The 126,994-nt window shown below is 32.7% G+C and overlaps 8 protein-coding genes and 6 non-coding genes across 19 annotated transcripts; 9 read left to right on the top strand and 5 right to left on the bottom strand.

The window, feature by feature from the left end:
- Positions 1-2,475: 2,475 nt before the first annotated feature.
- On the bottom strand, positions 2,476-4,975 carry LOC148197142 (protein translation factor SUI1 homolog). Of its 2 annotated transcripts, XM_088093032.1 has the most exons (5): positions 4,852-4,975; positions 3,801-3,899; positions 3,101-3,306; positions 2,938-2,991; positions 2,476-2,759 (listed from the first exon to the last, which is right to left on the bottom strand). In XM_088093032.1, exons 2-5 carry the CDS (start codon positions 3,835-3,837, stop codon positions 2,715-2,717), a joined length of 342 nt encoding a protein of 113 aa, XP_087949158.1. In that variant the 5' UTR covers positions 3,838-3,899; positions 4,852-4,975; the 3' UTR covers positions 2,476-2,714. The 2 variants fall into 2 exon arrangements, with proteins under 2 accessions (XP_087949158.1, XP_087949159.1); XM_088093033.1 differs by lacking the exon at positions 4,852-4,975 and having other exon boundaries at positions 3,801-4,365.
- A 29,324-nt stretch (positions 4,976-34,299) lies between these two features.
- Positions 34,300-36,925, top strand: LOC124835342 (peroxidase 3-like). Its single transcript, XM_047310262.2, has 4 exons — positions 34,300-34,773; positions 34,867-35,058; positions 36,025-36,187; positions 36,288-36,925. Exons 1-4 carry the CDS (start codon positions 34,564-34,566, stop codon positions 36,698-36,700), a joined length of 978 nt encoding a protein of 325 aa, XP_047166218.1. The 5' UTR covers positions 34,300-34,563; the 3' UTR covers positions 36,701-36,925.
- Positions 36,926-38,877: 1,952 nt separating this feature from the next.
- Positions 38,878-38,975, top strand: LOC124835343 (small nucleolar RNA Z157/R69/R10). The gene has a single exon (XR_007028560.1). It is a non-coding gene; the product is annotated as a small nucleolar RNA Z157/R69/R10 (small nucleolar RNA).
- A 107-nt stretch (positions 38,976-39,082) lies between these two features.
- LOC124835347 (small nucleolar RNA R11/Z151) lies at positions 39,083-39,166 on the top strand. Its single transcript, XR_007028563.1, has one exon. It is a non-coding gene; the product is annotated as a small nucleolar RNA R11/Z151 (small nucleolar RNA).
- A 164-nt stretch (positions 39,167-39,330) lies between these two features.
- Positions 39,331-39,438, top strand: LOC124835349 (small nucleolar RNA Z152/R70/R12). The gene has a single exon (XR_007028565.1). It is a non-coding gene; the product is annotated as a small nucleolar RNA Z152/R70/R12 (small nucleolar RNA).
- A 97-nt stretch (positions 39,439-39,535) lies between these two features.
- Positions 39,536-39,660, top strand: LOC124835344 (small nucleolar RNA snoR80). The gene has a single exon (XR_007028561.1). It is a non-coding gene; the product is annotated as a small nucleolar RNA snoR80 (small nucleolar RNA).
- A 175-nt stretch (positions 39,661-39,835) lies between these two features.
- LOC124835346 (small nucleolar RNA Z157/R69/R10) lies at positions 39,836-39,933 on the top strand. Its single transcript, XR_007028562.2, has one exon. It is a non-coding gene; the product is annotated as a small nucleolar RNA Z157/R69/R10 (small nucleolar RNA).
- A 117-nt stretch (positions 39,934-40,050) lies between these two features.
- On the top strand, positions 40,051-40,134 carry LOC124835348 (small nucleolar RNA R11/Z151). Its single transcript, XR_007028564.1, has one exon. It is a non-coding gene; the product is annotated as a small nucleolar RNA R11/Z151 (small nucleolar RNA).
- Positions 40,135-46,380: 6,246 nt separating this feature from the next.
- LOC148197141 (uncharacterized) lies at positions 46,381-50,646 on the bottom strand. Of its 2 annotated transcripts, none has more exons than XM_088092509.1 (11): positions 50,545-50,646; positions 50,329-50,462; positions 49,767-50,066; positions 49,473-49,520; positions 49,265-49,324; positions 48,646-48,735; positions 48,431-48,526; positions 47,457-47,570; positions 47,304-47,380; positions 46,959-47,070; positions 46,381-46,763 (listed from the first exon to the last, which is right to left on the bottom strand). In XM_088092509.1, exons 2-11 carry the CDS (start codon positions 50,371-50,373, stop codon positions 46,593-46,595), a joined length of 1,113 nt encoding a protein of 370 aa, XP_087948635.1. In that variant the 5' UTR covers positions 50,374-50,462; positions 50,545-50,646; the 3' UTR covers positions 46,381-46,592. The 2 variants fall into 2 exon arrangements, with proteins under 2 accessions (XP_087948635.1, XP_087948634.1); XM_088092508.1 differs by having other exon boundaries at positions 50,329-50,411; positions 50,545-50,619.
- A 3,858-nt stretch (positions 50,647-54,504) lies between these two features.
- LOC124835338 (uncharacterized) lies at positions 54,505-71,294 on the bottom strand. Its single transcript, XM_047310258.2, has 9 exons — positions 70,818-71,294; positions 70,529-70,576; positions 70,325-70,384; positions 69,600-69,683; positions 69,394-69,498; positions 66,316-66,429; positions 66,114-66,214; positions 55,076-55,187; positions 54,505-54,880 (listed from the first exon to the last, which is right to left on the bottom strand). Exons 1-9 carry the CDS (start codon positions 71,265-71,267, stop codon positions 54,752-54,754), a joined length of 1,203 nt encoding a protein of 400 aa, XP_047166214.1. The 5' UTR covers positions 71,268-71,294; the 3' UTR covers positions 54,505-54,751.
- A 3,402-nt stretch (positions 71,295-74,696) lies between these two features.
- LOC148197140 (zinc finger CCCH domain-containing protein 13-like) lies at positions 74,697-85,212 on the bottom strand. Of its 3 annotated transcripts, none has more exons than XM_088092937.1 (12): positions 85,052-85,212; positions 84,698-84,938; positions 80,817-80,927; positions 80,019-80,052; positions 77,990-78,131; positions 77,828-77,884; positions 76,996-77,093; positions 76,794-76,865; positions 76,441-76,655; positions 75,973-76,130; positions 75,029-75,238; positions 74,697-74,945 (listed from the first exon to the last, which is right to left on the bottom strand). In XM_088092937.1, exons 2-12 carry the CDS (start codon positions 84,822-84,824, stop codon positions 74,907-74,909), a joined length of 1,263 nt encoding a protein of 420 aa, XP_087949063.1. In that variant the 5' UTR covers positions 84,825-84,938; positions 85,052-85,212; the 3' UTR covers positions 74,697-74,906. The 3 variants fall into 3 exon arrangements, 2 of the variants coding, with proteins under 2 accessions (XP_087949063.1, XP_087949064.1); XM_088092938.1 differs by having other exon boundaries at positions 75,029-75,229; XR_015780257.1 differs by lacking the exon at positions 74,697-74,945 and adding an exon at positions 75,392-75,659 and having other exon boundaries at positions 75,095-75,229.
- A 9,514-nt stretch (positions 85,213-94,726) lies between these two features.
- On the bottom strand, positions 94,727-95,113 carry LOC124820461 (B-box domain protein 30-like). The gene has a single exon (XM_047292158.2). The coding sequence runs from the start codon at positions 95,111-95,113 to the stop codon at positions 94,727-94,729; it is 387 nt and encodes a 128-aa protein (XP_047148114.2).
- Positions 95,114-110,631: 15,518 nt separating this feature from the next.
- Positions 110,632-114,595, top strand: LOC124820066 (uncharacterized). 2 transcript variants are annotated; one of them, XM_088092339.1, is made up of 4 exons: positions 110,632-111,528; positions 113,024-113,591; positions 113,700-113,987; positions 114,147-114,595. In XM_088092339.1, the coding sequence occupies exons 1-3, from the start codon at positions 110,792-110,794 to the stop codon at positions 113,811-113,813; spliced, it is 1,419 nt and encodes a 472-aa protein (XP_087948465.1). In that variant the 5' UTR covers positions 110,632-110,791; the 3' UTR covers positions 113,814-113,987; positions 114,147-114,595. The 2 variants fall into 2 exon arrangements, with proteins under 2 accessions (XP_087948465.1, XP_087948464.1); XM_088092338.1 differs by having other exon boundaries at positions 110,632-111,619; positions 113,064-113,591.
- A 255-nt stretch (positions 114,596-114,850) lies between these two features.
- Positions 114,851-117,380, top strand: LOC124841484 (uncharacterized). Its single transcript, XM_088093149.1, has 3 exons — positions 114,851-116,249; positions 116,386-116,916; positions 117,071-117,380. Exons 1-3 carry the CDS (start codon positions 115,467-115,469, stop codon positions 117,179-117,181), a joined length of 1,425 nt encoding a protein of 474 aa, XP_087949275.1. The 5' UTR covers positions 114,851-115,466; the 3' UTR covers positions 117,182-117,380.
- Positions 117,381-126,994: the final 9,614 nt, after the last annotated feature.

Raw genomic sequence — 126,994 nt, 5'->3', positions numbered from 1 at the left:
AGCAAGTTACTTTAAAATAATCTTATAATATAAATAGAACTTTCTAAAGCTCGGTTCATTATCTAAAACACTTTTATCTCTCTAGGACCTTATTCACCTAGAGTCCTCTACCTTCTCTCTATATCTTCTCTCATTTGGGGTGTCGGTTTGACGATCAGGAGGTGCCTAGACGATCCTGGTATCAAAAGCTACCTCTTTCACCGATCAATTTCTAGATTTGGTAAGTGAAAAACACTCTTTCTTGGCCTTTAGGGTTCTTAACTTTTGTAGATGATTCTGCTCTTGCATGAACCGGGTGTTCATCTTCTTGAATTCCTAAATTTTTAGTGATTCTAAGGTTGGGTTCCAACTGTTAATCAGTGAATTGTAGGTTTTCTGAGAGTTCCTTGTACCGCAAATAATCCGTGGAGCGTTTAGAGGGCGTGAGCTGTTGAGTCAAGGTAAGGGGAGTTAGATTTTGTTTTTAAATTATTTGTATAACATGTGTATATGTTGAATTATATGTTATTTTGCTGTTTGAAGCACAATTTGGGTTTTTAGAGTGGATTGAATTGTATGTATTGAAATGTCTAACTGTGAAACTGTGAATTGGTGTTTGTGAATTGTTTTGGATCAGATGTACTTTTGTAATTGAGTATGTTGGAGATGTGAAATCTGTTATGATAATTATTAGGCATGAGGTCAAGGGCATTATAGTGTTTTGGGGCAATTTAGAGGAAGTGAGGTATTGAATTTGAGAATTAGAGGTCAAAGGCTCATTTGGTCTGTTGGGGCAGTTTGGGTAAGTTATTTGTGACTTGTTTGAGTCATTTAAATGGTCAAAAACATGTGCAAAGTGGTATAATTGAATTTGGGTCTTTAAGTTGAGAAATTTGATGTTCTAGAATAGGATTTGGTTCATAATCACTTTAGATTGAAGTTAGGAAGGTTTAAAATCACTAAGTCAAGTTTAATTAGGTATGTAAAATCATTTAGGAGTCTTAGAAGTTGAGAAAAATAGAAAGAATTGGTATTTGGGGTTTGAGTTGCATAATTCTGCAGATTTTCGTTCTGCAGATTATGCAAACTCGCTAAGCGAATGGATTCGCATAACGAACTAGTGCGTTGTGCGAATGGTTTGAGAGGTTTTCTCTCTGTTTGATGATTCGCATGGTGAATCTGGGCGCTGTGCTACTGGTTGTGGTCTGGGAGCATTGTCAAGTTTATCCGAATGGCAAAAAGGGGACGTGCAGCGAGTGTTTGGGGAGTTTGGTCTATGTCTGGGCTTCGCATAACGACCTGGGGGCGCTATGCGAGGGGTTGATGTCTGGTACCTCTGCGAGTTAATTCGCACAGCGAGAGAGGTCATTATGCGAGAAACTCCTGGTTTCGCACTACGAATAGGGTGCGCTGAGCGAAAGGTCTGAGTTAGTCTACTCTTTATTTCCTTGTCTTGAGTTGAATTAAGTCAAGTGTTGCATGTATTGTGAAGTGTGTTTGAGGGTGTATGGTAATATATAATTGGGTATTATTATGAGTGAATTTACAAGTGAAAGTATGTGATTTCAAAGTATGGTTGATGGACGTAATTCCATGATCCTCACGGAGAGGTTACATGGTGGTGCCTTGTGTAAGTTTAGAATGATTGTAGGAAGTTCAGTCTTGGGGGTTATCCTGAAAGTCCAATGGTCTTTCATTCTCAAGTAGAGAGGATTGAACCATGTCGTGAGGAATAGTAGGAGGTCTTAGTCTTGGGGGCTTCCAGTATGCCTCAAGGTCCGGAACAGACTAACCTCGTGAGTATGGTAGCGTGAAATTCATTGGCAATGGCTTTGCAAAGCAGTAGAGGACACCACGAGTGCATGAACCGCTATAGCTCGGCAATCATTCTAAGTCCGGACAGTCAAAGTGAGTGTAGTGTCTCGCATCAAGTATTTCATGTTAGAAATGACTATGTATAACTATATGAAACATAGTTGGTAAATATAATCGTTTTCTTTTATTTAAACTAGTTTACCCTTGCTTTTTTGTTGTCTGTTTTTGTATGTTTTTTCTTTTGCGATGATCGATTGGTTTGAGCTTAGAGAGACATTTGTTTTAGTTACTTCAGCGATAAGTGATCGAGAGAATCCAGTATAGAAGTCGGACGAATCTACTGGTGTAGATATAGTTTTTCGTAGGTTTTTTTCTTATAGTAGTTAATTTATCATATATGTAATATTCATTTTAGTAGTATTTTGCTATTAAAAATGGGATGTTAGAAATGAAATTTTCATTCAGTTTAAAAAAATATAAAGAAGCTATGTTTCTATAGATAAAAATTCAATTTTTATAATTACCTTCTACCGACTTTTCACTCTGCCCTCAGTTTCTTACAGTAGCAGGCAGGGTTAAGGTTGGTGTGTATCTCAGTTTCTATCAAGTTAACCCAATCAGTTAACAAAATTTGGCAGGTCAATGACCAAAAACAAAATGCAACCAAAAAGGCCGAGTCACTTGCAGAGGGAAGAATAATCACAAATTTATTCAGGACAATTGTCTTAGATATAGACATTATCCTTACGATTTATCCCTCAGCAGTAACTTTCCAGAACACGGGTAAACAATACCACAGAAGATTACATATGACTCTAGCTACGATATAACAGAATCTTGATGTCACTAAAAATTGCTTGAATTCAGATTTATAAGAAGCTGATGCTCATATTCAATCTTGATGCCACTGTTCTTGGATCTTAGAAACCATGAAGCTTGATATGTTCTTTCTTCACTATGCCAGCCTGTTTGTAACATCACAGACGAATTTAGATACAATCACAATACTATTTTGGAAAATGCTTTTTTATTTTGCACCAGTTGACAATTTAAAGATATTTTGGTCATCAAAAAAAGTTAACTTTTGTATTTGTAAAGAAAAGAAATGTAAAGTGTCTGTAAAATTTTGCTGGGTGTCTCTACCTGCACAAGGAAAGTAGAAACATTCTTTCTTTGATCTCCCTGAAGTTGTATAACCTACATATGATACATATGATAAGAATGATGAGAGATGATGCAACCAATGGCATTTGTCGAAAATCATGTAACATAAGAGGAATTTTTTTATGAACAGAAACACACAAACCTGGCCCAACTCAGGGTCTTGAACAACAGTACCATTGCAGCAGAATTCTTTCTTCAGGTCTTTCAGTATTTTGCTGTAGCTATACTCTTTCTTTAATCCTTGAACAGTTGTTAGGCTTTTCCTTCCGTTACGTTGTTGTACACGAACATGAACATACTCTTTCGTCCCAGCACCTGAGTCCTCAGCATTTGCCTCAGCAAAGGGATCTATGTTTCAATTTTCAAACCACATCAGAGAGCAAACCATTGATAAAGTGCTGCATTCTGGTTTCAGACTAAGGCTTTATTCACTTAAATGAATTTTGGGGAGAGTGATTAAATGGATTTGAGAGGATTTGAAGGTAAAATTTTTGTTATTTATTTGAGTGGATTTGGAGCTAAGTGAGAGTGGATTTGGAAGTAAAGTTTGTGAGAATTAGTATAAGATTTCATTGATATGAAAGAGTAAAAAAGTTTACTTCCAAATCCACTCTCACTTCCTTCCAAATCTACTCAAATAAAACAAAAAATTTACTCCAAATTCTCTCAAATTCATTCAATCACACTCTCCCAAATTCATTCATGGGTATGCCATAAAAAGAAATTCATTCATGGGTATGCCATAAAAAGTATATATATATATATATATATATATATATATATATATATATATATATATATATATATATATATATATATGAACAAGGATATTCAACACCCACCAAAAGCACTTGGGATGTTTGTTTCGAATTCAGACATGAAAGTTGCCCTTGGTTACTTGTAACAAGCAAAGTCCTTCTGATGTAATTAATCAACAAGCACTGGAAACAGAAATTAAATATACTACAAGTCAGATATGAGATTTGATGTTTGACATTTTCGATGATGCTACTCTTGTGTTTATGCTCACTGCTAATTCTCATCCGACAAAATATGAACAAGAAAGACAGCAACTTTTATCACCTTACCACCGCACCTTAGAATTCTCAAATTATGGTCTCATGAGTACGACATTTGCATCCGAAAACACAAATTTATTTATTTCACCATCATCAATAGTAAAAAGGCCAATATAAAATAGGCCAGAAAGGGAGGGAAGTTATGAGATCTGCATAATTCTGTGCACATAATCATCAATAAAAACACAACTATGACAATGTATCAACTACCAAATTAAGATTAGTCTGATGAAAGATGTCCTTGGAATGTATACACGTATAGATACATGCATACATACAAAGAAAAGACACATTACACACGTAAATACCGTGCATATAAAGAGAAGAACCATTTAGCTTTGTAATAACTAGAATGTATCAAAAGTTTAAAGCATCATTCACAAGTCATTTCTTTCACCAAAAGTCTAAAGAAACACAGAAAAACAAAACCATGACAATAATGCCAAATAAATTGAACCCCAACTGAAAACAGGGTTAAGATTGACTAACTCAACAAAAGAATGATACTGTTATCATGATCATGCAAATCACAAATACAAAAGAAACCATCTTCAAATCCTGTTAATACAGGGTCACGTTAAGAAAGAACTAACATCACAATCCGAATGAAAAATTAATATCTGCGCATTAAAGAAACTCTTTTTCGAAAAAAACGAGGGGTTAATTACGAACTTCCGTTGCGTACGTAAAACGCGGAATGAATGAAACAAACCCAGTAAGCAATGATAAAATAAATAGAGCGATCAGAAGAATAAAATGAAAAGGAAACAGGAATAATGCAGAAAAGGTAAAATAATGATGAAAAACGAAATACCTAACACTTGCGAGAAAGGAAGAAAGAAGAAAGGAGCAAGGAAGGAAGGAAATAACGAAAAACGTGAGAGAAATAGGAACAATAGGTGGGTCAAGTTTATATATAGAACGATTTAAGATACGAGAAAAGTGCTCCCAACCACCTAATTGGTTACCCAATTTCATTGTCGAAATTCAGATCATCTTTTCACCTCATATAATATAATATATTATTATTTTTAATAAGGATTTTAATATTATTTCACTTCAAAATGTTACTTTAATTGTAATTTATTTTTACTTTAAAGTATATATCAATGTGTTCCTATGTGTTTTAAAAAATGTATAACCATCAAAAAATCATAGTTATTTACTTTAAAGATTCTCTTTTTTCCATGTAACATTTTTCTCATCACTACATATCTCTTTATATTCTTAAAAGTGACTACGGAATAGTGATATCTCTTTATATTCTTAACAATGACTATGAAGGCCAGCGGAGGTTGATGATTTAGTAGTAGAAGTTCAAATAGACATGGAGAGAAGTTTAGGGTTTAGGCCCTTTGTGTCTATAACGACACATTCGACCAAGTCATCAATTATAATAAGTATTATTTTTAGTCGCTCACGAGGAAAAGGGATGTACAATGAAGGATGCTTCAAAAGCCTATGCAACTAAGGGTGAAAGGCATAGTTGAGGTCGAGTTCCATGGCTTCTATGATGTGACGGCAAATAAGTTTTTCCTAATGTCGAGAAAAATGCTAATATATTACAAGAATACTTTTCAAATATTAAAAGTTTAGTGTCTATGTGGGGTTAAAGATAATTAGCTTAAAGTTTTACGATTGTCACATCTTAATGCAACAATTATTACTCCGTAGTAATTTTACGTAATTTTATCCAAAAATGTTAGGCAAACTATAACTTGTTTGTGTTTATTCTTCTCTTCAATTTGTAGTAAAATCATTGACTTGGTAAGTGATCCTTCCTCTTCCTCCATCTACACCCAATAGTCCATACTATTTATTTTGATTTTTGTTCCATATAAAAGTTGTAATAACTTTTTATCCTGATTGCTTCCCACACCAACTTAGCTATTCCCCAAGCTAAATTTTAAACCTAGATGTTATGTTCTCAATCCCTCATCTCTATTATAGTTCTACCTTGACAATTGAAGATTATCTACAACCTTAGGAACTTGTAACATAAAGGTGTTCCTCCTTCCCATTTGTCTTTCCAGAATAAGATTTTATTCTCTTCTCCTACTTTATAATCAAAATTGTTGTCAAAACAATTATCTTGTTGACGATTCCCACATACCAAATGTAGGTCACACCATCACTAGGACTCATATTGTGCTTTGTCATGTTCATTTAACTTTTTCCATGAACCATACTTAGATTCTATAACCTCCTTTCAAACACCTTGGTTTTTCAAACCTAAGAATGTGAACATACTATGGATCAATATACTTAAGATGATTATATCTTATTAAGAATTATATGAAAACTTTAATTGTTCAATTATTTAAGTTGTAAGTCTCTTTACCAATTCTTTAATGTTAATTATTGTATCTAGTTAATTACTTATGTTTTAAATCAATTGATTTTAGGTATATGTTTATATTATGTTAGAATGAAGGAACACACCATGTGTATGAGTTAATGAACCCCCAACTTGTAACATCCCATAATCTCACACTTGATAATTCATAATTGATATATTGTAGCATTTCATTTAAGGTAACATCTCTTAATCTCACACTTGATAATTCACAGTTGATATATATATATATATATATATATATATATATATATGTTTTAAACTCAGATTTCAACTATAAACTCATAAATATAACTCGAATTCTTCTAATTTATTCTTCTATCTCTTTCTTCATTGGCACTGAATCAGACGATATTCCTTCATCTGCTCCCGTATAACGAATTATACGATCATCGCACATACACAAACACAAACAAGTAGGGTGAGCTAACATGCAACAAATCATTCATAAAACATGCATAATTACTTTGATACACTCAACAAACATCATATAATAATTATGTCAGACACCCTCATACCATCATACCACAATTCCTAATAGACACTCATCCCACAATACCCCATAAACACTCATCCCACAATACTCAATAGACACTCATTCCACAATACCCAATAGACACTCATCCCATAGTACCCCATAAACACTCATCCCACAATACCCAATAGACACTCATTCGGATGATACGTAATAGATACTCATTCCACAATACCCACTAGACACTCATTCCAGAATACCCAATATACACTCATTCCACAATACCCAATAGACACTCATTCGGATGATACGTTGATGAGCGATCACGGGAGGTTATCCACTTGTGATGACTTCTACTTCTTCTTACAAATACACTTCCAAAATACTCCATACCATCCACAAGGTTAGTCCTCAACACTGTGTCCAAAACCGGCACATAGACCAGGACCTCTTGCCCCTTTCACACATAATTCATCATTCTCTACTTGAGACTGGATGATTATTAGAGTATCAGGATAACCTCCAACAACAGGACCCTCAACATCAACAACATCAACATATACACAAATACCATATCATTACAGAATCTCTCCACGAGACTCATACCATGCTCATATTCCTCAACTCATATTATACCATTACAAAATCTCCTCATAATACTAGTATCAGGATAACCTCCAACAACAGGACCCTCAACATCAACATAAACACTAATACCATATCATTACAGAATCTCTCCACGAGACTCATACCATGCTCATATTCCTCAACTCATATTATACCATTACAAAATCTCTCCATAATACTCATATCATGTTCAGATGCATAAATTCAAATCCAATATAATAAAATACAATCATCACAGAAATCATACAAAATGAATATATCACAAAATAAATTAACAATACTAAAATATCACCATAAATGGTCACCGGAGAAGAATCAAATGTTTGACGAATCAAACTCACCATAAACGCCAGTACATATGACTAGTCACAACTTACTGGATTTGACCAGGGCTGCTAAGCTTAGCTCCCCTACCTCTATTCTAGACTTAATCTCTTGTTTAGAATTTGTTCCCCAAAAATCTTCCAGAACTTCTACTCTTCCTGCAACTAAAAATTTCTTCCTAACTCTTTCTTCTCTATTTCTCAAGATTTCTCACTTGATTCTTCCTCTCTTTGTGCAAAATAACCTCCCCTCTCATGGCTATTTATAGTCCAAAAATTTTACTATTTAACAATTTTTTAATATTATTTATTATTTTAATATTATCTTATTATATTAATATTTTAATCACCACTTGACATATTTGATCCCTCAATAATGCCTTCAAACGTGGAGTGCTTATCCACTATCAATATTTTATTTTTTTTTTAAAACAAAAAGGTAGAAAAGAGCTTGAACCCATGTTCTTGAAATCACCACAATTTTCCACCATTTAAGCTACCAAAATTTCTTATTTAGCTTTCCACATTTTATTTTTACATAAACTTATTATATTTTCCATTCACAAAGAAATTTATTACTACTAGTAATAAAATTGTTACTATTAAGGTAAATATTTTTCATGAGTCTTACACAACTTTTTCATCCATTGGAAAATAAAAAACCTAAAATCTAAACATACATCACTAACTTGGTTCAAGGGTGAAGCAAATATATTTTGTACCTTATATTCATGAGTAATCGCAGTTTGTTGTCTTCAAATTATATTTCATCATTTTGAGATGTCAACGATAATGTACTCATCACTCGCAACTACTTGTCATTTTCGTGACTGATTACATTGCTACATGGTTTGACTCATTGCACAAGAAACTCCTTACACATATGAAGCAGATAGTTGATTTGTAAGAACACTAATTTATGTAGTTTTTTTACATAAAGGGACTTTAACTAGTGTTTTTTCTTATTGTGTGTACTCTCGATATAATATGCTAGATGACAAACCAACTATAAGATCGCAAAAGCTCATGTGGTTGCCACTCAAAGTTATCTATTTTTGTCTAAATATAGATGATGAATTATTTTTCTTTCTCAATTATATATGTTAATTATGTCAATATTCAATTGTAATGTAACAAATAAACTGAAGGATATGAGTACGAATATTATGTAATACAGTGAAAGACCATCATTGTTCAAATTAATATTGATATGGGTTGAGATCAAGTAATAATCTAACTAATTCATAATTACAAAATATTTCTCTATTTTATGTACTAATTAAGTTATTATTATTTTTTACAGTATTTCACAATGTTCAACCTTTTCATTATAAATCAATCAATTACGTTATGAATATTTGAGCAACTTATTTTATAGAGTTTCACAACATATTAAGATAGATGACTTGTTAACTTGTTTTTGTAATTTTAATTCCATCTATTTCAAATTTTTAAATATTGATAATTGTATATCTTCTTTAAGTTTAAATGATAACATTTTTGTCTAGTTCTATTTTTGACATGTACAAATTGTTTAATTAAAAAGGAAAAATAAATAAATGTTAAATAAATATTAAAAAAAAGTAACCAACACTTAAATTTCCTATATATACTATGATTTGACAAAATCATAGTCCAACTGAGTACTTATAAGTGATAGTTAGAGTTAAAATCATAATCTATAAGTATATATACATAACAATTTTTAGGTACAATCATGTAATAGACATATATTATATTCAACTTCATTACAAAAATATTTATAAAGTTTCAAAAATTGTATATGCTTTATATAAAATAAATAGAAAAACTTCAAAACATATCTAATAATTATTTTTAAAAGTTTTTAAAAATGGAGAATAAGTAAATAGAATTTATGCTTTTTAATGTTGTGTTACAAACAACTATCATATAATTCGGGTACAAAATTTATACTTTTATGGTTTAATGTCTTCATAGGTTCCTATTTATGCGGATTCGTATCAATTGGGTTCTCGTATTCTGAAAGTTCTCAATTGGGTCCCTATTTTGATAAAATTGAGTCAATAATGCTCTTGTCGTTAATTGATGTGGACGGCGTTAACTTTCTTGCGATGTGGCATGCTGAGGTGTTTTTTAATTACGACGTGGCATACGTTAACCAACCAGCACATACCACCTCACGCCTCCTGCCACGTCATCTATGTCTTCACCACAGAAACCTTAATTTCCAAACCCTAGCTACTATGCGCTGCCACCGCCATCCTCGCCGGCAACCGTCCCCTCAATCTTCACCGTGAACCTCCATGGTCGTCGCAAGTTCTCTGTCACTCTCCTCCTTCGTAAATTGCAAGCAACCTGCAGAAGATCAAACCACAGAACTCAGAATCGCGCATCTACTTCTCGCGCGAGAATCTACTCCATCATCTTCTCCATGGCAGCCACGCGAATCACACATCAACTCCATTGAAGCCGCCACCACGAAATCGCCAGCGGACTTGCATACCAGAAATCACCACCAAGCGCCGCTGTGAAAGTGCCAATTGCGAGTTTTTCCGTTTGCCAAGCCTGCAAATCCAGAAACATTGCAGAAACTCAAATTGAAAACCTAATGGCACAACCATGGTTTCTCAATTGCAGCTCTAGCGAACTTGAAACGCAAATCAGAATTTGTGGCACGACACAGCTTCACCACCATTAGAGAAAAAACAGAGACCCAAAATCAGAGAAAATGCAATCGCGATTGAGCGCAAGGTCGTCGTTCAGAGTCGCTTCTTCCTCATCATTTTCAGGCAAGCACATCCATGGAAATTCGCCTTCGTGGAGCAAGCAGGTGCAAACAGAACCCAAAAGATAAATCCCCAAACTCAATACCTTAACATTCTCAGTCCGAACCCTAACCCCAATATCGCAACAGTGAAACTTCAAAACGCATTTGCAGAAAAGAAGCACAACAACCATCCCATCCCAATTCGCAAAAACCAGATAACGAACGGTAACCCCTAAAACCCAATCAAAATCAGAAAAGGAAGAGTGGAAGGGACGAAGAAGAAACACGCCCTTGCTGCGTCCCGTCGCGCCTCCGCCGGGCTCTCGTCGCCTCTGCCGTAAACCACCGACTACGCTCTTGCAGCGTATTTTAAAATTTAAAATGATACAAATATCCACGTAATAACCTCATATTGTGTCACGTCGTAATTAAAGGACACCTCAGCATGCCACATTGCAAAAAAGTTAACGTCGTTTACAGCAATTAACGACAAGGGTATTACTGACTCAATTTTACCAAAATAGGGACCCAATTGAGAACTTTCAGAATACGATGACCCAATTGATACGAATCTGCATAAATAGGGACCTCTGAAGACATTAAACCTAATTTTATCTATACTTCTATATACTATTATATAAAAAGAGACTCTCTCTTTTTAATATTCACATTTTATTTCTTATTTTATCCTTTAATAACATTTTTTTTAACAATTTTGTTAAGATATGTCAAATATTCTATTAAAGGATATTAGGCAATCAAATATTGTCTTACTTATAGTTTGGATATTATTATAATTTGTGCAGATTTGTGCACATGTCATTCCTTTAATAGATGAAGAATTATAGGATCCTTGAATGTATATATATGGTACTCTACTCTTTGAAATAATACATCAGAATTATTTTTTAAACCTTTTATTATGGCATCAAGAGTCAAACACTGATATCCTCTACAATATAGGAATTAGTGCTTTTTTTCATTGAATATTTCTGATGACTTCTTTCGATGACAATCAATCGGAGAAACATGATTCTGGAACTTTCGCTGCTTCCAAGAGTTATATTTCTACTGCTGTCGGATTTGTGACCAAGTCAGGTATATCTAACTCTGCCCTTAATATTTCTATTGTTACTAAGGGTAGTGATTGGATAATTGAATCGGGTGCTAGTGATCATATGACTTGTGATTCTCATATATTTACTAATTTTTCCTCTAACCGTTCTAAAATTGTTATTATTAATGCCAATGGAGTCTCATCTCCTATTGAAGGTATAGGTACTATATCCCTCTCACCCTCCTTATCGATTCCTGATGTTTTATTTGTTCTTACATTAAACTGTAATCTTATCTCTGTCAGCAAATTAACCAAATCACATTCTTGTGTTGCCTTGTTTTACCCAACCCATTGTCTTTTTCAGAACATCCATTCCAAGGAGAAGATTGTTAGTGGTAGAGAGAGTGAAGGACTGTATTATCTTGAAAATGTCTCACAATCAAACCATAAAAAAAGATTGGCTTGTCTTGCAAACGACCACATACAAGATAAAAACAAAGAAGAAATTTGGTTGTGACATAGACGGTTGGGACATCCCTCTTTTGGTTATTTAAAAAAATTATTTCCATCACTATTTCATAAATGCAATATTTCTGATTTTTTTTTGTGAAACTTGTGTTTTGGCCAAAAAAATCATCGTGTTGTGTTTCCTTTAAGCAATAACAAAACTGATTTTCCTTTTTCATTAATTCACATAGATGTTTGGGGCCCTGCCCCGCAATCTACACATAATGGAAAAAAATGGTTTATCAGTTTTGTTGATGATTGTACTCGGGTAACCTAAGTATATTTGCTTAAATATAAAAGTGATGTGTGTGATGTGGTTCGTTCCTTCTATCATTTGATTGTTACACAATTTAACACATTTATTAAGGTCATTCGATCAGACAATGGAGGGAAATATTTTAAGACTGAATTAATAGAGTTCATGAACTCTAAAGGCATCTTGCATCAAACTACATGTCCTTATTCACCACAACCAAATGGAGTGGCTGAGAGGAAAAATAGACATATATTAGAGGTGAAAAGATCACTTTTGATAGATGGTAATGTCTCATCTCATTTATGGGGTGAGGCTGTGAGCTCTGCCGTTTATTTAATTAATCGAACCCATTCTAGTGTGTTTAACTTTCGAAGGCCTTTTGATGTGTTGTCTGATCATTGTATCCTTCCTCCCATAGTTTATTTACCACCTCATATTTTTGGATGTGTTATATATGTTCACTTACACCCACATCAACGTGCAAAGCTTGAAGAACGAGCGATCAAATGTGTTTTTGTTGGGTATGGATCAACTCAAAAAGGTTATCGTGCTTACCATCCACCATCAAAGAAATTTAATATTTCTATGGATGTGACATTTAATGAGCATGATTTTTTTTATGTTGATTCTCCACTTCAGGGAGGCAATGAAAGTGAAGTGCATAATCATGATGTTGGTATGTTTGATTGTGAAGATAAATTATTGTGTGAGGATCATTCTACAGGAAGTGAGCCAATCCTAAATGTGGACCCTTCTTTTCTGGATAATACAGTGTCTTCTGATCATAACCAATTAACTCAATCTTCTCCACGGGTTCAGCTTGACTCTTCAGAGGTACCTTCTGATCCTATCTCTGATAATACTAATTTAGATGAAATTGATCATGGAATTGATTCTTCTCTACGTGAGACCACCAGCACACCAAACACTGAGTCTACTACTGTTCAATATATTCTTTCACCTCGTTCTAACCGTGGTCAACCTCCAGTTAAATATGAACCAGACCTCCAAGCCAAAGTTAAATATCCCATTAGTAAATATGTGTTATCTCACGGGTTATCTCAGTCATATGCATCATTTGTATCTCAATTATCTTCAATTTCTATTCCTAGTAATGTACATGAAGCTTTGGCAGATCCTAAATGGACCGAAGCAATGGTTAAGGAGATGGCAGCTTTAGAAAAAAACAACACTTGGGATCTTGTGTCCTTACCAAGAGGGAAGAAAACTGTGGGCTGCAAATGGGTCTTTACAATTAACCATAAAGCTGATGGAACTATTGAGAGGTATAAAGCACGACTTGTGGCTAAAGGTTACACTCAGTCTTATTGTGTAAATTATCAAGAGACGTTCGCACCGGTAGCCAAGCTCAATACTGTGAGAATACTTTTGTCGCTAGTTGCAAACCAAGATTGGCCTCTTCTACAATTTGATGTGAAAAATGCTTTCCTACACAGAGAAATTTCAGCAAAAATTTATATGGATTCTCCACCAAGCATGACTGATTCGATTGGAATGAAGGTTTGCAAATTAAAGAAGGCTCTATATGGATTAAAACAATCCCCAAGAGCATGGTTTGGAAGGTTTACCAAGTCTATGAAGGCTTTTGGCTATAGAGCAAGTAACTCTGATCACACCTTATTTTTTAAGAGAGGAAAAATAAAAATTACAGCTTTGATTATATATGTAGATGACATGATTGTTACAGGAAATGACCAAGATGAGATTTCTAGTTTACAACAATTCCTTGCATCTGAATTTGAGATGAAACAACTTGGAAACCTCAAATATTTTTTGGGTATTGAAGTAGCTAGATCAAAACATGGTATTTTTCTATGCCAAAGAAAATATACTATTGATTTACTATCGGAAACTGGGCTGCTTGGGAGTAAACCAGCTGATACATCAATTGAACAAAATCATAAACTCTTTCAATGCTCAAATTCAGCAAGCATAGACAAAGGAAGATACCAAAGGCTGGTAGGAAAATTAATTTATTTGTGTCATACACGTCCACATATCACCTATACAGTGAATGTTGTTAGTCAATTTATGCATGACCCACGAAAGCTTCATATGGATGTTGTTGAAAGGATTTTGTTTGAAGTCCGCTCGTGGAAAAGGAATTTTGTTCTCAAATCATGAAAACTTAAAGGTAGAAGGGTACACTGATGCAGATTGGGCAGGTTCAAAAGATGATAGAAGATTTACCTCTGGATACTTTACTTTTGTAGGAGGGAATCTTGTAACTTGGAGGAGTAAAAAACAACCTATAGTAGCAAGATCTAGTGCTGAAGCAGAATTTAGAGGCATGACACTAGGTGTATGTGAACTTTTGTGGATTAAAAATGTGCTATTAGATTTGGGCTTTAAACAAAATGAAGCTATGAGTTTGTACTGTGACAATACTTCGGCTATAGCAATTGCTCACAATCCTGTGTAACATGATAGAACAAAGCATGTGGAGATTGATAGACATTTCATCAAAGAGAAGCTTGAAGCTGGAAAAATTTAATTTCCTTTTGTAAGATCAAAATTGCAATTGACTGATGTTCTCACCAAAGGAGTGTCAAGAAGATTGTTTAATGAATCTCTATTCAAGTTGGGAATGTGTGATATCCATGCACCAACTTGAGTAAGGGTGTTAAGATATGTCAAATATTCTATTAAAGAATATTAGGCAATCAAATATTGTCTTACTTATAGTTTGGATATTATTATAATTTGTGCAGATTTGTGCACATGTCATTCCTTTAATAGATGAAGAATTATAGGATCCTTGAATGTATATATATATGGTACTCTACTCTTTGAAATAATACATCAGAATTATTCTTTAAATCTTTTATTAAATTTTACTATTTAAGTGATATATATATTTTTTTTTAAATTTAACCTTTTTATTATTTGACTTTTCTTTCAAATTTAACAATTTTTAAAATTATAAAAACTATCTATTGTAAAAAAAATTATTTACAGAATATATAAAAATTATCTATAATGAAATTGTAAAATTTAACTATATTATATTATTTTTTGTTATCTTAAAAAAATGAAAACATATTCGTTAAAATAAATTCTCAGCTAAACGGTATAATTTGAACTTACTTATTTGTGACTTAAGTAAGATCACTTACTCAAAAGTTTAATGCATTAATATTTAGAAACTAATGACTATAAAAACTAAGGACTATAATATGCATAAGAAAACAGGGACAACCACATATACGTTGTATACTACTTAATTTTACTTTTGTTTAGTATACTCGTATAACTCCAGAGCTACTCGTATAATTCGTATTACCAAAGACAGTTCAACCAAAAAATTATTCTTTCTTATTTCGGTTAATTATGTTCTACATACATAACTGTTTGACTAAGAAACTACATATAGTTGTTAACAAAAATATATAGTACAAGATAAAACTGTCATACTTGTAGATAGGTTAAAAACAAGATAAAACAAATGATATATTTCTGAATTATCCAATCTATAATATTATCCATCTATTAAATTGGAGTCCTGAATGAATAAATCCACAGTATTATGCTCTCTTGAAGCATTTCTTCTTTATCTCCATCTACAATACAATAAAAAATAGTGTTAACTAATAATATTGAAACACAAGTAATAAATAATTAAAGACATATGAGAATAACAATAATGGTAGTTCAAAACCATGCAACCAGTTTTGAGTTAAATCTTTTGGTAAGTAAATGTTGTGCGTTTTGAATAATTAATTTGATTTCAATAAAAAAATGTAATTTAAATAATTAATTTGATTGATTTGATTTAATTAAAAAAAATAGGTGGGTTAGTGAGCCAACTCGACCCACCACGGGTTCAACCCGTGTGAGCCAGGTTCTTAGTGAGCCGGGTCAAAATTGACTCGCATAAAAAATTTTGGATTTTTTTCCAATCTAACCCGGCTCAAACCCGTGGTGAGCCCGGTTAGCTCACAGGTTTCAACCCATTTTGACGACATTATTACTTTCTCCACTACCACAGGTTGCTCCCAGCACCTCTCCATTTTCATTTTGTCCTGCAGTTAAAAAAAATTCTCATGATAATGGACATAAATTAAGATCCGTTAAACAACTCATCTCTCACCTTCTCACTTTTTTAAAACCCTAATTGTGCTGCTCTCATTCCCTCACTTTTCTCTTTCAACTATTTATCTTATTTTTTAACAATTTCTTATACATAAAGAATATTACAAAAATTATTAAATTATGTAAAATCTACACAAATAAACATTTACAATATTCAGAAATTAAAATCTACAAAAAAAAATAATATACTAAAAACAAAAAAAATTAAAAGAGTTGAAACACAAAGGTTTAAACGGATGTGGGAAATCCGTTCAACCTTCAATGGATCTTAACATCCGTGGACGGATCTCTTTGTGTTCGAAGAAGAGAGAAAGAGAGAAAGTGAGAAGGTGGAGTTTGTATGTAATTAGAGAAAGAGAAAAGTGAGGAAGTGAGAGCTGAAGAATTAGGCATTTGAAAAAAGTAAAAAAAATTAAATGGTAAAAGTTAAAAAGTTTTAACCTAAGATATTTTTGAAATAAGAAAAATTTGGGGAGGTGTAGGAAGCAGATTTGGGGTGGTGAAGGAAGTAACTCTCTTAGATATACTTCAGCTAACTTTTTCTTTCTGATAGTTTCTTCCTGCACCTCCATATATTTATTTCTGCACCTCTATGTGGAAAAAAACTTTCATTTTACGTTTTTCAAATTGTTCAATCCAATGTAAAAGTAAAAATAGTTTCGAATTGTTCAATCTAAAAACTAAACATGATTTCTGAAAATAGTTTTGGACTACATAATCCAAAAGTCATTTGAGATATGAGTTGCGTAATTTGAAAGTAATTTTTAACTTTTAGATTGTATAATAGAACATTTTTTAAGAAAAAAAAGTTATTTTCAAATTGTACACTCAAGAAGTCATTTTTTACTTGTAAATTGCATAATTTGAAAATCATTTAACTTGTAGATTATAGGTTTAATAGCCAATTTAGTCCTCACTTTGGTTGAAAAATCTCAATTTAGTCCCTCGTTATAAAAGTGTTTTGAATTAGTCCTAACTTTTAAGATAGTGGGTCAGATTGGTCCTTTCTGTTAAATATAAGTTAACAAAATTAATGGATGATGATGTGACACAACTTAAAGCTAACGAGGGACCAATCTAACACATCAGCTTTAAGCTGTGTCACATCATCATCCATTAATTTCGTTAACTTATGTTTAACGAAAGGGACCAATCTGACCCACTATTTTAAAAGTTAGGACTAATGTAAAACACTTTTATAACGAGGGACTAAATTGAGATTTTTCAACCAAAGTGGGGACTAAATTGGCTATTAAACCTAGATTTTATATAACCTAAAGAGTAAAACAAAATTTGTGTTTTGTACTAAAGTATAGGAAGAGGAAAACATATATTTATTTTAATAATTATAATAATAGTAATATTTTTATTTTTATTTTTTGGTATAAAAAAAGTGAATACACTTAACGCATGTATTATTAACATAATGGTAATTAACAAGTTTTGTTGTTTCTCAATTAATGTCTCGGTAAGCATTTTTCTATTCACATACCTTTATTTATATTAAGTTGATATACACATATAAAGTTATTATGTAAAAAATATATTGAGTAACAAAGAAAATTCCAAAAATGTTTCAAACACTTTGTCAAAATAATTATTTCAAAATCTTAAACAAAATCTTTAATTTATTAAGTACCAAGTTTAAAAGAAAATTTTCTTACTCCTAAACCAAACAATCCATCATATTATTGCTTTGAAGACAAAATATTTAACAAATAAATTATAAAATAAGAGATAAATAATAAAACAAGTGATATATTAATTTGGTTTGCTTCAAACTATAAATAATATTTATTTTGCATAAAAGATAAATTTCTTCATACTTTACATACTAGTTAGATTTATTTTTGTTTAGTAGTATGGCTAAATTATTTGGACTTGATAAAATAGACACTCGTTACATTATAAAAAAAGAAGTATTAAAAATTTTTCAAAATTGTATAATGCTTTTATATAAAATAAAATAAAAATTTAACGGAACATCTCATGATTCTTTTGAAAAAGAAAATTGGAGAATGAGTAAACAAAATCAATTAATACTTCCTAATATTGTGTTACAAACAACCACCATATATTTGGGATAGGGAAGTTCTAGATCCGTTTTATTAGCCGTGAAAGAAATATTCAAAACAACCAAACATTATAATTTCAAGTAATTTGTGACTAAAGTTGTATTCCTTATAGTCAAATTTATAATATTTAAAAAGCAATGAGTATAATATAAATAATAGAACAGGGACAATTTGGGCATAGCAACTTCAGTATGCATTCAATGTGCATAAACTAACTCCCTAAAATGCCAAACACATGAACATTGTTCAAAATCGAATTCTAAGTTGTGTTTGTTTTATAAGTTGAAAAGTAAATGGATAATAGTAGCAATGGTTGATGAGAAAAGGCATGAAGGTGGTGGTGGAGAATCTGACAGGAGCACTTTTCTACATTGAAGTGAAGAATGATGCAACATTTGAAGATCTAAAGAGGGAAATTGAGGCTCAAGAAAAGCTACCCAGTGATCGTTTAATATTTGTTCTTGATAGTGGTGAATGCCCTATAATGAGCAAGGAGGATCAAAACCTGTCTCTGCTTGATTCTGGAATTCAAGATGGATCTCATATTTACCTCTTCTTCACTTCAGTGGATGATGATTCTACCGATAATTTTAGGTTTACTTCTTCAGATTTATACAGTTAAACCAAATTAACATCAATATTTCTTTTCTAATTTTTTATAAACAGTATTATTTATTTATCTGTATTTAAATTTTTAATCAAATGATTAATCACCCACATAATTGATTGATTTAACGATAAAGGTGAAGGAGATTCTGAATTCAACTTTTCCAATAAGATTTAGGTTTGAGTTAATCATGGATTCAACTTCTATTTTAGAAATTTGAAAGAAAAAAAAATATTTGCTAATTTGATTAAAGTTTTGTGTTTGCCGAAATTTGTTATTGTCAATTAAGCTAGCAATTATGTTTAGTTATTCAAAGTTTTAATATATTTTTAACTATTTATTTTTATTAGTTATTACTCATGCCACATTACTTCAATAATTTGTTTTCTTTGAATTTTATAAAATAGAAGGGTCTATCCACATTTTAGCAGTGTCATAGGTGAATAAATAGAAATCTTGTATAACACAAAACTAATGTGTAAAGTAAAATTCTATGAAATAATTTGATATGGGTGAATATAGATTCTCCTATTTTAGTACGAGGTAAAATTATAATAATTTTTCGTTTCTCCTTAAATGGGACGAGGATAAGTGTTTTTAGATACTTCAAAAATAAATCTTTATTTTAAAGAAATCTGATCAATTAATTTTAGCTCTTAATGATTATTAATACAAATCTTAATTATTTAATCGTAGCTGTTGTGACATTAATTATACATTAACTCTGTTCAATGATTATCGAAACCGCGGTTTTGTCCCTGCACTTTGTCACTTCTTGATGATCCATATTAACATTTTTCATTGTGAATTAGCTAAAGTGATTAAACTTAGATTCAGTTTATTGATTTTGTGTCTATATATATATATATCTTAGAAATTAGAAATGACTATTGATCACAACAAAAATGAGTAACTTCCTCCCCTAATCAATCCAATAGTTAAAATAGTTTGTGAAATTGGATTCTTTTTGTTTGATATATTTTATTTTTCTTTTTGTTTCAACCTTTTTCTAAGTTTCTATACGATTAATAGTTTGTTTGGTTTTTATAATAGTATGCTTAAAAAAAATTGGTAAAAGTTATCTTGGATTTCTATGTTTTAAACTCAGTGAACATTTCATTCTAAATTAAAATTAAAAAACTCTTTCAATTATGAAACAAATTAATATAAAAAGTTGTCAATTAAGACGCACAACAGTAGAAAAAAACTATATCAAATTGTATTAGAAAATCTAATTTACCCAATTACAAGTACTCACGTTTACATCATGAGTTGTTAATTTAATATTGTGATAAAAAAATTGTATTAAACCAATCAAATTTGATACATTAAAATATCTTGTCACTAGATAGTTCAACTCATAACATGGATTATACTATATTAGGTACTAAAAAATATATATTCTATACAAAATGAGTAATGTTTATTGTGACATCCCAAATATATAATAACCACAATTATATAATATAAACGTCGACATCCAAATAAGAGAACCGTTAGAGTATGACTTGCAATTAAGTACGAAATTACAGTCATCCAAAATATAATATAGAGTTTTAAACTCATACAGTTTTGAGTATTTAACATCCAAGAGTTTAGATATCTAAATCCTACGCAGACTATGCAACAGCATCATTCTCCTCCAGCTCTTGCTCCAGAACAGAAGCAAGGGTGAGCTAGATAAACAGGCAGTAATCGTACTGTTCAATCAATTAATAATCATCATGCTTGGTATATATATAAAATGGTTAATACATAACACATTAAACCATGACTCTAACACTCAACACGACTCATCCGGATTAGTATTACTGTCGAACTATTGGTCGTCTTTGCACTTGCGTAGTTCAGTTGGCACTCCCCAACACTATGCAAGGTAAATCCCCCAATCTGTCTATGTCTAAACTCTAAGACTATAGACGAGGACCTCCCTCTACTCTCACCACTTACACTACTCTCCTCTATCTGAGTATGAATAGTGCTTCGAGTGTAGGGATAGACATACCAGTTCAAAGCTCCATACAGTTATATAGAACAACATCAACACCCCACACATCACTTTCAGTCATCTCTCCCTGAGATGTCCACTTCATATTCATTTACATCATCATAGTTCACATTCACATGCTTTACAACCACTTCAACATCATACATAAATTTCCACAGCAATTGGTAAATCAAACCATATCAAACAACCCAAACCAGAGGAGAAACAGAGTGAAACCAACTCAGTCTAGTCGCATAGCGCACTAGCTCGCATAGCGACCCTATAACATTCGCACAGCGCACCCAGATTCGCCTTGCGAATTAAGTCTTAATAAACATCAGACTTCGGGTCTCTCGCATAGCGCACCCAAGTCGCTATGCGAGAGTCCAGACAGAGACTAACCCCCCTAAAGCTCTCGCTATGCGCCCCCATTCGTTCTTCGAATTAAAAATGCCATAGTTCCAGACCACCACCAGTCGCATAGCGATAGGATTCGCTAGGTGAATTCACAAACAGAGAGCAACCCCATTTGGTCACTCGCACAACGCCCCAACTCGCACAACGAGTGACTCCAACAGTGAGCACTCTCTATAGGGTCTCGCTATGCGAGACAGCTCGCATAGCGAGTCTGCATAATCTGCATGAGGCAGATTCTGCAGAAGTGAGCAACTCACACACCCTTTACCATTTTTAATTATTTTTCCCAACTTCTAACCCTCCTAATTCTTGTTTTCACACCAAATTAAACTTGTCTAGGTGATTATAAACGTTCTTAGTATGATTCTAAAGTGATCACTACCCAATTTCAACTTAAACTTCCAATTCTCATTAACCCAAGGACCCAATTTCAATTCCACCACTTTGCACATGACTTCGTTCAGTTTTATGACCCTAACATGTTCTAATAGACTCATACAAGCTAGCCCCATTGTCCAATTTCACTCAAGACCCCCTAGGCTCAAATCTTCAACCTCAGTTCCTCTCAAAAGGCATAAAACATTGCTCTCTTAACCCTTTACTCCTCTCACAAGACCAACTCATCAATTCCATCCCAACACTCTTTACTACCCAATTGGTCAACGGAGAAGAATCAGATGTCTGAACGCATCAGTCTCACCTTCGACGCCAACACATATGACTAGTCACAACGTACTGGACCAGGCCAGGGCTGCTCTATGATCAAGGATGTGCCAACTCAGGTTTTTAAGATTCCTCTATCCTACCAACACAGTGCTCTCAACAAGTCCCAATTCAGTAACCTAAGTTATCCAAACTGTCCTATAGTGTTTTAGACTCTACTTTCCCTATTTCCCTTATCTCACTCCCCTTTACAGTAAGCTAACGTAGTACCTGCACACCTACTTATTAACCCCAAGACCAACATTACATACTCCAGTCCTCTCCAACAACAGCCAGTACAACCAACAAATATATCCAGGTAAAATCAACATCAGTACAACATGATCACACAATTTCTTCACTTTCAACCAACACAATTTAAACATGTTCATCATCAAAAACAGAACGCTCCTTTATGGTGTCTCACACCACGAAAATTCCACCATACCCTATAAACCACCCAAGTGGTGACATCAACAGCTCTTAGAGTTTGATTTGACAGAGAGTATGAAAAGGAAACTTCACTGGTGACATGCAACCAGTAACGTTGCATGCCCTAAGCTTAAAGACAACGAATGAAAAAGGGAAAAACGAATTACCGGTCAGAACGGAGAAAACGTTCGGTAGAAATAAAGCTCTCTACGCCGCGAACGCTTGAGTAGCGCCTATCTCGAATTCCTACGGTTTAGAGAGTTGGAAATCTAGAGAGAAGGCAGAGAAAGCTTTAAGGCACAAGAGTTTAGAGAGAGAAAAGAGTTCAGGAAAGTTAGAAATCTGAGGAACCCTCCCTAAGGTCTGGTTAGCCTTAGAGTGATGGGCCTATTTGCCCCCATGTAAGGCCCAATGGCCTAATAATTTATCATACCCTTACATTTATAATCTAAAACTATTAAATTGGTTTATCTGATTATCTTTTGTTTCATTGTCTATTATTGAACACTTTTGTATTTGAACTTTACTTCTTGAATTATTTCTTAAAAGATTTTTTTTTTGTATTAACTTAATAACTTTTTTATAATTAATAAATTATCATTTTAGTTTAAGTTTTTGAATTTATCTATATTTATTTTGACTTAAGTATTTGAATTTTTTTAAAAATTTTCTTTCTATTATTCATAAATTTTATTTATTCAATAAAATATATAAACATGAGCTGTTAATTTGGTATTGTGCTTATTGTTAGACCTGTCAAATTGCCTCCAAGAGGTGTTACATTGAACTATCTTGCCACTCACTAATTCAGTTCATCACATTAATCATACATTTTTATTGGAAAAATATTAATTATTAATATATTAGCTTTTGTATATATATTTATTGGAAAAAAATATTACTTTTTAATATGTTATTTTTATAGGAAGAAGGTCTAAAGCCTTCGTTTAGCACTCTTTTTCCCTTTACATTTTTTTTTCACCATCAACTATATTTGTTACCTTATTAATATATTCTAATTTAAAGAATATTAATTTTGGTTAGTCAAGAGGTTCAAGCCCTCCACTAGTCACCCTTTTTCTTTCACTTTTCTTTTTCATCATCCACTATATTTATTACCTTCAAGTACATATATGTATCTTTTTCTTTTAGCCAAATATGATTTTTTTTTTCTTTCCCTTATATTTGAACCTAGTTAAATTCAGTAAATTTTATTTAAAAAGTGACATAAATGAAAAGTTTATATTCAATTTGTTTGGTAACACTTTTCATATTTAGAATATACCATTTTAATGTATCTTTTGACAGAGGATATACTAAGGAGATTTGGCATTAATTAATTATAAATAACTCCTATGAAACATGAATATATATTACTTTTAATCCAAAATTTTAATAACAAAAAATAAATAATTCAATTTAATAAAATATTCTATTATCATCATATATAAAAAATATTTATATATAAGCTAATTGTAAAAAAAAAAATTTAAAATGTGAAAGTTGATTATCTTTTGTGGATCTGGTTGGTGTTATTTTTCGTCAAAGTTCATCAATATCTTTTTAACTAATATCTGCAACATTACTTTCAATTGATATTAAACATAATTATTTAGGCTAACATTGATGAAGATTACATTTGAGGATAGTTGGGGTTTGCCACAAAGTTTTTTCACAAATGTTGATTAAAACATTCCCTAGTTAATATTGTTAACAAAAATCCTAAATAATGTTGATAGAAAATTTTCCAATTAACATTATAAAAAAAAAACTAACAAACTATTGACAAATAATAACATATTTGTTGATGATAAAAAAAATGGCTACAAATTGGAAAACAAATAATCGTTACATACATAATTAAAAAAAAAATCACATTCACAAGAAAATAGCCTTTGACATTGGCAAAGAAAACTTTTACTTGAGAAAAAAATAATATTGGTCTAAAAAATACTCTAATAACTGAATTCACAAAATAACTTCTATTAACATTGATATGAAAATCCAAATCACAAAAAAGTAGTCATTCTTACAATGTTTCAATTTTAGTGAAGCCGATGATATTCGAAAAATCGAGTTGTCAAGAAAATAATATGAAAAACAAAATGTTGTGAGAATATAAAAAATTTAAAATTCTTACTATTTAGTGAAACTTGAGAAATTCTCTACTTTTAAACAATCTAGTTTCTTTAACGAAATTCTAGAATTTTAATTTCTTTAAAAATTAATTATCAGTTTACATTTTAAATTGTCTAAAAAATAAATTATTATATTAGAATTCTCTATCCAAACACACTTTAAATAATATATTTATGCATTCATCACATTCTCGTCTAACTTGGATCTCTTGCTCCACAGCACCTATCTATATATACCAGTGCTCCTGGTTAATTGCAAAGACTAATAATACACATATGTATATATTTTGTCAGATAGTTCCATTTCAAGTGAATTCCAAAATGAATATAATCGTGATTGGTGTTCTTTAAACCTTTGGACATACTATGATGGGACAACCCAATATAATCTCCAAACTATTATTAAAACATGTCTATTATGATTATTAGAAAATTTGTACTTTGGTGGGTTGTATGAACCAAAACCTAAGCCACTTATTACCTTAATAGTCTTGAGGTCAACCTTTGGCTCTTTTAACGAATCAAAATTAGATCATTCTAGCTTTAAACAATGACACTTATTACCTTAATAATCTTGAGGTTCAACCCCGGTCGATTTCAATCGGTTGTATGAGAGTTGCACCTTAACAATTAAGGTCGTATATATCTTTAAACAATGCGGTGAATTTACTATGATTTTAAACAATGAAGTTCAATTTTGGCTTATTTAACTAAGACCAAGTTGATGAATGGTAGATTTAATTATTTATATTTAAATTATGTTATGTAATTTTTATGTTTTTAATACACTCAAACTATATATTTAGACATTTTACATCTTATCGAAAGACTTGAAATATGTAAGTTATATTGAAATTATAGGATATTTTAAGACATCTTAAAAATTAAATTTTATTTTAATAAAAAAATGTTTATCATACTATTTTAAATTGACTAGTTTTGATGTCGAAAGTTGTAGTTTTTAATTTTTAATCATTCAGAAATTTCCAAAATTGAAAGTATTTGAAAACATTTAGAACAATATTTGTATAATCAAACTTTGGTAAAGTATTTGAGAATATCTAGAAAAATATTTGTGAATAAATGAATACTTTTAATAGATATATTGTGTGAATAATGATTACAGATATTTAGTTAGTTGATGTAGTTATACAAATATTATGTATATTAAGAAATCTAAATATAAAAACTAAAAGTTTGATTTAACCTTTTTTTATCTGTTTCTCATTGCTTCTCTCGTTTTTTCAAACAAAAACACTATTACGCGACGTCACAACATGTCTTGAGATCTAAGATTAAGCCAGAGAGCATGGACAAAACTCTTACCTTATTTCACAATATTTTTAATATATTAACAATAAATTACAATAGCAATTTCTTTAATTCCTTAAGATTGGTTAGTATTTATTTTCTTTAAGTGGAAGGACTTTATTTTTATTTTTTATTTTTGCATGTCCTTTTGTGAACTTATTATGTATAGTCAAAAAGAATACGAATACAAAATACAATGGTTGAGCCGTACAATAAGTTATTGATAGGTATGTTTCAGAGAGTAAGGTGTCAATCTTGAAAAAGAAGAGAGGAGCATTTGAGTTTAGATATATGTTTATAGACTATATACTAGATTTATTTAGTACCATAATAGATCAACAATACAACTAAACAAAAATAAAAAAAATTTGCATGCATGGTCAAAACATGCATGTGACATGATCCACATCATTTGATGAATATTTAGAAAAGAAAATATATCACATGAATAAAATTTCTTTATTTATATGGTGGTGGTAATTGATAAAATGACCCACATGTTGACAATTATTTAAAATTGTCTTTTCTTTCGACTTAAATTCAAAGATAACATATATCGGAAGCTAGCAAACAAAATTACTATGCTGGAGCAATCGTTTTTCCTTACCTAATACCATTGTACGTCCATTTAACTATTTAAATAAAAGGAATTTATATAATTTATAATATACATTTTAACGAATACAAAAAAAGTAAAAGCTATTCAATGAGTACATTTATAAATTTTATTTTAAAGGAATAACTTTTTAATAAATAAAATCTATTTACTTATTCAATAAATAACTATTTTAAAAATTAATTATTTCAAAAATAGTTATTTAAAGTTTAACTAAACTTGTCCAATTTCGAAACACCCACTTATTCTGAAAATGAAAACCTACTTTGGCGATCTAAATTTCCCTTTTTCTACTTAAAAAATCCATTTTTTATGCACTCCTTTAAGTCAAGGCTATTATTTATTGATGACAAGTAGTCATTGGTTATATGAATTATAAAAGTTAATGCATGAATGATGGTAGATGCAATGCAAGAGATGGGGTTTTAATTATAGACTTTATTTACCTATTTGACTTAAAATATACACTTCTTTCGTTTGACACTATAGTGAGAGAGATTATTTATTAGGGTTTAAATTTGATTACTCCTTACTTATAAGTTGATATTCTACCAACCCTTTTGTGGGGCAAATTTAGAACACGTCCAGTTAAACATTGGGACAAATTTAAAATTGGTTCTTCAATTTGGGGTCAATGTATACGTTCCCATTGTCTTCAAGTGTACGTCGTCACTAGTAAAGTTACACTTTTTTTTTTAAACTTTAGTACCATATGAAAATAATTAGCTAATTTTAAGATATAGTTTATGTATATTTTTTATAATTTAAAATACTCACAAGGAACGAAAGAGGAAAATAAGTTTTAACCACTAAAAGTGTCGGTGGGATTTGATTGGCATAAGCAAAATTAGCTCCTATTGAACTTGTCTTTTTCATCAATGTTATTATGTCTCACGAAATTGAATTTTTATTCTAAAGATGACAAACTAAATAATTACTCACATTTTGTTTTTCAAAACCATCTTATAAAACAAAGTGTAAGTTGAGTTGAATGAGCTAATTTTGTGAAAACAAATATTATTAATTAGTGTAAAAAAGTTTAATAACAATTTACGATTAGTATGTTAATTAAGTAATCTATTATAACTATTCTCTTAATAATGAGTATAATAAATAATGACATACTTTGTTTTGTTTTTAGTTCCGTAACAAAAAGTAACTATTAATTTATTTTTTTATTTGAATGTTATTGATAATTAAGATAATTGAGTGGAACGATTATAATCTTGAATAACAAGCAATTAATTTTGAAATAAATTCTTAAAGATTTTAATAAATACATGTGATAATTATTAAAGAATAAACACATTTAATCATCTCAATATATAGCGAAATTTACACTAAAAGTAATGGAATGAAAATTTTATACTCTTGTTAATGAATGAAAGTGTAAAGCTTGGTTTTTAAATACCTAGTTTTATATATATATATATATATATATATATATATATATATATATATATATATATATATTAATTATTACTGACATTTGGAGAACTATATGTACTATGCGTATATGTGTTTAATTGTTTTTATTAAAGCAATTTTTTTATTAAACTAAATAATAATTTTTAATGACTGAAATTAAAATATTAATAAAATTAAGAAATAATTTGTGTGAAATGATAATTATAAAAATAAATAATTTTTATAATTTTATTATAGGTAATATTTTTAGTGTTGAAAATTATTTTTATCGTAAGTAATTATTTGAATTTAAAAAATCAATTAGTAAAAGGGTAAAAATAATAATTTTTTATTATGAATAAAATTTGAAATAAAAATTAATTACTGAAAGTTAAAATTGAAAAAAAAATTGTTTAAAAAAAACGCATACTAAACAAATTTGTGTAAATAGTATAAATGAATTTATTTTCTACACAATTTTTTATAAAATGAGTTTTTGTTTATCTAATTCAAAATCTCTTAGACAAAAAGACTAAAAAATTAAAGTAAGCATAGTACATTTAAGTATTTAAAACAATTCTAAGTACTGAAATGTCCATTTTAATATAAAGTACCAAATATTGAAAGAAAAAAAACTAAGATTGAGCTTTCGAATTTTGAAACAACTAAATCATTTAAAATATATTAACATTTAATCATCATAAAAAATTAATTTATTATAAAATATTGGTGCATATATTTATAATTATTTTTCAATAATATTTTCATGTGATGAGAAATTATAGAAATATTATGAATATTTTTTGTATCTTAATTAGAAAAGGCTTTCTATGTTGGTTCTGAAATTGATATAAATATATAAGATATATAAAGTTTGTACTTTTATTCCATTTTCAAATTTTCCATGAAAATCTAATTTTTCTACGACTAGCGTGTGACGTTTTACAATATTTTATGCTCAATTCCATTGTCATCCACTCTTCATTTCACTTCTTTTGTCTCTTCATTCACATTTGCAAGGTCTGCATTCTTATAGCCCTTCTTTTCACCACCAATACCACTCTTGTTTCACACCTTCATTGAGGAGGTCTAGAAGTTTGGCATTCGCATATCAAAGATAATAAACACATGATAATATTATTTCAATTAACACCAATAATGAACCCAATAAACACAATAATATAGTAGGTTTCAAGGTTGACCGAAGCGAGAGATACCAGCGAGAGTGACTTCTATGAGAACGAAAGCAGCCACCAGCGAGAAGGGGAGAACGAGAGTGACAACCACATGGAGCAAGAGGGTGAAGACGAGAGCTACGAACAAAAGAGAGAAGATGAGAGTCAGTGTAAGGGAGAAAATTTGTTTGAGGAGGAAAGTAATAGGGAGAGAACAATGTGAGGGAGGAGAGTAATGCAAGTAGAACAATGAAGTGTGCTGTGAGAGAAGAGGGAAATAAGAAAATTAAAGATTCTATGTCGATTATAGTGGAAAATCAATATAGTATGTGTTTTTAAAATTTAAAATAATATACACACACTTTCTATTATTGATTATAGGTATAATCAGTATAGAAAATATTTTATTTTATTAAAAAATTATCACTACACCGACTTTCTTGCCGATTCGGGTAATAATTGACATAATTTTTTTATCATATTTATAATTTAATAACCACGTCACTTATTATGACATGTAAATTATAATTGACATAACAAAACGTCATAAAACACTATTTTCATACTAATATGAGTATAATTGAGACGTCAAAGAAAATAATTATGCTTAACATGAGTTTTTGATATATAAATAAGATAAATAAAAATTAAATTTGTTTCGGTTGGTAGGGTCAAGAACTATATATTTACACTTTAAGCCACCTCACTTCTCTTAGTTTATCTCTCTTCTTCTAAGATCTTTTCAAGTCTTCTTCTTTAAGGTTTGAATCCGAGTGAGTAGGTACCTATCAAAGGCCTTCCGATGCTCAAGTCAATTTTCAGTTATAACGATCGATTATCATAGTTAAGTCTTAAATGTTCAATAAATGAAATCTCTGACTTCCTTACTTTACCTCTGTATTTATAAGTTATGAAATGAGCTTTTGTTTAGGGTTGATCCAATTATGCCCCAATATCTTATAAGTATGTTTTACTTTACTAATTATCTCGAGGTATTCTTAACATGCACAATACTGATCGGTTACTAATGTTACTAGTAACCGATCAATCTAGGTTATTTTGGAAGGTTAACCGATTATTCATTTTGGGATTGCGGGTTGATGCGCACGGTACACAATCAAATTAAATTATTAAACTAATTACTATATATATAATTTAGTTAAAGGACTAATATACATAATTTAGTTTAAAGACAATCATTAAATAAAAAAAATAAAATATTTATTTTTAGGAATTAAAATAATTTATTCGTTGTCTTGTAAACCTTCTTAATTGGTGTTTTAGATAGTAGTTTGTTATGTGACAGTTTATTTACATATGAACTTTTTTGTAATTAGACACCCAAGGTTTTAGTGAAAAAATCAACAAAAGTTGCTTGAATGTAGATTTCGAAAGAATCAAACTACTAGAAAAACTTATTGACTGAATCTTTCATATTTTTTTCTTTTCGTGTTGTATTATTTTCAATTTGTAGTATTCTTGAAGTCCTTTAACCACTGTATAAAACTATGATATTATTTTAATTTTTTTTTTATCAATCAATTCAACCCATAAGATATTGATTTGAAAATGGAAATGAAGACGACAAGAAACGTACGAATTCGACAAAAAGATGAAAGTAAAGAGAAGAATAGAAAATTATAGATCCACAATTCGACAAGGAAATGAAAGTAAAGAGAAAAAAAAAAGCTTTATAGATTGATAAAGGTTGTAACACCACTTAGAAAAGATTCAAGATAAGTGATAATAAAGTCACCAGTTAACTAAAGATGCAAGATAATTATTTGCAAGAGATAAAATTATATCTTTTTCAAAGAATTCTAGAAACTCTCAATTTTAAATATTCATAAGTTATTCACAAAAAGAGATGAGATAAGTATTTATAATTTAAGACTATTCAAAATTCCTTTGACATCTAATGTATCTAATAACAAGTAGATGAGATCCAAAATCATGTCTAATGGACAAAATATTAAATGTATAAATAAATAAAAATATTTGTATATTCTTAGTGTCAAATTTTTTCAATATCTTAGTTGTCTGGTTCTCAAGATCCAATCGCCCAACTATTCAGAGTCTATTTTCATAAGATACTCTAATACTAAAATCATAAAGTATATTAACTGTTATAAGGAATATGTTTACAACCTTACCTCATACATTTATTTATAGTAGTTGTTATAAGCTCTTATTATTTTGTTGCCTTAATTACGACCTAATTACACTTTAATCAATATTAAATGGTTGGTTCGTGGTTATTATTGGCCAATTGTAAATCTGATCTTTATTCTAATCGATCGATGTTACCAATTGATTTGGGATATCGACTCAAGAATGTATTGGACGGTCTTGTCAGTCAATCTAGAGGATTGGCCCAAGGGTGTACTTGTCAAACTAGTCTAGGGGATCAATCTTAGGGTGTACTGATTAGTCTTGCCAATTAGTATAGAATTTTGACCCAAGGGTGTAGTGGTCGATCTTGTCAATAGGTGGGGATTAGTTCCAAGGTGTACTGGTCCGTCTTACCAATCAATCTGAAAGATTAGTCCAAGGGTGTATTGATCAATCTTGCTAATTGGTCTCGGGGATCGATCTTAGGGTGTACTGGTCAATCTTAGCAATCGATCTGGAAAATCGATCCAGTGTACTAGTTCATTTTTTGCCAATCAATTCAATGTTGTACTGATCGATCTTCGATCTTATTACTTAATTTAGAAGATTAATTTAAGAGTACTAGTCGATTTTGCAAATCAATTTGACTTATTGGCCCAAAAAAGTATATATCATACAAAAAATTTAAAATTCAATGAAAAACCTATATTTACATCAGTGGCTAAGATGAAGTTCATACTTCTCCGGTCACTTCTCTCATGTCTAGTCTTCATCTTGGTTTTTTTCTAACTTTAACAAATTCGAAAATCTATTATTAAGCTTTGGATGATTTCCAGTTACGATGTACCTTATTGTCTTTTAATATTTAAGCTCCTATATAGGTTTAATAGATGCCAAACAAGTTTATGTTAATCTAATTAATTAATTTATATTTTCATGTAATATATCAAATTATTTATTTTAATTTATTTAATCACGACACATTATCAAACTAGTTGATCTAAATAAACATAAACAATTCCTTTCATTGATTGCTTCCTCTTAAATGATACCGATGAGAGTTTGAAAAATTCAAGTCACTATTCTCTAAAGGATATATATTTTACGCACTTTTCTAGCATTATTGGGCCCTAATATGTAGCTAATCTAACTTTTATTTAAGTGTGTGGTTTAGATTAATTATTTAATTATGTTGTTATTTAATTCTTTATTGTATGAAAAATAATTGATATTGAAAAACTCATAAAACTCGCGAGTTCTTTTAAAGACTACTTTAAACACCACTTTTACATATATATATATATATATGTATATATGTATATATATATATATATATGTATATATATATATATATATATATGTGTGTGTGAATTCCCTAATTATAATGGAAGGTAACTCTCCTAGTTATCCATATCCATTAGGGATTTTGCGTACTGCTTAAAACACATTAACTTAAGCTAATGTTGATTTTAGTCACGTCGACGCTGCGATATTCTCTGCACAACATTAGCCACAACAATCTCCATTTACATACTTTTGACTTTAAATTTTAAACTTCATCATTCTAATGCTTAGTTGCTTATAGACATAGTCAACTTAGTCTCCACCTGTCTTAAGATGAGATCCCAGCAAAGCAATATCCAGTTTTCAACGCTTCATAACATGCACCCAATTTTTTCTTCCATGCATATATATAAATTATGTATATATTATTTTATTCAATTTATTTTGAAGAAGCATCCGTTATTTTTACCAATTAAAAAAAGTGATTGTCTTCAGCACACTGTTTTTATACATCTTTTTTCCTCTATGCATCTATAATGTGTTAAGAAGAGTTTGTTTATAACCTATAGTTTCTTTTAAGATACAAGCACTTCTTAAGTGTTTGAAAGAACTTAACATGAATCGCTTTTGGTTTATTCATTAAGTTCTCTATAATAACTTATGAAAACAGTTTAACTTTATAGTTTCCTCTCTCATTGTAAAAACCATTCATGCTTATAGACAAACAGATAATTTTTTTTCCTTCATAAGTTAAAACCAAACCAATTAATTTAAAAAAAAAAATAACTGCACAAGTTATTTATATTTATAAAAGGGATGACTTTATTTTATGTTTCTTTTGCAGGTATTCATAAAAAGGTTGGTGGAAATTAGAGACTAAATTAAGTTGTTGGATCACCCAAACAAACCCTTACTCTATCTTTGTTTGCCAAAAGAAAGGGCGATTGTTTGTCTCTATCTTTGTCGTTTTCGAGTGTTTTATTCATATTATAACGATAATGATTGTAGAACCATGCAAGTATTCTTCACCCACTCTATAATTCATGTGCCACGTTCTCATTTTTTATATATCTAAAGAATTTGTCCATAGATGGCTGCTTCAAGCTACCCATTTTACTTCAAATCTTGGACAGCTCAAGTGTGCTACAGGATAATGCATGTAGCCTCATATATATGTTAACCAAGTCAACTTTTTCATTCTTAATTTCCTCCATAAAACCTGCATTCTAAACAGTAATTTTATTTGTTGTTAGCATGTTCACATCACTTCCTTGTACATATGCGTTAACCACCCCAAGAATCTGCTTAAAATGTTAGTACGTACTATACAATCTGATGACATTAAGTAAAGATATTCGTATATATGACGTGATATATGACAAGTTTAAAAAAGAGATCAATAGACATACCCAACTAACTAATTATTTAGCGTTGTGTTTTTATATAATTTCTCTCTTTCTTCGTCCCATTAATTATATATATATATATTATCTCATATTTTTCTCTTCTTATCTCTCTTTATTGTTAGAAGATAGACGGTATATGAATTCATTGCTTAAACATGTTTTTTTTTTATTAGAGTGCTAACATTTTTAAATTGAAGGATGTGAGTAGTAACATGTACGTAACATGCTGCATGGACCATCCTAATTTGCCTTAATATTGTAACGAGCTGAGTACTATAAATAACTAGAAACTTTCTGAGTTCAACCAGGAACATGAAGTTGCTTCTTGCAAGAAGTACCTGAGTTTTTATACAGTTTCTCTGGTAATATAAGGTCTCAGCCAACTCAGTGGAAAATGGGAAGCCAGAGTTACTTCAAGGCTTTGATTATTTGTCTGATAGCAGTGATTGGATCAACTGAAGCTCAATTGCAGCTTGGTTTTTATGGCAAAAGTTGTCCAAATGCTGAGAATATTATTTTGAAATATGTTGCCGAGCGCATCCGAAATGTTCCATCTCTGGCAGCTGCTCTCATAAGACTTCACTTCCATGATTGTTTTGTCAATGTATGAACATGTCTTTTGTTTCATTATCTGGTTAGCTTGAAACTTTGAAGTTGAAGGTGTCTTTAACAAACATGTTTTATCTGTCAATTTCAGGGTTGTGATGGATCAGTGCTTTTGAACTCAACACCAAACAATCAAGCTGAAAAGGACTCTCTTCCAAATCTTACACTCCGAGGCTTTGGCTTCATTGACGCAATAAAGAGCCTTGTTGAAGCTGAATGCCCTGGAGTAGTCTCTTGTGCTGATATCTTGGCTTTGACTGCTAGAGACTCTGTTCATGCCATTGTAAGTATACTATCCTCATCTCCAAGGAACATGGGCTCTTAGAATAACATATAATTTTGTCTCCTTATGAAAAAAAAAAATTCATATTCCATTTTACTTGTTTTGGAAATGTGCCTACATTCTTCACTAATAATTTGAACATTATTGGTGTTGTTTCTTCTAATTATTTGTAGTAGTTCACAATATTAAAATAGATAAACGCTTAAATATATTTTTGTTTCTAAAATATATTAGTTTCCATTTTCAATCTTTGTAACTTTTTTATGATTCAAACATTAGAACAGAAACAAGAGGATAATATATGATACACGTTCACATTTATTTTTGAAATATCTAATAAAAATAAAATGGTCTTCAAAAATAATATTTTTTTGTAGTTTTTTGGAAAAAAGAAAGTAAAAAGTAAAAAATGAGATGTAAAAAAATTTGGTGTGTTAAAATATATTTTTTCAGAAATAATAAGCAAAAATCTTGATAGTTACTTTAACCCGTATAAATTATAACAGTTTTTTAAACATCAAATTTCTCTCTTATTAATATTTTTATTTTTTAATGTTAAACATTATAACGTAGTCGTGTTACAGTATTTCAACTAAGTAGTGATATGCTAACAACCAATTTCTTAGAAACACCATCATTTAACAATTCTCTCTATTAATATAATAATAGCTAATATGAATAAGCATTAAAATTTAAATGTTTTATAATTTTTACATTAATAAAAAAAATAGTTGTGAAACCTATTATATTTAAAAAAATGTACTATTATTTTAATACCCAATAAATTTTTACACACATTTTACGCCTATTATTTTATCTTTTAATTTTTTCTTTTCATCAAAAATATTTTTAAAAGTGATTTATTGGAGAGTAATGTCAGAACTGGTGTAAGTGATGTGAGGCTATTGATTCTCTGGGCTTTCTGATAGAATGGAAATGACGAATATGTTTGACATGGATTTGCAGGGAGGACCCTTCTGGAATGTTCCAACAGGTCGAAGGGATGGACTCATCTCTAGGGCAGCAGATCCTTTAGCTAGCCTTCCTGCTCCATTTCACAACCTCACTGTCCAACTATCACTCTTTGACAACGTTGGACTTGACGCAAACGACCTCGTATTGCTTTCTGGTATGTCCAATAAAAAGTGTTGCTGTTATATGAATGATATATAACTTTTGTTTGATATTTAAGGTTGTGTTTCTAACGACCAAATATTTAACTTCATCAGGTGCTCACACGATCGGTGTTGCCCACTGTTCATCGATTTCAACTCGTTTATACAATTTCACTGGCAGAGGTGACACTGACCCAACTCTAGACAGTGACTATGCAACAAATATGAAGACATTGAAGTGCAAGAACATCAATGATAACACCACACTTCTAGAGATGGACCCTGGAAGTCGTGATACATTTGATCTTGGCTATTACAAACAAGTCCTTAAGAGAAGAGGCTTGTTCCATTCAGATGCTGAATTGCTCAGTAGCTCTACCACAAGGTCTATTATCACTAAGCAGCTTCAATCAACTGAAGGATTCTTTGCAGAATTTGCCAAGTCCATGGAGAAAATGGGACGAATTAATCTTAAACTTGGAACCCAAGGAGAGATAAGGAAACATTGTGCACGAGTGAATAACTAAGAGAATGGGTTGGTAAACACCAATCTAATTGCAATTGCTATGTCTTCTTTTCAACATGATTTGTTTTTCCGAGTGATGTGAGAAGGGTTGGAGAGTGATTCCTACATGCTTCTGTTGGTATAATAAGTAGTAATAAGAGAGGGAATTTGTTGTAATTACACAATTGCACAATAAAATCTTCACTTCCTATGTTGAAAATGTATTACTCAATAAAATTTTTCAAGATTCCCAATATAATTTAAAAAAAGTGGACGCACTAATGAGCAAAATTAACTCAACAATGACTTCTTGTATTTACAATGAAATGCAAACACATGCCAATGTGATATATTTTTTGGTATCCTCTATTGTTTAACATATTTGAGACTTTTTTTTCGAGACCGAACGTATCACGTAAAATTATCTTTTCTTCACGATTTCATCATTATCCGATATTTATATGTGAAACCTTCTTCTTCTATTATCAAATGAGAGATGCCTACAAAATATTTTTCAACACTTAAGTTAATATTTGATTAGAGATTTTGGTCAAATGTATATTAAATGCAAAAGTGAATTCTAACTATCATTAAAATAATATTTGAGTTGTAGGCCTTATTAGTACGGTGGAGGGATCTTTGGTCCTATATACATAAACTTTTAAATGTCATTTTTCTTTAAATATTTTTTTTTCTCATGACATTAAGTTAACATTTAGACATTAATTATTAAAAGTTATTTATCTTTTAGAAAATTTTCATAAAATTATATAATTTAAGTATTAACAAATTGTATATCTTTGGCTTAATTCTTTATTTTTCTAATTTGTTTTTTTATTGATACTCCTTTTAAATATTCAATTAGGTTTTTCATATTTATCCAATTTGTCCAGCCGAATGTGAATTTATTGAGCGATTTTGGAATATGGAATGTCACCGGGAAAAAAAATCCCATACTGAATGTCAATATACGAAATGAATGTTGCATGAAAACAAAACACTTTTGAGGATTTATCCAAAGAAATACAAGGAAAGTCTTTAATAATAACTAAATTAAGCTACTATTGAAAGTTAACTGATTGCAATAGTGTGCTCTTGGAGAAATATAAACCCTTTTTCATTTCCTTAAAATTTGTAACTTATACTAATTATATTGTTATTTGTCTATTAATTTTAAGGATGATTAATTACTTTAACATTATTTATCAAAATCTAATCACGTCGCTATCAGTATTTTACTCAACAAAAATAAATCCAACCTTTATAATTACATATTTTTAAAAATTTACCTTTCTAAAAGTTTTTATAAACATATTTCTAATTTTAATTTTTTATAATTTTTTAATTAAAAAAATGAGAAATTTTAGTTTTTATAATATTTTAATGAATTAACTGAATATTCATCAATAAAGAAAGTGTTAAAAATGAATTGAATTTTTTTTTCAAATATTTTTTTAAGTTAATTTTTAAATGGGTTAATATTTTTTTATTGATTCATTATAATTTGAAGTAAAATTTATCCAATTTGTCAACCTAATTAAAAATAACCTTGAATCACGGCAGTAAATTGCTTATCATAATCTAAAATGTAATTTATATGTTTAAAAATATCTATTTATTAAATTTTTTTAATTAAAATATAATATATGCTTTAAAATTTATTTATAAAAAAAATGCTAGTTATTTAAAATAAATATCTATTGTGATATTACATAACGTAAAATATAGAAGATGAAATATGTATTAAATTATAATAAAAATTTAAAAATTAGTAGAAATTTTTAGTATAAATGTATGAGATTAATGATTAAGCTCGTTGGTTTAAACTTAAAATTAAAAAGGCTATAATTTTTTTTATCACAAATTAGGGATTTGTTCATTATGTATTTGGGCTTTAAGTTCAAGCCCAGTCCAGATTTCTCGCTTTTGTTTCGGTCCAATACCCATAAACCCTAATTTAGTCTTCGACACTTTCATTCTTCACTGCCTATTTAATCGAACCTACTGCCCCATCTCTTCATCTCCCTTTTCGTTACTCATTTTCGCATTCGAGTAGCAGCTTAGGGTTAATCGTGTTCTCTGATTTCGGTTGGGAATGTTTCTGGAAGTTCAGCCTTTATGGAATTCATTTTCTGTGCTTTGATGTTTTGTGATTCCACTTCTTATTTTTGTTTTCTATGATGAAGTTTTAGGTTTTGTTTGTGTGCAGTGACGAGGCAATTTTGTGGACTAGAGTTTCTGATCTGGGTAGTTACTCAGAAGTTGATTATCAAACCCTTGGCTGTCTGAGCACATCAAAGTTTCGAAAATTAAGTATTTTTTGAACATTTTTCATGTCTCAAAAATAATTGTGTTGAATCTCACCCTTTTTCATATATCATTGAATTTGCTTGAGAAAACAATTTGGCTTATGATGATAATTTAATTATCTTAGCGGATTTCAGTGAGATTTTTATCAATGATCTGATTGTTACACACACTGAAGCCATTGTTTGATTGTTTTTAATATTTTGTTTAAAAATTTGTACATTTGGTCATTCGTTGTAGTTTTAATTTGATGTATTTGTTCTTAATTATGCTACTTTTATCACTTGAATTGATGGTTTCGTTACATAGGAAATGCATGATAGTGAGTACTAATTTTATGTTAATGGTGCTATGATGAGATGAAACACTTTGTGGTGTTTTTAGGCAGTGGACGTAACCGAAAGGTTTCGCCGTGAGCCTTCAATTTAACGACTTCTCCTTCCACTGAGTACCATAATTAGAGATTATAATTAGGAACAGCATTTGAATAAATGCATATTCTTTAGTATAAGTTAAACAATTAGGATCATTGTTTTTAATTGCGTCCATTACCAATTCCGGGGGATATGTGGTTCCTCCTGGTATAATGGCTCGGACGCCAGATTAATGACGTGGTCATCCTGATTGATGGTTTCATCATCGTGCCATTTGGTCTTGGAAACGCCACCAAAACTTTTTTTACTTCAAATTTGAAGAATACTAATTTTATTATGATTGCAGTTGATTATATAGGTAGATATGTTGTAGTGTTTATAGTCATATGATTATGATTGCAGTTGATTATACTTCGAATCATAAGTACATGCAAATTATGTGTTTTTGAAATTAGCATTGGATTTTGTGATTTGAATCGCGTGCTATGACGAGGCAATTTTGTGGACTAGAGTTTCTGATCTGGGAATATACTCAGAAGTTGATTATTAAACCCTTGGCTGTCTGAGCATACCAAATTTTTCGATTCAACTAAAATTACTACAAAATTCACTGGAAACTTTTTTATTTCTTAATTGATTATAGTTTTTACTTCATATTTTGATTAGATTTCTGTAGATTGAGACTTTTATTTGGCTTATGATGATAATTTTAATATCTTAGCGGATTTCAGTGAGATTTCTATCAATGATCTGATTGTTACACACACTGAGGCCATGAATTTTATGCTGTGGAGTCTTATTTTCACATTTTTTTGTTTATTAGAAAATACAATTTTTAGAGAACAACCCAAAACAATTTTCTTTGGCAATCAAAATCTTATCATCCCATAAAACTTTTTAACATTTCTATAAATTTTCCAAACGTTATCAACTAACATTTCGTCCAAAACTAAATGCTATGCAGATAATATTTCTCAAACAATTAAATAGTTACTCTCCTCTTAGAAAGATAATTTGAAAGTTATTTTCTAATTAAATATTTTAAAATTAATTAAAAAATAAACGTTTAACTTTACATATTACAACAAATTATTTTGAAATATATTAATAAAATACTAAGGCATCTAATTTGAATCTACAATTTTAAATTGATTACCTGAATAATTCAAATAAGACAAAAATGAAGTTTTGCATAAAAATGCAGAAAAAAATATTAAGTATAGACATACATAATATGACATAATATCTTAAATGACATAATATCTTAACTAATTTAAGATATTGTAATTAATGTAATATATCTAATCAACTTAACAAATATCATATCTAATCAAGGTTGTAAGAATTTGGTGAAACTATTAGTTGTGATGTCTTCAAATATTGTCCACATCATACTCATCAACTTTCTTTATAGTTTGACTACATTTCAATTCCTAAATCAACTGACAATGAATAATAAAAGCATAATTGGATGACTTTGGAAGATATTGAAATATACGGGAAAATCTGACAATTTCATATTTATGTGATAAAAATACTTCTAAATAGGCGACTATATCATACAAATAACTAAATGTTCACCCACCATTGCATCCAATGCTTCTTTATTCCCTGTAGATGAACCAATCCAACAACAGCAACAACTGAGCTATTTGTCCTCGCCACGTTTAATAATCCGGCGGACATGAAACAGAAAATTGATATTAAGTGCAATGCGACTTACCGGTCCCATTCATGCACAAGAGTCTCCATTAAAATTGGAAACTCCTTATTCATTTGCTACATAATCAGAGTTAGCATGCCACTGTCTTCTATTCCCTTCAGCTGAAGAAAGCAGACCCAAATTAGCATATAGACAAGAACTTCATAGCACAAACACTATTCAGACTTATCACTTGTACATGAGGATTATGAAATTTACCATTTTGTCAAAATAACCAGAGATGGGAGAAGGTTGTCCAAAAGAAAGAGAAAAGTATAACAATTTTGGTATATATGTAATCTGTCTCGATCCAAATCATAACCCATTAATATAAAAGGCTCTTCATGCCAATTAAACAAGTTGAAAGCTCACATTATAAAATAGTACATGATGAACATATTAACCTAATTTAGAACGGGCCCTAGTTCTCCCAGGCATATAGAAACAATTTAAAAGAGTAATTAAAATGAATTAAACCTTTCCCAGTAAGTATTTTTAATAGATTAAGGACAGCCAGAAAAGAAAACGGTTTAATCACATAGAATAGATGAGTTAGAGGTAAGCTAGCAAAATGAGATATGGAACTTCTTCACAACATACTGAATGCCCCTGTTTGGAAATAGAGTTACTTTCCAGTCACTGAATATTCTACAAGGCCTTCTAACCATGATGCAACATGAATATACTCTCAAGAACACCAAAAGTCCAAGATATTCAAATGAATAATGCATTACTATATACTTGGAATAATATCAATTTAACTTCAAGAGAAAAACAAGAAAATATTCTTCTCTTCAACGCACTGCCTTAATGTAATGAATAATACTATTATGGGAACAACACATTCAAGTACATTCTTAATTATTCAGACGATTGTGTAACCATTTGTAACATCCCAAAAAATACATTAATAAACCATACGATAGAAATAATTATAATTAGTAATATATCAGTTTCAGTCTTACATTAAAGAAAGCGTGCGGTTCTGACCGAACGGCAATAAACAGTAAGAGTTCAAATTTGACTATACAACAATACGAAACTGACCAAACGGTTTACAAAAGGAATTACCGAACGGTCATTCCTAACAAAAGGAAAGGTGATCGAACGACACCTTACACTAACTAGACTATACTACTAACCGAACAAACTACGGTTCGGCCTTAACTTCAACTTCTATGAGGTTCTCTTCCTCCAAATTTTCTTCTTCCAGCGCCTCTTCTAGTAGCGCGTCTCCTTCTGCTCACATGCACACGGATGATCATTGCAACGACAAGACGGACGTAGAAGACGAGACAACACAAGGAAAACACAGGGTAAGCTTATGTAATTTAATTCAGTTACAAATCATACAATTCATACATCAACACACAGATAAAGTTAACAATACGTTTCAAGCAAGGCCTACCACTAGACCAACCGTCCGGACTATATGAAATCTGTGTAGCTACGACGTTCGTGCACCCGGGTGATGTAGTAACTGGAATACTCTCATCAGCTGCCACCCGAGGTTAGTCCTATCTGTCCAAAGTACCCCTAAGGACTAGGACCTCCTGCCGTTTCCACACATGACCCACTCTCCTCTACGTGAGGACGAGTACTCACGGAACATGAGGATGAATCAACAGCTTAGCGTTACCACAGTCATACTTTACAACTTTCAAATATTCACTCAGAAGTCGTTCCTCCTCGGAACGCTCGTTCAAAAATCACAACCTTTCATTCATCTTATATACTCTTCATCTTTTATAATTCTTCACTTTAGTGTCATCCTTATCACCAGTTCTAAGAACCTCAAAAACCGAACGTTCAGCCCCCTTCAGAACGAGTACGAACGATAAGAACGAGACCGAGAAATCTCCCATTCCAGAATAGAATAAGACCGAAGGGGTTACTTTTAGATTTAAGAATAAATCGAGTACAATTATACAATATGTGACGAACGTTACTTACAACATGAATCAGTTAAATGAACTGACTCTCGTGAACTACAATCAACACTTAAAGAATACATCAGGTACGGGGACTATAGGTTGGAGACAATGAAAGTAGATGTGTCAAGACTTTAAAGAACCTTATGTAGAATAATTCATATATATATATATATATATATAGACTAAGTGTCGGTCAATGACTGAGCACGGTAAAATAGGTTCTACTGAAATTGGACGAACGCTGTTTCATTAAGATTGATGATTTAAAAACGAGTACGAGCGTTCGGTATAAGACCGAACGCCACTCATTACGAGAGCTTAGGTCGAGACCTATCACTCCTTTAAACTTATAATAGAAACATTAATAATAATGATTATGATAAGACACGTCGGAGACAGTGTGGAAGAATAACTAATATACAAATACATGTTTACAAGACTTTCAGTTCCTCACGTAACACTCCGGTACATCTACGTTTGGCCGAACGCTCAAACATAGCACTATTACAATAAGGCGCTCGTCCTCAAATAGAATTCTTCCCAAATGAAAGAATTCTATTTCAAAGAATTTTACTAGAAACACCGAACGGTCAAGGACCGTTCAATGTCGAATGTTCAATATCATAGCGGAATTTCTTATTCAGAATTCATTTACATTCAAATTCATTTCTTAGCATATAACTTCATAATTTCATACTTTCATATCATAGCACATTTCATATTACTCATGCATCAACTCATAATCATTATCATATATCAAATAACCAAACATCACAAAGTCATGCTTCATACAACTCACAGAACGTCCATGCAGCATAGTAAAACATAAGAATTAAATTGAATAAGCTTCCCTTACCTCTAGTGTGAACGATCGTCCTAGAGGCAGATGTATGGTTGGTCTGACTAAAATCTCTCCTACCCTTACGTTCCACAACTCTTAACTAATTAACAGCAAAACAACCAAAAGTGGATCAGACAAGATATCAGCATTCAACCGAGGCTTGGTTTGCATGCACTATAGAACGAACGACTAAGGACAAAAGACTTACCAGGTTCAGAACCCGGAAATGTTCGGTTCAGAATGAAGCTTATGATGCCGGGAACGCTTCTACGGTCTCTGAAAGATGATCGGAGGAGTAAAAAGGTGAGTTTTGATAGAGAGAAGGGGAAGTTTTTAGAGAGAAGTAGGAGAAGATGAAAAGTTCAGAGTTTTGGGGAAGAAGGTGCATGCAGAGTGAGTGAAACGGGATTTCCAGAAAAATCAGGTTTTGTTTTTCTCGTTAAAACGAACATCCGCTCACTCGCTGACACCTGTCTTCCACTGTCTGATTTTCGAATCTTTGTTGCTTGACACCTGACGTCCACGCAGAGGGTTTTAGGTGCGTTTTAAATGACTCTGACAGAGAGTTTGAGTGTGTTTTTTCGAGGTCTGACACTGTTTCTTTCAGAGTGGGTACGTGTATATGGAAGAAGCAAAAAATAAAAAAGCAATCGTACAAACAAACGGAATGAGAAGCAAATTAATATGATGGAATCGAAGAAGTTAGTTGATACTAGATTTGAATAAGATATGTGGAAAATTAAACAACAATAATTACAATTATCAACCACTCTCATAAGTTCTATACTACATAAACGCCAAAAACAATTCTTCGCAGATAATGTTGATTCTTAACCATTCACTTTTCAAACTATTCAATAGTTACTCTACCTTAGAGTAAGAGAAAATAAAAAAATTTCAAATCATTTTCTAACTAAATATTTTAAAATTAATTAAAAAAATAAGCGTCTAACTTCTTTACATATTACAACAAATTATTTTGAAATCTATTAATAAAATACCACATCATCAATCTCTTGGACATTTTACCTGAGATTGACGAGCATAAATCTGTTGCCATGTCTGCAGTTTCTTCTTTGTAAATCTCCACACCAAAATATCTCATTTTACCTTTAGATTATTATCTAAACTGGAGAGAAATCATTTGGTCCCAAGATTCTATTAAAAATTAATTTTGATTTCTGAATTTCATAATTCAGAAGCATTTTCTAAGAATCTTTTATTTTAAATTATAAAATATGTGAAAGTTGTTTCCAGTTTTTATATAGTACAATTTAAAATTGTTTTACTGTATAATTCAAAGAAGACAAAACTGAAATTTTGCATAAAAATGCAGAAAAAAAATTATAATATATATATATATATATATATATATATATATATATATAGATATTAAAGAATAATGATGAAAATATAGATTAAGTTTAGACAAACATAATATTGCATAATATTGTAAGTAATATAAGATATTGTAATTGATATAATATTATATCTAATTAAGTTTGTCTATGTAAGAATTTGGTGAAACTATTTATTAATAGACTAATGGATTAGTTGTAATGTCTTCAAATATAATATTTTTTTTTCATTAAAATGAAAGTCAATTTTAAAATGTTTAGACCTTTTTATGAAAGACAATATTTGCTCTATTATAAAGAGCAATTTGATTGTTATGCATTAGATCTTGTCATAATGGTATCTGGACAAAAGGAGATCGGTCATGTCCAGTCAGTATTTTAAGAAGATCATTTAATGTACTTTGATAAAAAAATAAACATTATCTAAATTGGATATTGTTAATGTCATTTGACAACATGGAAGTATACAACATGCAAAGATTAAAGAAAATAGTTATTCTTGCTCTCACATTCACTCCCCAACACTACCTAAATGAAAACTATCATTTCCCATGGTAATCGCATTGGACTTGGGACTTCAAATTTTTTTACGATGATTCATCAAAATTACAAGGAACTTGATTTTCTAGGGACAGATTAAAGAAAATAGTTGTTCTTGATACGAAAAAAGGATTAAATAGCATACGCATCAACTTTGTTTATGGTTGACTGAACTATTACACATTTCAATTCCTAAACCGTTCAGGATGACAGCATCTCCTACGAAAGTTATTTTATGGATGAAGATAGATGCCTGATATAATGACCACCCCAGCCACACTCTCCCAATAGAAAACAATAACAACATTAAGAAGAACGACCACATTAAATATTTTTTAATAAATTTGAGAGATAAATTTAACTCGAATTTGGGAAAATTAATCCAACTATTTTCATTTCTCTATCTCTCTCTCCTTGCACAACTTTTGAGTTTTCCCATGAATGAAAAGAAATAAATATATTATATAATATCTAATTCTCTATTTCCATTTTACTTGACGTTTTTTATAATAAAAATGTTATCTTTCATATACTTTCGTATTCTTCCTAATATTATTTGGAATCACTATTGTTTATTCCCAACAATTATATGCGCAAGAATAAAAAATTGTAATTAGACCATTTTCTATCTCCCTTGGAATTCCTGTTAAAATGGAACTATCTGACTGAGTATTTATTAGTGTTGTATAACATGATTTCTATGTAAAGATTCAAAAAGAATTGTTATTCTTGCTTGATACGAAAAAGGGATAAATAGCTTCTGCATCAACTTCGTTGATGGTTGACTCAACTGCTACATCATACATGTTTCAATTCCTACATCAACGTTGTGGTGGATGACAGCATCTCTTATAAGAGTTATTTCTTGCATGAAATAATGACCAGCCCAGCCACCCCATCATCTCTTATAACAGTTATTTCAATTCCTGATATAATGGCCACCGCAGCCACGACAACACCAACGGATCTCAAGATTCTTATTGCAGATACAGCTGGTTCAACAGATGGGACTGTCATGAGATCTTTCATCTGAAAAAAGAAAACGTTGTGAACTAAGGTAAGAAAATATGACAATGAATAACAAAGGCATAACTATATGATTTTGGAAAGATATTGCAAAATAAGGGTGAAAAATCCGGTTCATATGACTGGTTATACAATTTTGTGATAAAAATACTTATAAATTGCCGATTATACCAGACAAATAACTAAATGTTCACCCACCACGACAGGTTGCTTCCAATGCTTCTTTATTCCCTCTAAATGAGCCCTTCCAACAACAGCAACAACTGAGCTATTTTCACTCGCCACTTTTAATAATGTGGAGGACATGTACCTGGATGGATGAAAGCCCCCATGGTATTGAATTTCAGATCACCAGGGTGACAAGAATATGCATGTCAATAACAGAACCAAGACACCCTCCAACAAGAACCCCTGTGCTAAGGGGTAACATAACAGGGTGACAAGTGTTAACTAAAGAATTCTCTAAAGAGTACGGGAAGCAGGTTACAGGTAATAGAAGCAATAAATGAATCAGTAAATTGATATTAATGCAATGCAACTTACTGATCTCGTTCATGCCCAATAATCTCCACGAAAGTCGGAAACCACTTACTCATGACACTGTCATCCCTTAACTTCGGCTGAAGAAAGCAAACCCAAGTTAGGATATAGACAAGAACTAAATAGCACAAACACTAACAGAGGATTAAAATTTACCTCATTGTTAAGATAATCAGAGCCGGGTATAATAACTGCCCCGAGAAGTAAAAGGAGTAACAATTTTGTTTTATGCCAAAGTGGGGTCTTACTCCAAAATCTCCTTAATGTAATCTGTATCAATCAAAATCAGAATCCATTAATACATAAAAAAGAGGCTCTTCATGCCAATTAAACCAAGTTGAAATCTCACATAATAAAATAGTACATGCTGAACTTATTAATTTAATTTAGAACATGCCAGTATTTCTCCCATAATTATAGAAATAATTTTAAAGGGTGATGAATAGGCATTGAGCCTTTTTCAGTAAGTATTTTTAACAGATTCAGGACTCCAGAAAAAATAAAGATTTTTCTCCAATAGAATGAACATGTTTGTGGTAAGCTTGGAGAATGCTGCTGTGTTACATAGTAGTCACGTCACGGGTTCTACTCAATGGAAGAAGGGTATTTTAATTTACAAATATGCTGGAAAAATGAGATACGGAACTTCTTTATAAGCTTAAAGAATTTTATGTTACATAGTACTCATGGAATCTAGTCACCATAACAACATATTTACTTTTTTTTTCTTTTCTAAGAGTATTCTGACTTACAAATTTGCTAGCAAAATGAGATATGGAACTTCTTCACATCATATAGAATGCCCCTGTTTGGAAATAGAGCTACTTTCCAATCACTGAATATTCTACAAGGCCTTCTAACAATGATGCAACACGAATATACTCTCAAGAACACCAAAAGTCCAAGATATTCTAATGAATAATGCAATACTATTTACTTGCAATACTATCAATTTATTTTCAAGAGAAAAGCAAAAAAATATTCCTCTCTTCACCACACTGGCTTAATGTAATGAATAATACTATTATGGGAACAACAGGTACATTCTTTATTATTCAGACGAATATTTTACATCAACATAGTTGAAATTTTCTCTGCATTTAACATATTAGAATGAGAACTCATCTGACATTATCAGGGCGATCACCAAGTATCACTTTGCCTCCATATTTGATGGCTTCTTCATATGCCACACGAAACTCATTTTCATGAAGATCATCAGCAATCTGTCAGAAACTTAAGGAGTAAATGACAGGATATATGAAAAACATAGCATTATTGGACGTTCAAAGAGTGATAATTGAAACCGTATTAAAGGATGAGACATGATTGTCCAGAAACCTGCCTTGGCTTGGAACCAACCCAAAAGTACTGAAAAAATGTTCTCTTTTTTCCTCAATTGTGTAACCATTTCTTTCACAGTGGGTACGTGTCTCTGGAAGAAGTAAAAAAAAACAATCGTACCAACAAACAACTGAATGAGAACCAGATTAATTTGATAGAATTGAAGAAGTTAGTTGATATTAGATTTGAATAAGACATGTGGAAAATTAAATAACAATAATTACAATTATTATTTTATTGCTTTAAGAGATGGTTTAATTTCAGCCATCTGATACTTTATCTATCAAACAATCTCCTCATCTAATATGGAACAAAAGAAAGTCGGATCTCCCTACAAATTGGAATTTGGAATAGACAAATATTTCCTCTCACTTTTCAACTTATGTATTTAAATTACAAATTGGGCTGGTAAAAGGGTTAGGGTTATGGTCTTAGAAATCGGACTTACGGTCTCACTCAACCAAACCATGTGGAACTACACCAGAAAACTTCCAAGTTAAAATTGCGGCAACTACAAAAGAGGTCAAAGTTGGTTGGCTAGGCGTGACAACAATTTAACAGACCAAACTACAAAGGAAATGATAGAATAATTACAAAACAATAATTTAAAGGATAAAAACCTTGAAATTTTTACAGGTAAGAGTTGAAGCACGACTCTGGCACAACTCTAGGAAGAGGGCCTGCAAAAACAAAGGCCGACCATGGGTTTCATTATTGAAAATCCAAAAAGTCAGGAAGAGTCATCATGAAACCAAGAGCCACCAAATTAAGCAAGTGAATGGTCAATCAATCAGCCAAGCATTAGTAAGTTCAAAAGAGAAACAGAACCTCCGGTTTCAGAAATTTCACTGTAGCCTGAACTCGTCTGTATGATTCCTGAAATAAAATTCGGCATAAATTTTACTCTCTCAGCAATTCACCGACTAACTTTACTTATTATTAAATCAACTAGAATTGATAAAAACACGGTCTTACATCGTCTTAGGAAATGACAATAACAGTTCCAATTTACAGAACAAAATAAAATAAAAGAATCCATCATTATTCGTTCTCGTTGAACATAGCGATAATGTGCAGCACAACGAAACCTAAAACCTGATTCCGAACGACCAGAATCAATACCTTGGTGCCATGAGAGACTCCGACCAAGTAAACGTGGCAGACGCCGCCTTCAGCTGAAGACTCGCACGAGAGGACAATCAGGTCTTTAGATAGATCGTCCGGGAGCCTGACCGGGTGGTGGGTGAAGGCGGAGGTGTCGGTGGAGAATTGGAGGGAAGATAGGGTTTGGGAACAAGAAATTGGTGCTACGAGGAGAGATTTATGGCGATGAATGAAGGGCGTGACTCGGGCGAGCTGATTGAGAGTGCGAGTGCGAGTGACGAGGTGACCCATAAGCCGTTGAAACATGACGCAGAGAATCTGATGTTGCGAGAAAGGTATGGAGCGATCAATGAAGGATGCATGGTTATACAATTTTGTGATAAAAATAAGGGGAAAAAAATCCGGTTCAGGACTGGTTATACAATTTTGTGATAAAAATACTTATAAATTGCCGATTATATCACTCAAATAACTAAATGTTCAGCCACCAGGACAGGTTGCTTCTAATGCTTCTGTATTCTCTGTAAATTATCCATTCCAACAACAGCAACAACAGATTAATAATGTGAAGGACATGTACCTGGATGGATGAAAGCCCCATGGTATTGAATTTCAGATTATGCATGTCAATAACAGAACCAAGACACCCTCCAACAAGAACCCCTGTGCTAAGTGGTCACATAATAGGGTGACAAGTGTTTACTGAAGCATTCTCTAAACAGTACGGGAAGCAGGTTACAGGTAATAGAAGCAAAAAATGAATCAGTAAATTGATATTAAGTGCAATGCAACTTACTGATCTCGTTCATGTAAAAGAGTCTCCATTAAAGTCGGAAACTTCTTACTCATGTCACTGCCATCCGTTTCCTTCAGCTGAAGAAAGCAAACCCAAGTTAGGCTATAGACAAGAACTAAATACCACAAACACTAACAATTCAAACTTATCACTGGTACATGAGGATTATAAAAATTTACCTTTTTGTTAAGATAATCAGAGCTGGGTAAAAAAACTGCCACTGTAACATTCCTGTTTTATGCCAAAGTGGTGTCTTACTCCACATTCTCCTAAATGTAATTTGTATCAATCAAAATCAGAATCCATTAATACATAAAAAAGAGGCTCTTCATGCCAATTAAACCAAGTTGAAAGCTCACGTAATAAAATAGTACATGCTGAACATATTAATCTAATTTAGAACATGCCAGTATTTCTCCCATACTTATAGAAATAATTTTAAAGAGTGATGAATAAGCATTGAGCCTTTTTCAGTAAGTATTTTTAACATATTCAGGACTCCAGAAAAAATAAAGATTTTTCTCCAATAGAATGAACATGTTTGCGGTAAGCTTGGAGAATGCTGTTGTGTTACATAATAGTCACTGGTTCTAGTCATTGGAAGAAGGGTATTCTAATTTACAAATATGCTGGAAAAATGAGATAAGGAACTTCTTTATAACATAGAATTTCCCCTGTTTGGACAAAATGAATATAGAGTTACTTTCTAGTCACGGAATATACTACAAGGTTTGTTAGAATATTTATCATTATTATATTATGTTTAGGATTATCCTATTTATCATGATTATATTATATTTAAAATTATTGTATTTATCATGATTATATTGTGTATAGTGTTACTCTATTTATCATGTACTTTGTAATAAACTTTCTTATATATAGAATGAGAGTGAGAGAGAATTATTTGACAATAGTTGGTATCAGAGTGGGTCGATCCCGTTCTTGTTTTTGTCTTGTAGCATCTGTCCGGTGTTGTTGTTCGCCACCGTCTGTCGCCGTCCACCGTTGGTCGCCGCAGTCCGCCGTCGACCGCTGTCCATCGCTGTCGGTCGCCATCATAGTTTTATCCATCTAAACCCTTAGGGTTTTCTTGTTTCTTGTTGATGTGATGCTTCTTCTTTATAGACGACGTTTGACAATACTCTTTCCTTCTCCGGAAGTCCATCAATTACCTCCGAGAAGCTAAATGAGAAAAATTATTTATCACGGTCTGCTGCGGTTGAAATGTGGTTCCTTGGCCAAGGACATTATGACCCCCTTGAGCAAGACGGAAGCCATGTGCCATGATATGGTGTCCTTCATGGCTGAAGCCCAATCTACTATCAAAGAACTCAGAATGTTTTTGGAAGCAGACCCATTAGAGGATATAAAAAAAACTAGACAAATTTTACATGGTGTTTGATCCTTCGTGCCCTACATCCCGATTTTGGTCATCTCAAAGATCAACTTCTGACTAGTCATGAGGTCCCCTCCATGGAAACATTGACCACTCGCCTTCTGCATGTCCTAGTACCTCAAACTTAAGAAGCGCATGAACTAGTGGAGCCATTTGTCATAGTTGCCACACGAGGAAGAGGAGGACGTGACACTAGAGGAGGAGGACGAGGAGGTCGGGGACGTCCTCAATGCACATACTGTAAAAGGATGGGTCACACTCAAGAGAATTATTACTCCTTACGTGGCTTCCTTTCCAAAACCGTTAATATTTCAAAGATTAAAACTTCCATAAGACTGAAACTTCCACTTCTAAGTTCACCGAGGATGAATATCAAAAGTATCTAAGGTTAAAGTCTAACAGCTTGGCACAACCATCTCAATCTCCCAATACATCAACAACCTTCATTTCTCAATCCATGGAAAGCCAAAATTCATGGGTAATTGACTCAGGTGCTTCTGATCACATTTTTGGTAATACCTCTTTATTCTCATCTATTTCCTTTTGAGAAAAACTTCATTTCATAACCTTGCAAATGGATCTATAACTTCTTCTAAAGGAGTTGGTCATATTTCCTTGTTTCTCTCCCTCAATCTCAACTCTGTCCTTTTTGTCCATAATTGTCCTTTTAATTTAATTTCCCTAAGTCAATTGACCAAAATGTTAAATTGTTCAATAACATTTGATAAAAAATCTTTTGTTATACAAGAGTGTGGTTTGGGGAGACATATTGGAGAAGGATATGAAGTTAGCGGATTATACCATTTTGGATATCGTCCAAGAGTGTCTTGTGTTGCTGCTCCTAATCCTAAAGTACTACATGATCGACTTGGTCATCCTCATTTGTCCAAATTAAAAAAGATGTGTTCTGAACTTTTGTCTCGCGCTGACTTAGAGAAGAAGAAGTTTGTTCTTCTCGCGCTCAATCACCATATGTTCTTACGGAGTTTATTTATTGTTCATTGATTTGGTAAATAATGTTAGTTCATTTCTAAATTCCTAAATTAGTAACATCCCAAAACCCTAATCCCTCTCTTGTCTTCCAAAACCATAATCTCGAAATGTTTCTATATTTAAGATCGAAGGAAATTGGGTAAGGGTATTTTCTGTCAAGTTTATGTTGGTAGAAGGGTAAGTGATGGCTCTGGTCGAATAGCTCCTGATGTGGTTGAGGTATTACTCATAATTTCAATCTCTTTAAGGGTTTGATGAAGTATTAGTGAGCCTATGCTGAATGACACATTGTTTTTACTTATTTTAACCTTCTTTAGAGGTTGTAGTTAAGTTTGAGCATAGAAAGAGTAAGGGTTGCAATTATTGGCCTCTTTGGGCCTTTTGTGTTTGAACATGATTACTCGACACCAAACAGGATCATTGAATGTGTTCATCTAGATCGGTCGATCCATCGTACTTTTCGAACGTCGGGGGCGTTGACTTCTCCGACATCGGTGCTTCCATGACTGTCATGGGGAAGGGTAGCAGGCCCTTGACCTATACCGTAAGGACCGAGATGGTCATCTTAATAGCTGCGCTATTCACTTCTTGCCCAGTCTTACTAATCTCCTGAATGGTCGTCCTCACCTCCTAAGCGGTCCGACTAGGTCTATCACATGATTATTTTCTTCGATTTGATGGGGATGAGGGACATCAAATGTTAGGTCGATTGCTCCTATTGAGCAACAACGTGTTTTACCCTTAATGCGGCTATCTTGGTGACATGCCTTCGTTGCATCTCCTGCATTTGAGCCTGCATCTATACCTGCATTTCCCTTATCAGTTTCATAAGGTCTTGTTCTCTCATGTTTATTGTCGTCATCATTGGATATTTTCCTTACGTCCTCAGACCTTACTATGTACACCAAAATGTTTCCGTTTGTGTAGTCGATATTAAGGCTTTTTATACAAATTATCTCCTTACTCCTAGCTTGGACCCTACTTTTATGAATGTAGCAAAAACAAGTTTTATTCTGCATTCCACTTCACTTGTATTTTCTATATACGAGGCTATAGCATTGCTATTGTATCCTCCTAAAATCGTATCTAAATATCTCACAAACCAACTTCAATTGTGTATCGTAATCAATTTTCAGTGCCTAATTAAAATTCACTTTAGAAAACAATCTCAAACACTTAATTAATATCCATAACAGATAACAATGTCCAATACTTAAATAATACGCACTTCAAAACAATATCAAACTGAGTCATGCCTCCCAATAGAAAACAGTAACAACATTAAGAAGAACGACCACATTAAATATTTTTTAATAAATTTGAGATAGATTTAACTCGAATTTGAAAAATTACTCCAACTATTTTCATTTCTCTATCTCTCTCTCCTTGCATAACTTATGAGTTTTCCAATAAATGAAAATAAATATATTATGTAATATCTAATTTTCTATTTCCATTTTACTTGGCGTTTTTTATAATAAAAATGTTAACTTTCATATACTTTTGTATTCTTCCTAATAATATATGAAATCACTATTGTTTATTCCCAACAGTTATATGCGCAAGAATAAAAAATTGTAATTAGACCATTTTCTATCTCCCTTGGGATTCCTGTTAAAATGGAACTATCTGACTGGGTATTTATTAGTATTGTATAACATGATTTCTATGTAAAGATTCAAAAAGAATTGTTATTCTTGATACGAAAAAGATAAATAGCTTCTGCATCAACTTCGTTGATGGTTGACTCAACTGCTACATGTTTCAATTCCTACATCGACGTTGTGGTGGATGACAGCATCTCTTATAAGAAAGTTATTTCTTGCATGAAAGATAGATTCCTGATATAATGGCCACCCCAGCCACGACAACACCAACAGATGTCACGATTCTTATTGCAGATACAGCTGGTTCAACAGATGGAACTGTCATGAGATCCTTCATCTGAAAAAAGAAAACGTTGTGAACTGAGGTAAGAAAATATGGCAATGAATAACAAAAGCATAACTATATGATTTTGGAAAAATATTGCAAAATAAGGGGCAAAAATCCGGTTCATATGACTGGTTATACAATTTTGTGATAAAAATACTTATAAATTGTCGATTATACCAGACAAATAACTAAATGTTCACCCACCACGACAGGTTGCTTCCAATGCTTCTTTATTCCCTGTAAATGACCCTTTCCAACAACAGCAACAACTGAGCTATTTTCACTCGCCACTTTTAATAATGTGGAGGACATGTACCTGATGGATGAAAGTCAAATCATGTAAAATTTATAAACAAAATTGTAAAAAACGTTACGGCAAACTGTCAATTGAACGGGCAGTCAACCTCGATGCAACCATTTACTCAGTCTCCTCAACATATGGTCTACTTTTAACTAAATATTGGGGGAAGAGATTGCATATTTGTAGAGATTACAAGTACATCATAGTTATCAAAAGCATGAAAGGCAAACCAAAGTTTTTATATTAACAAACATCATCGTAATAACCTAAAAAAATGACATAGTAGTTTAAAAATAGTAAAACTCAATTATTTAAATGTAAATAGAAGATTTTAAGACGAGTTTCATTATTTCAATTACACCATCTCTCTAAAAACAGATTCCTCTAGAGCTCTTCCTTCCCTCTATGTCTAAGTCATCTGTTTGAAGATCAGTAAGCGTCTATGTGATCCTTGAGGCAACGTCTACCAACCTTCGATTAGTTTGTCCAAAAGAGTAAGTTAGTTTCAACTCTTTTTCTTTAGCTCTCACATTTTCCTTTGGATGTGGACTTTATTTTCTATGCATGTGTCATCTGAGCCTTCCCTTAAGTTCTCTACTGATGAGTAGTTCTAATGGCATACCTTAACCATGCTTTCGTTGTCCGTAGGTGTTATTTGGCCTCTTTAAGCTGAGAGAGCAGAGTAGGGTTCTCTAGAGCTGGTTTAAGTTTCTAACAGGTAAGGGAAGGTAGTGTGCATTCTTAAATTTTAATTTACAAGTATGATTTGTGATTGTTTGGATGATAGGATGATTTAATTGTAATTGTCATATTCGTTCTAGTATTTATTGTGCTTAGATGATGTTAATTGATAGCATGATGTTTGAATATCTGGTATGATGTGATTTTGATGTTATTGCTGTCATGAATAATATATTATGAAGTTGTATTGATGTTTGGAATTGGCTGCAATGTTTAAGGGGTAGTGAGTTATCAAAGTTATGGGTTTGCTAGTCAAAAATTGAGGTTTTGATAGGCAAGTTTCTGAGATAAGGGTTGGATTGAGAAATCTGGTGTTTCAGGTCTGGTTTTGTGTTAGTTGAAACTTGTTAGAGCTTAGAGTTATTAGAAATCTGAAATAGGAACAAGTGTTAGTTAGTAGAGTGGTTTTAAAAAGTTTCAAGTTCAACTTTAGGGGTTTTAACGGTTGAGATTTTGAGAAAATGGTTAGATGGAAAAATCAGAAGTTTAGGGTCAATTCTTAAGTGATTTAGGACTTGTTTAGGTGTTGAGTTAGGCAAAATCTGAGGTGGAAATGATACTTGGTTCTTATGTTGTTTTTCTATCACGTTTTAGTCCAAATTGGAGGTTCTAACTAGTGAAAACTTAAAGTATAGAGGCTGTGATGAAAATTAGATTTTGGGGTATGTTATTGAGTCCATTAAGACTTGTTCATACCTTTAGTTTGCAGAGTTTTGAGTTAGAAAGTGTAGATTTGAGTTTAGGTATTTTGGAGTTGTCATATGGGTTTAATGCACCTAGTTTCGGGTCTAATGATCAAAGAGGTACTTTGTTTTTATTTATAAACATGTTTTCATATCAATTCTAGTGTGTAAGAAACCCTTTTGATCAATTGCATAAGTCTTAGGTACATTAAAATCCATAAACACAGTGTGTGTTATCAACTAATATGGCACCAAACGCCTCTTTCTGGGCTCCTGAGCGCCACATTCCTATGTCGCTGAGGCTAAGCATCAGGTTTCTGGCACTGAGCGCCACTTTTTAGTGGCTAGAGCGCTAAGCTCTACCTTCTAGGGGCTGAGCGCCACTTTTGTAAGTATGGGTTTAAAGGGTTTTAGTGTTGTTTAGTGGTTCTTCTTGAATTGGTTCTTGTGCATTGATGGATATGGAGTGGTTTCATGTGATTGCTTACTATATTTATATGAAAGATATGTATGTGAATGAAAAAGTGTGGAAAGGAGTTCCAAGGAGGAAATTCCTATTGGTAGTTTCAAGTATTGTTTGTATAAAATGCAGGGAGCTCCGTCTTGGGGGTTATCCTGAAACTCTAATGATCGTTCATTCTCAATTAGAGAAGATTGATACATGTGATGAGAGTAGTAGGAAGTCTTAGTTTAGGTGCTTCGAGTATGACCTAAGACACAATACAAACTATCCTTGTGAGTGTGGTAGGGTAAAACCTATTGGCAATGGCTTTGCAAAGCATTAGAGGTCACCATGAGTGCACGACCTATCATAGCTCGACATTCATACTAAATCCTAATAAGCCAGTCTAGGTCTTGACATGTCTTAGATGTTTGAATTGTTTTATGTGAAATGTGATTCATGTGTGAAATGTTAATGTATATTATGAATTGTTTGTATCACTAGCTTACCCTTTTGTTTATATCTTTTTGGGATGTCCTTGTGCTTTGTTGTCTTGGCTATGATCATCTGGTGGGTGTGAGCAAAAGGTGATGAGGTGACTGTAGAGCAAGCCTTAGGTTGAGATGGCCCAGAGGCTTAGTAGTTTTTGTATTATAACTTTAGTAGTTGTCATTTCTTTTGCTTGTTTTAAAACACCAAATATTGTATATGGTTTGAGCTTAGTAAATCTTTATATGGGGTTTGATTATAGTTATGCTTAAATGACTATAATATAACTTTATATTCTCCTAATTGTTAACTAATTTATTCTATTAATTATGTGATAGTTCCTTTATAGTTTTAATACTATATATTTGGGATGTTACATTAATGGTACATTTCATCCTTAGGATAACTTGAGAGTTGTTGGTTTGTCGTATCTTTCTCGTGAAGTGTTGTATCTAACTGGAAGTATTGAGAAACAGAAAAACAACTTGATAAGAGTAATAAGGGTGCGCACTCATGACTCTATCAGAGATGATTTTCCTTTCTTAATTCATAAGGTTTGGGGAAAGAAGAGTTGTGGTCCGAGTTTTGTTTTCTATAGTGTTTCTTGTCTTGTTCTTGCCTTTGTGGTAGTGTTTTATGCTCTATAGTGGTAAAGGAATGCAGATTCAAGGATAACTTGACCTGTATACCTTTATTAGAATTTGCCTCGAAGATAGGGAGATATGGTGTGTGGGAGCTTGGGTATTAGAAGATCATAGATTTTGCCCCGCAAAGGATGGAGAAATATGTTGGAGTTCAAAAGTTACATTTTCGTTGAAGGAGTTTCAAGAACAGAGTTAGGGGAGTAGAAATCACAAGTTTTGCAAGAGAAATTGGATTTAGAATTCAGAGTAAAAGCGCAGGTGTCAGTGTGCACTGGCGTAGCAACATTGAGAAGGCAACATGGTTTTGCATATCAGAAATGTTTGGGACTTATAAGGAAAATGATGGAAGGTTTGAGGTTAAAGTTAAAAAGGAAATAGGAATTCTGAAGTGGACCAAGGGGAATCAATCTTTAGAAAAGAGGTATAAGACGAAGAAGAGTTTGAGGAGTAGTTGTGTAAGGCAAAGTTTTCCAAGTTGGAGAAAAGGTCTTTGAGGAGAATGAAGTATTGTAAGGGTTTTAAGCTAAGTAAAATAATCAGAAGGAGATGGTTAGATCTTCTCAGCAAGTGGATGCATCAAAGTTAAGTTTAGAGGGATGTTTCAAGATAAGTGGTTTGCATATAAGGAAGGTTTGACCTTGGGCTGAGGTGGAAGATTTCAAGCACCAAAGGAAGAAGTACATCAAACAATCAATTTTGTAAGAAAAGGTAAGGCTATAGAATTAGAGTACGGTGAATGAGGAAGGGAGAAGAAAAGTTTTGAAATAGATGGGAAAAAAAGGTGTCTGCAATATAAGCTACAAAAGTGGTTATCGAGAATGATTAGTGAGCTTGGGTTGGTTGAGATGTTCGGAGTTATGAAGTTGCAGGTTGAGTTGAGGTTGATTTCAATAGATATAGTAGTCTGACTATATCTAGTGATTTTCTAAGTTGATTAAGGAGAGACAGTTGCTAGATCCTAGTCTATCGAGTATAGTGAGGCAGTTTGTACATATCGGGTCAGAGTGTTTGGGATGGGGTAGGAGGATAATAGTTGTGGGATCCTAGACAACAAAAGTCAGTGGAGTGATTGATATAGAACGGCCTAAGGAGTTTATGATGGGTCAAAAGATGTGTTGAGGTTCAGAGATAGGATGTTAATGCCAGATAGGGAATGAAGAGGTTTATTCTTGAAGAAGGTTTTAAGTTAAGCTAGTAGTGTTTGCTGTAGTGGTGATTACATGAAGATTGCTAGGATGTGTGGCACGTGTCGAGGTGATCAAAGGGTTCAGGTTTGAAGTTTATATGAAATGGTTTCTTAGCAAGTTTGGAGCATAACCTTATAAGAGGATTGGTCATCTTTCCATCTTGTTTTAGTAGATGTTGGTCTTCCAGGGGTGTTCCTCGTTTTAAGAGAAGGAAAAACAATGGTGGTGCATCAAGTGTGGATTTGTTTTAAGAGAAGGAAAAACAATGGTGGTGCATCAAGTGTGGATTAAGCAAATAGTTGGGGACAAGTGTTAAGTGAATCAGAGATGTCTGACAAACGCAAGGGAAGGAGAGATGACGTTGTTTCTTTTGGTAAGTTCGAGGTTTGACTGCAAGGATGGTTTGGTTGTTTTCCAATCTCTTTTCTAGTGGTTTATGATATTTAAGAGAACTTTCGTGTTTCAAGGAGGAGAGTCGATGGTTATACACTAGGCATAGATCAAGTTAAAAAGTGAAGGCAAAGTGTTGTGAGCAAGATTGTCAAACTCGAGCGTTTACGTAAACTCGTGAGAGTTTAATAAACTCGACTCATAAACTTGTAAGAGTTTACTTTATATAAAAAAATTAAAAAAAATTATATGAATAATATCCTAATTCAAATAAATTTACAAAATTATATAACTTCAAATAAATAAAATTCTTAGACATATTTATTTATAAAAATATTATAAAACATAAATATTTGGATTAGTATCCATTAAATTTGATCTATTTCGAGACATAATGCTCTAAGTTTTTTCATTAAACATAAAAGAAAAAATAGTGACAGTGACAAAGGTCTTAGGTTTTATTGTTTAGAAAAACAATTTCATTTACCTATTAAAAACCAAAACAATGTCAGAGGCTCAGCTCATGCCTTTGTTAAGAAAAAATAACTTCACTCAACAGTGAGTGATGCAGTGGTGGAAGGAGGTGAGACCAGAAGGCGAGACCAAAAGGCAAGCCCAGGAGACGAGACAACAGTGCAATGACGAGCACAACGACAAGCCCGAACCAGGCATAACGACAACCACAAACAGAGTGCAAACAGAGTGTGAACGAGCGCACGCAACAGGGACCTGAAGGAGGCGAGGCGATGGCGAACGAGATGGCCACAGAGAGAAGCAGAGGAGTGAGAGAGACAGTGCCAATTAGGTCATGAAACCCTAAACCCAAAATGAGCTCGTTTTTCTTAATTCTTTTCCCTTTCAAGCTCCCAAAATCACTCCAATATCACGATTATACACAATCCTACTGGTTTCACAATCAATTCCACCGAGTTTACTTAAAAAACGAGTTTACTTCTAAGTTAACTCGAAAGCCAGGTCTAGAAACATAAACTCGCAAGTTTGATAACCATGATTGTGAGAATTAGAGAAAATTAACAAGGACAAGTGAAGAGGAGAAGACATGATCTTAATTGTGGAAGGGTTTCTATGGATGTTCTGAAGCAGGTACAAGAATTTCCACCTTAAAGTAGTGGAGTGAACTATTGCATTAGCGTATGAAGCTGCACCAATGTCCATAGTTCCTTTTTGTATAGTTCCTGTTAGGTGTGTAGAGTAAAAGAAGAAAAAGGAGGAGTTGTTAAAGTAGTAGTGGTCTAGACTCAGTGCAATAATCAAAATAGCTACAAGTTTCATAGATCTTGGAAGAGAAGTAGAGGGCAGGTGGAACAGTTCGAGTGTAAGTCTTGGCTCAAGTAACAATGGTTTTTGGGAATTATGTTTCCTAAGGAATGGAGACAATCTTGAGGAAATGGAATGATAAGGTTATCGTGTTAAAGATGAGTTCTCTAGGTTTTGCAAAATCATAAAATTTTTTAAAAAGGTTCTCAAGAGGGGTGATTTTCTGGTTAAAGCTAACATGAATGGATTATCTTTTTCAGTAAACAGATGAGTATGACTGTATGAGGATTACAGTAGCGGAGTGGATGATGGTGGGCATGTTCTTATAAGTAAGAGGTGTGTGAGAAGAGCTTTCTTATTAATGTGTTGATGGTTTGTGAGTTGTGGTCCTCTTTAATCGGTAGAGATGTTTGTTTTAGGGATGAGTTAAGAGTGTTTGATGACCTTCAAAAGACAAAGGTGAGGTTGTGTATAAGGGAAATAGGAAAGAGACACAGAAGACGAAGTGAGCCTATGGTTTCAAGCTGCGGTGTTAAACTTGAAGTAAGAGAGTGTTAATGGACATTGATCAAAGAAAATGGGTCACTAGACGAAGGAGATGAACTAAGCTATGGTTTCAGGTTGTAGTGTCAATCTTGAGAGGAGAAAGTGTTAAGATGGTTAGAACAAAAAGAAGATTCAAGTTCTTGGTTCGATAAGGATTAAGTAAGATTAGTTGGAGAGTATGAAGACTGGGGTCTAAAGCAAAGTTGTAAAGAGATTTCATTATTATAGTTGCAATACTATAACTAGTGAAATTCTCAAAATGGGTTAAGAAAAAGCAGTTTGGACAATTCTAGTTTGAGATGTATCATAAGATTGCTAAGTACTAATCAAGCAAGTGATTTCAAGTTGAGAAAGATGCAGATCTAAGCATGGTTACAAGCTAGTAAGTCAAGAAATGCAGATGGTTCAGAATGGTGAGTTAAAGAAGTGAAGATGGAGAGCTCAAATTGGTTTTGTCGTTGCAACGGATGAGAGTTCTACGTTTGTAATGAAGGACTAAGTTACTCAAGGGAAAAGCTCAATAAAGGAAGGTGAAGTTATCAAAGTGGTTGTGTTTAAGAGTGATCAAAAGTGTTAACAGTTGGCAGAAAAATCAGAAGTCATGAGTGAATAAGTCAGTTGTATGGTGTTTCAAAGAGGAAGCAAGAGAAGGTGAAGTGATATCAGTCAGACATTAATATGATGTCAAGGCTAGCTAAAGTTTTAAAAAGAATTTACAAAAGGTAGTGCAAGTCAGATACAAATTTGTTGGTCATGTGAAGGAGGATCCTTAACGCTGAGGTTTGAAGGTTGAGAAGTTGATTTGAGAATAGGGGCTAAACCAATATACATTATTGAACACTAGAGCATTTTAGCGCAAAGACAAGGTTTTCATGATAGTAAGGTTGTTAAGGAGTAGTATCTCGATCGAGCTAGGTGGTTGTGATAGAGAAAATGAGGAGAGCATGTTTTCATTCTACCTAATGAGTGAATTTTTGAGGACGAAATTTTTTTTTGTTGGGAAGGATGTAAAACCTAGAAAAATGACATTTTAGAAGTAGTAGTAGTTTAAAAATTGTGAGACTCAATTATTTTAATATTAAATGGTTTTATTATAAATAGAAGTTTATAAGACAAGTTTCATTATTTCAAGTCACACCATCTCTCTAAAAACAATTTCGTCTAGTGCTTTTCCTTTCCTCTATGTCTTTTACCTGCTAAGTCATTTGTTTGAAGATCAGGAAGCATGTATGTGATCCTTCAGGCAAAGTCTACCAACCTATCCGATCAGTTTGTCCGAAAAAGTAAGTTAGTTTCCACTCTTTTTCTTGAACTCTCACATTTTCCTCTACATGTGGACTTTATTTCCTATGCATGTGTCTTTTGAGCCTTCCCTTAAGTATGGGTTTAAAAGGTTTTAGTGTTGTTTATTGGTTCTTCTTGAATTGGTTCTTGTGCATTGATGGATATGCAGTGGTTTCATGTGATTGCCTACTCTATTTATATGAAAGATATGTATGTGAATGAAAAAGTGTGGAAAAGAATTCCAAGGAGGAAATTCCTATTGGTGGTTTCAAGTATTGTTGGTATGAATGTAGGGAACTCAGTCTTAGGGGTTATCCTGAAACTCTAATGATCGTTCATTTTCAATTATAGAAGATTGATACATGTGGTCAGAGTAGCAGAAAGTCTTAGTCTAGGTGCTTCCAGTATGGCCTAAGACGCAATACAAAATAACCTTGTGAGTGTGGTAGAGTGAAACCATTTGACAATGGCTTTGCAAAGAAGTAAAAGCCACCACAAGTGCACGACCCGCCATGGCTCGACATTCATACTATATATGGATAGTCCAGTCTTGGTCTTGGCATGTTTAAGATGTTTGAATTGTTTTATGTGAAATGTGATTCACGTGTGAAATGTTAATATATATTATGAATTGTTTTGTATCACTAGCTTACCCTTTTGTTTATGTCTTTTTGGTATGTCCTTGTGCTTTGTTGTCTTGGCTATAATCATCTGGTGGGTGTGAGCAAACAATGATGAGGTGACCATGGAGCAAGCCTTAGGTGGAGACTGCCCAGAGGCTTAGTAGTTTTTGTATTATCACTTTAGTAGCTGTCATTGCTTTTGGTTGTTTTAAAACACCAAATCTTGTATATGGTTTGAGCTTAGTAAATCTGTATATGGAGTTTGGTTATAGTTATGTTTAAATGACTGTAATAAAACTTTATATCTCCTAGTTGTTAACTAATCTATTCTATTAATTATGTGATAGTTCCTTTATAATTTTAATATTATATATTTGGGATGTTACAATCGTCCCACCACCAGAGGGCAGAGCATACTACTACTTGAAAGGCATATTGTTAGGATATAGGGTATTTGGGATATAAGGGCATAATGGGAAATGGGATTAGGATAGAAGGTAGAGGAACTGTATAAATAGATTGTTTGGATAGTTAGAAGGTAGTTTTTGGTTACATTGTTTGTTAACAAGCCATTGACCTGTGAAGAGGGTTATGCCTCTGGATCTTGTATACACACACTATTCTTTCTGTTAATAATACACAATTCACCATATATTTCTCTTTGTTTTCTGGGTGTGAGAGATTGTGAGGGAGTTCTTGATTAGGTTCCCAGTTTAGGAACCTATCAATTGATCCGACCTGCCGGATTCATCCCGATCGAAGGAGTGACGAGCGCGCGGGATGGAGGGAAGAGTGGCAGCAATAGAAGGGCAGATGGAGGCGATATACATTGCGATAGCCGAGACGAAGGCTGATACAGTGTTCTTGTGGCATGAAATCGGGGCATGGAGGCAGAATTACGAAGCAATGCGTCAGGATATTCAGGCGATCCTGAAGATGTTAGGGGATCGCAATCGCGACCCGAACGACCATCGCCAAGGGGGCAGTGAATCTTCGGTGAATGACAACGGTGTCGGACCCGACGGAGATAGAGAAAGACGAGGAGAAGGGTGACAGGACAGACAAATTAATTGGAGAAAACGGGTGGAGTTACCCGTGTTCGAAGGTGGCGAACTGTGGAACTGGATCAGTAGGGCGGAAAAGTTCTTCGAGGTGCAGAGAGTGGACGAAGACGAGAAATTACAACTGGCTTTCATTAGTATGGAGGGGTATGCTGGGAGTTGGTTTCGATTTTGGAGAGAGAAAACCAAGAACCATTCTTGGGAAGGGTTAAAGAGAGCTTTGGGGATTAGGTTCGGGGGAGGAACGCGAGGAACAATGTATGAGAGGCTATCGACCATTAAGCAGGTCGGGACGGTGGAGGAATACGTAAGAGAGTTCGAAGTGTTGGTGGGGCAGACCACCAAAATCCCAGAGGAACAGATTCTGGGCTACTTCATGGCGGGACTCCAGGAGGAGGTGGGCAACCATGTCAGGCCGCATGATCCCCAAGACTTGATGACAGCCATGCGAGTCGAGCGTGATGTGGAGAAATTAGGTGCGCATACAAAGACGGGACGGGGGTCGGTGCCCAAGAACCAAAGTTCGTGGGGACGAACGGCGAGAGTGGTGGTGCGAGTAGAGTTCCAACACGATACGCAAAGTCAAGGAGGGGCCGTGGAAAGTGTCGGTTCCGTGAAGAAAGAGGCAACCCCCGAAGGCGGCGCCGCAAGAACGACTGGGGACTGGAGGGAAAGGAATACCCGCAACCTACCATATTCGGAGTACGTGAAAAGGAGAGAAGAGGGAAGATGCTTCTGGTGCGGAGGGCATTTCAGCCCAGGTCATCAATGTCTAGAGCGGGGATTGCGAATGCTGATCTTGGCCGAAGAAGAAGAGGAAAATTTGCCACCGCCCAAGCCCCCTGACTTAAATTGAAGGGCAAAGCCAGTGGGTTTCCTTCGTATGGTAAGCCGATGAGGAAGAGGAGCCATGAGACCAAGCTTCCCCATTCCAACCTTGAGGACAAGGTTGTTCTGCAGCGGGTGTAATGTTAGGATATAGGGTATTTGGGATATAAGGGCATAATGGGAAATGGGATTAAGATAGAAGGTAGAGGAATTGTATAAATAGATTGTTTGGATAGTTAGAAGGCAGTTTTTTAGTACATTGTTTGTTAACAGGCCATTGACCTGTGAAGAGGGTTATGCCTCTGAATCTTGTATACACACACTATTCTTTCTATTAATAATACATAATTCACCATATATTTCTCTCTGTTTTCTGGGTGTGAGAAACTGTGAGGGAGTTCTTGATTAGGTTCCCAGTTTAGGAACCTATCACATATAGATAGTATCCCCTGAAAACAAATCTCCAAAATATAATTGATTGAAAGGTTTCTCATATCCTAGGCAAAAAAAGCACTATAGGTAAAAGGTCCATGCCCCCATGGTATTGAATTTCAGACCACCAGGGTGACAAGAATATGCATGTCAATAACAGAACCAAGACACCCTCCAACAAGAACCCCTGAGTGGTAACATAATAGGGTGACAAGTATTAACTGAAGCATTCTCTAAAGAGTGGGAAGCAGGTTACAAGTAATAGAAGCAATAAATGAATCAGTAAATTGATATTAAGTGCAATGCGACTTACTGATCTCGTTCATGCACAAGAGTCTCCATTAAAGTCGGAAACTCCTTACTCATTTCCTGTATAACCAGAGTTAGCATGTCACTGTCATCCATTTCCTTCAGCTGAAGAAAGCAAACCCAAGTTAGGATATAGACAAGAATTAAATAGCACAAACACTAACAATTCAAACTTATCACTAGTACATGAGGATTATAAAATTTACCATCTTGTTAAGATCATCAGAGCTGGGTAAAAAAACTGCCTGGAAAAGTAAAGAGTATAACAGTTTTGTTTTATGCCAAAGTGGCATCTTACTCCATGTTCTCCTTAATGTAATCTGTATCAATCAGAATCACAATCCATTAATACATAAAAAAGAGGCTCTTCATGCCAATTAAACCAAGTTGAAAGCTCACATAATAAAATAGTACATGTTGAACATATTAATCTAATTTAGAACATGCCAGTATTTCTCCCATACTTATAGAAATAATTTTAAAGAGTGATGAATAGGTGTTAGGAATAAAAGAGGAGGAAATTAACCTAATATTGAACGGTAAGGTATGGGGAAGTGAGGCCGAACGGTAAGGCAAGGGAGAAGTGAGGCCGAACAGTGTGAGAGGAGAAGCCGAACGGTAAGGCAAGGGGGAAGTATAGACCGAACGGTATCCAGAAGGGAGGAGGGAAGTAGAGGTCGAACGGTAGCCAGAAGGGAAGAGGGAAGTATAGACCAAACGGTATCCAGAAGGGAGGAGGGAAGTATATGGTCTTATCACAGGAAGGGAACCCTCTAGCTACTCCCTGCAACTTACTGTCAGGAGGCTTGGGTGGTGGTCGAAATGAGAAACAGAACTTATGGGACCATTTTCGTGTCTGCATTATTTCCTTAAAGGCGAGGAGCTTCTTATTCTTCCCTGTAAAATAACTTCTTATACCGTTCGGTTCTCTTCCCCCTATCTTGATACCGTTCGGCTCTCTTCCCAATGCCTTTATGTTGTTCGGAAATCTTCCCCTATCTTTATACCGTTCATCTTTTCTATTGCTTTCCCATGCTTTTCTACCGTTCGGTTCCTTCCCCTTGCCTTCAACCGTTCGGATCATGTTGGTTTTCTTCCTCTGCTCATCCCCCAATCTCACCTGGTACGGTTGGGTATCCTCCATGGGCAAACCCAATTCCTCTACCAGACCCTTGTCTATAAAATTAATCAAACCCGTTCGTCCTTTAATGGCCAATACCGTTCGATTCCATATCAAACCGTGCATCTTCTGGACTGATCCCACACTCTTGGCGGCTCCCGATCGGCCTGGGTGATTGGCCTCGGATCGCTCGACAACTCCCAATCGGCCTTGGTTATAGCGATTAGCCTCGGACCGTGTCACCTCACTGCTCGTTCATCCCTCAGACGACTGGTCTTCTATGGCCTCGGACCGCTCGATCAATGATGGGGAGACCGTTTTGGCTGTAAGACCGTTCGGCATGTGACTACAAACGTAAGACCGTTCGGTTCCGGTCGTCATCTCACGTTCGGATTCAGTGGTTCTCTCTCGTTTGGGTCCAACAGTCCTCTCCTTTTCGCCTTCCTGGAATTCTTCATCCCTTGCGATTCGCATCGCCACCATCAAGTCTTACGGGTCATGCGGTCGGACTTGATTCCGTATGTCCTCTTGCAATCCTGGCAGAAAATATACTAACAGCTGCTCGTTCGGCACACTCTACGTTCGACCCACCCATATCTTAAAGTAACGTACATACTCGTCCACCGTCCCCGTCTGTTTCGATGTCGCCAAACGCTCAACAATGGTTCCAAACCTTACCACCAACGCATCCTTCAATCCTGCCCACGACTGGTTCGTGGCCTTCTCCCTCCAGAATCGGAACCAGTACCCCGCGCTACCCTCCATACTTATGTATGCTAATCGGACCTTCTCGTCCTCCGATACCCCATTGACGGGATCACGACTTCCTTCGGAGCTCCGATGCTGGTTCCTGGTTCGTCGTTCACGAGCGCGGCTAAATGCTTGTAGTTTGCAAGTTACCGCTCTCATCTCCGTTCTCAACTCTTCTACCGACGATTCAATCACAATCAACCTTCCCTCCATTCTTCTTCTTCAGACGCGCTCTGTTCGCTCCTCCGATGAAGATCTGGCAGGTCGGACCAATTTGTTAGGTTTCCGATTGAGAAACCTAACTTTCTCACAATATCCCAACACCCAACAGCACAGAAACAAGAAATAACAAAGGAATAGTATGAATTTCACTGTGAATGTATATATTGTACCGTGTAACGAAATCCAGAAACGGGAGCCTAATCCCCCTCAACAAGGTCCAAGACCTGTTTACACAAAAGTATATGGCTAGCTGCCTTCTAACAATGAATAGAACTCTATTTATATAAGCTCTTCCATCCCGCCTTTCCTAACCGCTCTCTCATTTTCCCGTCTTTCTATCCTCTTACCTTAGATCCTATCAGAAGTAGAGGCAGATGAAAGGGAGGATGGGATCAAAGGTCAAACGGTATATATACGCTAGTACCAAACGGTAATTAGTAGAAGCAGATTGGGTTATCAGAAAGGATAGGGCGCGGGAAGGCGACACTATAAATAGTCTTCTTTTATTTCTGTTCAGGAGGTTATTTTCTTTTTAGTATAGACTGGGCATATTAGCCAGGAAGATAAGCTTCCTTGGGGGAGAGTATACATGTATTTTTTATACTTTACTGAATCAATAATACATACATACTTTTCAATTCTGTTGTTCGAGTGTTGAAGTGAGAAGAGGGGATCGAATTAGGTTATTTGCATAAAGTAACCTAACAATAGGCATTGAGCCTTTTCCAGTAACAGATTCAGGACTCCAGAAAAAATAAAGATTTTTCTCCAATAGAATGAACATGTTGGCGGTAAGCTTGGAGAATGCTACTGTGTTACATAGTGGTCACGAGTTCTAGTCATTGGAAGAAGGGTATTCTAATTTACAAATATGCTGGAAAAATGAGATAAGGAACTTCTTTATAACACAGAATCTCCCCTGTTTGGACAAAATGAATATAGAGTTACTTTCCAGTCGCTGAATATACCACAAGGCTTTCTAGTGATTATGCAACATGAATTTATTCTCAAGAACACCAGAGTCCAAGATATTGTAATGAAAAAAATTACAATATACTTGCAATACTATCAATTTAACTTCTAGAGATAAGTGTAAAAAACATGACTCTTTATTATTCAGAGGAATATTTAACATCAACAGAGTATAAATTTTCTCTGCCTTCAACATATTAAATTGAAAAACTAATCCCACCTGTACAGGGCGATCACCAAGTATCACTCTGCCACCATACTTGATGGCTTCTTCATATGCCACACGAAACTCAGAGCCAGGAAAGACCTCAAGTTTACTAGCAATCTGTCAGAAACTTAATAGCAGGATATATGAGAAACATAGGAATGAAAGGTGGATGATTGAAAGCCTATTAAGGGATGACACATGATTTCCTAGAAACCTGCCTTGGCAAGGAACCAGCCATAAAGCACTTCAAACATATTATGTTTTTTCTTCAACATTGTAACCATTTCTCCCACAGTGGGTACCTGGAAGAAGCAAATTCAATAATCATGCAAACAACTGAACGAGAACCAGATTAATATGATAGAATCAATGAAATTAGTTGACAGTAGGTTTGAATAAGGCATGTGGAAAATTGAACAATAATTACAATTATCATTTTATTGCTTTAATTGTTTTCTACTTTAAGAAAAAGGAAAAACTAAACTATTCGAAAGTTGACAGCTATAAGGTTTAAATCATCAAGGCAAAATGAGTTTCTGTGTGTTATGTCCTTCAGTGAAACACCAAGTAAGCCATACAATTACACAGCCATTTGATACTTTATCTTTCGAGCAATCCACTCATCTAATATCAAACTAAAGAATGCCGCCACACCCAACAAATTGGAACACTCAAATACATCACACTTGCAACCTACGCACATAAGTTACCAGTTAGAGTGGTAAGAGGGATAGCCTGATACTCTTACAAATTGGACTTAGGGTCTCACTCAACGCTACCATGTGGGATTAAACCATAAAACCTTCCATGTTAAAATTACGAAAACTCCCAAAAGTGGTCAAAGTGGGAGGCTAGGCGTGACAAGAATTAAGCCACCTTCCAACAATTAACGGACTAAAGTACAAAGGAAATGTACAAAACAACAATTTAAAAGGATAGAAACCTTGAGATTTTGAAGGGTAAGCACAGCAACACGACTGGAGCACAACTCTAGGAAGACGGCCTGTAACAAAACAAAGACCGGCCACAGGTTTACATCACTAAAAATCCAAAAATTCAAGGGGCATCATTTCATTAGACCAAGAGCAAGCAACTGAAGGATCAATCCACCAGCCAAGTATTAGTAAGTTCAAAAGGGAAACAAAACCTGCGGTTTAAGAAAATTCACTATAGCTTGAACTTCTCTGCTTGATTCCTGCACAAAATTCAGCATAAATTTTAAACTCTCAGCAATTCAACAACTGTACTTCTTATTACAACAACTACAATTGATACGATAAAGTAAAAAATGAGACTAACAGTTCCGATTGAAACAAAATACAGAATAAAATAAATTAAAACAATCCCTAATAATTCGTTCTCGTTGAACATAGTGACAATGTACAGCATAACGAATCCTGAAACCTGATTCTGAACTACCAGAACCAATACAATACCTCAGAGACATGAGCGGTTCCGACCAAGTAAACGTCGCAGACGCCGCCTTCGGCGGCAGACTCGCACGAGAGGACTAGAACGTTTCTGGATAGCTCCTCCGGGAGAGTGACCTGACGGTGATCGGAATCCGGCGCGTCATCCGACGTTGAGGGAGCAGCGTCGGCGTCGGAGGGCTCGTCAATTCGAACTATGCTCTCAGACAAACTCTCCATCTTCAGATCCGGGACGTGGACGAAGTCCTCGCCCGAGGCGGCGGATTCCGGCGGTTTCGCATCCATCGCCGGGCGAAATGGAGAGTGCGTTCGGCAGCGGGCGAGGGCGGAGGTTTTGGTAGAGAATTTGGGGAGAGAGAGGGTTTGGGAACAAGAAATTGATGTTGCGAGGAGATGTTTGGAGAGATGAATGAAAGGCGTGACTCGGACAAGCTGAGGAGTGACGAAGTGAGTCATAAGCTGTTGAAACGTGATTGCGGTTTGTGTGTAGAGGGTCAGAAATTAGAATAATGCGTGCGTTACAGTGTGGGCCCCTTTCTCCCCGCAAATTATTCCAAGAACAATTTAATTACTCATTTTTAGTTTAATTAAACAAATTTTACTATTTTACTCCGATGAAAATTAATTTAAATTAAAAAAAGTTTGATACTTTTTTCAACAAATATTTTTCAGTGTAAAAAATTGTGTACACAAAATAAATATTAACTTAAAATTTGGAGACATTTTCTCTCTGTAATATAAACAGCTTTATAATTAAGATTTGGATATAAAAAAGTTATCAATTGATTCCAAATTTATTAAAGGCGTAAACCTACGTACCTGTAAGTGTGAGAAGATCAGATTTTGTCGTCGTGACTCATGAGACTGTCTTTAATTGTTCCTTATGCCGAAAGTTACACTTATTATGTATTTTAAATTTAGATTTTTACATGAAACATCATATACTTTGATTTAAAGTTTTCTCGTTTCCACAATTTTATTATTTAATTTACTAAATAATCTCAAGATGAATCGAGTTTTAATATATTCTTTAAATAATGTTGATTAAGTATAAAATTCAATTTCGGATCATTTATACTATATACTAAATGTATATACAAGTTATGTAAATGACTGAAAAATAAAATGAAAGGTGAAAATTTTAAATTAAAAGAAAGATAATAAAAGTAATTGTTATTAGTAATTGTATTTACTATTTTTAATTATTTTTTGTTATAAAAAATATCTAATTAAGAAATATGGAATAATTATGCAAATGATATTTTAAAACATATAATATTTGATTAGGTTACAACAAATTTCATTTTAATTTCTTGAGAATAAAAATAGAAATAAGTTAAATTCGAGATTTTTTTTCTTCAAATATTTGTACATCTCTTAAGATATAATATATATAGAAAATAAATTCTTATATTTAGGCCTAAATAAATTATACGGATCACTTTTTTTCTATCTGATGAAAATAATTTTATATCAAAAGGAAAAAAAAAAATCGACTAAATGTTTTACATCAAACTCATCATGGTCCGGTCCAAAATGGTTACAACCTGCTTTCCGTTAAAGAATCAAGGTTTTCATTTCTCTATTTAAAACGCCTTTTTTTCTAATTTACAATGTTCACCTTTTAGTTAAATGGTAACGACGAATAATAATAAACGAGATACTAAAAATAATGATAATAAAAAACTATGTACATTATAATTATAATAGTAAAAATGAGGATGATGAAAATAATGACCATAAACATGGTAAAAAAAAGTGAGTATGATATAACAATAGTAAAATTAATAATATTGTCATAATAATTATTATAAAATAATAATAATAATTTGATATATTTAAAACATAACTAATCATATTAAAATAAAAATAAATTATTTACGCAATACCCAAGATAAAATATTAATTACATAAAAGAATTTAAGCTAAAATAAAAGTAGAAAACAGTTGAAAGTCTAGTTATAAGCTTAGGACTTTTAGACTAGTTTAGTAAAATTAAATGTTAAAATAAATGATAAAATACAAAATGTCGAAATAAATTTACTTATATGGTATTTCAAAAAAAAATAAGTTATATATTATTGATACAAATATATTATATATTAAAACATTTTTTATAAAATTTAAAAAAATAGAATAACCTATTTTTAAATCGGTATCACCATGTGATTATGTTAATTGATACCGTGGTTAACCAAAAAAATTTATATATAAACTATCTTCTATCAATAAATTAAAGTATAATAAAAAATAATTAAATAGTATAATAATTAAAATAAACAATAATATAATATCCAAAACTAATAATAAAATAAAATAAAATAAAATAAACTTATTATCTATCATTACTACTATCTATATAAGAAAATGGTAAAGATAAGAAATAAGAGAAATACAAAAAAATATGAAATCTTAAAAGTGTAACAATTTAAAGATCATTAATTTCGATATCGAAACTACAAATAACTTGACCTTTTCTTGTAAATTTACCATAAAAATAAATAAATTATTTTACGCATCCATTCTATATAATTATCCTAAAATTATATTTAGCCTTATATATTATATGAAAATAAGCGTATTTCCCAAAATCCCCACCCATCTACTTTGGAAGTCTAGTTGGGCAAGGGTACCATCAACCCTATGCCTAAATATTTTTTGCACAAAAAAAATAACAATAATAATAATAATTAAACAAATATTGGAATCACCTGAATTACAAATCATGTCAAGAAAGAACTAGTTCGTAGTCAATGAAGTTAGTGGAGAGTGAGTTGTTCCCTCCACCACCCAAGAGCTCTTGCATCTCTCCCAAAAAAAAAATTTAATTACAAAACTATCCATTTTACTTTAATTTTTTACTTTTTTTACCTTTGTATCAAAACTCTAATCCCAACTTCATTTTCACTCACAGTGCGCAATCCCCACCTCCCATCCCCTACACCCTCCTCCACAAATTCTCACTTTCAAACTTTTCTCCTCCCTAGATCCGATTCTTCCAAATTCCTTTTCTCCTCAAGTTCCGTTTTTCCCATAGTAATTTCCATTTCATTTGTTCTTTCTTTTCCGTTTCGATCTCCTGGTTGTGTAGTGATGCTATAGTGTTGGTGCGATGGTGGTGCTTCTTGTTTGCGTCTACTCACATTTTTTCTTTGATCCACAAGAGAGATTGGTCATGATAGACATTTCATTTTAATTTTAATGTATTAGAATATGTTGTGTGTTGGATGTTTGGTCGCTGCCTGTGTGTTTTCTATGTTTGGTAGCTGTGTGTTTGACCTTAAACAGATGTTGATATCCGTCTACAGATATTGACATCCGTTTAAGACTACAGCAAATACCTATATCCTTCTCCAACGAATACTCACATTTGTTTAGAGTGATAGGTTTATATATTCAAAAAACCTCACCTTCAACTACAAGAACCTTCTTGCACCTTTTTTTGCTTGCACCACTCCAAAGCTTTTTTGCTACTTCCTCTAGTTACCGGAGAACCTTCTTCAATCAATGTTATCTCCAACCAAACACACCACAATATCTCACGCTACACCACCACATTTTCAACAAACAAAAATTAGAGGAAGAAAAAGATTCAAAAGAATTTCATTCAACACAATTAGTGGAATGTTGGAGAGGTGTATTGATACAGGGACATTAACGAAAGTGGATGGTTGTTGGGTAAAAAAATAAAAACAAATTAAATATTATTAAGGGCAAAAAGGAAATGGAGAGGTGGAGGAAGTGATGCGTGGTGTTGGAGGGAGCTACTCCCTAATGGAGAAACTTCCCAATAGTCTTGGATATGGAGAACCAAAAAGATGCAGAACTTGCATGTGATAGATACGGTACTTTAAATTCAATGATTAGATCTGGAAAACCAAAAAATATCATAGATAACAAAGAATTACATTTATAACCACATCAAGAAGTCCAACAGAAAATAGATAATCAAGTAGATCCACAAATCTTTCGTTTCTTGTTTCCAATATTGCATCCTATCCACTATTTTCAAATTCTACTGTTCGAGCCACCAAAAGTTAGAAACTGCCAATACTGATTAGACTAAACCACACGTGACCCTGCTGCCTATATTCATCAGCCATCCACATCAACATTCTCGTCGTTACCCTCGTACTGCACATGAAATCGGAGTACTTTTACAAATGTTTCTTAGAAGTGCTTTAAGGATGTAAAATTGGCACCCAAGAAGAACTAACCTGTGAATAATTGCTACGAGGTATCAAAGCTGGGGGAAGCATAAGCGGTGCAGCCTTCACCTTGTATGCCACTCCATTCTCATTTTCTGTATTTGCAGTTTCATTGATATCATTTCCGTTGTAAAGTTCAATATCAACGTCCTCATCAGCCACATGAGCTGCCATGCTAGTTGATGGCACTTCAATCCTAGGTTGCTTCAACTGCATATTCTTAGCGAAAAATAGGAAAGATCATTTTCGATGAAAATAGTCAACTTCAAAAATATTTTTCAAAATGCTTGATAAGCTGTTTGATGTATGAATGGAACAAAACAAGGGACCACAGAGGACAAAACCATGAAGAATGTAACACACTAAAACAACCTGTACTTTTTTAAGTGTGAACGTAGAGGCAGAACAAAAATGGAATTTGTTCCAGTTACAGCTTCAGGAATGATCTCAGAAATCCTAGCCAGTGCATTCAATATTCGTTATGATCTTTATTCCCTCGATTGCTATTTAAGAAAGATATGACGACTCGAAAACAAGCCCGTGCTCGGGTGTCTCCCCTCTTTTGCCTCACTTTTTTGGCACGTCCCTGCTTGATAAGAACACTCTCTCTCCACGTGCTCCCTTAATAAGTCATAACTACCTACAGTAACATTATATCCACTAAATGCCAAAATGATTAAGTATAATGTCATAGTACTATGTCGGTTGACCCCATAACAGATAACTTGGACATATGCCTACCCATGATACTGGCATAACACCTATTCGAACCAATTTACGCGTTGAGGCTAAACAAAGATGAGCATTCCACACTTTGTTATTTCCATATCCAAGCTCAATATACCAGCTTATTATCCATGTTACCTAGATCGTTCTAATTCCTATGACTATGAGGACACGTAATTAATTGAATGTTTGTTATATGAAAAAAGGCTGTTAGAAGAATTCCTTACTCCTCTCTTGTGCCTGCCTTCAGGATCTAGAGCTCTAATAACTTCAGTTCCATTTTCTGGGGCCCTGAGAGACTCATCATTCAATTGATCTGATGTATTCCACCGAGATCGCTTCTTAGTTCTACCTGTCTCAACCGAATGGCCCTCTTTTGATCTATCTGCATGTCCATTACAAGAAAGTAGCATAAATAACAAAACGCTAATACAATAACCAACTCGTGAACAGATTAAAATAAAAAATAATGAAAATGACTGGCGGGATGCAGAGCAAAACACAACAATGAAATCACAAGTATTGACAGCAGATGTCCCTTTCCTCCAAATGAATTATAAGAATGTCATTCGCAGCTTGCAGTTTTTATTTTTAACCTCCTAGTGTTTCGTTTAGCAAATATAGTATTTCTGGAATTCAGGAAGAGTTAAACAAAACCAAATCACTACATTTTCCATAACTACTACTACTACTACCTTGTTTTAAATCTTCCAAAGCATCTCGTTCAATATGCAGCCTTTTTCTGTGGGATGATGCATCATTATGCTCCACATTATGTTTGACAATTGGAAGAAGACCAGTATTTTCACCATTGCTGACAATATCAATGCTTAAATCTTCTTCATTGGCACCAATTTTAGAAATATCCGAGACAAGCTGATCTCCAAACCGTTGAAGTCGGACTTGAGATCTATGAATAAAATGGTGAAACAAACATGAATACAATGGTATGCAGTTAGACAAAGACACAAAGAAAATGAAACATTAAAAGACATTGATGCGTACTAGAAGTCTACAAAGCAAAGTAAATTGTAAAAACGAAACTTGCCTCTTCAGTTCATCTTGTAACTGTGACATATGATTGTGAACTCTAACAAACTTCCTTATTCTTGAAGTAATTCTGAGGTTTCAGAGAGAACAGAGAAATGCCAGGAAAGGCAACATCATGTTATCAATAAATGCCAAATTAACGGAGAGGTGTAACAGTTAACAAAAACTATCAACATAAGGATATTGAAACATTCCAGTACCTTTTGCACTCCTCATCCTCTTCGCATAATTGAGCTTCAAGCTCCTGAATTCTAGAATTAAGGCTATCCACTTCTTGAATACTCTCATCAAGGTAGACCTTCAAAAATAAGAATTTGTACATAACAGTTAACAAATAAAAAGGCTTGGTTTAAATTCAACTGCAACTCCAACAGGATAATTAGCATTAGCTCAAGAAACTTTTTTTTTTCAAATTAAATTTAGGCAAGCTAACTGGAAGGTTGACTTCATCAGTATTCCCAGGACATCATATGAAACAACATTTCAATATCAGTACCACAATCAAACCTAAAAACAAAAATTTGTCAGACAAATCATATTTTATATATATATTGTATAGTTCTGCAGATAGAAGCAGGACAACTGCTACAATACTTAGAAGACTTGTTTCAATAATCATTTCAAAACCTATTCACAGTCTGTACATAAATTTACACTACAGGAATCAAGAGAAAAACAAAAGTAAATGTTTAATAACATACTAAACAGAGTGATTGATAGAAGATATATCAAAAGCCACTCTTAAAATCATTAGTTAACAAATGATAGGACAAGAAATAACAAGCTGCAATGGCTTGTGATAGTAGAGTAAACAACTCAACATATTAATAACTTAAACCCAATCAATTCCTTAAAAAGAGAGGAAGCATCATTATGCAACCAAATCAAGGAATAAGTTTCAGTAGAACCCCAAACGTGAATGATTTGGAAGTTCAAGAACACTTGTTAAAAATCTAGGTGTTAAAACATTAGATAACCAAGAGAACCACGAGGATGATGTGACAAAATGCAACTATAAGAGATAAAACTAACCTCTAGCTGGAATTTTCGGTTCTGTAGAGCACTGATACCTGAATCTACTTTCTTCAGCTGCAAAAGTTACAAAAATATAAAAACACATGCAATTTTCCATAACAAACTAGGGAATCTTCCACATATTTTTTGCTACAGAAAGATTAAAGAGAGTTTCCAAACCTGCTCCTCAAGTGTATTCCTAGAACCAGAGGAAAGCATTTTTCTTTCTTTAGCTTGATCTTGAACTCTATCTGAGGCTTTCAAATTTCCAGAAGTATCACTTTGACCAGTAATACCCTGTTTTCTCCTATGTCTTCTGTCACTGCAACAGCAATTAATGATATTTATTTTAGACTAAAAATATGAATAAAGGCATATGCTCCAAGAAAAAATGAAATAACATATGCTCCAAGAAAGGCATATTCCAGTCAAAATATGAAATTCTCTCAACAAGCTCTCAAATATCAAATGTCAAACTTGGGAAACCCTATAACTCTAATTCCAAAAACACCTTTGAACAATTAGGCTGTCATGCACACAGCATGTGACTACTACAAAAGTTTCCATTCCAACAAAAGAATGGAAATTTCATATTCATCAGATCTCAAATAAATACATAGTAGTAAATTTCATGGCACAGAAAATACATATTGTTGATAGGAGGAGCATTAGACTCCACACATATTGGTTTTTGATGATGAATGGTTAATAATGAATAGAAAATGTTCAAATCATTCTTGCACAACATAATTGGTAAACAAATGTTTAAATCATTAACTATGTTTGTGTTAGATGCATCAATCATGAGAGGGTGATTGAAATAGGCCTAAACATATCAAGAATCTATATTTCTGGTAGTATTAATCGATTACATAAGTAATCTAATTCATTAAAAGAAACCATAACATATACAAAGCAAAAACAGGACAAAACTGTCTATTATAATCGATTACATAAGTTGCATAATCGATTAAAACAGAGAGATAGGCATAATCTGTTATAAAGATAATCTAATCTGTTAGAAAAGGCAAATGGAAGTGAAACAAAGCATAGTGTCATTTTAATCGATTACATAAGTGGTATAATCGATTAAAACAAAAACAAAGGTCTAATCCATTATGCTTGTAACCTAATCTGTTAGGTTAGTTGAAAGAAGTAGTATTAAGCATAACTGTCAATATAAGTGACATAATCGATTAAAACAGAAGCAAAAGCATAATTGATTATGATATTAATCTAATCGATTAAAGTGCGATAGGATCTAATTTTCTATACAAATTAGATTAGAGACCTAACTCTTTAACATTTTAATTGGCAAATACTGACATTCTCTCCGAGTTTTGTGTACAGGTTTTCTCAAGAAGAGTTCTTGGAGGTTTTGAAGCTATATTGGTGATCAAAGAATCAAGAAATCCAACAAGACTCATTGGAGCTCATTTGTTCTAATATTTTTGCACTATTGGAGTGTAATCAAATCAGGTTCTTATTCATTTGGTGTGATTTGATACATGTGCTGGGTAGGCCAAGTTAGAGATTGAGTGTATCATCTCGTGTTGATTGAGAGTGAGTGAATCCTCTCTTGTATTTGTTGTATTCAGATTTGAGTATGGTGAGAATAGCAATTGAGGGTATCATTGTTTTCTTAAACTCAAATCTTGAATTAGTAGATTACCCTCCAATTAAGGTTGTTGAGAAAAGACTAGATTACCCTCCAACTAAGGTTGTTGAGAAAGATTGAATGTAGGCTTGTGAAGAGCTGAACCAGTATAAATCTTTGTGTGTTTTAGTCTTTCTTTCATCTTGATTGATTCAAACACCTATGATTAGTGATTTCAAGATTCTTTAAAGATTTAAAAAGCTTTTGAAATCCAATTCACCCCCCTCTTGGCTTGAGATACAGGGGCTACTTTTCTAACACATATGCTATGCATGTTTCCTTGAACTGGGTAATCTCTTATCTATTATTCAAGAGGCATCAAGTCACCCGCACCTTTCTCCATTCCCCTACCCTTTTAAAGGTTGCCTTCCAATCAATGATAATTCTTTCTCTATAAATGAAATTACAATTCTCACATTTCTATCCCTTAAATATAGCGTATTTTAATTTTAACATATATACATGGAAGAAGAACAGTAATAGACCATTAGTTCCCACAAAATATTAAAATATGTATACGAAAGTATCCATAATGATTCATGGTTAATTTACCTTTTGTTCTCCAAAGACCTTGGAGGACTGTATTCTGCAAAATTTAATACATGGAACATTAGGAAGAGAACAGACACAAGATCATTGGGTAAAGAAGCATGTGCACATTTCTCTTTGGTGCATGTGTATCAACCAACATAAAAAGGTATGATCTTGAGCATGAAGAAATAAAATAACATTTACAATACAAAATGCATACTCATATTTATGTCCAGTTAAACAGATGTTCAATTCATAGTGAAGTAATGAACAGTTTTCATAGCTTGTAGAAAATTGGAAATACAAAAAGAGAATGATTTTCAATGCAAATCTCACGGTTGAAGATCTATGAAAATCTGGAAAATGATAACATCAGACACTAATAGCGTATATGTGATTGTGCTTTTGAGTTTCTGTTGTAAGAAATAGATTAGCCTCAACCAGCAGTGGTTAGTTATGCCAGCAGCAGTTTGTTATGCCAGCTGTAATTTCTGTTATCATAACTGCCAATTCTGTTACTTGCTGTTACCCTAAATGCTTGTAATCTCTATACTATAAACACCCAAACTCTATTGAGAGATTCAGAAAATCAATAACAGGAAAACTCTTTAGTCTTAATTCCTAGTTTCTTTAAATTTTACCTACCATTCAATCTTTGAAGAATGAAGACATCAGCCTAAGAACATAAAGCATAAAATTGCCAGGGAGGAAATAAAAATAAATATTTAGTTGACAGAAAAGATGAACCTCTAAGGTACAACCAATTAAGAAATGACACTAAAATTAAGGAGCAAGAAGAACTATAAAGTTGTGTCTGACCACGGATGCTCTGGCGGCCTCTTGCATCTTGAGCTGGTGAGTACCTTCGAGGAGATAAATGCCTTCTTTCAAGTTTATCCCTCAAGTCATTGCCTAAATAGTCTCTCCTACCTGAAATAAAAAAACAAACCTCCATTATTGCAAACTAACAAAAAAACAGAAAACATTCCAGAAGATACAAACAGAACGCAATAAATATGAAAATGAAACCAAGCTTACCATTAACAGGAATAACAAGAGAAACATAATAATGTATAGTAATAGTGCCTCCCACGTAAGAGCATAAAGTGGATAGAAACTAGCACCCTCATATTATGACAGATATAGTAAACCCACGCATGTAGCATATACCTTGAAGTGAAATCAAGGTAGCAATGGATAAAGAACATTTCACATCCCCAACTTGATGAGAGAAGTAAGATATAAAATATAATCTCAAAGGTAGGGATATATCCAAGATGCTTAAGAAATAAAAATCCATCAACAAGATATCTGACGCGATTTCTCCAGACATCATCTCCACTAATAATTCCCTTTTGTCAGTGTCCATGTAGCCATAATATTTCAAGAAGTATCAGCCAAAAGGAATAGCATAAGCTCCATACACTCAGGCAGTAGAATTTATAATGAAATGATTGGAAATTTGCTGAACTTGCTTCTGATCGAAACATGATATTAGCAGGCAATCCATGCAAGCCTAAGAAAGATCTGAGGTAACACTGTAGTTCCATAGATTCAAGGAATGAAGCATAAAAAACATTGCCAAGGAATTACAATTTCATGAACAACACCAGCATCGCCTTTAAGATAAACCAATCAGTAGAATGCCTTCTGAAGATCTCTCATCTAAATGAAATATCCATACTGCTGGAAATGCAATAGTCTCAACAAGATAATGTGATCGTCCTACCATTGAATAAATTAATCTGACATTAATCCCATATGCCATTTGTTATTGCATATCTAATCTTCTGTATCTGCTTACATAGAATCAATGGACATATGGACCAGTCCTATTAGATAAGTGACTATTTTGAAGATTACGACATTCAGCTGAACAAATGGAATAACAGAGTGTCAATAAAACAAGCTGGGGGTGTAAAAGTATAGTTTTCAGGATATGTTGTGATAGTGGCACGGGCAACTCATCCCTATATAATTTACAAATTTATTTTCTCACATATTTCTCTTTCAGTATATTTTTTCACTGGTTTATTGTAATTAATCAAATTTTCCATGCAATTTCACCATGTTAGCACAATTATAGGACGAACTTCAGACTCCAATATAAACAGCACCACCTCACATGGATAATAATTATATATAGGGGAATGCTAAACCGAGCACTAAGGGCACGAATCATTAATAAACATTGAATTTTACAAAAATTCATAGTTAACTATGGCATTAAATGAATTTAACTTTAATAATCATTAATACAGTTTTACTTTATTTAGAGGAGAAAAATATCCATAAGTGTTACACAGCTGTAATTGATAATTTATTTGATGCACACCAAATATTGTTTGTTTCTTTAATAGAGAGGATTTTGTTAAGTTAACAGGAGTGTTGCAAAAAGGTTCTCAAGAAGTCAAAGAAAAGAAACTCAATGAAGTCTCAAATTCATATATATTGGGTTGCTTACTTTTTTTATTTTCGTTTGTTGCTTTCTCTATTCATTTAAACTTTTTTTTACGTTTAATCATATTTTAATTTTTGGAACATTAAAATGAAAGACAAACAGTTAAAAAGAAAGAGAAAATTATTTTATTATTTGATTATGTTTTAACTTTTTTTGTGTGCATCAAATAAATTATCAATTACAGTTGTATAACACTTATGGATATTTTTGTCTTCTAAATAAAGTAAAACTGCATTAATGATTATTGAGATCAGAATTCATTTCATATCATATTTAACTATGAACTTTTGTAAAATTCAATGTTTATTAGTTATTATTAACCAGTGCCCGGACAATGGTTAGCAGGACCCTAATATATAAAACAAAGAAAGACATAAGATTAGTGTGGACTACAAATAATCCAAGGACACATCTACAAGTCACCTATAACTGGAAGAAGAAACACAGTGAACTCTGCCAATTTGTGTCAAATTCTCATTCTACAACATTGTTTTGAAAACAGCAATTTAGAAAAGAAATTAGCTAATAGAGGCATGTGAAGAAAATATTCAAAACAGGTTCAAGGGTAAAGATATAAAATTACATGAAATGAGATATAGACAATAAATTATAACAAAAAAGAAGGAAGACAGCTTTGATGGACATGAAATTATCTAGCAAATAAATATCAAATGCTATGTTCTGATTCACTGCCTTACACTCAAGGGTGGGGCTATCAGAGGAAAATTCCAAGGAGGGAAAACAAGACTAGAAAGTTGCTGACATTCAACAAATACAGCAGATATACTTCAAATTCCAGTGAATAATTGAAGTGCAAACTAATTACTGAATTACAGTGGTGATGCATATTAAACTAATTAAACTATTCTTTAAATGATTTAATTTAGAGGGAAAAGGCAACATCCAAAGGATAAAAGAACGTGTTACCTCATAATGCTACAAAAAGTGAAACAAAAAGTGAAACAAAAAGGATTATTACTGCGATAAAGAGCAGCCAAAAAAGCCAAAGACAGGTAATTATCACTCCTATGCATCTCACTCCATCTTTCCAATGCTAATAAAAATTATTCTACAGTAATCTCTACTCCTAAAAATAAACAAGAATAAAATCCTACAAGAAAACAACGGTGGACTGATATCAAAAAGCATCTCCAATATTTTCCCCCATTTTTATCCACAGAATAAGAATTTCTGAGCCCCTTGATGTATTGGGTGTGAATTTGCAGTTACAGATATTGTTATACAGAGGCTTACATTAGCAAGCAGAAATCGTGGTGGAAAGAGCCACACAAGTGGAAGGAGGTCTTGGCTGTGGATGGAATAAAATTGATAGATGACATATGAACACTTAGTATTACCACTTTGGCAGGATAGGTTAATTAAACAGTGGAAAAGAGATTATTTATAAATGGATTAAGTACTATTAACTTCATTAACGTATCAAAAAAATGATGACCAACGATGACGAAACTGATTATAATATGAAGGACATAATAATTACAAAAAACACCAATAACATGCTCTAAATTTCTGTATTGCATTATCATCCACCCTGTCATTAAGACTTACTTATTTTTCAAGTTCCAAGCACATATACTGCGACCAAAAGCCTTTAAATTTAAAAGGCTCCATGATATCAAACAATTAACTAAAATGCACTGATTTGTCCATCACTTATTTCTTTTCTATGCAGTTTCCTTGTCCATAAAGTTATACTCAAATAAAAGATCTCAACACCTTCAAACACAAACAAACTTCCTCCTTCAATCATAATTCTTCTTACCACACATAACCAGGCATGAACTTGTCTAAGGGTGTGTTTCGAAGTTAAATTGCAGAGGAAAGGGAACAAAAACTTTCATTGTTTATAAATATTTTTAATTTCATAAGTCTTTTAACAGTGAAAGAAATAATATGATAGTTTAGTGCACGAACTCCTAATATTTTGTTTATTTGTACAAAATATAATTCTCTAAATCCAATAATTAAAAAAAATTCCTCCATTCATTTCTCTCCAAAATCACACTCCCCATCAGACTCTGACGAGCTGTTACTCGAAACCCCATGCAGGAAATGTCGCAATACTCATCAAACATCCCTCAACTAACATCAACACACATAATCTACAGTCCAACTTACCTCAATTCACAATATATAGACTCAACTAATCAATAATTACAATAACATAATAATAAAACAATTGCACTATGTATGAGCAACGCAAACTAGAAAACTATACCACTAAACGAGCCAGGGAATCGTCGAAGCTCGGCACTCCCATGCGCAAAGGAGCAATTATGGCGATTGCAGCGACCTCTCTGATACAGAACACATAACTTCGTCTTGAACTGCTTTCGCTCAACCATCGTCAACTATGTTTTGAGCAATGATTCGATAAATAATATTCAATTAGATTCAACTGCGCGAAGAAGACGTAACCCTAATCCTTATTCCCCAACATTTCACCAACGGCGTGGATGCTGAGAAAACGAGAACGGAATAATAAGGTAAAAAAATGGAAAAAAAATAGAAGATAATTAAAAATTAAAAAGTACTTGTTCTGGTTCGTTCCGTGCAATTTGGTGAGAGTTACCTTGAAGACGAAGATTGAGAGAAAAAAATCGCGAGAAGTTGCACTTTTACACTGAAAGCAGTTCCTTAAGCTTCACCACAAATGGTTTTTCTTCATCGACGACTTGACTTTGTTACTTGCCTCCACTCGCCTATTTTCTCAATTCAGATGTACGGCTCTTGTTAGGGCTTTCGAAAATTGGAATGAGAGAAAATATATATATATTTAGTATATAAATTAGTATAAGTAAATATTTTTAATGTATAGATTGTAATTTAAATATATGATGAATAATCTATTGTTATCTTAATTATTATTTTTTAAACTCTTTTCTGAATTATAAATGACAGATTAGAAAATATACGTGGTTTAAAAAAATTCTAGAGAAGCTATCATTTGAAAAATATAATTGAAAACATTCTAGAACAATTTTTATGTAAGATATATTCAAGAATTTTAACTTGTTGAAAATATGTTAATAATATTACGTGTCATAGGAGACTGGTTGGGAAAATATGTCTTGTTTTGTTAAGTAATAGTTTCTCATTATTCCACTTAATTACAGTTGACATGAAATAATCAGCGTTTAATTATGAATTATTGATAGTATTTGTATTTATTAATTTTGGTTGTACATCTATCTGTTTTTAAAAAAATAAAACAGTAGTTAATGCGTGTCCTTTTTTATGAAACTTTATGTAGATGTAAAAGTTGTAAGAAAATATTAAAATTAATTGAAAAATTAAAATTCACGAGATGATAAAAATATTTATACAACCAATATTAAATAGTTAATATTTATACACAAATTATTTGCAGTAGCTATTTTATACTCAAATCATAACATGTAATTTAATACCTACGGTTGAATATTATATTATTCGTACTTTAAAATATTTATTACTCATAAAAACAAAATTTAAAATTTTATTTATATTTTACGAAATTAAATTTAATTAAAATTAAAACTTTGTTTAGATAGTATGAGTTAAATTTAATTAAAATTAAAATTTAATTTATATTTTATTTTATTTTTTAATTTTATTTTAAAAATTATCAAATATTTTGTCTTAATATATCTATGGATATTAAATATCCATGAGTGTGGATATCCATGAAAATAAGTAGATATGATGTCTCGAATATCCACAAGTTTTAAAAAAATTGTATCTAGTTTTTAAATTAGTATCGGATGAGTAATAACATGAATATCAAATTGAATGTATTTTTATGTCAAATAATAGATAAACATTATTTATGTCCTACCTGATTTTCAGTAACTTTAGCTTAATACTTTTTTCATTGAATAATTAGGTAGTTTAATATATTTTTTTACTTTTGTTTTACTATTTAAATAAATGAGTATAGCCTTTAAATTAAGAATAATAAAAGTATATAAGAAATTAAAAAAAATAAATCGATTTAAGCATGGGTTTAATAAATAAAAGGATGTTTGTCTTTGTTAATAATTAAAAGTGAATGTATTTTAGTCTGCAAATGTGGCTTTGGTTGTAGGTTTTGCAAAACAAAATATTATTTTTAGATTTTTACACTTTTAGGTTTTCCTTTTTCTGTCTTTACCATTAGCCATAATTGATTCAAATTGAACATGAAAAATATTAATTACAGTAATAAAATATAATTGAAATTAAGATCATTAGATTACTTTCAGTTGCTGATAAAAAAAAATAGATTATTTCAGATGCATTATCTGATTAAAATTATATTTATTATTTCATATAAACTATTCAATTACATATATATATAATTTAATTATATGATTTATTTAAATTTTTAATATATTATCAAAAGTTATTCTGCAATTTTAGTGATTCAATGTTCAAGAAATAGACCGATAGCAAACATTTGAATTGCTACAAGCTACAACCTACATGAATGAGACAAATTAAGATGTACTACCATCAAACTTCAATAAAAAAAAATAGACTTTCTTTTAAAGTAGAGAATGATGATTATAATTTATCAAAGTCACGGACTCGATCGACTACAAGTGGGTCACTTAATAAGTTAGTTTAACCTGATTTATTTATTAGCGAATTAGAAAAATTTAAATTTGACTCGATTTACTACGGATTAGCAAGTTAAATGAGTTGGTTTCCTTGTTCACTTAATTACATTTTTTTAAAATAAAAAAATTTAAAAAATTTTGTAATTCAAATTTAAATAAATTTCATCCCAAAAATTATGTTAAACTCAAGACAATTCAAAATAATAGTCAACAATAACATAGTGAGTTAGTCTCCAACATTAAATAAAAATGACAAATAAAAAGATAAAAGAAAATTATTACATTAAATTTTGAGTTGAAGTCACCATTATGACATTTTTACAAATTGTTGCAATTGTTTTTTGGATTTCCTCCAAATGGTAAGCACAAACCACATACTAGGCCGTTGGACCAACCTTTTTAGTGTGTGATTTATTTAATTTTCTTTAAAAAAAAGTGAAGCACACTCTAAAAAGAATATAAATTTAGTTTGTGTTGATCACAACATCGTTAAAGTCAACTTAGTAAGTCTTAACACCATATAAAAGATTCTTTTTTTCAAATAAGAAAGTTAAAAAGTGTAAAATTATTTTTAATTTTTGTTTATAAATGAATATTTATATTAGTATTGGTTTAACAAAAATAATTCAAATGAATATTAAAAATAAATAAATAAAGTCGATATTAATTAATATAAATATTAAAATAAATAACTCAATAGAATATTAAATTAAATAAGTATTAAACATAAATAAATTAATATTAATTAAGTGAATATTAATTTAGAAAATATTAAAAATAAATAAGATTAATGTTCATAAAACAAATACTAACTAAAATAATTAAAACTAACATTAGTTTATCATATATTTTTTTAATATTTGTATTATTTAAATTATATCAGTGAGAGTATAAATTCTAAATGATTTTCAATCTAATGATAGTATATATTTAAACAAATTTCATTATTAATAAATTTATCTCTCACTTTCTATATAAATTTTATTATCCATTCATTTACGTTTATGAATCTCCTTTCAATTCCTTCACTCATATTTATCTTCTTCATTCACGCACAAATCTTTCATCTACATTATTCTCTTCATTTCCTTCACTTTCATTTTTATCTTCATTGCTTTCATCCAGATTTTTCTTTTTATCTTCTTTATTAATATCTATTTCTTTCATCTATATATTTATCTCCTTCATATACATTTATTTACACTTATTTTCTTCATTTATTATAATTTTTTTATTTGTATTTATTGAATATAAATAATTTCAGAGATTATTTTTGAAATTATTGTCATTAATGTCGGCCACCAAATATACACAAATTAAAACTAATATTAAAAATTAGTGTCGTCCACCAAATTTACAGAAATTAAAACTAATATTAAAAATAAATTTTATCATCGCTAGTTAAGTAGAGGCCAAATTACGTGATTTTAAAAACAGAAATACATTAGTATTGATTTGGTTGCCGTTAAATAACTATAATTAAAAAAATTAAAGAATCAACTAGAATTGGTCTTTAAAAGTTAACCCTACCTAAAATCCACCTTTAAAAGTCAACAACATAGAATTAGAATTCATAATTTTAGAATTATATAGTCATACAACACAAACTCAATAATAATAAATATTTTACTAAAAAAAAGCAAATTATGTACAAATTATTACATACGAATTCTGATCCGTAAGTAAAAGACCTCTAACATAGTGATTTTAAAAATGAAATTACATATGGATTTTGAAAATGGAGTTTCATATAATTTTTTTCGTACGTAAGATTGAAGAAATTTACATATGAATTTTTCGTAAATAATATATGTATGTAATGTTCAGGATTAAAGAGATAATTTTGCTAAGGATACATCTGTATTTAATATCCGTGTAAGTGAAAAAAAATACTGATCTTATATACAAATTTTGAAATATTTTATTTTAAAAAATGTTAAAAGAGAAACCCCATCTCGCTAAACTCACTTAGATTCAGACTCTCACTTTCGCACATTCTTCCTTTTCCATCTCGCGCTCCCTCCCTTTTACTGAAATCATTCGCACTCAGATTCTCGTCCACTCGTGCACATCCTTCCTCTCTCAAAATCATCTCCCTCAAACTTTCCTTCACTCTCACGCTCCCTCCGTCTTGATGAATCCACTTTGACTTAGACTTTCGTTCACTCTCGCGCATCCTCCCTCTCTCAAATCTCCCTCAGACTTTCCTTCACTCTCGCGCTCCTTCGCTCACTCTTAGCTTAGTTTGTCGTTCACTGTCTCTAGTTCTTCATTCATTTCTAAATCCTTAAATTTCTAAAACCCAAAAACTTTAATCTCTCCTTTCTTTCTTTCTTTCATTCACTCTCGTGAAAACATCTATGCAAGCTCGAGCTTTGTTGTCCAGTTTGGATGCCAACACATGTAGTTGGCCTTTCTAGCTAAGGTTTATAATGGTAATATTTAAAAATAAATTAAAGAGGACCCTTTTCTCTTAAGGTTCTTTATCACAAATTAGAACTAAACAACATCTTGGTCTACTCGAGTGTGTCCCTTACCAATAGTTGAACCTCTTGAAATTGACAAAACAATTTATTACAAGAGTAATGATAGTATAACACATTAACAAGGATAAAATGGTCTTAAAAGAATGAACTTTTATAATTTTTCGAAAAAGAAGAAAGAAAGAAATATGAAAGGGTAATGTGTGTCAAACTATTATTTTTCTTATTGCAATGGCACGTCTCAGTTTCTATGCCTCATTTGAAGGTAAGCCTTCTTTTTTTTTATTATTATTATGTTGATGGTAATTTTCTTTTATTAATATGGGGTATTATAATATGGAGTCATTGAATTATTTGTCTGAAATTCTATCTGAACATGAAGCTAAGGAAGGCCAACGTAAAGTGTTGGTTTTTCGTTTTGGCCTCCTCATTTGGAGAAAGATTTTCCCGTTTATGCCATCGGAATTCCCAACTCTATCTTGGATTCTTCACTTCAAAATTCAGATTGTTTTGATCCTATATGGGATGATGTCAAAAAAGGAGCACAGAGGTACCATTCATTTTTTTTCCATTTTTTTAGCCATTATGGTCCTTCTCTCAAAATCATCTCCCTCAAACTTTCCTTCACTCTCACGCTCCCTCCGTCTTGCTGAATCCACTTTGACTTAGACTTTCGTTCACTCTCGCGCATCCTCCCTCTCTCAAATCTCCCTTAGACTTTCCTTCACTCTCGCGCTCCTTCGCTCACTCTTAGCTTAGTCTGTCGTTCACTGTCTCTAGTTCTTCATTCATTTCTAAATTCTTAAATTTCTAAAACCCAAAAACTTTAATCTCTCCTTTCTTTCTTTCTTTCATTCACTCTCGTGAAAACATCTATGCAAGCTCGAGCTTTGTTGTCCAGTTTGGATGCCAACACATGTAGTTGGCCTTTCTAGCTAAGGTTTATAATGGTACAATTTAAAAATAAATTAAAGAGGACCCTTTTCTCTTAAGGTTCTTTATCACAAATTAGAACTAAACAACATCTTGGTCTACTCGAGTGTGTCCCTTACCAATAGTTGGACCTCTTGAAATTGACAAAACAATTTATTACAAGAGTAATGATAGTATAACACATTAACAAGGATAAAATGGTCTTAAAAGAATGAACTTTTATAATTTTCGAAAAAGAAGAAAGAAAGAAATATGAAAGGGTAATGTGTGTGTCAAACTATTATTTTTCTTATTGCAATGGCACCTCTCAGTTTCTATGTCTCATTGGAAGGTAAGCCTTCTTTTTTTTTTTTATTATTACGTTGATGGTAGTTTTCTTTCATTAATATGGGGTATTATAATATGGAGTCATTGAATTATTTGTCTGAAATTCTATCTGAACATGAAGCTAAGGAAGGCCAACGTAATAGTGTTGGTTTTTCGTTTTGGCCTCCTCATTTGGAGAAAGATTTTCCCGTTTATGCCATCGGAATTCCCAACTCTATCTTGGATTCTTCACTTCAAAATTCAGATTGTTTTGATCCTATGGGATGATGTCAAAAAAGGAGCACAGAGGTACCATTCATTTTTTTCCATTTTTTTAGCCATCATGGTCCCTCTCCTTCTTTGGTTATTGTTATTGTTTGAATGTTGGGTGTTGAGCGGAACATTGGCGTGAATAATTGAGAAGTTCATGGATTGTAAAATATTTAATTTAGACAATATTATAATTTTAATCTACAACATTAATTCCCGAATCAATATTGTGTTTTTTATTTTTGAAATTTAAAATATTTTGAATTTAAGATGAGTTAGTCAGTTTGCAATGTTTTGAATTGTTCCAACTATACATAAAACACATTATTAGTGGTTGTTTGGAGCATCTATTAATAAATATAATTAAATTGTCGTACATGAAATGATGTGCATATTAAGTTAAATATAAATTTATTTACCAAGAAAATTTTATTCGATGTTTATCCTAATCAAATTTATTTAAATTGTTGTACTATATCAAGCTCTTCTCAAACCAATAATAAAGGTCAAGTGAATTTCTGCAACGTTTCTCTTATGTACATTATTTATCTATTCTATAATTTTAGATCAATTCAACTGAATACCCAAATTTATTGTGAAACACTCATCTTTAGTAATATACATTTAAATATATAAATATATATATATATATATATGTCAGAACCCTGAAAACCCCAGCTTAGTGGATTACATGTGTCAGTGAAGGGGTATTTGAAAATTAGAAAGTGGAAGACAGGTGTGAGCAATTGAGTGGCCGATCGGTTTTGACGGTAGGAGTAAAACTTAAGTTTTCAAATTTCACGCCACTTTTCTGCATGCACCCTTCATCTTCAACCTTCTGAGTTTTCATTCTCTCCTCCTTCTCTCTACAAACCTCCTACTTCTCTCTAAGAAATCTTACTCTTTTCTTCTTTCGATCATCATTCAAACCATGCCTGAGTATTCCTGGTGCCAAGAGCTACGCTTTGCACCGATCAAGTTTTGGGTTTAAGCTGGTAAGTTCATTCCTTACTCAGCCGTGTGGTTTTCTAGCACATGCAAACCAAGTTCTAGTTGCATGGGTTGATCACTTTTCTATATGTGATTCTGAAAGTATTTTGGTCCTTTATTTTGGTCTAGTTTTGTAATCAGTGAATTCTAAGGGTAGAAGAAATTGTAGTGGTGAAACAATATTCTGCACCTGTGAGCGTCAGGTCACATTTTAGAGGTAAGAGAAGCTTATATAATTTGATTAAGATTCTTGTTTGGAATGGTCGCATGTTGATTGATTGTTGAATGAATATGAAGTATAGTTGTTACTGCATTTTTGGCTGTATGAGTGTTTGACTATAAATGATGAGGAACTAGGTTGATATAAGGTTTGATCTTAAGTTTGTAGTTCTCTGTGTAATCCTGTGGTTGTCACCGAAAGTCATTATTGACTGTTCGGTTTTTCCTTTGAGCATTCGGTCTGTACTAGATCCTTCCTTTGGGGAGAATTTCAGTTGATGACCGATCGATTTTATCTTAGTATACTTGTAAATAAGTGTCTGTCTAAATGTAGTTGTCTCCTTGTCTTTGGTATTCAATATTACTTACACATATACTAGTATATTTATCTTCCCTTAAAAATCCATTATTTGTATCTGTATTTAATTCTTCATTCTATAAGCTAAGTAGTGTTCGGTCTTAAACCCGACACTCGGTCTAAGTGGTACTCGGTCTTAAACCAAGCGCTCGATCTCGTCTTAGTAATCTATCATTACCATTTTTTAAAATAAGAGCGTTCGGCCAAACTCAATAGTGTTCGGTTTCTACAGTGCTCGGTCTTAGACTAGCACTCGGTCTCTTCAGTGTTCTGTCTTAAGACTAAAAAATAAGTATTATTAGTACTCAACATCTTTCTATCTCTCGGTTTCTTCATAGTATTTGGTTTGTTATTAGTATTCGGTGTCAAACAGTATTCGGTCTCATTAAATGGTGTTCGGCCTAGAGTCTTAGTATTCGGCCTAGGCTTTGTAGTGTTCAGTTTGAACTCTTAAGGGTCAGTTCATTGAAGCGGATTAATTGGTAAATAGCACTCGGTTATGTTAGTTTCTAAGGTGTGTTATTCCATTCGCACTTGCTCTATGATGAGAAAGTGTGGTCTTATTTCAGTTGAATATATTGATGATGAAGTATGATGAAATTTGAAATATGATGTGAATGAAATAGTTTGGATATGAAAGAGTGTTCCAGGGAGGAATATCTTAGAAATTGGTTATTGAATGTTAAAGTATGAATGTGGGCAAAGCTTAGCTAGTGTTTATCCTGATATTTCGTGATTACTTATTTTCATGTAGAGATGAGTAACTCATGTGTGGGAATGGCAGGAGATCCTAGTCCATAAGGTTAACTTGGACGAAACGGATTAACCTCGAGTGGCAGCTGTTGAGGGTATCCCAGTTACTACATCACCCGGGTGTACAAACGTCGTAGCTACACAGAATTCATACAATCCGGACAGTCAGAGTCAAATGGTTGTTTATTGCATGCAATAATGTATGATATATTAATTTGTATCAGACTTATGTGATATATATATATATACATATATATATATATATATATATATATATATATATGTTTGTTCCATTAATTAAATTACATAAGCTTACCCTATTTCTTGTCTTGTCTGTTTGGTCCTTTCTGTTGTTGTTTTCTGTTGCAATGATCATCTGTGTGGATGTGAGCAGAAGGAGAATAGTTGCTGGAAGAAGTGGAAGGGAAGACCGAACCTTAGGACCGTTCAGTTATTATTCTGCTTCTAGTTTTGTAGAACCATTCGGTGTAGGTAATTTTGGAAACCGTTCGGTCTAGTCAGTATTTCTGTAAAGTTTAAATTCTGCAGTATTTTGGTAAGGTCGTTTAGCTAGAATTGTACTTCTTAATCTTAGAACTGAACTGTAATATTGTTAATATGTGATTATTCTGTTATATGATTTTATGCTATATTTTTTGGGATGTTACAATATACATATGAGTGAGAGAAATTAAAATAAAACAATTGGCTTAAGAGAACATGTCATCTCAGGTTTCTAATTTCTTAGTTATATTATCTCCAAAAGGATAATGAAATTTTAAAGAATAAATTCAAGCTAAAATACTTATTCACGTTAGTCATAAATTGATTCAACTTCATAAATATATAAGTAGATATACTCATTTAATGGTTTCAATTCCAAATTTAGTTTTGTTTCATCTTATGTTATAAAATTCAAATATAAATTAAATTTAAACTTATATTATTTTCTGATAATCCATAGTGTTCTAACATACTTCTTTTTTATAAGTATAAATCTTAAAAATTAAAAGTAGGTCAAGTTTAGCTTGAATTCTTCTCCGACACCTTCATAGACAAAAGTGTGGAATGTAGATCATGTTTTTTTTTTTATCGAGAAACCGAAGAAGTTGTACAAGGTTTTTGTCCGGCAACTGCATAAATCCCATTAATTATTATTACCCCGTGGTAGCTGAGAATTTTTTTTCATCATTTTAAAACAATATGTGAAGTTTATAATTTTGCTACCATAATGTATGAGTGACTACTGATAATATTATATATTTGAAGACTACATATACAACTATTAAATATGTCATTGCAGCAATTTGGTTTTCGAACATATATTGTCATAAAGAAACCAACACCATCTAAAACTAGAGAAAGATTAAAGGTCTCCTAATCGTTCTTGAACAAAATTCATCGGTGGTGCTGTTAGGAAGGTTCTGTTTCTGCACAATCCATCTTACTGGAAGAAGGATCTCTGATGAGATTCCGATCAGATATCTGTGTGTAAGGTTCTGACATGTTTTGCACAAAAAGCTCCTCACATGTCTAAGGGCCAAAAAATTGGCCCTGTGAACCCATTCGTCACATTTTCTGCACAAATATGCATCATCTGCCTGACAATACAATGAAGCTTGCAAACCACACAGCTCACAAGATGTTGAACAACCTCTTGTTGCAGCAAATGAAGAATTCCCTTCAGGTGGTAAGCTTCTGCATGAACCACCAAGCTTTTTCCCTTCCACGCCTTTGCACATTTTCAGAAGCTAAATTTTATGATTCTAAGAGTAAGGCTTGGTTTCTTAAATAAGTGTTATATATAGAGCCTGGTAGGGTTAGTTGAGTTAGTGGCCTTCATGACAACTCGTCATCTTGAATCACATGCATGTTCCTTGAATGAATTCTTGTGGACAAGGAGAAGAATGCACACTGCGTCACGTAATCATCAGTGTTTTATTTTATTTTTCAATCCCATTATTTATTTGTCCTTTTCCAATCATGCATGCCATGGTGCCAAATAATTCATTCACATTGAGTTTTAATTCTAGATCCACATTAACTATGATTCCGATATAATCTTAAAAAACAGATTTTAAATCGAATTTAATTTTTAAAATTTATATCCATTTATATTTATATATTGTGAACATGTGAGACTTTTAATATTATCTATATTATTTTTAAGGAAGATTTAATAGTTGAAGCTAATTTAGATACATGTTATATATATAACCACGTTAAACAAATCAAACTAAAGTATTAGTAAAAGAGAATTTATGACTGTAGTGACAAGTTGAAAAGAAGTTAAATACGATATACATATATAATTTTGGATTGAACATCGTGAGTCCTACTTTATGTCATTGAGTCCAAGCTAAACGGGGGTCCTAAAAGATTATTTCTACGGTCTAGAATTAGCAACTTTTTATAATGTGTGACCAAACAAGGGCCATTTGTTTCGTTGTATATGGCCACGTGAAATAGAAACCCGTTTGATTTATGTCTCACATATTAATTGGTAGAATACTTTAGTCTTTTTGTGACTTTCTTGTGTTGCACGTTTGGTTCCAGAATCTAGTTTACGAAACTAAAAAGCAAAATGTGTCCTTGTGCAGACATTGTTCTTGATATAATAATATTTTGACAACATTTTTTTTATAACATTTTAACATTATCTACGTGTCATTTTATGATTGGTTTATGTTGGTGTTTATGATTATTATTATTGATTGTATAGTAATTTGAGACCAATCACAGAATGACATGTAAATAATATTAAAATGTTGTCAAAGTATCATATCCTTGATCTTGAGGACACCAAGGTATTATAATTCAAATATATGTTATTATTTATTAATATAATATTGCAAAATATAATTTAACGTTGATACATTCCGCAAGTTTCGTGTGATGCGGTTGCCAACGTTAAATTTTTTAATGTGCAACGTTTAAATTGTTGCTGCATAGTCAAAGCCACTTCCGAAAGGCACGAGATTTTTCCCATTGGCGTTGGGCCTTAGGCCAATCTTTGTTGATTTCCCATTCTATAAATAGAGTGGCTTTCTTCATTCCAAATACGCAGATTTGCACTCTCTTCTCTTTCTCTCATTCTCTAATCTTTTTGTCTTCTTTTCTTCTTAAAATATTCTGGGTTTATTTATTCTCTCTAAGAGATCCTTGCTAGTTCTAAGATCCTCAGAAATTCTGAGAAGTTCCTGTTGTATTCTGGGGGGCTTGCGCAATACATCGCGGATAAGTCCTTAAGGACAGTGATCTACACGCCTCAGGAAGTATATTGTTCGTGATCTTTATTCTACTTTTGTCAGCTTTCACAACAATCTTAATTGAGGAACAGATTTGGAAATTATAATAATAAATTCCAAAAATAATAATAAGAATTTTTAATTGGGCTGTAGGCCCAGAGTCTGGCACGGAGGACTGTGATTGGTTCAGTTTGAACCTACTTGAACTGCAAACCCAGAGTGTCTAGTTGAGCTTGGGTGCAGGTTTGGGTCTGGAGAACCCATAATCTATCATTTTAATTAATGAAAATAAATTGTAAAGGGAGAGAAAAAAAAAGAGATTAATTTATTATAATTATAATAATAATTATGAGAAGAAAAAATATTATTAATTATTTAGTAATTGATTGACAATCAAACTAATTTAAAGAGAAATTAATTTGATTCAAAAAGAAAATTACTGAGTTTTTAAATTAAATGGGAATTTGATTTTAATGATGGGTTATAGTAATAAATGATCTATTATTTTGGAATGATATTTATTTATTGTTTGAGTAGAACCCATTGAGCATATAGTATTTTTGAATTTTGAATGAGACTTTAGATAACGATGAATGATGATTGAATAGTGTCAGATTGAGAATGAAATTGTTGCTAGAAATAAATTATTTCTAGGATCGAACTTTGAAATGAAAGACATGGGTGAAGCCAATATGATTTTAGGTATTAGAATCATAAGAAAGGGAGATAGTATATTACTATCCCAAGAACAATATATTGAGAAACTTCTTAAGAAGTTTAGGTTTTATGATCTCACCAGTGAGTACCCCTTATGATGTTAATTCTAAATTAATGAAAAATAGAGGAGAATTATTATCTCAGCCTCAGTATGCCCAGATAATTGGGAGCTTACTGCACTTGATGAACTTTTGTTATGTAGTAGGTAGACTGAGTAGGTACACTCAATGTCCAAATCAAGAACATTAGGCTGCACTTTCTAGGCTTATGAGATACTTGAGAGGTTCGATAGATTATGCCATTGAATATAGTGGATTTTTCGTTGTCCTAGAAGGGTACAATGATGCTAACTGGATCTCTGATTCAGATGAGACAAAATCCACTAGTGATTATGTATTCACACTTGGGGGTGGTGCGATTACATGAAGATCAGCCAGACAAACTATTATTGCAAATCAATAATGTGGAATCTGAGTTTGTCACTCTTGAGATGGTTGGTAGTGAGGCTAAGTGGTTGAAAAACTTCTTAGCAAACATTCCACTAGGAATGAAACCAACCCCATCAGTATCAATACACTGTGATTGCCAATCGGCAATAGCTATAGCTAAAAACAAGAATTACAATGGAAAGAATAGACATATCCAATTGAGACACAATTTGGTGAAGCAGTTGCTAAAGAATGAAACTATTTCCATTGACTATGTGAAGTCAGAACGAAATCTAGCAGATCTTGTGACAAAACCCTTGGGAAGAAATATGATCTTAGAAACATCGAGGGGAATGAGACTTAAGCCACTGGCAAACAAACAAGTGATGGTAACCCAACCTTTGTGATTGGAGATCCCATGAATAAGGTTCATATGGGTAAAAACAAGTCACTTGTTAGTTCTGATAGCACTAAATTGATTTTAATCAATTTTGTCCCTTCCTATGGTGTGTATGTGAAAGTGCTAGAGACTACATTATGAGAGGTTAAACTTTGTCGTTAAAATTCTATGTGGTGAAAGAATTTTAGCTTACACAAAGTTTTTAATGATTTTTCATATCCCTTACGGGTGGTGTATGATTTGCAGCATACACTTGATGAAATCACCTATATGAGTGTCGAGTGGGGCCGCTTGCATGAGATCTTGGCATGATCTCTAGAGCACTCATGAATACCGGGCACGCGCATGGCCTAGTAAGCGCATCACAACGATAACAACAAGGATTGTGGGGGTGTACTGTGATTGATAAACCTCTAACACACTCAAGTATCTTTGGTTCATATAGCTTGCTATACCAACTATATTGTGTGTTAAGTTTCTTGATCTAGGACTGGTTCATATAGCTTGGTATACCAGCTTTGATGCATTACATCTTATAAAACCCAGGATTTTCTCTTTCTTTCTTTCAAATCATTGTTTCTTATCTTTTGCAATATGGGGGGGATTGTTATTATTTATTAATATAATATTACAAAATATAATTTAACGTTGATACATTCCGCAAGTTTCGTGTGATGCGGTTGCCAACGTTAAATTTTTTAATGTGCAACGTTTAAATTGTTGCTGCATAGTCAAAGCCACTTCCGAAAGGCACGGGATTTTTCCCATTGGCGTTGGGCCTTAGGCCAATCTTTGTTGATTTCCCACTCTATAAATAGAGTGGCTTTCTTCATTCCAAATACGCATATTTGCACTCTCTTCTCTTTCTCTCATTCTCTAATCTTTTTGTCTTCTTTTCTTCTTAAAATATTCTGGGTTTATTTATTCTCTCTAAGAGATCCTGGCTAGTTTTGAGATCCTCAAAAATTCTGAGAAGTTCCTGTTGTATTATGGGAGGCTTGCGCAATACACCGCGGATAAGTCCTTAAGGACAGTGATCTACACGCCTCAGGAAGTATATTGTTCGTGATCTTTATTCTACTTTTGTCAGCTTTTACAACAATATATGCTCGAAAACTAAGTATCTTTCACCCAGTTTCATTATGAGGGAGGTGGTGAAAAGTGACTGGATCCAAAGAAATGCAAAGTTCATGGCAATGAAGATGAGTGTTTTTGTGATTTTGAAGACTGTATATAGAACAATAATACAAGTCTTAGTCTCTTACCATTCAACATGGTACGTGGCAGAACATACAACCGCTAAAAGGCAAATGACATTTCTGGTTGATTCATAACAAATTATGGAAAAGAACAAGAAAATCAAGTTCTCAATACAGAAACCCCACTTGAATCTACTAACAAGTAAGTATGCATATACAACGAAAAAACTCAAATACTAACAAGTTACATGTTGAATTGAAGTTTCATGTTTAGCCATGCAATTTATACCCTGTAGACGCAAGGAGGAAGGAACGATTTAAATGTCTACAGATATTATACTCGTTGGTCCGAGTTTAGACAAATCTAATAAAATATTTCACATTGAGTTTTTTTATAGGTCTTTTATTAAGAAAGATTCATAAGTGAGATAATATCCTAATGAGAGATGAAAAATGAATTCAATCCACCTAACACATAAGAGATTGATTTCATTTCTAAAAAAAAATCATAACACAATACGTTTACCAAACTTATAAAGTGTTGAAATTACTCTTATTTATCCAATCTAGACTTAGAATCATACTTACCATAATATTTTCAATTTTTGTATTCATAATATTGTACTCATTTGAATTAATAATCAAGACTAACCATTGATTCTAATATTACTACGATGAATCTTTGAAAAAGTAACTTATTATTAGAAATACAATACCCATGAAATGTGAATAGATCTCTCAATTTAACCTAGATCTCTCAATTTAACTCATGATTCACATGGATTGGAGTTAAAAAGTTCATAAAAAATAACACTACAAGAAAAAAGTGTATTACATACAGCAAAAATCCGTATATAAGTCCCAAAATCCGTATATAATACGTGTTTATATACGGATTATATACGGGCAAAAATCCGTATATAATACCGTCGTAGCTAGATTTATATACGGATAAATCCGTATATAACTTATATACGAAAATTATATACGAATATATCCGTATATAAGTTATATACGGATAAATTCGTATATAACTTATATACGAAAATTATATATGGATATATCCGTATATAATTTATATACGGAAATTATATACGGATATATCCCTATATAACTTATATACGGATAAATCCGTATATAACCTATATAGGAAAATTATATACGGATAAATCCGTATATAATGGTTTAAGAAGGGATAAATAAATACCCTGTATATAGCAGTTCCTCATACACCACCTAAGAAAGTTCACGGCTTATTGAGAAGCTTGGGATGCAGATTTTTGATATTATTAAGAAGTGGAGCTCACGGTTCTTGGAGGATACAACTCGCATGCAGCAGCTGCAAATTTTCGAGCACATCCAGCCAAGGGATCCAGCAGTTGAGAGGAGTCTTCAAAGCTGCAAGCTATGGAAGCTCAAGGTCCAGCTCCAACATCCAGCTAGCTTTGAAGAAGCTTCACCTACCCAGCAAAGAAGAGAGCACAGCATGTCCAGAGGAGCTCACGGCCCGCCAAGGTGCAGCAGCGGTAGGAGTAGAGGAGAGATTCCCGTGAGCAGTAAGTGTGAGGGTTGCACCATCCAGCAAGAAGTGAAGCAAGCGTATGAATGGAAAGTGGGTGGAAGAAACTCTCTGTTGTTCCAACAACAAGCTGGATGTGTCACGGCTGGAAGTAGTTGGAGTCACCTATCCAACAAAGAAAAAGGAAGAAACCGTGGCTGGAATCAAGGAAGAGTATACATGGGAATGTCTGAAGTTTTGGAAATAAAAAGGAAGAATGTAGCAGCAGAAGACACGGCTCATGATTGGCTAGCACAAAAGGACAAATCAATTGGAATTGAAGGAGGGGACCACATTCTTTGAGAAGTTACGGCCATACGGTTTTGTTTTATATAGCATGAAGATTGGAGAATGTTTCTTTGGTTTTGGAAGAATAAGCGTGAATGCTGAATGGAATTAGGGGACCACGTTCAAAGCACATTCTCATACTAAAGAAGCATTTAGCATAAAAAAGAGAGGGACCACTTCCAAAGTGCAGCCCACGGTTTTGTATACTAAGTCCCCATAAAAAATTCATTTTCAAATAGCAAACATTTAAGTTGAAAGCAAAGAAGGGGCCACCACATTTCAAGAAGCAAATCATGTCCATGCAAAGGAACACATGGCCCCCTTCTTCTTTGTCATTGAATAAATTTTTACAAAATGCTAAAGGAAAGGCAACCATCTCACGGCCACATGGAGGAGTGCCAAATGAAGTCTGCAGAATTTTCTCCCACTCCACACAAAGCACACAGACATTCTCAAAATAATGAGACACCATGTCCCCACCAGCACTCATTCAATTTGAAGAAGAGGCACATTTTATTGGGGCTGGACATTTTGGAAGAAACACTTCTCGGTCCAGCAGTGAAGGAAGGAGCACGTCTAACTCACATCCAAGGGAAGTGGCTCACGGTTTTTACAACACCAGCAGCAACACAAGGTGCTAGAAGCATAGACACTCACGGAAATCCAGCTATCTCTGCATCCAGCAACGCTCCATGGCAGCACCACCAACACCATCATCACACAGCCACCTTCACGGTACTAGCAAAGGAAAAGAAAAGGAGGTGTGTTTAGCTTTGGAAAGGCATGGCAACAGCTTACATCTTAGGGGCTGGACGCGTGAGGATGTCACAGCTGAATGGAGAAAGAGAATGATGGGAGTTTAAAAGCATCCAGTAGCGTGAAAAGGGGATGGACGTTAGAAGAGAATGGAGAAATGTCATGGTCTTGAGTAGCTGACGCAACCAGCAGCCCCTATGCAGTAAGCAGCGTTCACATAGCACACTGGATGCAAGAAGTGTGCTTGGCTTTGGAAAGGAAAACAGCAAAATAGCAGCTGCAATGTAATTGAAAGAAGAGAGGAGCTCATGGTTTTCACTTTGGCTTGATGCAGAATTTTTAACATGATTTTCCACTCAAAGCTCACGGTTTTGAGGCATGGTGCAGCAGCTAGTCCAGTTGAGAAAGGTGCTCCACGGTCTTGGTCTTGGAGAAGGATGTGCGTGAAGCAACAAAATGAAGAAGAGCTGGTATGTGGAAGTAGTGAACGGTGATGGCTTGGCAAATCTCACGGTCCAAGCAAAGAAGAAGAAGCAAACCGAGAGGAAGAATGATGTCTCGGCAAACAAGAGAAGCAAACCGAGAGGAAGAATGATGTCTCGACAATGAACAGTTGCAGCCACATCCAAGAGCATCACGTCCAGCTGATATTGAAAAGAAGCACAAGGAAAGAAGCATAGTTGTTGGCTGGATAAGTGAAGAAGAAGAGAACGGTGCATCAGCTTGGAATGGGAGCCATGAAAACCATTTCCGTGAAAGAAGAAGTGGGTGCAACGTAATTTCAGATCTAATAACGATCATAACCTCTCAAATGGATTACTTCTTATGCTACCACTTTCCTTTATAAACAGAGTTTCAGCCACTTGCATATGCATTTCTACGTACTATTCACATTACACTTTCTAAACCAAATATTAACTATCAAAATGCCCTTCTACAGGACCTTCCTCTCCCTCCACAACAACACACTTTCTAAACAGAATATTGTGTATGAAGTAAAAGGAAGTTTTGGCAACAGTTTCCGAGAGTAAATGAAACACTTTCACTTAATCTTAGTAAGAAGGGAAAATATTTTGGAAATGTTCTTCCACATGAGGCATCTTATGCACAGTTTCGGGGAATGATTCACATCACATGCTAGACTAATTGGTGATCACTCAGATTCCAGCATAACATATTCATTACTCCATTTATATGTATTAACCAAATTGAGTTGAGTATCATTAATGCCTTTAAAAACAGTTTATTTATTAATCACAGAGCTTACTGTGATAAAAATATCTCTAACATATCGTGCTACCCTCATACTTATATCATTTTCAATTCAGTAATAATTTGCTGACAAGACCAAAACTTACGAAAGGCACCATGTCTTGCAGTGTTCATGAAATTTTGAAAGGAAACAATAGTGTTGTCTTAGAGGTAGGCACTAGCTAGCTAGGAGAATGGAAGCTTTAAATTCACAGGTTAGCAAAAGAGAAAAGAAAATACAAAATTTTTGTTAGGAATTAATGCTCCTCACTGTTGGTGGGGTGTCACAGTTCACAAATACATATTCGACAGCATATAAAAATATATTATGCAGGAGAAGAAATCAAAGGGTAAGTTACAAGGAGTGCTAAATAATCTAGAGTTGGAAATAGACGGTCATCATGAGAAGACAATACCCATTTTCAATTATATCAATTAAACACAAACCCAAGTCTAATGAATTAATACCTACCAGGTGCAGAAGGCAATTGGAGCTCCACCTTATCTCTTCCAACGGGAACAAACCAACCTAGGGTTTCAAAATTTGGGATTTCCAACCTCCAAACAAACAAGAACAATAATGGGTCAATGTAACATTATAGATACTATGAAAATGAAGCAAATTTGGATTACTTACCAGATGAAGGTTTCAACTAACCACGGAGGTCGTCCTACAGTGTTTGCTGAAGGAGATTGTTTCCGCAGGCAACGACGCACAACCACATTTAGGGAAAACGCTTCCAAGCCCTTTAGTGTGTTCGATAGAAGAGCCTTTCACTGCGTTCGACAGAGGAGACTTCAAGTTAGGCTTCGAGAGAGGTTCAACGAGGGAGAAGGTTGCAGTAGCATAGAGAAGAACGCTCCATGAGGAAGAATAAGCCTCAACGAGGGAGAAGGTTGCAGTGAGTAAGGAAGATTAATGACGAGAAGGAGGCATAGGTAGTAGTGGAGAAGGACGAATAGCTAGGGCTCGAGAAGGGATAAAACTTGGCTCGAGGGAGGGAGGGAGAAAAGTGATACAAGAGTCAGGTTCTATATTATTTAGTTTTATTTTTTAATTATTAATTATCTCCATATCCGTATATAAAATCAGCGGGTAAATATTTTGTCAACTTACATACGGTCTTAATACGGATTTATCCCTGGAAAAGTTCCCGCTTCCACGCGCCAATTTTACCCACCGATATTATATACGGATAATCCGTATATAACATTTTACCCCATTATATACGGATTTTTTCGTATGTACGGCTATTCCACAAATCCGTATATAACATCCGTATATAACATTCCTATTATATACGGATGAAAATCCGTATATAATAATCTGTATATAATTGCCATTTTTCTTGTAGTTAACATGTTCAAAAAGTTCATATAACTAAAATACCAAAAAAAAGAAACTTTATGGATAGAGCCAACATACCTTCTTTTTAACATTAATCACAACAAAAATATTAATCATGAATGCAAAAATCATGCCACTTTACACCACAAGCATGACTTGTCTAAAATAAATGTCAAAGATCATTTACTAAGTTAGTGAAGTTTATATTTGTTCACGTCAAAATAGAATATTAACCGAAGATTCTAATGTTTTTTAAATAATTAAAAAAAAATACCCATTGAATAAAACCTATTTTATTTATTAATACTTTTCTAAGTTTTTTTAGTAAAACGTTGGTGTAGAGCAAATCGTTAGGATAAAATGGAATCTTATAAGTAAAAGTAAGTTAAAGAATAAATCAATGTAATTATTTCCTTTCAGTGATCAGAATATGTCATTTCATTGATTTTGGGTGGCATTGTTACTTTACCCATGTTTCTTACTTAGTTTGCAGTTGAAATACAAGTAAAACTATCATAGGCAAAAACCAGAAGAAAATAATGCCACCAAGTTTAGATTGTTTCAATGATGTAAACCACTCACCAAACCTTTCAAGTACATTTAAAAGTAAGAGGAAACAAGTCTTCCTCGTCTCTGATCTCATTCCAAAGAACTAAAACTAGGTTTACGAACGAAATAACAATGCTACATGCTACACGCCCTTAAACTTCAGAGAAGTAATAAACATTACTCGAACGAAAATCTGACCAACCCATTTGCAAATGGCGAAGAAACTCCAAAAAAAAAAAGAACAAATGACTTACACCTAGGATGACAGTCTCACCCTAACTCTTTTTCAATCTACATAGAGTTTTGGAGATTGAGACTTTAGAGAAGTCTCCTATTGAGTAGGCCACAAAAATAAAACTTAGTTTTAAATGAATCAAGTCAAGGAGTGAGGGGCTCATATACCAGTTTTAAATGAAATAACAGTTTTACACCTCCAAAACGTGTAATTTTAAAATTTTCATTTTTAATTTTCTAACATCTCATCTCATCCTACACTTCTAATTTTTTCAAAAATTTCATTTTTAATTTTAATAAATATTTTTTTATTTTCTTCTCTTTCTTATTAAAACTACTCTGCGTCACTTTAATAATAATTTAATTTAAAATTTAAATATTATTTAATATAATTTTATATTTTAATAATTATTTAAATATAATTTATATTATTATAATAGTTATATAAAAAATAATTAAAATAAAAATAATAACAATAAAACAAAATTATATGAAATAAAATATTTAATATATTTAAATACATTAAATTATATTAAAATATTAAATTAAATAATTATCAAAATTTAAATAAAAAACAAAATTTTAAAAACAATTATTTATCATATATCAAATAAAATTATATTAAATAAAATATTTAATATCTTTAAATTAAATAAAATTATATCAAAATATTAAATTAAATTAAATAAAATTATATTAAATAAAATTATATTAAATAAAATATTTAATATAATTTAATATTTAAATATTAAATGTCATTTTAAATATTATTTTTATTTTCATTATTATTACTTTTATTTTAGTTATTATTATTTTAATTTTTTAATAAAATTATTATAAAAATATAAATTATATTTTAATAACTATTAAAATATAAAAATATAATAATAATATGGGTTAAATATGTTTTTAGTCTTTCAACTATCAAGCGATTTTGTTTTTCGTTCGTCTTTCAAACTTTGTACGCTTTGATCCCTCTCCTTAAGGAAACTATAATTTTTCGTCCTCCAAAACTAACGCTGTTAGAATTAGGTTGAGTTGGCTAACGAATTGCCACGTCATTATTTTTTTTTCTGACACTAAGTCAATATGTCCCTCACCATACGACCGAACGGTATTGTTAATGACCAAACGGTTATGATGACTGAATGGTGATGGTGGTCGAACGGTATTGGTAATGGCCGAACGGTATTGGTAACGACCGAACAATATTACTAATGGTCGAACGATTATGACGACTGAATGGTGATGGTGACCGAACGGTGATGGTAACTGAATGGTGATGGTAACCGAACGATGAGGGACAGATTGACTCAATGTTAGAAAAAAAAATGACGTGGTACTTCACCGTTAGCCACCTCACTTGATTTTTAACGCCGTTTGTTTTGGAGGACCAAAAGTTATGGTTTCCTTAAGGAGAGGGGTCAAAGCGTACAAAGTTTGAAAGATGAACGAAAAACAAAATCGCTTGATAGTTGAGGAACTAAAAACATATTTAACCCTAATAATATTATTGTAACATCCCAAAAATATAGCATAAAACTGTATACAAGTGTCATCAGTTTATAATATGGTAAAACAGTTACTGGAAAATAAAGTTAACCTTATAGTTATTACAAAATAACCATAAAGTTTAAAACTTTACAGAAGTCCTACACTATTCCAAACTAAGTGCATAAATCTGAACGCTTCATACAAAACTATTCACAAGACCGAGCGGTCTGGTACTAAGCCGAGGGGTCCTCTCCTTCCAAGGACTGCTCCACCGAGAGCTCCTCTCCAACTGCTCACACCCATATGGTGATCATTGCAAAAGAAGAACCGAACAAGAAACATGGACAAAATAGAAAATAAGGGTAAACTAACGTAATTTAATTGTATACACATACGTACATTTCACACAAGTCCAAACAATGCAATACCAAACACTACAACATACCAAAACATAATACAAGCAAGCATATACAAACCGAACACTATACTCATGCATAGACCGAACACCATAATTCATGTATAGACCGAACACCTGACTTGACCATCCAGATTGTATGAATGTGTAGCTACAGGCGTTTTTGCACTTGTAGTGGTGAAAAAACAAGACCCCATCAAGCTACCCCACAAGGTTAGTCCAGTGAAGATTACCTCGATACCCTGAGGTTAAAGGACCTCCTACCATTCTCACACATAAGTTACTCCTCTCTACTTGAGAATGAGTAATCACAGAATATCAAGATAAACACCAACTTTGCACGATACCCACATTCATACTTTACAATTCCAATACCATCCACGAGACATTCCTCCTTGGAATTCTCTTCCACATTACTTGTAAACATAAATCCTCATCAATTATCATAGCATAATTTTACCCAAAACCCAATATTCTTCCAACTTCTACTCCTCCAAAAATGATTTCTACACCACTTCAAACCTATCTAAGGGTCCTAAATATCTCTAACCTTCCTTCACCAAATTTCACCCAAAACACACCCAGAAATCTACATAAACTCAACTTGAGGACCCAAACTCATATTATACAACTTTTATACATTTTTCACCATCTTAATGATTCTAACAAGTCACAATACACTTGTTCAAACTCACCTCACTGCCAAAAACCACTCCTGACCTCTAACTCTCATTTTCACCCTCTCACTTCCTCAAATTGATATTGGCCGAACACTTTTTCTGCATAATACTCCCCACATCCAGTTCACAAAGTTTAGTTCTCACATTCAATCAACAACAGAAATTCAACATGCATTTCAATCAATCATACCATTCATTACAAACATATAAATATACAAGTTAAATTATTTAGCTTCCCTTACTTCTTAACTGGACCGAAAGCTCACAGTTGCAGAAACTCGCTCACCACCAAAAATTCTAGAAACCTATGGTTCACTGATTAATAGAAATAGACCAACCAAAAGACCAAAAATGTGATCAAAATTTAAGAGAAGAAGATGACAAAACACATGCAACTAGAAACTTGGCTTGCATGTGCCAGAAAACATAATTTCTAAGAAGAGGATGAACTTACCAGCTTAAAACAACAACTTGATCGGTTCAAAAGAAAGCTCTTGACACCAAGAAAGCTCAGGCATGGCCTGATTGATAATCAGATGAAGAGATCGTGAGAATTTCTAGAGAGAATTTGTAGGGAGAAGGAGGAAAAAATGAAATTTAGAAACTTGGAGAGAAGAAGTGCATGAGAGTGACACGAAATTTTGAAAAGTTCCTTTATATACTACCGTCAAAAACCGATTGGTCCAATCAACTGCATACACTTATCTTCCACTTTCTCTGAATTTCTGAATCTTACAATTATAATTTTAAATTAAATTAAATATTTATTAAATTTTAAATAAAAAAAAACTGTAAGGCTATTTTACGAATTTTAATATATGATAAACAAGTTTTTGAAAATTTGGTTTTTATTTAAAATGGGTTAAATATGTTTTTAGTCCCTAAACTATTGGCCGTTTCTGGTTTTCGTCCCTCTTTCAAAGTAAGGTACAATTTAGTCCTCATTCTTTTCGAAACTTTGGTTTTAGTCCTCGAAAACTAACACCGTTAAAAATATGCTGATGTGGCTAACGGAAAACTCACAGAATTTTTTTTTTGTCAGAGTTTATCAGTTTTTCTCCAGTGTCATCTCTCTCTCTTCAACTTCTCTTTCTCTCTCATTCCTCCAAACCCATTCCAATTCTCACTCTCATGGGTTGTTACCTCTCTTGCAAATGACCAATCCACAATCGCAACCTGTGACCCTCACTTTGAAAAGGTAATTTAATTTGTACATGGTGAATTGTTGATTTTACTGATGTATTGCATAGTATAGTTGAGTGCGAACCTTGGGACAATGGGTGGGGTTGTTTTCTTTCTGTTTCAAATTCTGGAAACAACCTCTCTGCTGGGTAGAGTAAAACCTCACTACTCCTCAAACCTGACAGGGTGGGAATCTCATGCGTTGGACTTTCATTTTCGTATTTTTTTTAATATATTCATTTCTAATGTAGATATTTTGCCCAGTTTTATCATTTAAGCATGTTACCTTGTTGAGATGGCTTTAATGTCTGTGTAATTAGTTACTGAATCATTGTTACAAAATAAAAAAGGATGTCCTCTCGGGAACAAAATCACCTTCACTAAAACCAAAGGATGTCCGGCCAACACCGTCACAACCTGCACCACAACCACAATGGTAGTCCTCGGTTTCTGTCTTTACAGCATCTAATGAGACAATAAAGGATGCTGCAGATACTGCAGCCTACAGAATTGGCGATGCTGAAAGTAAGTCATATCTGGCTTCGGAAGCAGTAAAGGAGGCAGAGAAAATATCATTGCAGATACTCTAATCTCTTTCTTTCGGATATTCTCAGCGCCAGAAGCGACGAGGGAGATTTCGGCGTAGTTCAAGTGGCGGATTGGTTTGGCAGCGAGGGGTTTGTGCTTCTTAAAGTGAGGGTCGCAGGTTGCGATTGTGGATTGGTCATTTGCAAGAGAGGTAACAACCCATGAGAGTGAGAATTGGAATGGGTTTGGAGGAATGAGAGAGAAAGAGAAGTTGAAGAGAGAGATGACACTGGAGAAAAGCTGATAAACTCTGACAAAAAAAAAATTCTGTCAGTCTTCCGTTAGCCACGTCAGCATATTTTTAACGGTGTTAGTTTTCGAGGACTAAAACCAAAGTTTCGAAAAGAATGAGGACCAAATTGTACCTTACTTTGAAAGAGGGACGAAAACCAGAAACGACCAATAGTTTAAGGACTAAAAACATATTTAACCCATTTAAAATTTAAAAATTATTTAATTTATTTTAATATAATTTAATGTATTTGAATATATTAAATCAAATTTCTTATTATTGTTATTATATTATTATTTTTATTTTTATTATTATTATTTTATTTTTTGTTTTTAATATAATTAATATAAATCATATTTTAATAATTATTAAAATATAAAATTATATTAAATAATATTTAAATTTTAAATTAAATTAAATTATTATTAAAGTTGTGTAGAGTGCTTTTAATAAGAAAGAAAAAAAAATGAAGAAATATTTATTATATTTAAAAATAATTTTTTTTATTAAAATTAATATAAAATTTTTGAAAAAGATTAGAGGTATTAAAAATGGAATTTTTAAAAGTGAAGAATGTTGAAAGTGTAGGGTGAAACACCCCAGTTTAGAATAATCAAGCCCATGTAAAGTATTTGGGTTTAGCCCAACAGGGCCACTAAAAAGTGAAAAAAGAAAATCCATTTCCCAGAGTAGAAACAAAGAAGCGTAGACGTAGAAGTAGAAGCGTGACGGAAACTTGCTGCTACCGATTCCCTTCTTCCGTCATCACAGGTTTGGAAAAGTAACCGTCACTTGGCGGTTTATTTTGTCCCTCTTTTTCCCACTGCCACCACCGTTAATTAAAGTAAAAGCGATGTTCAAACGAAGAAAAAAGGATCAGAGTTTTAGTAGTGATAGCAGTGCCTCAGATACAGCCATGCCTCCTTTTCCTCACGTCAGAACAACTCCAACACCTTCATTCAAATCCTTCCTCTTGATGCTCTCCATTCTCCTCAACCTCTACCTCCTCTTTCTCACGTGGGCCCCATCATCCGCGCCACTTACTTCACCCACTCGCATCACCACCCTCTCCCCGACCACGCGCCGCCACCTCCTTTTCTCCGTCGCCTCCTCCTCCCTCTCATGGCATCGCCGCCTCCCCTACCTCCGCCTCTGGTACTCCCCCAACTCCACCCGCGCCCTCGCTTTCCTCGACAAACCACCGCCACTTCCTCTGAACTCCTCCTCCTCCTCCTTTTCCCCGCCGGTCGTGATCTCCGCTGATACCTCCGCGTTCCCCTATACTTTCCGCGGGGGGCTGAGGTCTGCGATTCGAGTGGCGCGAGCTGTGAAGGAGGCCGTGGATCGTAATGAGTCAGACGTGCGGTGGTTCGTGTTTGGCGACGACGATACGGTGTTCTTCGTCGACAACGTGGTTCGGGCGCTAGCGCGGTACGACCACCGCCGGTGGTTCTACGTCGGGAGCAACTCCGAGAGCTACGAGCAGAACGTGAAGTACTCGTTCCAGATGGCGTTCGGCGGTGGCGGCTTCGCGATCAGCAGTTCCCTCGCCAGGGTTTTGGCGAGGGTTTTGGACTCTTGTTTGAGGAGGTACGCACACTTGTATGGCAGCGATTCTAGGATTTATTCCTGCGTTGCTGAGCTCGGTGTTGGCTTGACTCATGAACCTGGCTTTCATCAGGTCCTTTGATATTATTATTATTATTATTATTACTACGTTCTATTTGGTTATTGTTTCTCTGTTACGTTTGTTTTTTGCTTTTATCTATGCGCATGTGTTGGATTCGCTGGCTGTGTTATTTTCTCTTTTTTTTTGGCTGTTTCAATTTTTGTATGGGGACAGTGAACTCAACTCTGTTGGGTTTTTTTTATCACGGGGAGATTCGGCACGCTATAAGAATTTCATTTAAGAAAATTTGAAGGCGATGGGTGTGTGTAGAGTCTTTTCTTATATATTTTATATACTGCTCTTCAAAATCATTCCTATTCATTCCTACTTAAGAATCATTGTGACACTTACAAGTGGGACCAAAATGACACGCGGAATCATAACAAACACTTTGTAGGTGACTCTATGCATGTGATGCTGTGTATTGACCTTCGCATATGGATTGATTAGATATTAGAGTTGGAGTAATTGATAGAATTTAGTTGTTATGGCTTGTGTTACTCTCTGATTGAATTGTCCCTCCAATGTGTCTATCCAAGGTTCGGAATCTCAAAGGGAGAGACCTTCATTTAATTCTGATACTGTCTTTGATATGCCGTGTAACAAAAAGGGGGAAATGTGAAAAACGGGGTTGGTTCTCAGCGTCTCCTACAATGTGGTCAATGAAGTTGAAATCCTTTCTATAGTGAGTTATCTATATTTAAGTTTCTGACAGTGTTTCAAATAAGATTGTCTCTGAAAGAGAATACGTGAGAAACCAAAAAAGGGGAAAGCGCAGTGAGATGTGTAACCTTTATTTGTTCTTTAGTATCTTATGGGCTGTGATTTTTTGTTTTTTGGCTTGGTGTTAATGCACTGAAGAGTTGGATGTCCCATGGATTACTCGCTTACTTCCTTTATGGGTGTTGGAGGCTTGTTTACAAGGACAAAACTCAGATGACAAACTATACGCTATAGATAGTGCTGTTGGTTCGGTTTTTCTTATTAAAATAAATTTTTGTTATTGGTGACTAAAGTTATCTATAACTGTCGAGATAAAATGACAACTTTTATGGGAGAACATTATTGTGTCAAGGTGTCTGTAGATACCAGCAATTACGAACATGAAAATGATAATGTGCATTAGTTTCTATTTTCCTGGCTTCATTCAATGGTTGTGTGCATCGCTTACATCTATTTAGTTGCTGAAGTTTTAAACGTACATTGGTCTCACGGCATGATAAATCTAATAATTTGGTTTAAGATTTTATCTTGTTAAATTCTTTGGCATTTCAAACAAACATCATAGGGATAGCATGAGTATGTTGTCTAGGTTTTAAGTTTGATACTTTTGCTTGAATGCGCTTAGGCTTCTTTAATTCTATAGTTGAGCATTCTTTTATCTTCTGATTAAACCTAAAAGAAGTATAATGATAGGCTCTTTCGGAATCATCATTTATCCATTTTGTTACGCCAGTTGGACATGCGGGGGAATTTGTTCGGGATGCTAGCTGCACATCCATTATCTCCGTTATTGTCCCTTCATCACTTGGAAGCAATGGAGCCCATATTTCCCGACATGGACAGAGTACAGGCTTTGGAACATCTTGTTGCCGCTGCAAATGTAGATCCTGCCAGGATCCTGCAGCAAACTGTCTGCTATGATCAGTCAAATTCTTTGACTTTCTCTGTTTCTTGGGGTTTTGCTATCCAAGTTTATCAAGGAAATGAACTTGTACCTGACCTCCTTTCGGTGCAGAGAACTTTTGTTCCATGGAGGAGGGGTAGTAAAGTCAATGCCAATTTCATGTTTAACACCAGAGACTATCTCAGAGATCCTTGTAAAAGGCCTTCAGTATTTTTCTTGAAAAGTGCGACATCTCATAAAAGGGGCATTTGGAGCAGTTACAGTAGGCATGATGTTGGGAACTGCTTTGAATCCAATGTTAGACAGCTCGAGCAGATCATAGTTTTTTCACGGAAGCTGGAGCTTAACAATGACCAGGTTTTTTTAAGTAAATCTTAGTAATGGTTATTTCAAAAATTTGATTTCTGTCTGTATTCTTATATTCTAGTTATTAAACTTTATATTGTTTATTGGGTCTTAACACAGATGAATGCTCCCCGTCGTCAGTGCTGTAGCGTCTTACCACCATCTACTAATGATACAACCAATCTTCACATTAGACAGTGTGAAATCGATGAACTGATCTCCATGCAATCATAGCATTCTTTTCCGGAGTGACCTCCTTTCAAAGCTTTGGAAATTTCATGAGCATGAATGTTCGTGTTGTAGGTGATATAAGGCGGATGCGGCTTCCTTTTGGTTGATCTTATACATTGTTTTGAGAGAGGATATGCGGAACTTGATTCTTTTCTATTTCTGAAAGTTGAAGAGAAGGTAAACGCAAATATTCTTTAGGGCTTAGTTTCAGTAGTTATTGAACAATGGGTGCCTCCACCGGGCAGCTAGTACTATGCTACAAACTTTATATTTCTGAAAAACATTCTAATTATACCCTGCCTTTCCTGATTTCTATTTCCCCCATCCTCTTTGCAGGAGAGAACGATCCCTGTCCTCATTCTTGAAGAAAAATTGTCAAAGCTCAAAGAGGTCTCACTGGTGTGATCAAACCCCTCACAGGCTTTTGGTTTACTGGAGAAGTTATCAAACCCCAGCACCAGTACACGTTTTATCCACTTCTGATATCCAAAATTGCAGGTAGTTTCTCCTGGTATTTGGAGTGTGATAACCTCAGTGAAGGGTCCAATTTTAATTTGGAACGTGATCACCACAAGGACCACGTCTGAAAGTTTTGTAAATTAAATTCTACCTAATTATTTGCCGGCTGCACTGCGCATAAACGTTACAGTCTGTTAGAAGTACGTTTAGAAATATTTTAACTCAAATGATGATTTTTTTCATGCATACAAGATATGAATACTTTATTTTGCTTTTGTGCCTAAAGATGTATCTCAATTATAAAGTTTTATTTCATTTCCGAGTTACGTTGACTTCCAAAGTTCCACGCGGTCCCATCCATTCCCGGTATCTCGCAAAAACTTCCAAACTGTCCTTTTTTTTCGTGTGATATAAATAGAAATATCAAAACCTCGCTGATTATTTTTTTATTTATCGTTTATTCCAGGAGGTATATAATATAATCTACAATTAATACTATTTATGCATTATACTGCATGAATGCTCTAAAACGAAAACGGATGTACGACCGTTAAGAGATTTTGTGAGTTGTGAGTTGTAATACAGCCTTCAATGTGAAGGAGCAAAACGGAAAAGTAAAAGTGAAAAACGCACAATCAGGTAGAAAGGCAAAACGTTCGCGTAAAAGCTTAAAACAACGCTGGAATCGTGCTTTGGTGCCTAAATTGCACAACTAACGTGAACCATAGCGTTGTCTCATGCCCCCTAATTATTTTTCATGTGAGGGATGAAAGTTGGCATAACAAAGACCTTGACGTGGAAGAATAAGAGCTTAGGTGGCCTAACTCTTCAAATCCGCCAACACCTTTTTCCATCTTCTGCTTCATAGTCAATGCAGATCAATTCAACCACTTGATTCCAATAACCATCAACACCAGCCAACCGAGCGAATCTAATTGGAAGGAACACTCTGAGTTTTCTCTAACGTACCTACCCAAGTTTATACATGGAACATTAACTGTCTTAAAATCGTCAAAACAATCAGCATTCTTACGCCGTGGATCGCGGTGGATTTTCGCCACACATTACATACATACATACATCTGAACACGTCTCAAACCCTTCTAACAAACAACAGACGAACCTGTTTCTGTATTAAACCGACAATAACCCGACCCTCTTCATCTCCAGAAAAGAACTAGATCCATTGTCGTCAAGATGCAGCTTTTTCACAAACCCACCAAGGCTCAAACTCTGGTTAATTTCATCTTAGTCTCTTCTTCATTCTGCGCCCTTTATCTCGTCGTGTCAGTGCTACTATTGGGGACATCAAAGGTAGTACACGTTAACAAGACATCACAGGATGTGTCCAGGCCTACCACTCTTGATCACCTTGTCTTTGGAATTGCTTCAAGCAAGAGTTCATGGGGCAAAAGGAAGGAATACGTGAAGCTTTGGTGGAACAACATCAACAGCGCCACCAACAAACCAATGAAGGGGTGCGTGTTCCTGGACAGCCTCCCAGATGAAGAACATGTCAGCAACGATACTTCTCTTCCTCCTCTTTGTGTATCTGAAGACACTTCAAGGTTTCGTTTCACTCACAAGGGTGGACTTCGCTCCGCAATACGCGTTGCACGTGTTGTTACCGAGACCGTGGCAATGAACAATGATTCAGACGTGAGATGGTTCGTTTTTGGAGATGATGACACGGTCTTCTTCCCGGAGAATGTGGTGAAGACTCTTTCCAAATATGATCACAAGCTCTGGTACTACATTGGTGCACACTCTGAGGTTTATGAGCAGAACCGGGTGTTTGGTTTTGGAATGGCTTTTGGTGGGGCAGGTTTTGCTATCAGCTCCTCTCTGGCAAAGGTTTTGGCCAAGGTTTTTGATTCATGTATAGAAAGGTACCCTCATCTCTATGGAAGTGATGGAAGGGTGTACTCTTGCTTGGCAGAACTTGGGGTAGGATTAACACATGAACCCGGTTTTCACCAGGTAACAAAAATTTGAACTTTTGGTCGGCCTTACATAGTGAATGATTATGATTTGATTTTAACTAGAATATACAAACAGTACAAAGGTTTGTAGATGAATTAATCTGTTAACTTTTGTGATTTTGAAACTGGATCAGGTAGATTTGAAAGGAAATACCTTTGGTTTATTGGCGGCACATCCTTTGACTCCTTTTCTGTCCCTGCATCATCCTGATTACACTGATCCAATCTTTCCAAACATGACAACCACACAAGCCCTGAAGCATTTATTTGAAGCTGTAAACGTTGATTCCCAGAGGGTGCTGCAACAAGCAATTTGCTATGACAGACGGTTTTCATGGACAGTTTCAGTTTCATGGGGCTATGCTGTTCAGGTTTTCCCAAACCATATGCTTTTGCCAGATGTTCTAAAGGTGCATGAGACATTCAAGCAGTGGAAGAAGGGAAGTATGTTGGCAAAAACATACACTTTCAACACAAGACAACTTCACAACGACCCTTGTAAAAGATCCACCGTTTTCTTTCTAGACACTGTCTCATCTTCCAAGGATGGCACCATAAGCAGTTACAAGAAATCTTTTCAGAATTGCTCAAACGATGCCGTGTCACCGAACAAACTGGAAGTGATCAAAGTCCTCTCACAAAAGTTAGACCTTGACATCAAACAGGTAACTAATATGTTAGATATCAGTCTTCACTGTTCACTAGTGCAAAAACAGTTTAAACCATAGACAGCTTTTTTAGGTTGCTTCAGGGATATTACTTTTAGGAACATGGCTTGACATGGCTAACAGTACTCACAAACTTTTCTGTTGTATTCAGTTGCTTGCTCCAAGAAGGCATTGCTGTGATGTGTTGCCATCTACTGCCAAGGACAAAATGGAAATCACAATCAGGGAATGCAAAGATCAGGAGTTGGTTTACAAGCACTGACAGAAGGGTTGCCTGTGACTAAATCTTGATTCTTTTATTCATAATATAATGTTAAAGTATCATGTAGTTGATGCTTGATACGAATGAAGATAGATGAGATTGCAAGAGTAGATTAATTAGAAGCTTTTGCCCAACATTTTGTATCTCCAGTGTAAAAAATACGATTGTGCCTGAAATTATCACCACTACAACGGTTGTAACTTGCAAACTTCTGTTGAATCCTTCATTTCTCTACTTTTTTTTTCCTTATCAGTCTTATACTCTGTTTTTGGAAAGAAAAAATAGGCTCACACACATAAATTTTTTATATTCATGTTATCTTTTTTATTTTTTACTTTCTTATTTTTTAAAAAAATACAAAATTTATTTCTTTATGATCATTTTACTTTTGTACTGAATGTATTAAGACATTGAAGTATCTTTCTTCAATGTCTAAAAATTATTCTTACAAAAATTATTCTTACAACTCAAACAAACAAATTTGGATTTTTCATTGAATTTTTGGTGTTATTTTTGACTTATCTGGAAAGTGTAACTGCACCTTATAATCTGTGACACTGCTGTGGCTATAGCTTATTTATTTAATTATTTGACAATTGAGAGTAGTTTTCCTTTTAACTACAAACTTTCAAAGAATGAAATTTTCCCAATGAAGTATTAAACAATAGAGATAAAAGTAGTGTGCATAATAGAGAGTGAACAATTTCTAGTATTCTTTATCTTACCTCTTTAGGCTCTCAACGATAAATGCAAATATAATAAATGAGATAGTGTTGTCATTTCTTTTGTAGAAATAAATTAGTGAGTTTTTTTTTATCTAAATAAACTAATTATATAATACTCTATTTTATCCCTTGCTTTAATTAATTAAATACTAGATGGAAAAGTAAGATTTTAATTACAAAAATATGATTATGTTATTTTGAGAATTGAAAACGATATATAAATAGAACAGGATATGCTTTAAGAAAATCAAATAATTAAAAAATATCAAAGAATATATTTTATGTCCATATATTTTGTGTGTCAATTGCTTTCTTAAAAAAAAGGATTCCTAACTTTTAAATCTTTGTCAATTATTAGATGAAAGCTGTTGTAAGATATGTAATTTACTTAGTAAAATTGCTCTTCTATTCGATTGGTATAGTTAAGAACACTTCTATTCTCATAAAAAAAGTAAGAATAACGACGTAAAATAGTCTTAAAAAGCAAATTTTTGTAGTCTTTCAAAAAAAAATAAAAAGTAAAGAATGGTAATATTAAATGAATGTAAAAAAGTAGGTGTATAAAGTATCATTTTTCTAAAAAAGTTTCAGTTTTGTTCATTGAATTTTGTAATCTAAAAATAAAAATTATTTTTTAGATTACACAATTAGAAAGTTAATAACTTTTGGAGTGTGTGATTTGTAATTTTTTATTATTATGCAATTTAAAAGAAAAAAGTAATTTTAAATTATATAATTCGAAAGTAAAAAATGAATTTCAAACAATTGAAGGAGATTAAAAAAAATAACTTCCAGAATTCATATTAAACTTTAGATTACAAAATTTATTTATTTTTCTTTCAAATTATACCAGAAGTCTTTCTTTAAGGAAAAAAATATTTTCAAATGGTATAATTTACAAGTCATTTTTTACATCTGAATTGCATAAGTTTTGGAAATCTTTTCTAAAAATGACTTTCGGATAAATCCAAAAGGGACAAAAGTAAAATTAAAGGGTGCAAGGAAATATTTATGAAGGTGCAACCCTTGAACTGCTTAAAGGGTCTAAGCAAATATTTCCTCAGTTGCTCCCTCCACAACCACTAAGCTTCCTATATCATGTATAATTTGTCTTTTTAATATATCAACATCACTTTCATCTTTAACGGATGTTATATCCATGAAGAAATTTTCACATATGTAAAAGTTTGCATCTTTTAATTTTTATTTTGTTAATTTAGTTTATTATTTTTATTTTATAGATTTTATTTTAATAATTTTTTCTATTTGTATATATAAAGAAACAAAAAATTTTAAATACTCTATAAATTAATTTAAAATATAATAAATTAATAAGCTAAAAACTAAAAAAAATCTTGAACGGATATGACAGTAACATATCCGTTTAACTAATCAAATAAAATATATTTAAATAATCAATTAAATAATAAATAATACGTAATTAAAGTAAAACAAAAATCAATTTCATTAAATTAATAATAATTATTTCATTAAATAAAATAAAATTAATTTATATATAATTACGTAATATATTATAAAATACAAAAAATTTAAAATACTCTATAAATTAATTTAAAATATAATATTTTAACAAACTAAAAACTAAAAAAAACTTGAAAGTAGCTACAGGCATATCCGTTTAACATAATTAATTAAAAAATAATATAATTTATTAAATTATTAATAAATATTTCATTAAATAAAATAAAATTAATTTATATATAATTACATACAAAAATTTTAAAAAATTAAATAATATCTATATATTAATTTAAAATACAAAAAATTAATAAACTGAAAACTAAAAAAAAATAAAAAAAAAATAAACTTTGAACGGATGTGGCATATTCATTAAAGAATTTTTTCTTCAACGGATGTCGACATCCGTTAAAGAAAAAAAAGTGGGGTGTAGGATTTTTTAAAGGTTTAATCCTTTCAAACATCCCTATTATCAAGTAGGTCCTCGTATTGTAAATGTTCTCGATTAGATCCCTTATTATGAAAAATTGAATCAATTTAGGCCTCGCCGTTAGTTCCATACTAACACCGTTAAAGGGGGTGACACGTGTCAGTTCGTGATTTTTTGAATTTTTGAATTATATTTTTATTATTTTTATTATTTATTTTTTAAAAGTAAAATTTAAAAATGCCACGTGTCAAAGTGATAGTGTGCCACGTGAAGTGTCATTGCATTAGTCTCAATTTGGTCCCTGTATTTTTATTGTGTCTCAATTTGATCCATGTATTTTTATTTTGTCTCAATTTAGTCTTAATTTTAAAAATTAAACAATTTTTCCCTCCTCAAATTCAAACAAAGTTTAAATTGTATATAAATCTTAACAAATATTTTTATGAAAATTGATATTTTTAATAAATATTTCTAACAATATTAAGTTTAATTATATTTATATTTATTTAATCATATAAATATTAATTATGTTATTTAAATATACCTATAAGGGTTTAATAAAACAGTGACATAACATGGTGGTGTGAATTTTTCAAACGAGTTAGCTCATTGAACAAATTATTAATGTGAAATTTTACTTTTTTTTCAATAAAAAATTGGAGAAAGTTTTCGTGACAACGATAGTTAAAGGTAGTTTCTTCTTTCATGATTTTCCATGGAAACTTTCACTACAAAAATTCACACCAGCATGTTATGTCACTTGTTTTTTAAATCCTTATAGATATATTTAAATAACATAATTGTTTAATTTTTAAAATTAAAACTAAATTGAGACAAAATAAAAATATAGGGATCAAATTGCAACAAAATAAAAATATAGGGACCAAATTGAGACTAATGCAATGACACGTGGCCTGACAATGACACGTGACACTGTCAGTGCCATGTCACACTGTCATTGCCACGTGGCACACTATCACTTTGACACGTGGCATTTTTAAATTTTACTTTTAAAAAAATAAAAAATAAAATAAAAAATAAAAATAAAAATAATAAAAATATAATTAAAAAATTCAAAAAAATCACGAACTGACACGTGTCACCCCCTTTAACGGTGTTACTATGGAACTAACGGCGATGCCTAAATTGATTCAATTTTTCACAATAAGGGACTTAATCGAGAACATTTACAATACGAGGACCTACTTGAGACGATCCTACAAAAATAGGGATGTTTGAAAGGATTAAACCTTTTTTAAAATATAAATGATAGTTTTGGAATTTTTTAAAAATGTGGTGGTGCAAAGAGCAATGTGGGGTGGTGTAGGGAGTATCCCTCTTCGTTTGGTTATGTATAAATGAGTTATCTCGGTCCAGTTTTTCAAAAATTAAAAAATATTAGTGTAAAAAATATAAATATACTTTTTTTTAAATTTTAAGTATTATAAATGAAATTAATTTTAATTTTAGGTGAAATAATTTGATTTATATATTATAAAACACATTCATATCTTTTAATAAAAAGCCTTGATTTTCATTTTTTTTTTTAAGTTTAAGCTGCCTTTTAAAAAAAAAACTGACTCATGACATATAAGTATATGACCAATTAAATCTAAAATGATTTAAACCACAATCTAATCTAATGAAGTCAAAATTTATTGGCTTCAATTTATATCATTGATTTTTCAGCCTAAGTTCATTGTACAAAAGCTATTTGAGTAAGACATTCAAACTAGACTTATTTTTTTAACTATATAAATCGGTGAATAGATCAAGTTAGAAGATTGAAGTAATGGGTGCTTTGGCTTTCTAACATAGAATGTGTTTGTTTTCAAAAATATATTTGAAGGAGTGAATTTGAGAGAAAATAGAGATGAAATTGAGATTGTTTGGATTAAAGAAAAGATTGTAAGAAATGAAAGGATTTAAAAAAAAAAATTATCATGGAAGTTTGTGAAATGGGATGAGTTTGATAATTAAAATAAAAGTAAGTTAAAATAAAATATAATAAGTGTAAATTATGTTAAAATGAAATGTGAGTTATTATTTTTAAAAAACATAAAAAATAATAAAATTATATTGAAATAAAATGGGATTGGTAGAAATTAAGTTCAAATAAATTATGGATGAGTGATTAGTTTAAATAAAAATATTAATTATATTATTATTGTTGTTATTTAAAGTTTTAACTTATGTGAAGTTAATAAAATAAGTTTATGAAATTATTTTTTCTTGGAATTGTATATATAATATAGTTATATGCAAGTAAATACTATTAGGAATGGAAGAAAATTGAAAGAATTTAAAACAAAAAACTCATTTACTATATTAGATCTAAGAATACTTATTATAATAAATTGCATACATTTATAAATCTATCATAAGTTCAATTTACTATGTTAAGTCTATGAATACTTGTTACAGTAAGTTGAATTTAATACATTAGGTCTAAAAATACTTGTTATAATAAGCACTTAGTATAATAAGTTAGCAAATGCCTATCATATTAAATTAAATTTATTATAACATGTCTACCAATACCTATTATAATAAATTAGATTTATTAACTCAAATTTTTAAACACATCATAATAAGTTGGACTTATTATATTAGATCTTCTTAACTACATAAATTTTCTATATCTTACACATCTATAACGTTAGAAGAATTTTCTTAAAAAAGTATAGTAGAATCATCTTAAAAAGTCTCATCTCTAATAATGATAAATTATTTGTTTTAAACAATTGTATATTTTACTACTTTTTGTATTTTGTTGTGCTATTGGTACTTTTCTCTAATATTACTTTTTCATTAGTTTTGAAATTTATTTATTTATATTTAAATTTTGATAAGTGGTGAGAATTAAGTGTATTCTTACTTTAAGGAAGGAACGTGTACAATTTCTAAAGAGTAATATTTATTAGTATGTTTCTTATATTACTTTTGATTAAGTGCTTACTTATTAACATTTTTTTACTTATTCTTGTTACTTTCACTAGTACAAAAATAGTGTATAACGCCACACGTTTAACATTCAACTACTGAATAGTCAATGCTAAAAATGACCTGTGATATTTTTGTAAATAAATGCAATTATTAAATGTCGTTTAGAATTGTAATTCGACGTAAAAAGATATAAAACGTCGAATGTCTCAGCGTTAAACGTCAAAAGGTTAGTGAATTCAATAAAAAATTGAGCGGGAAATTGAAAATTCATTCACTTTATCTTAACGCGCGAGACCCTCTTCTCTTCTCAAACTTTTCTCATACGAAGTTTGACGACCACAGATGTAATCTTTCTTTCATTTGATACAAATGCATGTTAATTAACTACTTTATATATGATTTTCGTTTGTTTTGACTACTTATTTTCGTGTTCTTGTCCTTCATAGGTGCATTCTGCTTTCTCTCACTGGTGACGACACTTTATTCCGACGAACTCATCTTTTGAAGGTTAGTTTTCGTTTTCGTTTTGAAGAACTTAATTGTTGAACTTGTTTGTTGTTTCTTTTGTTAAACTTGTTGTTTAGTTGAACTTGTTTGTTGTTGTTGTTTGATTGAACTTGTTTGTTGCTGGTTATTGTTGTTTGTTGTTGATGCTACATTACACGTTCATAGTTCATGCTTTATAAAATATCAAAAACTGAAATTTGTTGTTTTTTTGCTTTTCAGGTATCGTAGAATTGTAAAAAATGATCACAATTAATTAAAAAAAACAAAAAAAATTATTAACGTTGAATATTAACAAAATTCGACGTTAATTAAATGTTGATTTTTTTAAATTCAATGTCAATTTAACGTCTCCTGATATGACATTGACCTCAAATACGACGTGAAAGGCCCAAAATATTAGTGTTTTTCTCTATCATTAATTGATAGTCTAGTATAGCACATCCGTTAATGTATTTTTAAGCATAATTTTTTTATATAATGATTTGTTGCCTTTTAGCAAGGTATACACATATTTCTTAGTTCTTGTGCAATCTGCATTTTGATGGAGCTCGTCATTTTCAAATTAAACTATCAAGTTATAATTTATATTGAAATGTACGTAGGTTGACACCAAATTTGTAAACACAATTTTTAGGAAAAAAATGCTATTAGTTTTTTGGGTTAAATATGCTTTTAGTCTCTAAATTATCAAGTGAATTTGTTTTTAGTCCCTCTTTCAAAGTAAGGTACATTTTAGTCCTCCTCCTTAAGAAAACTTTAATTTTTTGTCCTCCAAAACTAACAGCATTAAAAACCAACTGATGTGGCTAACATCTAGCCACATGTGTTCCCAGCCTTCCTTCTAACTCTTGGCTCATTGGAAGAGTCTTGCAAGCGAGATGGTGAAATTATAGAGCTTCTCTAGCTTGAGATTTGCGTCGGAAGTTATCTCCGATAGGTACCCGTCGATGAATTAGGAAAAGTTGTGGACATACGTGGCCAAAAGTTAGCCACATCAGCTGGTTTTTAATGTTGTTAGTTTTGGAGGACCAAAAATTAAGGTTTTCTTAAGGAGGATGACTAAAATGTACCTTACTTTGAAAGAGGGACTAAAAACAAATTCGCTTGATAGGTTAGGTACTTAAACATATTTAACCCAAATTTTTTCTATGTTCTACCTAAAACATTAAAAATATTATTAATTAATTAATGTTTAATACTGAACTAAATTCTACAATGAAACAATCCTATTAACTAAATTCTTATTACTTAATAAATTTTAGATAAACACAAATGATCCACAAACATAACCATTCTGCAAAACGCGAGCTAACAAGATTAAGTAAGCAATTATTTTGTATCCAAAATCAATATCAACTTTAATTTGCTCTAATCAACATTAAATTGTCTAATTTATTGAATTAGAAGGTTATCCCTAATTTGGAATAGCCATAATAATGTAGGCATTACATTTTATAATCCAAACAAGTAGATTGGATGATTAATACCTAGATGAACACCAATGATACACAATATCTTAATATTGAATATGAGCACCAACATAAAACACGAATCATGAATTGACAAGAAGAAAATATGAAACGGAGAACAAATCACAACCATGAAGAAATGAAGATAGCAAAACACTAATGATGAAAAATAAATCACAACCACAAATCCCAAATTCACGAGCTCAGAATACAAACAAGATTAGAGTTAGAAAAGGAAGGTTTATTGTTGGAAAAAAAGAAAAGATAAGAGAGTTTGAAGTTAGAAAAACAAAAGGTTAGATTATCATGTTAGTTGAAATTAAATTTGACATTAAATAACTTGTTATTATAATTGTTCCCAAATATCAATTATAATTTCAACTCACATTATCAATTTGATGGTTATTACAAAAATATCATTGCATCTCTTATTATAAATAAACTACACCCATATAATAAGTTGTTATTATTTTCTATTTTTTACTACTGAAATATTAGAAATTGTTCATATTCTCTTAAAAAACATATGAAATTTAATTAAATAAATTATATGTCATACTATTATATATTATATCCAAAAACATCTTGTTATAAAGTGATTCTCTCAACTAAAAAGTATATTAATTATATTTCATTAATAGAATTTTGTTATCATATTAATTTCAATAAAACAAATATTTTTATTAAATAACATTATAAAACATTGAGATAAATTAAAGCTATCCAAGTATTGACCATTACAAATACTAATTACCTATAACAGTTAGTTGGATAAATAAATTACATCTGAATATTTTAAAATAACTTAAGAAAAAACTTAAAATGATTTATCTTAATTAATTCCAAAAATTACCTCATAAATCACTTCTAATTTTAAATATACATTGGGCTGATATCAGCAATGACACGAATGGCCATTGACCCAGAAATTTCTAACACCATAGCCCAATCTTTCTCATCACAGTGCGAAGATACTATTTACACTCCCTATTTATTAATGCACGGTTTTCATTTTTTTTCCATTTTATTAAATTGTAATTTTAATGTCTATTTTTGTATCCATAGTTTTTAAATTTCTTTCTATAGTTTTAGTTATTATATTTTAAAGGATCTCAAATTTTGAGTCAAGTTATATTTTTACACTTAGGTTTTCTTTATTTAATTTTAGTATAATTGAAGTCTAAATAATAATTGTACTGTATGTGGTTAAGTATTCTTCGACTATATCCATATGGTTTTAGTTCTCAGACAATGCACCGCAGATTACATAAATGAATACATCCTCACTATTTGCACTTAAACATGTTCAATTTGTATGGTAAGTGACTATTATTAGACAGATTACTTGATTTCTTATACTGATACTTATGATGCATAGACTACTATGTAGTTGTCTTTAAAGTAAGATCAAACGTTCAAGGTGAATACACTATTGGACCCATAAACTCCATAAAAAATATTATAAATAGCTCTTATTATAAGGAATATAATTTACGTTTTTTATTAGTTACACATTTATTATTTTACTGATGTGAGAGTGTGAAATATCTTCTACAAGGACAAGTAATGAAGAAGAGGTCGAATATTAAAAAGATCAAAAGTTAAATATTTTTAAAAAATGTTTGAAGTCTTTGTAGAATACATTATCCATAAAAAATATAGTCAATCAGTTTTCTAAATAAATATTAGTTATCCAAAAAAGCCAATAAATATTCCATATGAATAATATGCTTATAAAAGAAAAAAACTAAAACTAACTCATTGGTGGAAGATGCCATCAAAGCAATTCAGATAGGAGATATATACTGTATATTTATCTCTGAAAAAGCAGATTTTTGTATACTATAAAGGCCGCTTTCTTGTGATTCCAAAATTCCAATGAGAAGAAATCTTAGTCGTTAAGCTTACAACATCAAAAATAAAAAGTCTATAAAATGAACGCAAAATCATCTGTGTAAAAAACTTGTTTGATTTACATTTGCATAGCTTTTGAAGTGTAGGTCGGAAGCATTGTTTTCATTGCAGAGTATAATTGTAATTGACTTTAGGTGAATAATAAACACTTTTTAATTTTTCATTTTACACTAATCAAACCCAACCTTACATGGGCCATGCTATCATTACCTCTTGTTTAAACATCAATTTGCTAAAGATGATGTACTTTATATTCATTGTGTATGACTCGTCCACGTTTGCTCTCGTGAACACAACCATATAATTAATTAAATACATTAAAACTTTGAAGTCATCCCAATAA

This window comes from Vigna umbellata, chromosome 6 (assembly GCF_029865625.1).
Source record: "Vigna umbellata cultivar VRB3 chromosome 6, Vumbellata_1.0, whole genome shotgun sequence".
NCBI classification, from domain to species: Eukaryota; Viridiplantae; Streptophyta; class Magnoliopsida; order Fabales; family Fabaceae; genus Vigna; species Vigna umbellata.
The sequence above is the reverse complement of the archived record's forward strand: the minus strand, read 5'-3'. Positions and strand labels throughout refer to the sequence as shown.

Excerpts from the sequence above, each read along its gene's own strand:
- LOC148197140 (XM_088092937.1), bottom strand. The coding sequence starts at position 84,824 with ATGGTTGAGCGAAAGCAGTTCAAGACGAAGTTATGTGTTCTGTATCAG. Across the intron at positions 76,131-76,440 it reads TTTGGAAGATTTAAAACAAG|ATAGATCAAAAGAGGGCCAT; the intron begins GTAGTAGTAGTA and ends ATGGACATGCAG. Across the intron at positions 74,946-75,028 it reads CTCGTAGCAATTATTCACAG|TACGAGGGTAACGACGAGAA; the intron begins GTTAGTTCTTCT and ends TTTCATGTGCAG.
- LOC148197142 (XM_088093032.1), bottom strand. The coding sequence starts at position 3,837 with ATGTCTGAATTCGAAACAAACATCCCAAGTGCTTTTG. Across the intron at positions 3,307-3,800 it reads AAACATCCCAAGTGCTTTTG|ATCCCTTTGCTGAGGCAAAT; the intron begins GTGGGTGTTGAA and ends ATTGAAACATAG. Across the intron at positions 2,992-3,100 it reads AAGACCCTGAGTTGGGCCAG|GTTATACAACTTCAGGGAGA; the intron begins GTTTGTGTGTTT and ends TATCATATGTAG.
- LOC124820066 (XM_088092338.1), top strand. The coding sequence starts at position 110,792 with ATGTTCAAACGAAGAAAAAAGGATCAGAGTTTTAGTAGTGATAGCAGT. Across the intron at positions 111,620-113,063 it reads ATGAACCTGGCTTTCATCAG|TTGGACATGCGGGGGAATTT; the intron begins GTCCTTTGATAT and ends TTGTTACGCCAG. Across the intron at positions 113,592-113,699 it reads TGGAGCTTAACAATGACCAG|ATGAATGCTCCCCGTCGTCA; the intron begins GTTTTTTTAAGT and ends GTCTTAACACAG.
- LOC124835342 (XM_047310262.2), top strand. The coding sequence starts at position 34,564 with ATGGGAAGCCAGAGTTACTTCAAGGCTTTGATTATTTGTCTGATAGCA. Across the intron at positions 34,774-34,866 it reads TCCATGATTGTTTTGTCAAT|GGTTGTGATGGATCAGTGCT; the intron begins GTATGAACATGT and ends TGTCAATTTCAG. Across the intron at positions 36,188-36,287 it reads CGACCTCGTATTGCTTTCTG|GTGCTCACACGATCGGTGTT; the intron begins GTATGTCCAATA and ends TAACTTCATCAG.
- LOC124841484 (XM_088093149.1), top strand. The coding sequence starts at position 115,467 with ATGCAGCTTTTTCACAAACCCACCAAGGCTCAAACTCTGGTTAATTTC. Across the intron at positions 116,250-116,385 it reads ATGAACCCGGTTTTCACCAG|GTAGATTTGAAAGGAAATAC; the intron begins GTAACAAAAATT and ends AAACTGGATCAG. Across the intron at positions 116,917-117,070 it reads TAGACCTTGACATCAAACAG|TTGCTTGCTCCAAGAAGGCA; the intron begins GTAACTAATATG and ends TGTTGTATTCAG.
- LOC124820461 (XM_047292158.2), bottom strand. The coding sequence starts at position 95,113 with ATGTGCAAAGGCGTGGAAGGGAAAAAGCTTGGTGGTTCATGCAGAAGC.
- LOC124835338 (XM_047310258.2), bottom strand. The coding sequence starts at position 71,267 with ATGACTCACTTCGTCACTCCTCAGCTTGTCCGAGTCACGCCTTTCATT. Across the intron at positions 66,215-66,315 it reads CTGATGATCTTAACAAGATG|CTGAAGGAAATGGATGACAG; the intron begins GTAAATTTTATA and ends TGCTTTCTTCAG. Across the intron at positions 55,188-66,113 it reads CTTGTGCATGAACGAGATCA|GTACATGTCCTCCACATTAT; the intron begins GTAAGTCGCATT and ends TTCATCCATCAG.
- LOC148197141 (XM_088092508.1), bottom strand. Across the intron at positions 47,571-48,430 it reads TTGGTGATCGCCCTGATAAT|ATTACATTAAGGAGATTTTG; the intron begins GTCAGATGAGTT and ends TGATTGATACAG. Across the intron at positions 46,764-46,958 it reads ATTGGAAGCAACCTGTCGTG|ATGAAAGATCTCATGACAGT; the intron begins GTGGGTGAACAT and ends TTCTTTTTTCAG.